A 144,179-nucleotide genomic window follows, 5' to 3' on the forward strand; every position below is an offset into this window, starting at 1 on the left:
TTGCTTCCGTTCTGCCTTTAAGCGGACCAGAACTCAAAACTTCATCTCTGCTCTAAAAGATATGCAACAGCATAATAACCTTTAAAGAAAAATGGTTGTTACAGCTGATAAAAATCCTTTAATAAGTCTGCAGTGTGCCTACTTCATTCTTTCATGGAAGCAGACATGGGGTTAACATCCTGTGTTTTTAAAATGGCTGCTCTGCCGCGGCAGAGGAGATTTCTTGAGCTTACACAGATGAGATCAAATTACACTTGTGATTAGTTACAGATGAGGGGGAATTAGACAGGCTAAACTCTGTAAATACATACAGGGTGTATTTCTCTATGTTTTCCTTCTGTCCTGTGCAAGAGTTCAGGTCCACTTTAAGATAGTAAATCATGCTCTCCACAGTAAACTAATTACCTCGAAACTTTACATTTTTTTTCCTTCTGTTAATTCAGGACACAGATACATTTAAAGGGACACTATGGCGAAAAATTGTAAAATGTAAAATATGTGCAAACAAATAAGAAGTACATTTCTTCCAGAGTAAAATGAGCCATAAATGACTTTTCTCCTATGCTGCTGTCACTTACAGTAAGTAGTAGAAATCTGATATTTGTCTATGTATCATTTTTCGCCATAGTGCCCCTTTAACTCTGTGCAGGACTTGGAAAATGTGTGGCAGGACTGCATACAAGTTATAATTATCACACAGATAATACAATTGTGTTCCTAGTGTTTATTAATATTGACCTTCACCTTAGTGTATAAACTGCTGACAAAGCTTATTGGAGGCACAAAAAGTAAAATGTTTTAATTAATTAAGGGTAACAACTGTGTATGAGGAGACCAGAGTCACATTACTGCTGAGTACACACAAGCCAGGCAGCCCTCTCAGAGCTCGGTAACACCTCTCAACAAGTGTCTTTTATAGTCCTGTATTATTTTCATACAGCTCCAATAAAATGTATCACACTCTTTACGGCATGTAAGGGGCCTGGTGACCGTCTTTGAAGATGCTGCTTAATGTGGACACACACGGCCCGCGTGTTGACAAGAATAAGAGTGTCAATTCAAGGCACCCAATACTTCCTCCAGGGGTAATCACAGCTCCGTTATCAGGGCTGTTTGTTTTCCTAAAAAAAAAAAATCACACACACTTTTCCATACGAAAATATGACATTTTATTTTAGCACAGAATTTTAAGCTACATTCACCAACCAATTCGTAATCAAATCAGAGCTGAATTACCCAAACCATGGAAGAGAAAGAAAGAAAGTTTCACACATTAATTATAATTTTTCGTAAAAACTCCTTGTCCATTTGTTGTATTTTAGGTAAAAGAAAAGGGAAAAAAGGGTTCTTGCAAGTTGCATCACTGCTTAATTTTAAAGGACATCGGAGGTGAAAATAAACTGATGAGAAAAACAATTTTTATCTATCCTCCTCCTCCTAAAAATTACTTTTTTAGATATCCCACGGTTTTATTTTATATGTCAATCTAGTTTTTACTGTTTGATTGTCTCTGCTCAATGACATCATCATTGAAGTATGCCAGAGCTCAAATCTATGAATTATTGACCCGTTTTATCTCTTTGCTGCTCTCAGAAGCCATTCACTGACAGGAAATTGTTTTATGGCTTCAATTACTTATCAGTGAGGGTTATGCTACAGCCTGACCCAGTCCGACCCAGTCCCGACAAACTGTCACTTGCATACCTGATGTTTAACTCTTTCAGGCAGAGTAAGAAAAATAAAAAAGAACACAGCCTTGTTATGTGTGTGCAAGGCCACTATACATACACATGTCTATCTCATCATGTCACATGTCACCTCAATTGTCCTTTAAGGCCCCGTGCACACTGGCATTGGTAACCTGCGTTATGTTACCCTTTCTTACCTTGAGTGCAATCTAAGTCTATAGAGCCTTGCAGAGTTAATGCGGTGCAATGCGCGATTTTTAGAGGTGCACTTCCTTTAATACAAATGTGTATCCAAGCTTTGATTGGTTCTTGCAAGAAAGAAGTCCAACAACAACAAAAACAAAAGGAAAAGAAAAAAAGGTCAACCAAGACCAGAGAGATTCAAAAAAATAAAATAAAAATTAAAAAAAATCACCCAGATCCCTTTCTCTACACAAAGTTACAGTAACTATAATTATTATTTTGGACATCTGCAAGAAAAAGAATGACCAGAAATAACGTTTACAAAATTTCAAATATTTTACTTTTTTGCCACATTTAACATTTCCTTTTTTTGAAACTTTAAAAAAATTGTCACTTTTATTCAGTGCATTAGAATGTCGATTTAACGGTATTATTTTCCGACATGAAAAATATCAAAAAATGTACAAACAAAATGTAAAAATAATGCACAAAAATGTAAAAATAATGCACAAAAAAATGTAAAAATAAAGTATATAAAATTCCCACAGCAGAAAGGTGAAAAATTGACTTTAAGAAACTTTTTTCTTGCCTTGCTCAATTGTTCTGTCCCATAGATGAACAATATTAAAATAGAGGAGGAACATAAGGAAGTGTGCGCAGGAAACGGCAGAGATGAGGACGGGCAATAGGTCGGGAAGCGTAGGGGGCGGAGACATCACACCACTTGCAACAGTCAGGGCAGCCATCACCAATAATGAAAGGTAAAGCTGTGGGTAGATGAATCACAAAACAGGTTAGGCCATCGGTCATGAATCCATTGGGACAACAAATAACACTAAACAGATAAGCATTGATCTGGCAGCAGACAACTTGGCACCTGAGGTGGGGGCTGAACTCTGAGCAATAAAACATCGCACATACTTGTAACCAAGATATTCAGCACTCATGATGCAGATCTCACATACAGTAGTTCTCTCCACTGACCTCCAGGCATTTCACACGCAATTCAAGAAGCATTTAGGGAGCGAAATAATTTAATAAAAACATTGTCTTCAAAGATAAAGGACTTCTGTCACAGCTGGGGCAGGAGCACACTGCAGCCTATAGTACAAGCTTGTGCCATACTTACAGTGGTTTGCAAAAGTATTCGGCCCCATTTTGTCATACTAGTACCACAAACATGAATCAATTTTATTGGAATTGCATATGAAAGACCAATACAAAGTGGTGTACATGTGAGAAGTGGAACGAAAATCATACAGGATTCCAAACATTTAAAAAAAAAAAAAATAACTGCAAAGTGAGGATTGTGTAATTATTCAGCCCCCTGAGTCAATACTTAGTAGAACCACCTTTTGCTGCAATTACAGCTGCCAGTCTTTTAGGGTATGTCTCTACCAGCTTTGCACATCTAGAGACTGAAATCCTTGCCCATTCTTCTTTGCAAAACAGCTCCAGCTCAGTCAGATTAGATGGACAGTGTTTGTGAACAGCAGTTTTCAGATCTTGTCACAGATTCTCGATTGGTCTCATCTGACCAGAGCACCTTCTTCCACATGTTTGCTGTGTCACCCACATGGCTTGTGGCAAACTGCAAACGGGACTTCTTATGCTTTTCTGTTAACAATGGCTTTCTTCTTGCCACTCTTCCATAGGAGCCAACTTTGTGCAGTGCACAGCTACTAGTTGTCCTATGGACAGATTCCCCCACCTGAGCTGTAGATCTCTGCAGCTCATCCTGAGTCACCATGGGCCTCTTGACTGCATTTCTGATCAGCGCTCTCCTTGATCGGCCTGTGAGTTTAGGTGGACGGCCTTGTCTTGGTAGGTTTACAGTTGTGCCATACTCCTTCCATTTCTAAATGATCGCTTGAACAGTGCTCTGTGGGATGTTTAAGGCTTTGGATATATTTTTGTAGCCTAAGCCTGCTTTAAATTTCTCAATAACTTTATCCCTGACCTGTCTGGTGTGTTTTTTGGACTTCATAGTGTTGTTGCTCCCAATATTCTCTTAGACAACCTCTGAAGCCGTCACAGAGCAGGTGTATTAGATTACACACAGGTGCACTCTATTTAGTCATTATCACTCATCAGGCAATGTCTATGGGCAACTGCTTACACTCAGACCAAAGGGGGCTGAATAATTACGCACACCCCACTTTGCAGTTATTTATTTGTAAAAAAATGTTTAGAAGCATGCATGATTTTCATTCCACTTCTCACATGTACACCACTTTGTATTGGTCTTTCATGTGGAATTCCAATAAAATTGATTCATGTTTGTGGCAGTAATATGACAAAATGTGGAAAACTTCAAGGGGGCCGGATACTTTTGCAAACCACTGTACACACCCGACTGCCCCCTATTGAGTGAAACCTTTTATCCTGTCTGACTAATATCGATCGATTTCGGAAGGAAATCAATCAAAATTACAATCGGGCAGCCACGTTGCAGCATCAGTCTCTGGCAGATTCAATCATAATGATCAAATGTGCCAGGAAAACCATGTAATGTATAGGCACCTTAAAGGGAACCCGAAGCAAGTAAAATTATTTAGAATAAACACATGACGTAGCTGCAAATGAATATTACATACTTAACTCACGGTCAGTTCCTCTCAGAGGCTCACCATTTTCTTCTTACAGTGACCCCTTCCAGTTCTGACAATATTTTGTCAGAACTGAAATATACCAGTTGCTGTCAGTTATATATCAGCAGCTGTCAGTTACAGCTGAATGTGCAAGGTAACGTCCATGTTTCCCTATGGCTCAAGTGGTCGATGTTACAGTTTAACAGCGTGCTGACCAGAAAGCTGTTATGGGGTAATGGCCATTTTTAAAATGGAGGACGGAGAATTCCATTGAACACAGTGGACAAAGGAGGTGAGGAGAAAGGGATTGAGGCGTAGACTACACAGGAGGCAAGTATGACCTGTGTATGGTTATTTTGGCTTTTTAGTCTCAGTTTAGGTTCTCTTTAAGGCTGAGGGGGCTGGATGTGATTGGACAAGGGGAGAAAGACTTAATCCAGTGTATAAATAAGGGCAGTATTACTCCGTCAACCTTAGTCTTAAAGGACACCTGAAGTGAGAGAGATATGGAGGCTGCCATGTGTGAGGATCTACGAGGTTCTTGCAATGTAAAATCCTCATTCATTTAGAACAAATGTTTCAGCAGCAGACTATAGGCAGAGTTCTCCCTTAAAAAAACATAGATTCTAGTGAAACATCTTGTTTGGTAGAAGAAAGGTCAACTAGTTCTAATTTACAAGTCCGGGAGGCGCTAGAACACATTCCGGGACTTTCATAGCATGCAGAGGGACAACAGTTTCCATGAAATAGCAGGGAACAGCTCTTGGGTTGAATGACACGTGGAGGACAGTGGATGGGACGTCAATCATAGAAGCCAATAGAAAGCTCATAATGTAATTGACAACTATCATCCACCCACAGTCCACCTACAGTGGGATGTGACTAATTAAAGGGGCACTATGTAAATGGGCACATGTAAAATGTAAAATATGTGCAAACAAATAAGAAGTACATTTTTTCCAGAGTAAAATGAGCCATAAATTACTTTTCTCCTATAATGCTGTCACTTACAGTAGGTAGTAGGAATCTGACAGAAAAGACAGGTTTTGGACTAGTCCATCTCTTCATAGGGGGCTCTCAGCATGGCCTTTATTCTTTATAAAGAAATCCCCTAAAAAGGATTTCCCCACACAAAAGTCATCATGTTGGACGATGCTGTGCAGTGTACATCCTGCAACATGTATGCATGCCTTGATCAGCGGATTGAGGGTGTTTACTGTTGCCCTGGGTGTGTGCGTGTTGCTCAGTTAGAGGCGGAAGTCGCAGAGCTAAATAAGCATCTCGCAACACTGAGACGCATACACAACATGGAGAAGAGCTTGGATCTCACGATCCAGACACTGGATGGAACCGTTGAAGATAAGGAGGGTGGAGTACAGCCGGACCAAGAAGCAGAGGCAGCCGCTAGTTGGGTCACAGTTAGAAGGGGTAGGGGAAAAAGTGGCAGGGAGGCTAGTCCCGAGTTGTCCCTCACTAATAAGTATGCTTGTTTGCGTAATATTGGGGAGGATGATTCAGGAGTAGCAATGCTGCAGCAGGATGTGCTCCTTAGCAACCAAGGGGCAGACTGCTGTAACGAGAAAGGGAATAGGAGTGCAGCTAAGGCTAGACAGGTACTGGTGGTAGGGGATTCAATTATTAGGCGCACAGATAGGGTAATCTGTCGAAGAAACCGCGAATGCCGTACAGTCTGTTGCCTCCCGGGTGCTCGGGTTCGGCATGTAGCGGAAAGAATTGACAGATTACTGGGTGGGGCTGGGGAAGACCCGGCTGTCATGGTACACATTGGCACCAATGACAAAGTTAGTGGGAGATGGAAGGTCCTCAAAAAGGATATTCAGGTACTTGGAGATGAACTTAAAGCAAGGACCTCCAAGGTGGTGTTTTCTGAAATACTGCCAGTGCCACGTGCTACATCTGAGAGACAGAGGGAGCTTAGGGAGTTAAATAAGTGGCTGAGAAATTGGTGTAGGAAGGAAGGGTTTGGGTTCCTGGAGAACTGGGCAGACTTTGCAGTCGGCTACAGGTTCTACAGCAGGGATGGGCTGCACCTTAATGGGGAGGGTGCAGCTGCATTGGGGGAGAAGATGGCTAAACGGTTGGAGGAGATTTTAAACTAGGATCTGGGGGGAGGCGGGAGGATAAAGTCTCAATACGTAGACAAGATGAGGTAAAAAGACAGTGGGAACCTATCATTATGGACAGTGGAGAGGGGGGTGGGGACAGTGTAAAGATTAAGGAGGTTGGTAAAAATTCAAGTAGCCAATTTCATGTAAACAAAATTGGTAAATGTGGTGGTAAAAATATAAAGTGCATGGTAACCAATGCTCGGAGCCTTGCAAATAAAATAGACGAACTAGAGTTCATTCTGAATGACAAAGGCTATGACATTGTGGGAATAACCGAGACATGGATGGATGAAAGCCATGACTGGATAGCTAATTTAAAAGGATACAATGTGTTTAGGAGGGATAGAACAGGGAAAAAAGGTGGAGGGGTTTGTCTCTTTGTTAAGAATTCTCTTACAGCTGTCCTCAACGATGAGATGGAGGAAGATTGCGAAGATGTGGAGTCCGTTTGGGTAAATATTCATGGTGGAAATAAAAGTTGCCAATTGCTTATTGGGGTATGCTACAGGCCACCTCTTACATAGTTACATAGTTACATAGTTATTTTGGTTGAAAAAAGACATACGTCCATCAAGTTCAACCAGTATAAAGTACAACACCAGCCTGCTCCCTCACATATCCCTGTTGATCCAGAGGAAGGCGAAAAAACCCTTACAAGGCATGGTCCAATTAGCCCCTAAAGGGAAAAATTCCTTCCCGACTCCAGATGGCAATCAGATAAAATCCCTGGATCAACATCATTAGGCATTACCTAGTAATTGTAGCCATGGATGTCTTTCAACGCAAGGAAAGCATCTAAGCCCCCTTTAAATGCAGGTATAGAGTTTGCCATAACGACTTCCTGTGGCAATGCATTCCACATCTTAATCACTCTTACTGTAAAGAACCCTTTCCTAAATAAATGGTTAAAACGTTTTTCCTCCATGCGCAGATCATGTCCTCTAGTCCTTTGAGAAGGCCTAGGGACAAAAAGCTCATCCGCCAAGGTATTATATTGCCCTCTGATGTATTTATACATGTTAATTAGATCCCCTCTAAGGCGTCTTTTCTCTAGACTAAATAAACCCAGTTTATCTAACCTTTCTCGATAAGTGAGACCTTCCATCCCACGCATCAATTTTGTTGCTCGTCTCTGCACCTGCTCTAAAACTGCAATATCTTTTTTGTAATGTGGTGCCCAGAACTGAATTCCATATTCCAGATGTGGCCTTACTAGAGAGTTAAACAGGGGCAATATTATGCTAGCATCTCGAGTTTTTATTTCCCTTTTAATGCATCCCAAAATTTTGTTAGCTTTAGCTGCAGCTGCTTGGCATTGAGTACGATTATTTAACTTGTTGTCAATGAGTACTCCTAAGTCCTTCTCCAAGTTTGATGTCCCCAACTGTATCCCATTTATTTTGTATGGTGCTAGACCATTAGTACGTCCAAAATGCATGACCTTACATTTGTCAACATTAAATTTCATCTGCCATGTATGTGCCCATATAGCCATCCTATCCAGATCCTGTTGCAATATGACACTATCTTCCTGAGAGTTGATGATTCTGCACAATTTTGTATCATCTGCAAAAATAGCAACATTGCTCACTACTGCATCTACTAGGTCATTAATAAATAAATTGAAGAGCACTGGACCCAGAACAGACCCCTGTGGGACCCCACTGCTAACAGTCTCCCATTTTGAGTACGATCCATTGACCAGATAATGTATCAAATGTGCAGGTTCAAGAACATTTGGGAAATAGTGATCACAACATGATAACGTTTGATCTGGTGACTGATAGGCCACGGGGCAGCGGGACCACTAAAACTATGAATTTTAGAAAAGCAAAGTTCACTCAAATTAGGCAGGCACTAAGTTTGGTGAACTGGGATAATGTACTACAAGGGGAAGACACTGAAGGGAAATGGCAAGCTTTTAAACTTATACTCAATCAATACTGTAGTATGTATATCCCATATGGAAACAAAATGTCTAGGAATAAAAAAAGGCCTCTATGGATGAATAGAAAGGTTAAAGATAAAATGAAGAGGAAAAAGATTGCCTATAAGGTCTTAAAACAGGAGGGGACCGAGGCTGCACTAAGCAATTATAAGGAGTGCAATAAAAATTGTAAAAAAGAAATTAGGCAGGCAAAGATTGAAGCTGAAAAACAAATAGCTAAGGATATCAAATCTAACCCAAAAAAGTTTTACAAGTACATTAACTCTAAAAAAAGAAAGGTTGACTGTATAGGACTCCTAAAGGATGAGGATGGGAACTCAATGGTGGATGACCAAGGTAAGGCAGAGTTATTAAATGCTTTCTTTGCTTCTGTCTTCACAAAAGAAACAGCACTGTTGCAAACTACAGAGGCAGAAGAGTCTCAATCTTCTAACTGTAATATTAAATACTTAACGCAGGAAGAAGTGAAGGCAAGACTAAATAAATTAAAAATAGACAAGGCACCTGGCCCGGATGGCATGCATCCTCGGGTCCTAAGGGAATTAAGTTCAGTTATAGATAAACCCCTTTATCTTATCTTTTGTGACTCTCTTGCAACTGGCAGAGTCCCAGTGGATTGGCGTACAGCCCACGTTTTCCCATTATTTAAGAAGGGCAAAAAATCTGATCCAGGAAATTATAGACCTGTAAGTTTAACATCAGTTGTATGCAAACTATTTGAGGGGTTACTAAGAGATACTATACATGACTTCATAGTAGAAAATAATCTTATTTCTCAGCATCAACATGGGTTTACTAAAGACAGGTCCTGTTTGACTAACATGCTCAGCTTTTATGAGGTAGTGAATGCTAATATGGATATTGGGAATGCTGTAGATGTGATATACTTGGACTTTGCAAAGGCCTTCGACACTGTTCCCCACAAAAGTCTGGTGCAAAAGTTGAGGATGCAAGGACTGGGGAAGAGTCTGTGTTCATGGATAGGGAACTGGCTAATGGACAGAAAACAAAGAGTTGTGGTCAATGGATCGTACTCAAAATGGGAGACTGTTAGCAGTGGGGTCCCACAGGGGTCTGTTCTGGGTCCAGTGCTCTTCAATTTATTTATTAATGACCTAGTAGATGCAGTAGTGAGCAATGTTGCTATTTTTGCAGATGATACAAAATTGTGCAGAATCATCAACTCTCAGGAAGATAGTGTCATATTGCAACAGGATCTGGATAGGATGGCTATATGGGCACATACATGGCAGATGAAATTCAATGTTGACAAATGTAAGGTCATGCATTTTGGACGTACTAATGGTCTAGCACCATACAAAATAAATGGGATACAGTTGGGGACATCAAACTTGGAGAAGGACTTAGGAGTACTCATTGACAACAAGTTAAATAATCGTACTCAATGCCAAGCAGCTGCAGCTAAAGCTAACAAAATTTTGGGATGCATTAAAAGGGAAATAAAAACTCGAGATGCTAGCATAATATTGCCCCTGTTTAACTCTCTAGTAAGGCCACATCTGGAATATGGAATTCAGTTCTGGGCACCACATTACAAAAAAGATATTGCAGTTTTAGAGCAGGTGCAGAGACGAGCAACAAAATTGATGCGTGGGATGGAAGGTCTCACTTATCGAGAAAGGTTAGATAAACTGGGTTTATTTAGTCTAGAGAAAAGACGCCTTAGAGGGGATCTAATTAACATGTATAAATACATCAGAGGGCAATATAATACCTTGGCGGATGAGCTTTTTGTCCCTAGGCCTTCTCAAAGGACTAGAGGACATGATCTGCGCATGGAGGAAAAACGTTTTAACCATTTATTTAGGAAAGGGTTCTTTACAGTAAGAGTGATTAAGATGTGGAATGCATTGCCACAGGAAGTCGTTATGGCAAACTCTATACCTGCATTTAAAGGGGGCTTAGATGCTTTCCTTGCGTTGAAAGACATCCATGGCTACAATTACTAGGTAATGCCTAATGATGTTGATCCAGGGATTTTATCTGATTGCCATCTGGAGTCGGGAAGGAATTTTTCCCTTTAGGGGCTAATTGGACCATGCCTTGTAAGGGTTTTTTCGCCTTCCTCTGGATCAACAGGGATATGTGAGGGAGCAGGCTGGTGTTGTACTTTATACTGGTTGAACTCGATGGACGTATGTCTTTTTTCAACCAAAATAACTATGTAACTATGTAATGATGCTGGCCAGCTTCCCTGCTTGCTACACAGTTTTTTGGCAGTTGGACAGAGCAACTGCCATTCATTAAGAGCTTTTGAAAATAAATAAATCCCTGAGAATCCCCCATGAAGAGTTGGACTAGTCCAAAACCTGTCGCTTCTGTTAGATTTCTACTACCTACTGTAAGTGACAGCAACATAGGAGAAAAGTAATTTATGGCTCATTTTACTCTGGAAAAAATGTACTTCTTATTTGTATATGTTTGCACATATTTAAAATTTTACAATTTTTCGCTGTAGTGCCCCTTTAGCACTTGTTAAGCTGGGTTTTTTTTGTATATACCATGTATCCATAGTTTTATTGTTAGCTTATGTACGGTTACTTATGCTCACTTATGTCTACTGATGCTTACTTAGGTGCTTACTCGTGATTACTACGCTAGCCTCTTACTTTGCTGCTACTTCAAGATGGATATTTACAAGAAGGCCCAAACAAAAGTTACACCATGTTTATTTCCTTTTAAACTATACCAGTTGCCTAGCAGTCCTGCTGATCTCTTTGGCTGCAGTAGTGTCTGAATCACACACCTGAAACAAGCATATGGCTAATCCAGTCAGAGATATCTGATCTGCATGCATGATCAAGGTCTATGGCTAAAAGTATTAGAGGCAGAGGATCAGCATGACAGCCATACAATTTGAATAGTTTATAAGAAAAAAAAATGTCAGCTTTCATATCTCTCTCACTTCAGATGTCTTTTAACCTCCCTTGCAGTAATCCCGAGTGTAGCTCAGGCTACCTGCCGGGGGTTAAATGCAGAGTATAGCAGCGGGTATTATTACTCACCTCCTGGGGGATCCAGACTTCGGTAGCCGTTCTCCTTCCTGTCCTCCCAGGCTCTTAATCACTCTGGTGAGATTGCCGTCATTGATCTCACTACAGAGTTACAGCACCACCCGGAGGATAGAGGTAAATTTGCAGCGCTACAGCCCAGGGAGGTGAGTGAGAGCGGGGGCTGCTGCAGAGACTCTGGCGGCATGATTTTTTCCTGATTGTAGGGTCTGAAACATTTTTAAAAGATCCTACAACCCGGAAATAATCATACCACCAGGGAGGTTAAACAAGACCGGTGCTGTGACCATATTCCAATGCCTAAAGGTCACTATTGCCCAGTGGTTGCTTACTTGGCTCTATGTGAGCAACTCCCTGCAGGTCCAGTCATTCTGTCCATACAGTCAAGTGCTAAAATTATTTATCAAAAGCACAAAGCAGTACTGAGGGAAGCCAGGCTCCACAGCAGCGCTTCCAGAAACACATTATACTTTCGCTTCATCAACATTTATTATATCAAGACTGGAAGTGTTTAACTTCTCATTTCTGATACAACAGGCACAGCTTTCCACAAGAGCTGAATTTTGCCTTTGGGTGAAATACATCTCATCTCTAATGGAGAACATGCTTAAAATTAGACCCCTTAACGGTCTTTTTGTAAAAGGTCCGATTCAATAATTTGTCTTTATTTCAAGGGAAATAATTCCAACAGTCGTCTCTTTTTATGAAGCTGATCTAGGAAATGCATTTTTTCACTATGTAGTTTGACCAGCTGAACTATTTTCACATTTTTTAGTCCAGCAAATTAGGCCACTTGGTTAACACTTTGCAACTAAACTCAAGAAAAACTGCATGACTGGGCCCAGATCTTCCCTGGTATGAGGCGCTCCGTTCTTGGCTCTATATACATCTATGGAACTGTATTTGGCCTGAGGAAGTGGGCATTACACCCACGAAACAGGTTTCCTTTGCATAATTAGGCTGAGAATAAGTCGTTATTGAGGTAAGCCACATCTCCCTTCAGTTTTTAAACACAGTTTTATTTACCACTGGGTGCCTCTTCCCCCCCCTTTGTGTCCCTGGTATGAGCCTTACCAGCATCTGGAGAAGACTTCCTGGCACTGTAAACCAGGACATGTATCTCCTCACAGAGACACAGAATGGCTTCAGCTTCAGAGCCTCTTCGGAAGTTTTCTTATGGAATGACAGCGTGGTTGTGGTCACTAAGAGGAACGCCAGCATCATAGCAATGTATGCCATGATTAACCCGTCTTTCAGCAGAAGAGGCAGCAGGCTGGAGAGAAAACACAAGGTCAGCTCTCTGTAAAGGTCAGTACAGTTAATGTGTCAGCACAGAGTGGCACAGGCTGGTGAACTACCAGGCGGCAATAAATACCTAACTGTATCAAAACGACTCCTTTCAGTGCACCAGGAGACCCCACCCACAAAAACATACGCTCACGTGGTACACAAATATCCCTAAGATAACTGGAGGAGGAGGGGGGGGGCTGGGGAGAGGCGCTCCAAGCTCACAAGTGTTTTTTTTCAGACACTTTATATTGATCTGAGGAAGCGGACAGAGATCCGTGAGACAAGTTATCCCTTTTTAATGTTAAATAAAATACTTGTTTACCTCATGGAAGGCATTTTCTGCCTTTTAAAGTAAGAAACCTTCATATTATTATTTTGGATTATCCATATCTTTTCTTTTTTTTTGGTGGTGGTGGAGGTGGGGGGGGGGGGGGGGGGGGTTATGGTGGGTTGTTCTCCAAGTTGCTCAGACTTACAACAGCTCTTTGTAGAGTGTGACCCTCCTGACGCCATGATCCTAAAGAGCCCGAGTGACATTGGGTTTTACTCACTTGCCATCATACTGTGGTTGCAAATATAGCAACCCACACTTGTGAATGTCACTCTTCTGCAACCTTATCAGATATCAAGAAATCCTGCACTATATGGGGCTCCCCGGGGTCTCTGTGTCTATTGTCATTTCTGGAAGGATCTTCGGACCCCTCGACATCATCCCAAACACCACTATGGGTGCAAGTCCTGGCAAAAGCCACAACACATTCTACAATGCAATGCCTCAATGACCTCCTAAGAATAATGTGCAAGGAATTATGGGATGCAAAGACAATACAGACAATACTCCAGAATATCTTTGTACAAATTGCTGAAATCTGATATGCTCAATTCACCCATGTGACAATCCTCCACCTAGTGATTGGCTGAATATCATTGGGGGTGCTGCAACTTAAAATCAGTGTGGGACAGCTAGAGCTCACCCACCTGTCTCCATATTTTTTTTTGTATTTAATCCTTCAGGTATGCTTTAAAGCAAAACCTGTCAGTGTTCCCAGCATTTACATTACATATATGCTGTTCACGTGTAGGTTTAATAAAGTGGCTGAAAGTTATGAGGCAAAAAACAGTTTTTTACAGGTTTTACATTCTCAGCTACTGTAAAGTTGGTCTCCTATCAAAATGTTTTTCTTAAAACTCCTCCTCTAGGTGGGGTCAGCTATCTGCTCACAGTAAGAGACTGGCTGGTGTCCCCTCCCACCTACTCCTTGACTATTTCATCCATTGACAAATATCATTTACCTGAAAGTAGATGTAAGCAAAAACCAAGTCGACATGAGTGGAATATCACCAAGGAGGAAACAGACTGGCCTAAAATAAAACACATGATTGAGTGATTTGCATGTTAAGCACATTCCCTCCACACTATTGTTTCCTGCTAATAATGTACATCACCTTTATCCATTTGTATGATGTACAGTACAGACCAAAAGTTTGGACACACCTTCTCATTCAAAGAGTTTTTTTTCTTTCAAAGTTTCCCAATTTTTCAGACTGACTGACCTTAATTTCTTATAGTAATGATGGCCGCTCATTTTTCTTTACTTAGCTGATTTTTTCTTGCCATAATACAAATTTTAACAGTCTATACAGTAGGACTATCAGCTGTGTATCCACCTGACTTCTCCACAACACAACTGATGGTCCCAACCCCATTTATAAGGCAAGAAATCCCACTTATTAAACCTGACAGGGCACACCTGTGAAGTGAAAACCATTTCAGGTGACTGCCTCTTGAAGCTCATCAAGAGAATGCCAAAAGTGTGCAAAGCAGTAATCAAAGCAAAAGGTGGCTACTTTTAAGAACCTAGAATATGACATATTTTCAGTTGTTTCACACTTTTTGATTATGCACTATACTTCTACATGTGTTAATTCATGGTTTGGATGCCTTCAGTGTGAATCTACAATGTTCATAGTCATGAAAATAAAGAAAACTCTTTGAATGAGAAGGTGTGTCCAAACTTTTGGTCTGTACTGTATGTTTTTGTTTATCCACTTGAGTTTATGCTTTAAAAAGTATGTGCATAATTATCCACAGAAGATGGTGGTGCTATACAAATTGTACATCAGACTATAATGCCAATATCACCAGCTGGTACAGTATATAAGTGTTTATCACTGCAGCCAGGGCTGTGGAGTCTGTACAAAAACCATCGGACTCAGGTTTATGAAACCACCGACTCCAGGTACCCGAAACTGCTCCGACTCCTCGACTCCAACTCTTTGGTCTAATACTGTACTTACCAGGGCCGTGAAGTTGGTACAAAAATCATCCAACGCCAACTGCTCAGTTTAGGAAACCAGCGACTCCAGGTACCCCAAAATTGCTCCGACTCCACAGCCCTGACTGCAGCCCTAGTCCCAAGAACAGATTCTGGCAGGATGTTGTTATTCCTGTGTTTGAATGGGTTTTCTGTGGGAACTTAGGCCTGGGACACACTAGAGCAATTTTGGGGATGTTTTTGAAGCTCCGACAATCCTTTTTCTAGTGTAAGAAACGCTTTGCTAGAGTAAGTCTATGGTGTTGAGCACACTAGAGCAGGTCAAACAGCATTTTGTGAGCGTTTGGGTTCGAATACATAGTATATGAATTACCTTAATTGCCAGAAAACGCAGAACAAATCGCCAACAAAACGCTAGCGATTGCATTTTGCGAATTCTAGTGTTCCCTGGCCTTACTCTCTCTTACTTACTTATGATGGACTTAAAGTACAACTGAAGTGAGAAGAATATGGAGGCTGCCATATTTATTTCCTTATAAACAATACCAGTTGCCTGGCAGCCCTGTTGATCTATTTGACTACAGTAATGACTGAATGACACCAGAACCAAGCATGCAGCTAGTCTTGTCAGATCTGACAATAATGTCAGAAACACCTGATCTGCTGCAAGCTTGTTCAGGGTCTACAGCTAAAAGTATTAGAGGCAGAGGATCAGCAGGGCTGCCGGGTAACTGGTATTGTTTGAAAAGGAAATAAATATGTCAGCCTCCATAAACCTCATTATTGTTTTTTTGATACGATAAACTTATCTTACACTTTAATTTGAGCAGAGAACCTTTGTTTTAGTTTATTACTATTTCTGTACAACATTTTTCCCCACACCTCTTTTGCAGCAACTGATACAGTGTGAAAGGGCCATTTCACATCCGCTGCAGTTCGTTTGGTTTTGAAAAGGGTTGTGATTTTCCAAACGCAAGTACAGTAAAGTTACAATTGGAATCGGGATACATTTTTGATTTTCTTAAAAGGCAATCATAGTTCTGCTGCATTTTTCCTGCGTTTCAATTGAGGCCAACACAGTGAAAATCGCAAAAACACCAATCGCAAAATTCAAAACGCTTTTGCCTTTTGTGATCACGTTTTGCGATTTTTGGTGAGAAAAAGCCCAAAAAAACCTTATGCCTGGTACACCATAGAATTTCTCGTCAGATCGAATCAATTATTTCCGACAGGTCCGATCTGGTTTCCAATTGTTTTTCTGATTGATTTTGAATAGAAGTGACTTGTCAGAAATAATTGTTTTGACCAGTCTATCCGTCGGGAAATTGCATGGTGTGTACCAAGCATAAGAGATGCGCACACACACACGATTACTATTGCCCATGGACCGGGAACTCGATCCCTTGAGCAACAGCTTGGGGCAGACTGCTGTACAGAAGCAAAAGCATTCTAGTGCTATGGAGGGGAGGGAAGAGGGACAATTGCCCAGTAACTTTACTGGCTGCCAGGCAATTGAGATAAACCTATGTATGTCCAGTCCCAATTCTGCTCAGAACTAAGCTGTTTTCTGTTTTTTCCTGACTGATTAGGTGTATAATATCTGCACTGTGCCAAAGGATCCCTGTTGCGCACATTCCGTGGCTTTCTCAGTGTAATGGATCCGCTGTGCGGTGAAAATGCATGCAGCAGTGCGTTGTGCACAGATGTATTGCCCTTCCACATATTGGCAACACATCTGGCTGGAGGCTAATGCACTAACACAATGCATACAGTAAACGTAGCTTAAGGGCTCTTTCACAGTGCGACGTTAAAGTCGCACGTTACAACAACATGTAACGCATAATAACTTACAACAATGAAAAATCAATGGGCTGTTCACAGTGCAGGCGTTGCGTTGGTGTCTAACGCTGCACGTTAAATGAAAGTGCTGCAGGCTATGCGTTATACACGTTTTTAGCTGCGTTAGAGACAGGTTTGCACATGCTCAGTAAGGTTTTCATTTTTTTTTAACACACATGTGCCGTTTTCGTTCCATCACTGTGCGACAAAAACAGCGCACCAAACGCAGGGCTAAATAACGTCCAAGTTATAGTCTTTCAATGCGTTGCATTAGGGGCACGTTATGCGACCTTAACGTCGCATCAAACGCAACGTCTTACTGTGTAAGAGGCCTAAAGGTATCTGAGCGTTACCGGGTTAATGCGCACACTGCTATGGTGACGCATGTTAACATAGCAATGCACGCTTTATGGCGGTAAAGCTGTGCTACTGGGTTCGAGGCTGGTGCTCCCCCTTGGCTAGTCACAGTACAATTACTGGAGATTAGTGCATCAGGCCCCATGTTACTCATCGCTTAAAGTGGACCTGAACTCAGAACTCCTCTCTGCTCTAAAAGTTATACAACAGCATAATAACCTTTAAACAACAAATATTTATTTGTTACAGCTCATACAAATCCTAAAATAAATCTGCACAGTTTTTACTCCCTGATTCATGGAAGCAGACATATTGTTTACAGCCTGTGCTTTCAAATGGGCTTATCTGCTTATATGCCATAGGCAGTCATGTGATACAGGGGGTAGATCAAATTACAACTAGTGATTAGACACAAATGTGGGGGAATTACACTGGCTAAACTCTTTAAATACATACAGGGTGTATTTCTGTTATGTTTTCCTTGTGTCCTATGCAAGAGTTTAGGTCCACTTTAAGATACCCCTCAAGCATTATTAATTACAATGAGGTAAACTTGCTTAAAGGGAACCTAAACTGAGAGGGATATGGAGGTTTCCTTTTAAACAATACCAGTTGCTTGTCAGTCCTGCTGATCTCTTTGGCTGCAGTAGTGGCTGAATCACACACCTGAACAAGCATGCAGCTAATCCACCTGATGTGCATGCTTGTGGAGGGGCTGTGGCTAAAAGTATTAGAGACAGAGGATCAGCAGGAAAGTCAGGCAACTGGTATTATTTTAAAAGGAAAAATCCATATCCTTCTCAGTTTAGGTTCACTTTAAAGCGAGTCTGAAAGCGTACATAAAACAGATACTCGCCTAAGGAGAGGGAAGGCTCTAGGGCCTATAGAGCCTTCATGTTCCTCCTACGGTCCCCATGTTCCAGCACTGGATCTCTGACCGATGGGTTGGAGAATGCCCACTTTCACTGCTGCTGGAGGCTTCGGCAATTTTCAGGAGCCCAAATGCTCCCAAAGACGGGCTGCTCCATACTGCGCATGCGTGAGAATACGTGCTCGCGCAGGTGCAGTCCGGAGCAGCTGGGCTCCCAAAGATTGTCAAAGCCTTCCACACCATCGGTCAGAGACTGCTAATGGGATATCCAGCGCTGGAACACGGGGACCATAGGAACGGGAAGGCTCTTTAGTACCCAGAGCCTTCACCCGCCTTAGGCAAGTATCTGTTTTTTTGTTTTGTTTTTTACACTTCAGACTCTCTTTAAGTACTGGTTTGCTTTCCTTGACATTAGCTTCCCTAAAATGGAAATTTTCTGCAGCTTCTGGAGTTTGTAGTACTACAACAGCTTAGCAGCTCCTGGTTCCCCTCACCCCATGCAGAAAAAAGGAGCTTACACAAACTGCAACCTATTTCCTCAGCAAAACAAAGGTAGGTGTCACTTCCTCCTCTCAGTGTCATTTGTATGCTGGTAGCAGGTGATAAAACTCTTTTGTGCTAATCTGCCCTGTGAAGTGTTGTGTAAACAAGGCTATCTGAGAGTCGTTACACACAATTACCAAAGAATTACCACAGATTAAGCCCTTCACATCTCACTGACAAGCAGTCAATGAAACTGAGTGGATGGCCTGCAGTGAGAAGCAACATGGCTGCTGTTGCCATGTGCATCCTGCTCATTAGAATAAAAAAAGGCCACAGTTCTGACAGCATTTTCAGTCACCAGGCAACCAGGGAATGGTAATGAACTTTCTTGTGTTTTCTGATAATCCAGCTGCTTCACACTTTCACAAGTCATCAAGACTTTTACACACAATTTTTACACTTTTAAATAAATAATAAAACAAAAATAAATCAGAAATATATAAAGTGCTGCACATGAATGTTTAATTTTGTTTGAGAGCTCCAGATCCTGGTCTGATGCCAAGTGTAAAGCAGAGATCCTTAGTTTACTGCTCTGCAGCAAGTGTAAATAATGTGAGTAGTGACCAATAGGACTAAAGTCTGTTTCACAACAAAAACTGCAGAAAAATCACAATTGCAATTTATCGACTATTTTTCATGATTGCTCCCAAAGCGTTGCATGAGCTGCATTGTGAATGCTCCCATAGGGAGACACTGCACTGGCAATTTGCAAATCGCCAGAGATTGTCAATTACGCTGAATCACCAATAGAAGAAACCATAACCAAGAATTGAACTTCATCCCAATCAGTAGCTCATGCCCCCTTTCCCATGAGAAATATTTTCTTTTTCACAAACTGATCATCAGGGGGCTCTGTATGGCTGATATTGTGGTGAAACCCCTCCCACAGTGTGATGTCATTACCATGGTTCTGACAGCACACTGTGGGAGCCTTGTTGCATTGTTTATTTATTGTATTTATAAAGCGCCAACAAATTACGCAGCGCTGATTTGGAAATAACAGCTGTTTACATCGGTTTCCAACTGCCAAAAAAGCAAGCAGCATCTCCTTCCACTGACATCACCTGCCAGCAGTAAAAATGTCGCCATGTGGTAAATGTCAGAATGTAAATCAGGGGGAGAAAAGATTTTACAATGGGCAAACCCTGACTAAATCATTTATACATAATTATTGTAAAAACAAAGCACTTTTTTTATTACATTATTTTCACTGGAGTTCCTCTTTAAAGTATACCTAAACCGATTGATGAAAAAGAGTTTCACTTACCTGTGGATTCTTCCAGCCCTCTGCAGCCATCCTGTCCCGCGCCAGCTACATTCGCATTCCCATCCCCAGGTAAGTGAATCTATTTTTCATCAACTGGTTTAGGTTTCCTTTAAAGTGGACTGGAAATGTGAGCAGTATAGGCTGAAATCAAGCAGTCTTAGCCTGGCCATACACTGGTCGATGTGGGCAAAAGTCTGATCAGTCAGGATCTACATGATTGAATCCCTCCACACACTGCATAAAGATTTTTAATAGATTTCAGCATCAAAATATCACCTAGGAGAAAAAGTGAATTTAAAAAGGGCCAAGGTGTTCAGACTCCATTGGCTCAATGCTTACTTCTACTCGGTAGCTCAGAGAGCATTACAGCCAAACACAGCCAGGCTATTTGCATTTTTGGAAAGTGGGTCCAGCAGAGACCCGTATTTGTACAAGATAACACAACATGGCTGGATAGTGTACTGGTTAAAGGGATACTGTAGGGGGGTCGGGGGAAAATGAGCTGAACTTACCCGGGGCTTCTAATGGTCCCCCGCAGACATCCTGTGTTGGCGCAGCCACTCCCCAATGCTCCGGCCCCGCCTCCGGTTCACTTCTGGAATTTCTGACTTTAAAGTCAGAAAACCACTGCGCCTGCGTTGCCGTGTCCTCGCTCCCGCTGATGTCACCAGGAGTGTACTGCGCAGACACAGACCATATTGGGCCTGCGCTGTGCGCTCTTGATGACATCAGCGGGATCGAGGACACGGCAACACAGGCGCAGTGGTTTTCTGACTTTAAAGTCAGAAATTCCAGAAGTGAACCGGAGGCGGTGCCGGAGCATCGGTGAGCGGCTGCGCGGGCACAGGATGTCTGCGGGGGACCATTGGAAGTCCCGGGTAAGTTCAGCTCATTTTCCCCCGACCCCCCCTACAGTATCCCTTTAAGGGCTCTGCCTCAGACCTTGGGCAAGACTCCTTAACACCGCTACTGCCTATACAGCGTGCCCTAGTGGCTGCAGCTCTGGCGCTTTAAGCCTGCCAGGAGAAAAGTGTAATATAAATGTTCTGTGTGGGAGATATCACTTGCTTAGTAGTTTGAAAAAGCCTATTTTTCCCACAACGCAACAAGGCTCATAGACCGCAAACTGTCAGGACCATGGCCATGACATCACACTGTGGGAGGGGTTTGACCACAATATCAGCCATACAGAGCCCCCGATGATCTATTTGAGAAAAGGTAAAGATTTCTCATGGGAAAGGAGCTATCAGCTATTGATTGGAATGAAGGTAATCCTTAGTTTAAGCTCCTCCTTAAACTAATTCTTGACAAGTGTGACTACTTACAGTGAAACCAGGAGGATAGACTTTTCATGGACTTGAAAGGAGAACAGGAAGAAGGACAGGGAACAGATAACCTGGGAAAACAGAATAAAATACATTCAATCCTGGAAAATAAGGAAAATCTTATATCATCACAAAAGCTATGAGCAGACACTGGATGAAACACGGCCTTTGAAGTACCCCTAATCCAGGGACAACAAAAATGAATTAAGCCCATGGTGAGCTAAATAACTTTTATTTAGAAGTGCTGCTCATTGTCTTCAGGGTGTCCCCCCCCCCCCCCATTCCCTATTCATATTCAATGGGATCCTCCAGTCAAAATACTTAAACCAGGAATCCCCCCCTAGCGGTGGCGTGTGACTCAGAACTGAGCAGACACAAGTTCCAAACTGTGTAAGCACATTGAAAGCTTACACAGTTCACAACTCGTGCCTGCGCAGTTGAGAATAGCAGTGTGCCACTTGGAGGCACTTCCAGGAGAAGCTAAATCTACAAGGACCAGGAAACACTTCTGAAAAGGTAATCTAGCCCACAATGGGCTTCATTTTATAGGTTTTTACCCCAGTTCAGGGGAACTTCAAGGTCTGCCACATCTGAGAAGCTAGAGTGTATACAAAAGCTCCCCGATGTTGTATAAAGATCTTTACTGACATCCTGATTGGGAGGGACATTAAGCAGCAGTAATGTGGCCACATCTCTCCTCCAATGGGAGGAAAATCAGGATGTGAGTTGAAGTGAACCGGGCTCAGGGGCAGTTATGTGACTGAGGTATTTAGAAGGATTCGATAGTAGTAACTATTGTCAATAGTGTACTGGCAGTGGGAACAAGTGGGAACAGGATGTAGAAGAAAAATACCAGGTCTCTACTGTTCTCTAGGCCCTGGACCTCCACCTCATGCCAGGCCAAAGACTTGATGCTCTTTCTGATTCTGTGAGGGTAAAGGGCGCAATGTTACTAGCTTGGTGACACGGCAATCCCTCCTGCAGAACTCAAGTAGTCAGGTGACCATGTGGAACACTAGAACTTAAAGCAAACCAGAGATGCATTTTCTTCTTAAGCCCCATACACACGCTCAACAGCGGTCTTTTATGCAGCACAATTGTTGAACAACTTTTATTGTGAAAGAAGTTGAAACACCTAAAAAAAAATAAGTATCTTGCTATTGTTCAAAAAGCTGATCAAACTGATAAAAAGTCAATCCAACTGTTGGATTGACTTCTTATCAGTCTTATTATCAGCTTTTTGAACAATAGCAAAATCAACTTGCCATGACGACAAGGCGTTATCACTGATAAGAGGCAACCAACTACTGATAAGACGCAGCTCAAGTCAATCCAACAGTTGAATTTATTTGAGCTGTGTCTTATCAGTAGTTGGTCGCCTCTTATCAGTGATAACGCCTTGTCGCCTTGACAAAAGTTGCCCAACTGTATGCTAAGTACACACGATGCGTTTTTACGGTCGATTTTCCATCCGATCGATTTCCGATTAGATTCTGTTATCTTTTCTTATCTATTTTCATTCACTTCTATGAGAAATCGGAAATACGATCGGAAATAAGATCAGACATGTCAGAAAATTACCCATCGAACCATCTATCTGATGAAAAAACGTATGGTGTATTCCCAGCATTAATTGACAAATGTTGTTTAACTACTTCACGTTGTTTGATATTTGTGCATTTAAAAGACTTTTGTTGAGCGTGTGTGTGAGCCTTTAGTTCCTGCCTCGCAGCTAAAGACATTTGTGTGCCGTGTGTATGTACCCTTACTCCACATGCTTGAGTACAGCCACTCATGAGCAGCAGCACGAAGCCACTCATGGACGAGCGGCTTCAGCTTACTGGCGCATGTGCGGCCAAGAGAACACAAGCTCTTGATAGATATGTTCAGTGGGTCTTTGTGCGGCAACAACGGGGCTGAGGAGGACACAGAAAGCCTCTGAACTATCCAGGTAAGTATCTATTTTTTATTTTTATTTCACCTTGGATTCACTTACGGTAACAATTTTAATGATAGGCTTTCAAGAACATGTTAAGCAGAGTTAAAATTGACCTCACCATGGAAAGCTTGAATCCCCTGATGGATGGATTCTTTGTTAATTTGACACAAGTTGGCAGGACACTCAGGAGCGTACAGGCAAAACTAAACAAGGGTAAAAAAAATGTGTGATGTAAATCAGACCAACCTATTTCTTGCTAAACAAAAACAGAAAAGATTATGATGTGTGGAGAGTAAAGCTTTTACGCACATTCGCATTTTTGGCTATGCGATTCCGCAGGGACATCAGAAGGGCATAGACTGCACAATCTGATGTCCGCCTCGATACTTTCCGATGGACCGCAGAATCACAATGTATGGTTGCCCACAATTCCTGCAAACGCATTGCAATTTCCATTCATTATAATGAATGAAAAACAAAACTGTATCGCGTTGCAACAGCACTTGCGTTTCCCTCATTGTGAATGTTGAGAAGGGGCCATAGGAAGCATATTGAGGGATATTCCTTAATCCCACCCCTCCCTCCTCCCATTTAGTCCGTGGTCACTTTACACGGCCTATTCGTTACTTACATAAGACCATTTTTGGCTTTGGCTGTTACAAAAGTATCTGTATTTACAAGAACTCATGTTAATGACTATTATGGCATGCGGTTTCCCAATCTGTACCGATTAGATCTATTCCTTTAGCTCCCCCCCCTATTCCTTTAGATTGTAAGCTCCCAAGGGCAGGGCTTTCTCCCCCCCTTTTGGGTCTTGAAATTCTGCAATACAAAAATAGGCAAATCGCACACTAACCTTGCGGTGTGTGAATTCTGATAGCTCTGCTGGGCAGATTATTTCTGCACAGTCCACCGCACAGAATTACTGACAAGTGGAAACAGGCCTATAGATTTCTATTGGTTATGCAAATCTGCATGCAGAAAACACATGCAGAGTCGCTCTAGTGGAAACGGGCCCTTAATGGAAGGAGATATACTGTTAATATCTTGCGATTACAAATTAACTGCTCTGCCGAGGCTGCCAGCTGAAATACTTTAGAGATTAAATTACAACTTGTGATTAGTCTCAGATGAGGGGGAATTAGACAGGCTAAACTCTCTAGATACATACAGGGTGCATTTCTCTCTGCTTTCCTTCTGTTCTGTGCAAGAGTTCAGGACCGCTTGAAACAGCACAAACCCAGCAGTTACTTATCATGTGACGGATTTACACTGGTGGCTTTAGTGACTTTGCGACACGGTGCACCACGATTATAAGCAGTGGTCACTGGCGTGTCTTTCTTCTGCAAGAAGCAATGTCCAAAATTCATGACAAAATACCCCCCTATTTACTGTATATGATTATTCCCAACTGATCACATTCACAGATATATAGACCATCCATTTCCCTGAAACAGAGACTTACCTGAGCTTTAATTGACTGTCCGCTGACAGAACGCTCTTAATTTTGAAGAGTATGCTCAGACTGCACCAGACATTGGCCACTTTGTCCTGAATTTAAAAAAAAAATAAAAAAAATCTATGAATGTATAATAATTAAAACATTCTAATTAGGAACAGTAATGTAGTATTGCGATATATATATATTTAGGTCCAACCAGAAGTTGGAAAGTATTTTTCTGAATGTTATTGTCGTTTCTATATGCCGTGCAGATTTAGATTTGTTTCTGAAAGTGTCACTAAGCCTAGCTTTAGCTCTTCCTCGCACACGAGCATGGCTGAAGACGGCTGAGGCGGCCAATAACGACTGCTTCAGCCAATAGTCAGGCGTATATACGGCACCTGACCACAGCTCTGCAATCGATCCGCCCGGCTTATCAACTGGGCGGAGCGACGGCCTACTCCTTTGTGCACGCTGGTACCCTGTCCCTCCAACCCCACATAGCAACAGAGCGCACTGTCATCTACACAGCTTACACGCACCTGTACAGGCTGGCCCAGCAATGACGCCTGAGGTGATTGGGTGCAGATTCCTGACGGGCGACATCAAAGGTGTGGACGCACCACCGATCCCTTAGGCACCGTTTACACTTAATCAGTTGGGATGCGTTAGTGCGCGTTTTTTTCCATAGCAGTGCATTGGGAAGAAGATTTCAGTTAAAACGCGTTAAGTGTGAAAGGTGCCATAGGAAAACATGGGCATTACTTTGAAAATCAGTTTTCTTTCTGTTTTAACTGAGAGCAACTGATTAAGTGTAAAAGGGCCCTTAACTATTGTTAATATTAACTTTACCCAGAAGTTCGATCTGACCATAATGGTACGTTTCCACTTGTGCGGCGCGATTTGCTCACGGAAAACGCGTCAACAAATCCGCATACGGTTGCGGATTCGTTGACGTTTCCATGCAGATTTTAATGCGGAATCGTTCGCAATTTTATTGACGCGATTTTAACCATGTCAATGCCGGCAAGCATTGACATGGGTTTTTAAACGAAATCGCACGCGGAAACGTGCTTGAGGTTTTCCTATTTAGTTACATGACCGACAATTCACGTGCGGGCGTGCGAATTCTGACAGCTCTGCTGTGCAGATTTTTTCTGCATAGCGAGCCGCACAGAATTCCTGACAACTGGAAACGGCGCCATCCACTTGTATTGGTTGAGCAAATTTGCATGAAGGAACCGCATGCAGATTCGCTCTAGTGGAAACGAGCCCTCAGTGACAACCCTACCCTGACCTAACCTTCTTACCCCCCAAAAAAGTAGCGACACTTAGGCCTTGTCCACATCCAAAATTGCAATCGCTGATGCCAGCCATGTGCGATTTTGTGGGCGATCTTTTTCAGCACATCCCGACGCTTACCTGCACGCTGCAATTTTTTATAAAGCGCTTTTGCAGAGGGATTTGTTTTTACACTTCATGACGCAAGTCAGGAAGTGAACTCTTTGACCCAGAAATGAATAAATACAATGTAATTATTCATGAAAGCGCTGGGGAAATCGCTACACACAGCGCATTTTCAAGCATTTTGTGATTTCCCTATACCTTCCATTATAGGCAAATCGCCCCAAAAATGGTACAGGCAGCGCTTTGGTGAGCGGATCATTATCAAACCGCACAGATGTGAACACTCTCATAGGTAATCATTGCACAGGCGCTTTTAGGGTGATTTTGAAAATTGCCGATGCTTAAAAAAAAGGCGAAAATGCCCAAGATGTGAACAAGCCCTGACCTAAGGAAATAATCCCTCCAGTGCTGCAAACTGTTTGCATGCAAATGAATGTTCCCTCATTAAGGCTGGGAGCACATGTCTGAGGCTGGGACCACACTAGGCAGTGTGTGAAAGTTTGTGTTTTGCTGCAGATGCGTTTGTGCGTTTTCAGTGCATTTGCGTTTTTGTTCCGAACATGCGCTTTTCTAGCATTTTGTGTGCGTTTTAATGCGTTTGAGGTTCGCATATATAAATTGCATATGCGTTTTGTACGCGTTTTTGATATGCGTTTTATGCTAATCACTAGGAAGGCTACAAGAAACAGAAATTCATTAAACTAAAAAAAAAGCATAAAAAAACCGCACTAAAACGCAATACCTCCGCGTCACCATTGACATTCATTATGTGCGTTTTAGATGTGTTTTGGAAAATATGCAGCAAGTCCTGCGTTTTAAAAAATGCACATTGCAGAACGTAAGTGTGCGTTTTTCCAAGCGGCCCATTGACTTGCTTATGTGCGTTTTCTGCAATGCTAGGGTTTTTGTCTAGTGTGTTCCTACCCTCAATTACATGCGTTTTGCCACATCCCATGTAAAGAAAATCTATGGGCACATTGTAATTTGCAACTCTCTACAATTTGAGTTTTAAAATTGCATAGCTTCTTGCTTCTTCCCGCATACTGTATGCAAATTGAATGCCTTTTGCACACAACATTTTTGTATGGGGCATACAAAGCGCAGGCGTTTCACATGGATTTTTTACAAAATGTATCTGATACACGGAATAGGTTGGCGCTTTATCAATAATACGGTAATAAAAATAATACTGTATTTTTCCTCATGAAAAAGGCAGATTAAAGGAAACCAAAAACTATAGAACATAAAAGATTTATACATACCTGGGGCTTCCTCCAGCCCCATGCGCACGGATCGCTCCGCCGCCGCCGTCCTCGGTCTTCTCCCTCTTCAGTATCGGGTCCCGTAACTTTAGCCAGACGTGGCCAGTCTGCACAAGGGAAGTGCGCCTTCTATGTATCGCTCCGGCGACTGCTGAGAGACGACTGAGACTGCTACGACAGAGATTCGTAGAACGCGCACTTCTCTTGCGCAGACTGGACGAGACTGACGGAAGTTACTGGACCTGGTACCGAAGAGGGAGAAGACTGAAGACGGCGGCGTGGGAGCGATCCGTGCGCATGGGGCTGGAGGAAGCCCCAAGTATGCATAAATATTTTATGTTCTATAGTTTCTGGTACACTTTAAAAACGCAAATGTATGAAAAATGCATGAGCAATACAAAAAGCAAACACATACAAAAAAACAAGTAAAAAAACAAAAACGCAATGACAGTGAAAAACGCAGAAACACACACAGCAGGAAACTCAGGATTTTCTGAGCCGACAAGTGTGCTTCCTGCCTAATACAACAGGGTAACTTCACCCGAAATGAAGGTTGAAATCTTAGCTAGGACACAATCTGCATGAGGTTTATAAGTCCTCCACATGTTTGTGTGACCAAGTTGTGCCCTGTAAACCCTAAGTCATGTATGAACACACTAAGGCTACGTAATCACGTTGCAATTTTTCCCACAACCGTCGATTTTATGAATGACAAGTGATTGTTTCTATGATTATGTGACGTGGGTATGCGTTCACGATTAAACAAATGACTTTTGCGATGTGCGCCGATTAAGACCATAAAGGTGGATCAGATCTTTGCGATCCTTGATGGTTCCTGAGGAAAGTGCCGAGAACGTTAGAACTCTCGTTGGCACCTGTCGTGTGGCGTCACATGTTCTCACCTATAGAAAGATGGATCGGGGAACTGCTCGTGTAATGATAATATTGCCTGAAGGAAACCCACACGGACAAAGGAAAAACATACAAACTCCATGCAGATAGTGACCTGGCTGGGATTCTAACCGGGGACCCAGTGCTGCAAGTCACGATTAATAACCAGTACACCACTGTTTGCAAAATTTTGAGAAGAGGTGATGAAGAAAGCAGGTGAGGAGGGATACTGGAGCACTGGGGAAGACTGAACCCTTTCAATGACTTTTTGCTTGGACCAGAATTACATTGGGCCACAAAAACAGGTATTTAAAAACTACCCCCTCCCCCCCAGAACATTATATATTGGCTTTGAGCAGAGGGAACGGTGTCACAAGTGGATAAACTTTGAGGAACCTACATCCACTTCAAGTCTTCTTTGACCTCTGCCTCAGCTGAGCACTGTACAGTATCAGTACAGCACACATGCCTGACATTCTCAACCAGCAGTGATCAGGTTAATGGGTAAAAGGTCAGGAACGCTAAAGACATTAACAGTTGTGCTAGGATCATTTTCAAAATTAAACTGGTAACCACAGTGATGATGTCTGCGAAAGTCATCCTTCAGACAGCTGCTGAGCTCACAGCTGTGTGGACAGGCTGGCAAAAAAGTGATTAGGCTCCGCAAGAAGCCATTATATCATGTCTTAAAGTGAACCTCCGGACTAAAAATCTACTCTGCAGAACTGAAAAGGCCTGGTGTTTCTTTAACAGTTTCACAGCATCAGAACTATGTTTTTCTTACCAAAGCATCATTTTTAGCTGCATTTTTAGCTAAGCTCCACCCATCAAAGAAAACTGCCCGGGCTTTTTTTCCCTGATGCTGTGCAAAGCATGATGGGATTTCCTATGTTGTTGTTCACGTTGCCTAGCAACTGGGAGGGGTGATCAGCACACAGGACAGTTGGAACTGTGTCTCATGCTCCCCGTCACCTCCTTTCAACCAAAAAGATGGCTGCCCCCATGAAATCAAACATTTGCCTGTTCTTTTAAAACAGGGTCGGTAAGATATTATATTACCTATCTATGTTAATTAACATCACTAATGTAACTTAATGACTTTATGTTTGTTTAGGCTGAAGTTCCTCTTTAAAGAATCATTCTACCGAAAAGTGAACTCTGCACATTGGCCCTCTGCCTCCTCCATACCAACAGAATGGTCACTAGCTTACAGTCTAGTAAAGCGTCCGCACAGCATTGGTTCACAAGGTCTATGACCTCTTGCTAGGGGGCGGGGCTGTGCACTGGAACCGGATATCAGAAGACCCGGTAAGTATATTAAACTTGATTAAAACAGTGAGGTTTTTTGTATGTTTTTTAAACACAATTCAGAAGTGCTGTACAGCTATTGCACAGGGCTTCCAAATGCTCCCTAAATTGCCAAGCAAATAACCCCCCAGCGCTTGCTGCACAAAGCGCTTGCGCAATTGTAATCGCAGCAGCAATCCCCAGCGGGTCTCAGGCCAAAGCAAGGTGGTAATAGACATAATAGACATATAGGTTCTTATTCAATTAACCTTTTTCTCCTAAGTTTTCTCCTAGTTGATATTTTCACACCTTATGAATAAAATGCTTTTAAAGGACCATTATTATGAAATATTGTAAATTTAAAAATACAGGTGTATGCATATGTATAAAAAGGTACATTTGTTTCAGAGTAAAATGCACTATAAATGTATTTTTCCCTGTGTCGCTGTCACTTACAATAGATTGTAAAAATCTAAAGGTTTTGGCTTAGTCCATCTCCTCATGGGGGTTTCTTAATTCTCAAAAACACTTCCTAGACGGCAGTTGCTCAGTCCAAATGCCAAAATAGCATGAAAGCGAGTTGGGAGGCTGGCCGACAACATTGTATAGCTCCTTTGCTTTTGTAAAGAATAAAGGAAATAATAAAGAGATGGACTAGTGTGAAACCTGTCAAATGTTTATTTCTTAGTGACAGCAACATTGTATTGGAGAAAATTAATGTATTGCATATTTTACTCTGTTAGAAATGTACTTCTTATGCACGTGTATTTTAAATTGTAAAATTTTTTGCAATAATTGTCCTTCAAAGTGTACCTGAGCCAAAGCTTGGGTACAAAATGAGATACTCACCTAAAGAGAGGAAACCTCAGGTTCCTATTGAGGCTCCCCTCCCTGCTCTGATGTTACCTGTCGTTGAGCACGGCCTCCAGAAGATTAGTGACAATGCATTGTCGCTAATCATATGGGGGCCATGCAGCTCTTCTTCCTCCAGCATGGCGGCGCAATAGCCAACCCAGCCCACCCGCCAGGTAAGCCGGAGCTGCGGAAGGGCTTGCACGGCCACGCTTCAGGAAGAAGAGCTGCGCAGCCGCGATGTGGAGTAGGGCCACACTCAGGGCTCTTTCACACTACAGCCCTTTATAAGCGTTTCAATGCAAAGTCAAAACTGCGTTGACCAAGGTAAAATGAAAGTCCATAGACTTTCATTTTATCTTTCACACCCAATGCTGCATTTCGATGCGTTGCGGTACGACGCACCCGGGAGCATTTTAACATCCGGACTCAGCGTTTCTACTACTCAGTGTCGCACCGCAGACACGCCGCAGTCTATCAACGCCTGCAGGAGAACGGCTCCTGCACACATTGTAATGTGAAAGAGGCCTTAGCAAAGAGGGGTTTCAGATCAGTGAAGGAAACCTCAATAGGACCCTGTGGCTTCCCTCTCAAAGCGGTTTAAAACCCTGACATATTCAATAAAAACATGTTTTCCTACTTTTTATATGCCATACGGTTATCAGATTTGCATTAGTGCATAAGAATTATTATTCATTTAGAAATTATAGGTTCCCTAAAGTACAGTTTATGCTTTGTGAGCTGACTTTTTTTTTTAAACAAATTTTATTTGAATTTTAACAGATTAACAACCCCATTGGGTAAATCCACATATCAAAAGTGTACAGTTATATATCACCAAGTTGTAATATTAAAGAAAACTTCTTATAATGATCCGTACATATAACTGATATGAACATACATATCTAGATTAACCCAAACCCACCCTGAGTCCCTTCCCCCCTCCCCTTGTCATTCCCGACCAGTTAACCCTATCCTTTGTGTTTAAAGACTTCATGAAATGTCTAATTTCCCCAACGTGCCCAGCAGATGTTCCATTAAATACCACTTCGGGTAATGAGTCATTATAATAAATAACTTCCATTTCTTAAAGAATGACTGTTTTTTTTATCTTTGTGGCTCATTGCATCCAGTCTGTCCAGCTGGTATAAGTGTAAAAGTTCCTCTTTCACATCCCAGGATGAGGGGGCGCTTGAATATATCCATTTGACTTAACATTTTATTAATAACTGCTTTTATTCATTATGTATTGACGGCAGAAATGCTTTGAGTCTCTGTCTGTGTCCAGCTGCTTCTGCACAGTCAGAGAATGTGTCACATTCCTCACTTGATACATTTAAGTAAACACAAGATAACATTATCTACAACTTCAGATGCATCCCCATTTCTCTGCACTGAACTTTCAAGCCCTGTGTGCAACCCCTTTGAATGCTGGTCTAGTAAAAAAAAAAAAAAAAAAATGCTGGTTGCATAGAATATGGGGTAAATAATTGTTTAGGGCGGGCAAAGAAGAAATTCTGGGTTATATTCCGCTTTAAGGCAATTATCTGATCATCAATTTAAGCTACCAGCAAGCAGAAAAATACCGTTTCAATTACAATTGAGTCTTGAATAGTTATTTTAAACAAAAGATTAAAATGTATCTCTTGCGAGAAAACTTATGTGAAAAAGTGAACCGAATAAGAGCCATAGTGAGGGAATTCACTGCAATCCCAAAGTAATACAAGACCTTACTCCTTTGTCCCACTGGACTCCACTTACTACTGAACTACCACTTTCGGGTGGACCGCCCTTTTAAAGAACCGTATCCTGAAGTGTAGAGTGTGCCTGTTTATCCTGTGCTGCAAACAGCTCTCCCTTTACAACCCAGCAGCAGAAAGCTCATTCCGCAGCCAATAAGATAAAGGAGGGGGGAAAAAAAGAGGCTAAACTGCAAATCAATTTTTCAGGGAAAATAATGGCAGCATTAAAGCTGCAGAATGATTTCTATAAAAAATAATTATGGCTTTAAAAGGCAAACAATTAGCATAGCACATTACAGGAGTAAGAGAAGGGAGCTCATAACAGCCAATACGTTTATGATCCTGCGCTGGCAGGCTGGCTCGCTCCAGAATGTTACAGTGGAAAAATGACTGAGGGAAGCGGGTTTTAATGATGCAATATGCAGAATATCTTGGCACTGCGCTCTATACGGAGAAGGGAGGGGGGGGGGGGGGGTTAAACACTTGAACTGAGGAGCAGCGAGCAGAACAAGCAGCTCTGGTTACTCAGCCCCGTGTAGACCAGATCCGGCCACAAGGAGCAGAACTCCCTAAAGGTCACCCGTAAGTGACTCTTATGTACGTGAGACTTAACAGAGCGCCTTTACCCACCTCAAAGAGGCCGCGGTCCACGGGGAACAATCTCTGCAAGACTTGAAAGATTTGCTCAGCGTCTGCCAGGAAAGGCATCCAGCAAAGAGCGAAGGTGCCAATCACAGTCGCCCCGATCTTCAGCAGGAAAAGGAACCTGAGGAAGAGAGAGAAGGCATGTCTTCAGATAAACAGGCAAAGAGGAGACTTCTGAGGCACTTTCTAAAGGCTTCCTCTGACAGCACATGACAAGACGTCGCCATTAAATGGACGAGGAGCAGTGAGCAGAGCAGGCCACAGCCGTGTAAAGTGCCGCCAAAAGACAACCTGAAGTGGGAAAGAGGCATATTAAAGAGGTCCTTTCACTAAAGGATAAACAAATACAAACACTTGCCCTGGTTCCACTTTGATTGTTTGCAATGGCAAACTCCTTTCCTGCGATACTGCCTTAACTTTTTTTTTTTTTTTTTTTGATCAACTAATGCCTTAAAGGATCACTAAAAATATAAAATTTTAAATACATGTAAACACATAACATAAAGTTCATTTCTTCCAGAGCAAAATGAGATGTAAATTACTTTTCTCCTATGTTACTGTCACTTACAGTAGAAATCTGACAGAACCGATAGGCTTCTCAGGGTTTTCATTATTTTCAAAAGCACTTAGTAAATGACAGTAACTCAGTCTAACTGCCAAAAAAGTGTGCAGCAAACAGGGAGGCTGGCCAGCATATTTGTATAAATCCTTGTCAGGGAGTGTCTTTATAAAGAACTAGTTGACCTAGACCCGTTTAAAAACGGATGTCAGTGCACATGCGTGCACACACGCACCCGTCCACGCACATGCCCGCCCGTCCTCCTGTCCCAACGGCTGTCCGTGCTGCACATGGGCAGGGACAGGATGACGCAGGGACACTTAGGTTTTATTATATAGGATAAAAGCCATGCTGAGAATCCCTCATGAATAATGGAAAAGTACTTTATGAGTCATTTTACTCTGGAAGAAACGTACTTCTTATTTGTGTTTACATATATTTTACATTTTACCTTTTTTTGCAACAGTGGTTCTTTAAGGCCCGTACCCACCACAGGATTTTCACATGGAATCGTTAACGGCGAACGACCGTTTGCACGATATTGCATAACATCGTTTAAGGAGAGACTTCGTTAAACAATGTTCACCGTCTGTCAATTACTGATAATGGTTTCCTTTGAAGGACTGTCATAACGGATCCAATAGTGGACGGTCGTTCCGATCTCCATTGACCCCCACGTTAATTACCGCAATCGTTCAATGCCTGTTTGTTCCCACAGTACACGATTGCAGAATATGGAGCAGGGAACAGCCGTTTGCCACATCTTTCATCGCTGCGTACCCCCGATCCATCTTCCGTGGTCTTTGTGGTGGGCATTTAGCTTTATGGATAAAAATACACAAGAACCCTACAATAGTGCTGGACCCTTACTTATAAGAATGATCAATGAGATACAAATATTTCTGAGTTTATGCAAATGTATGTAAATTTGTATGCAAATATATGCAGCTTGAAAATGGACCAATCAAGTCCCACCCAGGATTAAATTTATTGGTCCATTTTCAAGCTGCATATATTTGCATACATTTGTTTAATCTAGTACAAATTCCATATGAATAAATATGGGGCTTTAAATGAACAAGTTAGTCTTTTATTCTTCTTCAAATATCTTCACGATTCCGGACACGCATGTAAACACAATTTCGGATTCCAATTCACAAACACGACTGCCTGACACGTGTTTCACGGTCAAAGACCGCTTCCTCAGAGGGAAACAGTATACACACACATCAAGTGTCGACACTCATATGATATAAGACCGCACAGGGCCGGTTTAAGCAACAATGGGGCCCCAGGGCAAAATAAACCTGGGGGGCCTCCCAACATATACCCCGGAACAAAAATCGGCATTAGGGGACCTTTTTTGCAGCTGGTATAGTCAGGGTGTGAAGTCCCAATCGGTCGGAGCTCCACATTCTGGCTATCCCAGCCTGCATGGGGGACAAGGGGTTAAAAAGTTTCAGAAGGGGGGAGCCCACATAATTTTTATTTTTTAAATTCCCACACTCTAAACATAAAAAAAAATTGGGAAAATAGGAAAAAAATGCCAGGGATCTTCATACAGCCATATTGCGGCTGTATAGCGATCCCTGGCCAAAGCGCTGCGGCTGTGTATGGATCCCCTGGAAACACCGTCAGGAAATTTACTGCGCTTTCGTTTGATGCATGTAAAATGACACTACCGTTAGGTTTGCTACTAAAAGTGACATTTACCGCATTTAAAACTATACTTTTTTCCTTCTAAACTTTAAAATCGATTTTCTCAAAAACTATAAGCTCTTTTTGAAAAATTGTTTTTTCCTCTTATTCCCAATGATCTCCTTAACATATCCTGCAAATTTAGGGTTTCTAGCATTTAAGGTGGATTTGCTATTAACCATTAAAGTCGACAGGTTTTTAAATGTGTTTTGTTATTTTCCTTTGAAACTTTAAAATCGATTTTCTCAAAAACTATAAGGCCGATTTGCAAAAAAATTTTTCCCTCTTGTAGCCACTGGGGGCCCCTACAAGCTCTGGGGCCCTGGGGCAGCTGCCTCCTTTGCCTTAATGGTAGCGCCGGCCCTGAGACCGCAATCTGAACAGAATCAAAGGCCAATAATCACAGACAGATCCTGGACGCCATAGCTAGTCCAGGGATGGGCACACCATGCACTCAGACAGTAATTTGGGAACCATCAAACAAGGCTGTAATTGCTGCCAAAGGTGCATCAACAAAGTATTGAGCAAAGGCTGTAAACACTTATGTACATGTGATTTCTCAGTTTTCTTATTTTTAATAAATGTATCAAAAGCTCGGGCGAACTTTTTGCCAGGGCTGTGGAGTCGGTACAAAAATCTTCAGACTCCTCAGTTTCTGAAACCACGACTCCGCATGCATTAATATAAACGGTGTGTGTGTATATTATAATATATAGATAGTCTCCGGATAACAAACGAGATAGGGACTGTAGGTTTGTTCTTAACCTGAATCTGTTCTTAAGTCAGAACACTGTGCCATCTCTGTCACCTGTACCTCCTCTGTGCCCCCTGTGCCTCCAGTGTCCCCCTCTGCCCTCTGTACCTGCTTATACAAATGTTTAAAAGCCATTTTTTCTTTGAAATTTTTAAAAATTAATTTTCTCAAAAATACAAGTCCAATTTAAAAAAAAAAATTTTGAAACACAATCCATGCCATTCGTATCGCCGGGTTGTTCATAAGTTGGGCTTTCGTATATATACACGCATACATACAGTTCATATTTTGGGGAGGTATTTTCAATACTACAATAAAAAAAATTTACAAAATAATTAAATTGATGAAAGTTTGTCCATATAAAATATTTGTCATCAGTAATTATTCACTCTGGCGCTACAAAACGTGTCTAAATATCTTAATTCACAGCTCATGAGGTATGATCGGTCCTTCTGTATGTGACAGATAAAATAATTTCTTTGTAGTAATCTAAAAAAAAAAATATAAATTCCCCCCTTGTTTGTCATAAAGGATAATTTCCAGTCGATTATTTTCAGTTGAACAAATACATTGTTTTAGAATAGTTCATAAAAATTGTATTAATGGGCACATTTACAGGTAGCAGAAAAAAAAAACTGAAGCTTGATCTGCAACATGCAGCAATATTCCAGTATTAGGTTTCCCTGTTTTTTGGGGCATGTGACCCTCTTACCCTCCTCATGGCGTCCTCTGACAGCTAAAGAATTTACAAGGGTTGACGCCACAGGCTGAGCTGCTGGGTAGTAAAGCTATAACTACACTCATGCACCCAGTCTGACAGTCCTATTGTTCAAGACATTCTTTCATGCCGGTGAACACTGGAAGAGGCAATGTCTTAATACTCCAAACTGATTACAGTACAATCTCAGTTACCCGCCACCTATTAGGATTGGTAGTTTTGTTGCCTGAGCGTTAGTATTAGGCCCCATTAACACTTAAAGGGGCACTATGGCAAAAAAAATTGTAAAATTTAAAATATGTGCAAACATCGACAAATAAAAAGTATGCATTTTCCAGAGTAAAATGAGCCATAAATTACTTTTCTCTTATGTTGCTGTCACTTACAGTAGGTAGTAGAATTCTGACAGAAGTGACAGGTTTTGGACTAGTCCATCTCTTCCTAGGGGATTCTCAGCAAGGCTCTTATTCTTTATAAAGATATTCCCTACAAAGGATTTAAAAAATGATGCTGGCCAGCTTCCCTGCTCGCTACAGTTGTTTTGGCAGTTGGACAGAGCAACTTCCATTCACTAAGTGCTTTTGAAAATAAATAAATCCTTGAGAATCCCCCCATGAAGAGATGGACTAGTCCCAAACCTGTCACTTCTGTCAGATTTCTACTACCTACTGTAAGTGACAGCAACATAGGAGAAACGTAAGTTATGACTCATTTTACTCTGGAAAAAAACATACTTCTTATTTGTCTATGTTTGCACATATTTTACATTTTACAATTTTTCGCCATAGTGCCCCTTTAATCAGTTGCTCTCAGTTAGAACTGAAAGGACAATTGATTTTCAAAGTAGTGCCCAGGGTTCCCAATGGCTCAGTTCACACTATATGCGTTTTAACAGATTTTTCATAATGCACTGCTATGCTTAAGAGGAAAAAAAAACACATACCAACTGATTAAATGTAAATGGAGCCTAAGGGCCCTTTTCCACTGGAAAACGCCATCACAACCACAATCGCACTGCGTCGCGATCGCGCAACCCACAATTTCCCCTACCCATGGTTGTGTAATAAGCCGCCGGGATTGCGCAGCACAATGATTGCGTTTCAGGAAAAAAAACGACATGCACAAGTGGGAAATGAGCACCGCGATTTATATATTATCGTGGCGCTCGTTGCTATCCACAAAATGGCTGCAATCAGTTTACCGAAGCGGATCATACCTAGTGGAAAAGGGCTCTAAAGGTGCTTACACACCTGATCCGATTGTGCGACATTGCTTGGCTGAGCTGCACACACACGTCTCCGATGTGTAGCTGCTGCTGTGTTGCTATGCAGAGGGGGTGGCACTGAGAGACGACGAGCGGCGTCACTGGTGGTGAATAGATCCGCCTAAGTTCTGGATACCTGAGAGTCTACCATACTTATTATGCATGTTAAATCTGTAGTTTAGCTTTGTGTTTCTCCAATGCATATTGGGCCATGTGCAATTAACTTTCTCCTGAGTTTTCTCCTAGGAGATAATTTCTTCATCTTTGATTTAGAATAACTTTTCAGGATTTCGCAATGGAAAAAGTACCAAAAAATACAAAACTATGTACTATCAAAATTATTTTGAGTATTTTTTTTGCTTCCTGATGGTTTAAAAAGGCATTTTATCGACAGGTTTGAAAACATCACCTAGGAGAGAACGCAGGAGAAAAAGTGAATTGCACATGGGCCATTGTGTCTAATAGATCACGAGTCACAATGTACAAACATATGTGCATTAAACACCAACCATTTTTGCAATCATTTATTATCAATGTTTTATGACCTGTCTGGCTGGGTATAATATGGTCCATATTTCTAATGGTGTACTGGATGTGGTGCAACTGATTCTAATATCAAATGCAGAGGTAACCGTTAATTTCCATAGGCGAAATTGCATTTATGTTTATTTAAATTGCACAATGCACTATAAACGTATGAAGGGTACAGATTTGTTGCATTTCATAATCTCTATTAATCCTGTTGAACAGAAGATGAAACAAGATATACAGAACAAGTTATGTATTTACAGCGGGAGACATGGCAGCGTTTTTTAAACAGGAGTTATATCTGAACGATTTATCTGCATGGATGTGCAGAGCTCCAGTAACTGGACTATATTACACACCTAGCACTCAAAACAGGCAAAGGAGGGTGTCAGCTCCAGTGATAATGTGTGCACAGATTATTACCAAATAGACTTCCCCACGGGGAGAACGCACCCTCTCGGCGAAGGCCTAACACTAGTCTTGCAATAAAAACATAATACTCCTTGTGCTGCTAATCATAAATGGTATACACATTACATCAAGCAGACAGACAGACAAATGACAGCGCTCAAGGCTGCACCTGAAATGAAGACCAAATCATTCAGGTATAATGTTAGGAATACACAGTAGGTTTTGCACCGTGTAATCGAGCCGCTGAATCGATTCCGGCGCATCCCCGCGGGCGCCTGGATCGATTCCCGCTCATCCCCGCGGGTGCTTATCTTCTCCTCGCTTTCCTCCATTGTCCTGCCCGCGGTATCGAGTGCGGAATCGATCCGGCGGGTGAGCGGACATGTCAGATTTTATCAATCGAGCCATCAGCGGCTCGATTACACGGTACAAAAACGTACCGTGTATTCCTAGCATTACTCCTGTTTGAAAGCGCTGCCATGTCTCTCACTGCACAAATTGAACGTAAGTATACTAGTGGCAAGCTGCATTCATTGCTTTAGATTCTCTTTAGATCTACATTCAAAATGTTTAGGTTAGAATTAGTACATAATTTGCATCTGGTTTGCATTCAAGGCAAGTTATGCATTTAGTCACATGACTGTAATATGCTGGGACTGATATTCCGACATTACATTAGCTATGTTTTAGCAATGGAGGTTGGGCCCACTTAACATACAGAAGGCTACTTACCCAGAACCGATGATTCCCTTCTTGAAGCCTTTTCCCAGCAGGTAGCAGAAGAAAGGAAGCGAGTGATAAAGCTCCATCTGCTTATAGTTCAGTGCAAAGCAAAATGCCAGCGAGCCCAGAGCATCCCATCCACGAGAGAGAGCGATCACCCCCCACAGGGTAAGACCCAGGCTCACCGAATTATATGTGTGTTTGTGTTAAGTACCACACAAGTATTAGGACAGGAAACAAAGATAACAAACAGGGACATGGACAGAAATAAAGACAGCTTTCTAAACATACATACAAAAACGCTCCAAAAACCGCTAGGCATGTTTAGAAAATCGCTCCAAGCATGCCTAGAATCGCTCTGAAAAAACGCTTCAAAAAACGCTAGCGTTTGTGGATACGCTAGCGTTTTTTTGGTGTGCCCTGGCCCTTACATGTTTGTCATGGTGCTGTGCTAATCCACAAATTGCGTGCAATTCGATTTTTGGGTAAAATCGCAGCTGGCGGAAAAGAGGCCTTGCTCACTGCAAGCTTTTTATGGACCAAATGTGTCCCAACATTCCTTTACCCACACCCCACCTTGTTACTAGTCAGACTTCCTGTGAACAATATGAGATATATTAATTTTACGCTGATCCTTTCTATTAACACTACTGATTTATCTTTCATAGTCCCTAGTCCATAGTGTTGAGGTGAAAAATAAGCAAAAAGAGAAAAACTTTGTGAATATCTGAGAACACTAATATTTTCCTGATTGATGCTCCCTGCTGCAGTTTGTAGAGCAAAGCATGAAACAGTCAGAACAGCCGCATTAGAGAACTTATTTAGCACGTGAATAGCGTATCTGTGAAGCTCAGCAGTGAATATCTTTCTGCCCATACTGAGAGATCGCACCAATGCCTTCCCTGGAGTCACACCCTTAAAGTGTAACTAATCCCAGCAAAAATGTTTTTAGTGCACATTCATACAAGGTCCATTGTAGTGTCCAGTCCACAGAGTTGGACAACAGCACCACTTGGCTGGAGTGTGTGTAAGCTGGTCATTGTGCTCTGCTCACACTTCAGCAGAACTCCCAGAGCCACGGGCATCAATAAAATACAAGAATTAATAGGGTATTATGGGCAAAATGAGAACACTCATTCAGTAGTAGAAGCTGGAGTAGTAGAGATGAATTGCAGTCACTCTGGATCTCAGCTTAGGCCTCAATCACATTAAACAACGCAGATGGCAGTGCGATCGGGCGCATTGCATTTGGAAATGTACGGCCATGTGTAGTTTTCTCAGAAGGCGCATGCACAGGACACTCCCAGGGATGTGATCGAGGACACACCCGGCCAGGGCCTATTTTCCAGGAACGAAACTGAGTCGCTGCGGGGGACCGGAGGATCGGTTTGTCCCAGCGCGGTCACAGGGCGGCTCCAGGGGGCTGGAAGAAGCCCCAGGTAAGTTAAACTGTATTTTTTTCAATTGGTTTATGTTTCCTTTAAAAGTAGACAAATATGGCAGCCTCCATACCGCTCTCAAGTCAGTTGTCCTTAAAGGGAACCTAAACTGAGAAGGATATGGATTTTTCCTTTTAAAATAATACCAGTTGCCTGACTCTCCTGCTGACCCTCTGTCTCTAATACTTTTAGCCACAGACCCTCAACAAGCATGCAGATTAGGTGCTCTGACTGAAAGGGAACCTAAACTGAGAAGGATATGGATTTTTTCTGCTGATCTCTCTGGCTGCAGTAGTGGCTGAATCACACCCCTGAAACAAGCATGCAGCTAATCCAGCAAAGAAGACTACTGCGCTGTCTGAACACCTTGATGGACTGTAAAATGTGGATGGGTGCTGCTCCAGGTGCTGGGTGGTTCCAGTAAATCTGTATGAACAAGGCAAGAAAAGAGGAGCGCACCGCTAGTGCAATAATTTTTTTAAGTGAATAAAACACGCATAAAAATACACTTACAGTGTATAGTAGAACAAGTGCGCCTGTATGGCCTGCCGGCAATCCTCTCCTGTCAACCGCGCTTGGCCAGAGCTGCGGGAACCGATGTTGTTGGCGTGGAGCTGGATGCGGTGGGCGGGGCCAGGTCGCGGAGGTGCCGTCTGACGTCACGACGCGTTTCGGCGTTAACCACGCCTTCGTCAGGTATGCAGCTCTGGCCAAGCGCGGTTGACAGGAGAGGATTGCCGGCAGGCCATACAGGCGCACTTGTTCTACTATACACTGTAAGTGTATTTTTATGCGTGTTTTATTCAAGTAAAAAATTTATTGCACTAGCGGTGCGCTCCTCTTTTCTTGCCTTATGCAGCTAATCCAGTCTGACTTCAGTCAGAGCACCTGATCTGCATGCTTGTTGAGGGGCTGTGGCTGAAAGTATTAGAAACACAGGATCAGCAGGAGAGTCAGGAAACTGGTATTATTTTAAAAGGAAAAATCCATATCGTTCTCAGTTTAGGTTCCCTTGAAGTCAGACTGGATTAGCTGCATGCTTGTTTCAGGTGTTTGATTCAGCCACTACTGCAGTTAGAGATCAGCAGGACTGACAAGCAACTGGTATTGTTTAAAAGGAAACATCCATATCCTTCTCAGTTAAGGTTCCCTTTAAGAACACAGGGCATACTTACTACAAGCTATAGATATAGCAGTGCACCCTTTTTTCATATCATTAGCCAGGACCTGGATATTCCTGGATGAAAATGACTAACCAATTACTGGCTGCTTTCTGCAGATAACCGTTCCAATCCTTACCCCTCGATGCTGCCAGTGGCTAGTCTGGCGCTCATATGACTCTTCTCAGAAATACAGCAGTCAGCAAGTTTTCCTCACAGCACAGAACAGTCACATTTACGCAACGTACTAGGAAAAGTGTGCAATGGCTGGTGGGTTGTGCAGCAGTGAATTTAAGAACTTTATAAACATACGGATAAAGGATATTGAAAATGTCCATAATCGATGAGGATAAGACCAGGATAGAGCAGAATGCACAAAAGTAACATCATCTGAAATGAAAAAAATAGGTTTTAGGAAAGTATTACAGCTCTGTACAGGTTAAAGGCAAACTGTAGTGAAGACAATATGGAATACAGCAGTTTCTGAACACAAGATCAATATGTCACATAACAAGCCATTAGATTTCAGCCTGACTGCATTGACAACTGTTCCCAGTGTGACTCAGTCAATCCTGGCTGGTCTAAAAAGTAAGGAAAATGCCTGGAAAACATTTCCTACAGAGATCTAAAATAAAATCCCATCAAATAGGCAGCTTTGCAGCAGTCACTCATCTTTACATTTATGCAGTGATCAAAAATATTGGGCTTGATTCACTTAAACAAATAGCATGCCTTATCAAAGTTAGCACGCCTTATCAGAGTAGCATAGCGAACTTATGCCTGCTAATTGGCAATGATGAGAGCTCCACTCGTCCTGCCCTGAGCCCCTGCGGGTTCGTTGCGCTCGCTATGCTACTCTGATAAGGCATTTTAACTTGGATAAGGCGTGTTACCTCTGATGAGTCGTATTATCTCTGATAAGGCGTGTTAACTTGCATAATGTGTGTTAACTCGGATAAGGCCTGCTATTTGTCTTAGTGAATCAAGCCCATAAAGTAGGCAAACGCCAATAAGGTATAAAACACGCTTGCTTAATGAGACTCTGAAGCGAGAATAAATCTCGCTTCAGAGCTCATAGTTAGCAGGGGCACGTGTGCCCCTGCTAAACCGCCGCTATAGCGCCAGTAAACGGGGGTCCCTTCACCCCCCACTGCGACACTTGGACGCAGACTTGGTCGCTCCTGGAGGCAGGGCTAACTGCTGCAGCCCTGCCTCCAGTTGCGTCTCTCCCCCGCCCCTCTCAGTGAAGGAAGACTAAGAGGGGCGGGGAGAGTTGGAGATACGCGCTGACAGACGCGCGTGGGGCAGGGCTGCGGCGGTTAGCCCTGCCCCAACCAGGAAGCACTCCCCCGCTGCACCGAGGGGATTTGGGGGGGGGGGGGGGGGGAGGGACCCCCGTTTAGCGGCGTGATAGCGGCGGTTGTGCCCCTGCTATCTATGAGGTCTGAAGCGAGATTTATTCTCGCTTCAGACTCTCTTTAAAGGACAACTGAAGTGAGAGGCTGCCATATTGAATTCCTTTTAAACAATGCCAGCTGTTTCGCAGTCCTGTTGCTCTTTCATGCATCAGTAGTGTCTGAATCCCACGTCTGAAACAAGCATGCAACAAATGCAACCAAACTTAAAGCGAATCTAAACTGAGAAGGATATGGATTTTTCTTTTTAAAATAATACCAGTTGCCTGACTCTCCTGTTGATTCTGTGTCTCTAATACTTTTAGCCACAGCCCCTCAACAAGCATGCAGATCAGGTGCTCTGACTGGAGTCAGACTGGATTAGCTGCATGCTTGTTTCAGGTGTGTGATTCAGCCACTACTGCAGACAAAGAGATCAGCAGGACTGCCAAGCAACTAGTATTGTTTAAAAGAAAAACATCCATATCCCTCTTAGTTAAGGTTCCCTTAAAAGTGTACCGGAGGCAGTGCGGGAGGGGCAGATGGGACACAGAAGCAGGTTTTGCACAGCATGACATGCCTCTGTGTCCCCCCATGCGGCTCTCTGAACCCCCTCCCCCCTAGTGCTGCACTGTCACCCCCTGAAATTGCTGACAATCTTGAGTAGAAGGGAGGAGAAGGATAGGGCATACCTAAAAGCCTTCCCCAGCTGCCGTAGGGCAGCTTTGCCTCTCCACAGCCACTCCCCTGCCTCCCTGCACAGAGTGGAGCTCCCAGCGTTGTGAACCCGGGGGATCACGGAATTGAAACCAAACCATTGCCGGCCACAGGAGCAGTGGAGAGCGGCGGGGATGATCCATCCAGCACCCTGGATCAAGTATTATAGTTTTTTTTTTCAGCTTTAATCCCCACCTCGGGTCCGCTTTTACCTGCTGGGCGTTTTCCCGCGGCCGAGGGGTTTTTTTCGCCCGATTTTTTTTTCCTTTCATGTAGCTAGCCTAGCGCTAGCTACATGGATTGTCCCCTTCCTCCTCACTCCCTCCCACCCTTCTGATCGCCGCCGGCGATCACGCCCATAAGGAAATTCCGTTCTGAACAGGATTTCCTTTAGGGCTTCCCCCGTCGCCATGGCGACGAATGGAGTGACGTCATCGACGTCGTGACGTCACTGGGACTCCCGATCCACCCCAAAGCGCAGCCTGGCGGGGATTGGCCAGGCTGTGCATGGGGTGTGCGGGGGTGGCCCTCTTTCGCGTCGGGTAGTGGCGGATCGGCGGCGATCGGGGCAAACACGCAGCTAGCAAAGTGCTAGCTGCGTGTTTGAAAACATTTTTTTATCAAAATCGGCCCAGCGGGGCCTGAGCGGTGCCCTCTAGCACCTCTGGACGAGCACAGCTCGTCCAGAACGCTAGGGAGGTTAAATCAGTCTGATCTGTATGCTTGTACAGGGTCTATGACTAAGTATTTGGGGGAGGAGCAGGTACAAAAAAATGTAGCCTGAGCTAAAGTTCTGCCTGGCCAGTCTAACTTCCCTGACATGATTTTGTGCTTGTTATAGTGGACCTGATCTCTTGCACAGGGCAGAAGGAAAACAGAGAAATGCACCCTGTATGTATTTAGAGAGTTTAGCCTATCTAATTCCCCATCATCTGTGACTAATCACAACTGTAACTTGATCTCTCAGCTGTGTCACCTGACTGCCTCGGCAGAGTTGCTAATATGTAAACCTTATGTCTGCTTCCATAAAAGCAGGAAGTAGACACTGCAGACTTATTGCAGGATTTGTATCAGATGTACCAAAGAAATCATTTTCTTTAAAGGTTTTTATGCTGTTGCTCATCTCTTAGAGCAGAGAGGAAGTTCTGAGTTCAGGTCCACTTTTACACTCAGTTACCATCATCACTCTACGGTGTAAAATAATGGCACTGCCTAAATCTATGAACACTCTGGAAGCCCACCCCAGGCAGCTGATCATATAAACTCCATACAGAAGGCGATTTACTGACTTGAAATTGTAGCCTTCAGCTCTCAGTAAGACTAGGATTTGCACTGTGGTAAGTGGACAAAGGATATATAGTGCTTGGAGAATACTTACCCTCCTGTGAGCAGATTCCTGCAGGTGGGAGCAGAACAGGATTACCGCAGGGATGTACACGATCAAGTCTGCAAACAGGACTGTAAAACACAGGTGCAAATGATAGGAGTGTTAACAGATATCTTGTGCCACACACTGATCAATTCCTAATACAGTAGAATCCCTTTATTGTAAACTCCAGGGGACCAGGAAAAGTAGTTTCCTATATCAAAACGAGTCATAAATTGTATATTTATACAGACGCAGTTGCTGGGACCTGAAGACTGAGTTTAATATATCAGAGATTACTGTAACGAGATTCCACTAGTTGAGTCTGAATAATTAGTTGAGTCTATATGTCCTTATGGTGATTGTGTAGGGTTTGAATTTACTATTACTTTGTACAACAGCCACAGGAAACATGGAAGGTGAAGGAATGGAACAGTTACCCTCTAAACTGGAGTGAGTGGGTATATGGAGGCTGCCACATTTATTTCCTTTTAAACAATATCGGGTGTCTGGCTGTCCTGCTGGTCTATTTGGCTGCAGTAATGTTTGAATAAAACCAGAGCAACAAGCATGCAGCTAATCTTGACAGATCTGACAATAATGTCAGAAATACACGCGTAGTACCGTTGCCCATGTACACGAGCGGGTGAACGCATAGTACGGTTGCCCATGTACACGAGCGGGTGCACGCATAGTACGGTTGCCCATGTACACGAGCGGGTGCACGCATAGTACGGTTGCTCATGTACACGAGCGGGTGAACTCATAGTACGGTTGCCCATGTACACGAGCGGGTGCACGCATAGTACAGGCGCCCATGTACACGAGCGGGTGAACGCATAGTACGGTTGCCCATGTACACGAGCGGGTGCACGCATAGTACGGTTGCCCATGTACACGAGCGGGTGCACGCATAGTACGGTTGCCCATGTACACGAGCGGGTGCACGCATAGTACGGTTGCCCATGTACACGAGCGGGTGCACGCATAGTACGGTTGCCCATGTACACGAGCGGGTGCACGCATAGTACGGGCGCCCATGTACACGAGCGGGTGCACGCATAGTACGGTTGCCCATGTACAAGAGCGGGTGCACGCATAGTACGGTTGCCCATGTACACGAGCGGGTGCACGCATAGTACGGGCGCCCATGTACACGAGCGGGTGCACGCGTAGTACCGTTGCCCATGTACACGAGCGGGTGAACTCATAGTACGGTTGCCCATGTACACGAGCGGGTGAACTCATAGTACGGTTGCCCATGTACACGAGCGGGTGAACTCATAGTACGGGCGCCCATGTACACGAGCGGGTGCACGCATAGTACGGGCGCCTATGTACACGAGCGGGTGCACGCGTAGTACGGGCGCCCATGTACACGAGCGGGTGCACGCATAGTACGGGCGCCCATGTACACAAGCGGGTGCACGCATAGTACGGTTGCCCATGTACACGAGCGGGTGCACGCATAGTACGGTTGCCCATGTACACGAGCGGGTGCACGCATAGTACGGGCGCCCATGTACACGAGCGGGTGCACGCGTAGTACCGTTGCCCATGTACACGAGCGGGTGAACGCATAGTACGGTTGCCCATGTACACGAGCGGGTGAACTCATAGTACGGTTGCCCATGTACACGAGCGGGTGCACGCATAGTACGGGCGCCCATGTACACGAGCGGGTGCACGCATAGTACGGTTGCCCATGTACACGAGCGGGTGAACGCGTAGTACGGTTGCTCATGTACACGAGCGGGTGCACGCATAGTACAGGCGCCCATGTACACGAGCGGGTGAACGCATAGTACGGTTGCCCATGTACACGAGCGGGTGAACGCATAGTACGGTTGCCCATGTACACGAGCGGGTGAACGCATAGTACGGTTGCCCATGTACACGAGCGGGTGCACGCATAGTACAGGCGCCCATGTACACGAGCGGGTGAACGCATAGTACGGTTGCCCATGTACACGAGCGGGTGAACGCATAGTACGGTTGCCCATGTACACGAGCGGGTGCACGCATAGTACAGGCGCCCATGTACACGAGCGGGTGAACGCATAGTACGGTTGCCCATGTACACGAGCGGGTGAACGCATAGTACGGTTGCCCATGTACACGAGCGGGTGAACTCATAGTACGGTTGCCCATGTACACGAGCGGGTGCACGCATAGTACGGGCGCCCATGTACACGAGCGGGTGCACGCATAGTACGGTTGCCCATGTACACGAGCGGGTGAACGCGTAGTACGGTTGCTCATGTACACGAGCGGGTGCACGCATAGTACAGGCGCCCATGTACACGAGCGGGTGAACGCATAGTACGGTTGCCCATGTACACGAGCGGGTGAACGCATAGTACGGTTGCCCATGTACACGAGCGGGTGAACGCATAGTACGGTTGCCCATGTACACGAGCGGGTGAACGCATAGTACGGTTGCCCATGTACACGAGCGGGTGCACGCATAGTACAGGCGCCCATGTACACGAGCGGGTGCACGCATAGTACGGTTGCCCATGTACACGAGCGGGTGAACGCGTAGTACGGTTGCTCATGTACACGAGCGGGTGAACGCATAGTACGGTTGCCCATGTACACGAGCGGGTGCACGCATAGTACAGGCGCCCATGTACACGAGCGGGTGCACGCATAGTACGGTTGCCCATGTACACGAGCGGGTGAACGCGTAGTACGGTTGCTCATGTACACGAGCGGGCAAACGCATAGTACGGTTGCCGATGTACACGTGCGGGTGAACGCATAGTACGGTCGCCCATGTACACGAGTGGGCGAACGCATAGTACGGTTGCCCATGTACACGAGCGGACCCACAAATAGTACAGTTGCCCATGTACACGAGTGGGCGCATGATGATAAAGACATATTCGACAAGACTTTATTTTTTGATTTCACCTCTATTGCTATAACTAATAAGAAACCTAGCTTGTTACAAAACATTTTGCCTGAAGTGACTTATAAAACTTTCAGTATCTTCTGGAGCGGTGTCATGTGACTGCACTAGCTTTGAATGACCAAGGAGATGCACATAAATAAAGATCAGGCCTAATACTATAATAGTTAATTTACTGTATTGCAGCTGTTTGAAGAAAACTGTTTAGACCACAGAGCAGAGGCACATACCAGTTGCACGCATGAAGACCTTGTGCTGGAGACTCTCATAGCCTCTGGATGAAGTCAGAGACACCCAGTCTGGATTGATCATGTGAGCTCTACAATAGAGAATGAGTTATGGTTGGAAAAGAAGTAAGCAAAGCCAGCAACATGCCACAGAGCTGCCCACAGGTTGTCTCCCATGATGAGATCTGCCTCACTGATTCATGATAAACCACATAAAATAAACATTCATGCTAGATTTTTCATTTTCAAAACAATCATTTGTGAGCTAGCATTAGTGCAGGGGTTTCCTGACATTGTTTGGCAATACATCCTACCGGATCACAGAACAGGCTGCTTGGCTGTTCCCAAAACAAGACAAATTTATATTGTGCTTTTCTCCTGGTGGACTCAAAGCTGTTGCCACTAGGACGCGCTGTGTAGGCAGGAGCAGTGTTAGGGAGTCTAGCCCAAGTATTCCTTACTGAATACGTTCTGGCTTACTGAACAGGAAGAGCTAAGTTTCGAACCCTGGTCTTCAGTGTCAGAGCCCTTAACCAGAACACTATCCAGCCACAGTCACCAACGATCGTTTACGGCAACTGTTGGCAACTTTTAGGGGTTGACCAAAAAGGTTACTTTGCCTGCAGTGCTGAATACCTTCAGGATTCCCTAAGGGTCTGAAGCTGAACGATAAACTGCGGCAAAATGAACAGGAATTGGAGGGTAACTTCACATCAGTCACACGTAGATGTACTTTTATGTGCAATAACCTGGGCACTTACGGGATAACTCCACCCACTGCCATTCAGCAGGGTGGGCAGAGGTAAGTGCAGGTGTGCTCAGCCATATTAAACTTCCTATTCAACCCACTATTCAAATTCCTTGAGTCAGTCAGGTAAGGAATTTATAGTTGAATACTGACCTTGGCCTTTAACAACGGGCTAGGTTTGTCAGCAATCCGCCGTGCGCGCGCACACCCGCCCCTTCTGGCCCCGTCCTCCTCCAACTCTCGGCAGTGTCTCTGCGTCTGTCCCTGCACATGCGCAGTGCAAAAGAGCACTGACGCAGGGACAGACGCAGGGACACTTGCAAATTATTTATAGTTGAATATTTAACCCAGTAATCTGCAAACTTGGCTCTCCAGCTGTTAAGCAACTACAAGTCCCACAATGCATTGCAGGAGTCTGACAGCCACAGTCGTGATTCATAAAGGCAAATGCATTGTGGGACTTGTAGTTCCTTATCTGGAGAGCCAAGTTTGCATCTCGCTGGTTTAACCACATTTACAAAATAGGGCTCTGCAGAATTAACCTGCTTGGCGTTCTTATTCCCGCGGAACGTTCACCGCCGGCGCAATCACCTGTCCGGAAATCCCGTTCTGAACGGGATTTCCTGGAGGGCTTCCCCCATCGCCATGGCGACAAACGTCGTGACATCATCGCGCTGCCTGGCACTGATTGGCCAGGCAGCGTACGGGGTCTGTATCGCGGCGGGTAGCGGCGGATCGGCAGCGATCAGGTAGGTCACGCAGCAAGCAAAGTGACCTCCGGCATCTCTGGACAAGCCTAGCTCGTCCAGAACGCTAGGGAGGTTAATGGCTTGCTGCAGAGCCACACAACCGAACACACAAATGAAAAAGCCACAACCACTAGGTGGAGCACCTAAGTTGCTTTACTCACTGCACCTGGACTAGAATGTATAAACCACCTACCTACACTCACCTTCACCCACCCCGCCGAACAGTGATGGCTGGAGTGCTTACTAAATTCTATTTCCCATGAGAAAATATACACCTGCACCTACCAAGATGGCAAAGAGAGACAGTATTTGGAGCTAAAAGTCTAATACTTTTGCAGGGAGGAATGTTGTCTCTCCAAAATATTTAGAGACACTATAACAAAAAAAAAACCAACAGCCCCTAGGGGGTTACATCGTGAGGGGGAAGCCTCAGGATCCTAATGAGGCTATCCCAATCCTCCTAAGCCTCAGGGATCCAGCACTGTCTCCCTCCAAAATACAGCGGACAAGGATGTTGGCTGTGGCGCAGTAGCTCCTACAATATTTACCAACCGTGATCCTGTAAAGGCGCAGTAGCGGTCAAAGTATGACACCAAACTTTCTTTTTTTTTCTATTTTACAGATTTTCTTTAGGCCTCTTTCACAGTGCGACGTTAAAACAACATTTAACGCAGAATAACTCACTGCAATGAGAAATCAATGCCCTGTTCACAGTGCACACGTTGCGTTGCTGTCCAACGCTGCACGTTAAGTGAAAGTACTACATGCTGTGCGTTATACACGTTATTAGCTGTGATAGACTGTTTGCACATGCTCAGTAATGACTTAGAAGCATACTTTTCATTGCCTGTATGCTATACTGTATGCGACGATAACGGGGCATTAAGTTGCAGTGTGACTTTTTTGGGTCGTTGTAATTTGCATTGTGACTTTAACGTCGCATCAAACCGCAACGTCCTATTGTAAAAGAGGCCTTAAGAGAAAATGCATCATACAAAGCCAGACAATTCAAGCATTGTATCATTCAAATTCCTATTTGGCAGAAACGGAATAGTAAAGGACACAGCACACTTACACATATCCACAGAGGAGGCTGTGATAGGCCGTCAGAGGAGAATAATCTAGACCCCAGTATAGCAGGTCATTCTCACTTGTATTGAAGTACCTATTGTTAAAACAAATACCTCTACATTAGGATCACTCATAAAATGTCACATATAGACAGGAATTACATTTCTTGAAGCACCACAAAAGGAAACACTTGTAAATACGGTGTAAGTTCTGATACTTAAAACATACTTGAACTGAGGAAAAAAATGGAAGTAGCGCGATGCCGCTTGTGCCCGGTTATTTCCTCCTTGCACAAGCGGCTCCATGCTGCTGCTCAGGGGCTGACCATACTGGTGCTGCGCATCGCGGAAGCACTGGTACACAGAGGGGAGTGCGGCCCTGAAGAGGGAGAGGGTCCTGGCAAGCAGTGGAAGTGTTGGAGCATCCAGAGGCTTCCTTCTACAGTGGTAAGCAACTTTTTCACTTTAGATTTGCTTTAATACACAGGGCCGGCGCTACCATAGAGGTAAAGGAGGCAATTGCCCCAGAGCCTGTAGGGGCCCCCAGTGGCTACAAGAGGGAAAAAAAATGTCAAAAAGACCTTATAGTTTTTGAGAAAATCGATTTTAAAGTTTCAAAGGAAAAAAAAATACACATTTAAAAACCCGCCAAATTTAACGGTTAATAGCAAATCCACCTTAAATGCTAGAAACCCTAAATTTGCAGGATATGTTAAGGAGATCATTCGGAATAAGAGGAAAAAAACAATTTTTCAAAAAGACCTTATAGTTTTTGAGAAAATCGATTTCAAAGTTTTGAAGGAAAAAAAGTCTACTTTTAAATGCGGTAAATGTCACTTTTAGTAATAAACCTAACGGTAGTGTAATTTTACATGCATCAAAAGAGAGAGCAATAAATTTCCTGACGGGGTTTCCAGGAGGTCCATACGCAGCCGCAGCGCTTTGGCCAGGGATCACTATACAGCCGCAATATGGCTGCATGAAGATCCCTGGCATATTTCCTATTTTCCTAAAAAAAAAATGTGTATGTTTAGAGTGTGGGAATTTTTTTTTTTTTAACCCATTCAGGTTCCGTCGTTTTCACGTGAGAAATGTTCACCTCCCATTCATTAGCCTATAACTTTATCACTACTTATCACAATGAACTGATCTATATCTTGTTTTTTCCGCCACCAATTAGGCTTTCTTTGGGGGGTACATTTTGCTAAGAGCCACTTTACTGTAAATGCATTTTAACAGGAAGAATAAGAAAAAAATGGAAAAATTCATTATTTCTCAGTTTTCAGCCATTATGGTTTTAAAATAATACATGCCTCCATAATTAAAACTCACGTATTGTATTTGCCCATATGTCCCGGTTATTACACCGTTAAAATTATGTCCCTATCACAATGTATGGCGACAATATTTTATTTGGAAATAAAGGTGCATTTTTTCCGTTTTGCATCTATCACTATTTACAAGTTTAAAATAAAAAAAATATAGAAATATTTCATCTTTACATTGATATTTAAAAAGTTTAGACCCTTAGGTAAATATTTACATGTTTGTTTGTTTTTTTATTGTAATGTTTTTTGTTTTTTTTATAGTAAACATTTTATTTGGGTAGTTTTGGGAGGGTGGGAGGTAAACAATGGGTTTGTAATGTAAATGTGTGTTGATTTTCATTTTTTTTTTATTTTCAGTTGTAGTATTACTTTTTGGCCACAAGATGGCAGCCATGAGTTTGTTTACAGAACGTCACTCTAAGCGTAACACACGCTTAGAGTGACACATCGGGGAGGGAACAGCCAGAAAAGGCGCAGCTTCCGAGAGAAGCTGTCGCTTTTTCAGCGGGGGAGAGGAATCAGTGATCGGGCACCGTAGCCTGATTCACTAATTGCCTGGCTACCGAATCCGCGGCCCGGAGCGCGCGTGATCGGCCGCGGGAGCGTGCATGGTTCCTGGACGTAGTTTCTACGTCCAGGAACCAAAATAGGTTAATTATGTGGGGTCCCCCCTTTTGAAACTTTTTAACCCCTTGTCCCCCCATGCAGGCTGGGATAGCCAGAATGTGGAGCTCCGACCGATTGGGGCTTCACACCCTGACTATACCAGGTGCAAAAAAAGGTCCCTTAATGCCGATTTTTGTTCCGGGGTATTTGTTGGGGGCCCCCCAGGTTTATTTTGCCCTTGTTACTTAAACCAGCCCTGTTAATACATTGTCAGCACTTTTTTGCAACAATCAATAAACCTCTATCCCATAATCCGATACCACACAAGTACATCCTCTCACACAGACTTTGCCCTCCATATGATCCATATGCTTGGAGAGAGCAGTCCTACTCCACCCATTTATATTTATTACCCATGCATATTTTGCATGTTGGGGTCATCTTACGTGTCTTAAAGGATGCTCCAGAGGCATACCTATGAAATCCCCGCCAGGAGACTTGGGCGCAGGATACAGCCGCTATATGGCTAACCCTGCTCCTGCCCAAGTCCCGGCGGCGTTAATTACTATTCCCCCTTTCAGGTCCATGTGGATAGTGGGGAGTGATGTAATTCGGCATCCAGCTATTGCTAGCGGACAAATTACAGGGTTTTAAAAGTAACTTCAACTCAGTCTTCTGACGGCGCCAAAGTTACTGTGCGCCGCTATAGCCGTAATTCCTGTTACGGTCTATGGTGGTGCCAGCTGCACCCAAATCTCCTGCGCGGTTATTACAGCGCTCGCCTCAGAGGCTTCCCATATTGTCTTCAACCTCAACGCTGCTGCCCGGAACCCTCTTTTTGTTCAGGGCAGTGCTTCCGTCCGTGTACAAGTGCACTTACTTGTGCATGGAAGACAAAGTCGTGCAAAAGCACAGACCATACTGATGCATGCATAGTACGGTCACCCATGTACATGAGCGGGCGCACAATCACAAAGGGATATTCAACAAGCTCTTATCACATTTTTAGATTTCACCTACATTACTATAACTAATAAGAAACCACATTTTTTTTCTACATTTTGCCTGAAGTGATTTATAAAACTTTCACTATCTCCTGAAACTGCGTCATGCAACTGCACTGCCTATGGATGACAGCTTCATTGATTGATAGCAGCAGAATGCTTTTCTTCTCTTATACACAAAACTCTGACTGAACTGGATAGGATATCACCATGCAATATGACTGCTTTCAGAACTAACTGTGTGGGTAAGCTCGGTGGGGCAGTTAAGGGCGTAGGAAACTGTCATTACTTCAGGACAAAGGAAGGTAGGATAACTATATGAGCAATAAGGAGTTGGTAAACAGGTTTGCATCATATATTATGTCAATGTAATTCTGCTTTAATTTAACACATCCAGAAGTTATCTTATACATAAAGGATAGCTGAACCTATACTCTGCAGCTCCATGAACATAAATCCTCTGATGTGCTGAGCGCACAGCTGTAAATTGAAGTCAAATCCTAATAAACCTTTGCACAGTATCACACCTTTAAAAGCAATCCCACATCTCGGTGAAGCTCCATGTCTCCAAAACTCTTTTTTTAAAGGACACCTGAAGTAAAGGGGATATGAAGGCTGCCATATTGCTCTCTGTAATATCTATTGTAATGTCTACTGTATCTTCCTTCTTCTAAAAATGACTTTTTAAGATATTCCACAGTTTTATTTTAGGTTTAAATCTACTTTTTAAGTTTTAACTGTTTTATTGTTTTTGTTCAATGACACATTCAGTGAAATATGCCAGAGCTAAAATCTATGAACTATTGTCCTTTTTATCTCTTTCCTGCTCTCAGAAGCCATTTTCTGCTAGGAAAATATTTTATAGTTGGAATTTCTTATCGGTGAGGGTCACACTGTGGTCACTTCCTGTCTGAGTCAGGACTGAGTCAGCCACTTACATACAGTAACTGATATTTAACTGTTTCAGGCAGTGAAAGAAAAAAAGCACAGCATAGTTATATGTGTGCTAGGCACTGTACATACCCATGTCTATCTCATGTCACATGTCCCCTCGGGTATCCTTTAACAAGCATGCAGATGTTTGACTAAAGTTTGACTTGATTTGCTGCATGCTTGTTTCAGGTGGGGGATTCAGACACTTCTAATGCATGAAAAATCAGCAAAACGCCAAGCAACTGGTATTGTCTGAAAGAAAATAAATATGGCAGCCTCCATATCCCTCTCAATTAAAGTGTCCTTATCTGATACAGGGAGAGAATAGTGTCACGCCATGTGCATTATCCAATCTCACCATATTCTGTACCCCAATACACCTACATGACTTGTGCTATATTAAACAACTTGCATGTTCCAAACAAAATGGCTAATCAGGTTTAATTTCAAATTTGTGTAACATATACGTGTAAAATGACAACTTCCTCTAAATCTGACAACTTCCTGTATAAACCTTGTCAGTGTCTGTAAGAAGCAGGGTTGTAGATGTTACACACCACTGGTGGACTGGTAGGTTGAGTGTGACCTCCTGCCAATGTCTCTGGGCTTCATAATCTCCAAAGATAGGGGGTTTGCTGGCACCTGCGAAAAAACAGTGTTAATTAGGAAAGATGAAGAATAATACAGGGAGTATTATTATTATATTATTTTTACAAGGCAAGGAATAGGAGGTAGGAAATGGTCAGTCCCACTAATAAATAATACAGTGAGTCTTCTGACTTATTCCAGAGAAGGTTTGAATAAGAATAATTTTTTGTTGACCAACTCAAATTAAAGAAAGAAACATTTAATGTATTTGTATTTGGGTCCCATTGTGTATATTAAATGGTAAATTGGAACTTATGTACCCTTAAAACACCCGAAAGAGACTCAGGGCTTGTTCACACCTAGGGCACTTTCAGGTTTTTTACAAAAAAAAGGGCAGCCGGAAATGTGGGCACCCGAAATATCAACTTGTCATCTAAACTTAACCGAACTCTCACACAGAACCCTCCCTCTACCTATGACTAACCCTAACCAACCCCCTCTGATGCCTATCCACCTCCCCTCTGATGCTTTACCCTTTCTAAAGCCTAAAGTGTAACCCTGACCAGCCGCCCTCCAATTTCCAACCCGAACCAACCCCCCTCTTATGCCTATCTCTGACCACCCCCTTCTCTGATGCCAAACCATAACTCCCCCTGCTCCTGATGCCAAACCATAACCCCCCCCCTGCTCCTGATTCCAAACCATAATCCCCCCCCTCTAATGCTTAACCCCAACCATCCCCCCTCTGATGCCTATCCCTAACTACCCCTCCCGATGCCAAACCATAACCCCTCCTCTAATGCTTAACCCCAACCATTCCCCCTCTGATGCCTATCCCTAACCACCCCTCCCGATGCCAAACCATAACCCCCCCCCCCTCTAATGCTTAACCCCAACCATCCCCCTCTGATGCCTAACCCTATCCACCCCCCCCTTCTGAATCCTAATCCTAACCACTCCCCTCTGATGCCTAACCATAACCCCCCCTCTAATGCTTAACACCAACCCCCCTCTAATGCTTAACCCCAACCATCCCCCTCTTATGCCTATCCCTAACCACCCCCACTCTGATGCCTAACCATAACCCCCCCTCCCATGCTTAACCCAAACCATCCCCCCTCTGATGCCTAACCTTATCCACCCCCCCTCTGAAGCCTAATCCTAACCACACCCCTCTGATGCCTAACCATAACCCCCCCTCCCATGCTTAAGCCCAACCATCCCCCCTCTGATGCCTAACCTTATCCCCCCCCCCCCTCTGAAGCCTAATCCTAACCACACCCCTCTGATATCTAATCCTAGCCTTAATCTCAGGGCTGTGGAGTCGGTACAAAAATCTTCCGACTCCTCAGTTTCTGAAACCACGACTCCAACTCTGACTCCGGGTACCCAAAATTGCTCAGACTCCGACTCGACTCCGACTCCTTAGTCTAATACTTAACAGGGCTGAGGATTTTGTAGAAAAATCATGCGACCCCGACTCCTCAGTTTCTGAAACCACAACTCCGACTCCACAGCTCTGCTTAATCTCCTGCTATAAACCATATTTGTATGATCGCCTATAGTGGTGCCCAAACTTCTGCAGCTCACCAGCACCCCAAAGATGGTGCCTGTGAACATGCAAACAATACTTTTACAAGCTATATGCCACTATCCACGCAACCCACACATATATGTGCGTGTGCGCACACACACACCCCCTTATGGACTCAGAATCAAACAGACAGTATGACCTTAATCTGATAACTGCCTGACGGGTAGAGGGCAACATTCAGAGTAATTAGCAGATCCTTTTTCCTTCACACCCGGCCGCACCAACAAAATACCAGAATTAAAGACAATTACTGCAATAAAGAATGATATGTGAAGAATTGAGACGCCCAAGTCCCGAGTTAAATTTACACTAGAGTAAACATGTAAATGAGCTATCAGATTGCACGTGACGGCCTGTGGGACTGGTTTTATATCCTGGCATGTAAGGGTGGAGGTTCATATTCAGGCACTGGGTGGTCAGGATGGATGGTATGGTCGTTATTCTTGCTGTGCTCTACTCTGCAGTGTAACAGGAGGAATTTTTCCCCTAGAGGTAGATATATTGCTGGCTTCCACTTCAAGCAGTGAGAGTGTAACCTTTCGGCAGCTCCCATGGCCCCCCAACTGCAACGGGAAAGATTTCAGGTTGTCCTAGCCGCATTGCAGGCCAGTAAATCATTTATTTGGGGAGCCTGTGACACGCTAGAATGTCCTTTCTGCAGGGAAGCGCTGGGCTAAGGCTGAGGCCTGCACCTGTTCCCCAACGCCTCAGCGTCCCTTTCACCACTAACCAAAACACAACTAATATGATTAACCTCCCTGTCCTTTAGCTTTTTTTTAAACAGAGCCATAAGCTCCCAAGAATAAACATTGTCCACAAGAATAAATGTTAACTGGGTGACAAAATCTGCAACAAGCCATTATCCAAAAAGCTCTGTGATGCACAATTGGGAGAGTTCTGTTTGTCAAAGCAAAATACACAAATACAATCAGAGATGGTCAATGAGACACTGAGAATTCCGAATTGCATACCACGTAAATTTGAATGCAAAAACTTTAATGGGTACCTAAAGTGAAATAAAAAGTGGCCAGTTTAATCCGAACTCGAGGTGAGAGAGATCTAGAGGCTGCCATATTTGTTTCCTTTTAAACAATACCAGTTCCATGGCAGCCCTGCTGATTTATTTGCCTGCAGTAGTGTGAATCACACCAGAAACAAGCATTATTATTATTTAGTATTTATATAGCGCCGACATATTACGCAGCGCTGTACAGTGTGTATATATATATATATATATATATATATATATATATATATATATATATATATATTTTGTCACTAACTGTCCCTCAAAGGAGCTCACAATCTAATCCCTACCATTGCCATATGTCTATATTATGTAGTGTAAGTACTGTAGTCTAGGGCCAATTTAGGGGGAGCCAATTAACTTATCCGTATGTTTTTGGAATGTGGGAGGAAACCGGAGTGCCCGGAGGAAACCCACGTAGACACGGAGAGAACATACAAACTCTTTGCAGATAGTGCCTTGGCTGGGATTCGAACCAGGGACCCAGCGCTGCAAGGTGAGAGAGCTAACCACTGTGCCACCGTGCATGCAGCTAATCTTATCAGATCTGACGATAATATCAGAAACACCTGATCTGCTGCATGCTTGTTCAGGGTCTATGGCCAAGAGTAGTGGAGGCAGAGGATCAGCAGGGCAGCCAGGCAACTGGTATTACATAAAAGGAAATAAATATGACAGCCTACATAAAACTCTCACCTCGGGTTCACTTTAAAGAGGAACTCCAGTGAAAATAATGTAATAAAAATGTGTTTCATTTTTACAATAATTATGTATAAATGATTTAGTCAGTGTTTGCCCATTGTAAAATCTTTCCTCTCCCTGATTTACATTCTGACATTTACCACATGGTGACATTTTTACTGCTGGCAGGTGATGTCACTGGAAGGAGATGCTGCTTGCTTTTTTTTTTTTTTTTTTTGACAGTTGGAAACAGCTGTAAACAGCTGTTATTTCCCACAATGCAACAAGGATCCCACAGTGTGATGTCAGAACCATGGTCATGACATCACACTGTAGGAGGGGTTTCACCACAATATCAGCCATACATAGCCCCCTGATGATCCGTTTGTGAAAAGGAAAAGATTTCTCATGGGAAAGGGGGTATCAGCGACTGATTGGGACTTCTTACAGTCCCCTGCAATCCTTCTGGTCCCTCGAAGTCGTTCCACTCTGCTCTGTTCAGCAGCTGTGCCCTTCTGAAAGCTGGCTGACTGAGACAGACGTGAGCTACTACGCATGAGCAGGGCTGTGGAGTCGGAGTAGGAGTCGTGGAGTCGGAGTCAGGGCAATTTTGGGTACCTGGAGTCGGAGTCGGGAAAAAATGCACCGACTGACTCCTAATGAATTTAAACTGTCATTAAAATAGAAAATATGATAAAATGTTCTATTTCTCAGATAATAGTCATCATAAATAATGTATACATACAGTAATAGCTGTGCTTAGTCCACAAAAGTGAAATAAACCAATCAAAATTAGTTATATGTGCTGCTTGAATAAAGCAGTCCCCGTATTTTTAAAGTCAGATATACACATCTGATTGTGACTGTATGTATGATGTGTACACAGGAATCTCTTATATATACTAAATAACATCTATGCTGTAAGTATAAAGCCTGATGTGTAGCCGTGTCACTAATAGAGATGGTCAATGAGATGGAAATAATTCTGCGTTGATTCTGATTTATGCAAATGTACGCACTCTCTTTGCTCATGAAATCAAATAATTTGATATGTTGTTAATATTTGGTTTGGTGACTACGAATTAAATGGTACCTGGGAAGGATGAAAAGAAAAGTGTTATACATACCTGGGGCTTCTTCCAGCCCCCTTCAGGCTAATCAGTCCCTCGCTGTCCACCTCCACCACCTGGATCTTCTGCTAGGAGTCCTGGTAATTCAGCTAGTCAGCGCAGTCTGGCCGCATGCCGCTTCCACAGCCAGGAGCATTCTGCACCTGCGCAATAGTGCTGCGCAGGTGTAGTACGCTCCCGGCGGCGGAGTGTGTGCATGCGCACTACGCCAGACTGGCTCAAGTACCTGGACTCATAGCAGAAGATCCAGGTGGCAGAGGAGGACAGCGAGGGACTGATTAGCCTGAAAGGGGCTGGAGGAAGCCTCAGGTATGTATAAAACTTTAATTTCATCTGTCTCAGGCTTACTTTGTTACACAGTAGTACTATACTCTACATATGCACTCTCCACAGAGCTGCAGGGAATCCACTGAGAATGTTGTGCACATTGAACACAGAGGAGTTGTCTACCACCCATAAACCTGGTTTAGATTGTGCATGCAGAATGTGTAATAGAGGAATAATCTTCTCATTCCCCTGCAGAGTACCTGCACATCACTCTTACATGTACCCACAGTCACATTGCCTAGGGTCTGATAGATGTTCTTTGTTCCGGCCTCTACCTTTTACAAGTACTCTTACCAAGGACTAGTTTTAGTCTATGACTAAAAGGAATAAATATGGCAGTCTACATATCCTTCTCACTTCAGTTGTCTTTTAAAACTCCTAAGAGTTGGCAGTTAAGAGACAAATTTCATGTTTCATACTTTTAATCAACAAGATTGTAATATGCAAATTAGAGGAGTCGTAGTCGAGGAGTCGGAGTCGGTGGAATCCTAAACTGAGGAGTCGGAGTCGGTGGATTTTTGTACTGACTCCACAGCCCTACTCATGAGTGGCCCTGCACCTCCTTCATGGCGAGCATTCAGCACATGCACAGATGCAAATTTTACAAACTGTGCAATCGCAGAACGCTTCCGTACGCGTGATCAGGAGGCAAGTGTGGCTGGGGACTGTGCATGCAGCTTTTGGATGGGCTCAGCTGCTGGTCGCAGTGCAATGGATGCCTGCAGGGAACCAGAAGCACTGTAGGGGGCTGGAATAAGCCGCAGGTAAGTTAAACTGGCCACCTTTATTTCACTTTAGGTTTCCTTTAAAGCAAACCTGAAGTGTGATTTAAACAAAAAGTCAGATACTTACCCCATGGAGTTTACAATCTGGACTTGGTAGGGTGGAGACATTAAAGAGCATCTGATTCTGTATTAAAAAAAAAAAAAAACGCCCCTGGGGGGTACTCACCTCGGGTGGGGGAAGCCTCTGGATCCTATCAAGGCTTCCCCCGTCCTCCCCCGTCCCACGGGGGGCAGTGATAAAGCTCCCCGAACGGCGGGGATGCAAATATTTACCTTCCCGGCTCCAGTGCAGCCGCAGTAACGACTCTCGGCTCCGAAATAGGCGATCCCAGTTGGGTCCACTCTACTGCGCAGGCGCAAATCTACTGTGCAGTAGAGCAGACCCGGTAGAGATCGTCTATTTCCAAGCGGAGAGCCGCAACAGCTCCACCCGCTGGAGCCAGGGAAGGTAAATATTGCACAGCCTGACAAATTGTCAGCTGTGCCTTCCGAGGGGCAGACAGAGACCACCGTGGGACGGAGGAGGACAGGGGAAGCCTCGATAGGATCCAGAGGCTTTCTCCTCTCGACGTGAGTACCCCCAGGGACATTTTTCTTTATACAGAGTCTCTTTAAAAAGAGGAATTATAAACTAAAAAAAAAATAAAAAAAAAAAATAAAAAAAAAAAAAATCACTGCCAGCAGGTAGCTTATGTCCACTCTATCGAAGAAAACCTGGTATTTCTAGCATTGAAATTCAGCATTTCCTAGCATTTCATCATTAAATGTAAAAGTCCTAAAAATATGGTAAAAATGGCGCCCTATGTGTGTGTGTATGGGGAGTAGTGCAGAGGTTTACCGCACCTCCTGGCACCAGCCTCTGTTTTGCTGCACAGCGGCTTGTTCCATAGTACTGGTCAGTGCATGCTCAGTATGTCCATGGGAGTATGCGCGCAGTCCTGCAGGAAGACGTACCCGGCGCGCATGCTGTCTGACCCGGACATTCCACACTCCGCACGTACAGTATATGCACTTGGGGACCTTCTGACAGCGCGCCCCGCCACCCTCAAGTCCAGTGCGAGCACGCATGAGGTATGTCTTCCCACGGGACTGCGTGAATACCATTGCGGACATACTGAGCATGCGCTGACCAGGACTTCGGAACGGGCTGCTCTGCAGGAAAACGGAGGCTGACGTCGGGGTAAGGGAGGTGTAGTAAGCCTCTGCACCACTCCCCGTACACACACACACACACACACACACACACACACACACACATTTTTGCACCAAGGTATCCTTTAAGGTGCAAGCCCCACCCATCTCATGACACTGGTCCACAGCTGTATAAATCAAGGCTTGTGCGCTTAGCCCCAATGGTTCACGAGATGGAGCCATAAGATCTCTTCACTTTGCCTTTGAGATTAGCCTTTGATATTTCCTGATCACCAACCTAGCGGATGCCAAATGAATCAATGGTCACCACATACGTTATGCTAATCTTACGCATCGATCATCATCATATCAGCCCCACCGATCGGTCCACTGCAGGGGAGATGCATTGGTAGACAGATTGCCGCCCTGGCTCCACATTGGATTGCAAAAGACCAATGGGAATCATCTCTCCCCAGAAAGGGTTCGCTTTGGCATATTTTGTGCGGTGGACCAAAGAGAATCCTCCTAGCTGGAAGGTAGGATTCCTATTAGTTTGATGCAACCCATAAGGGGTGCCTCATATGCTTCTGTCGGGGCTCCGATTTGTAAACTGCATTACTCCCCTGCAGTGGACCTGAGCGGCGATGTAACCGAAATAACATGGCAGCAAGTGATCCTTAAAAACTGCGCTGATGAATATTCCTGTACGTGAAACACAGTTCGATGGGGAGTTCCTTGCTACAAGATGATGTCAAGTACCCCTTTACATGCATACATTTATTAACAGTATACAAGTGGAACTCTAAAAATCAGAATATCATACAAAAGTCCATTTATTTTAGTAATTCAACTAAAAAGATGAAGGTAATATATGAAATAGACTCATTACATGCAAAGCGAGACATTTCAAGCCTTTGTTATAATGTTGATGATTATGACTTACAGCTTATGAAAACCCCAAAATCAAAATCTCAGATCATTAGAATATTGTGAAAATGTTCGATATTCTAGGCTCAAAGTGCCAGACTCTAAACAGCTAATTCATCCAAAACACCTGCAAAGGGTTCCTATTTCATAAATTAGTTTCAGCTTTTAAGGTGAATTACTGAAATAAATGGTCTTTTGCCCAATAGTCTAATTTTTCAAGTTTCACCTGTACCTTTACTGTATAAATTCACTAGAAGACAACAAAGCGCTAAAATAAGGTCACGGCCCGCACCTCTGATGAGGCCCTCCAGTTTTGGGAGAAACAGCTGTTAGGTGACAGCAGAGCAGTTGGATGCCATCCTGACCCTTTGCTATCAGGGCTGTGGAGTTGAAGTTGAGGAATCAGAGCAATTTTGGGCACCTGGAGTTGTAGACGGTGGTTTCAATAAACTGAGAAGTTGGAGTCGGATGATTTTTGTACAAACTCCACAGCCCTGGTAAGTATTAGAATAAGGCAGTGATTTGCAAACTTGGCTCTCCAGCTGTTAAGGAACTACAAGTCCCACAATGCATTTGCCTTTATTAATCATGACTGTGGCTGTCAGACTTCTGCAATGCATTGTGGGACTTATAGTTCCTAAACAGCTGGAGAGCCAAGTTTGTAGATCACTGGACTAAGGAGTCGGAGTCAAGGAGTCAGAGCAATTTTGGGTACTTGGGTCGGTGGTTTCATAAACCGAGGAGTCAGATGATTTTTGTACCGGCTCCACAGCCCTGTTTGTCATTCCCCACAACATCTTAGACATGCAAGTACATTGCATGCCAGCACTGCTTCGCTCCACTCTATTATCACTTATAATTTCCTAAAACACAAAATTCATATGTTGTAAAGTTGATTATGTAATTATCTTTAGCAAGACTAAGTACCCCCTGAACACAACAGAAGTACCCCGTGGGGCGAAGCAGCTAAAAAGGGCACACAGCGTGTTCATTCATTTGGGCACGGCCATAGCCCACAGTATAATTACTGGCTATGGCGGCGCCAGAGTAGTAAATTAGGCGCTGAGCATACGATATCAAGCACGGAGCCTCCTCATGGAAATGGCTGCTGCTTACCCGCTCTCCCAGCGCGCCTCCTCATGGACATAGCTGCTGCTCTCCCAGCGAGCCTCCTCATGGACATAGCTGCTGCTCTCCCAGCGAGCCTCCTCATGGACATAGCTGCTGCTCTCCCAACGAGCCTCCTCATGGACATAGCTGCTGCTCTCCCAGCGAGCCTCCTCATGGACATAGCTGCTGCTCTCCCAGCGCGCCTCCTCATGGACATAGCTGCTGCTCTCCCAACGAGCCTCCTCATGGACATAGCTGCTGCTCTCCCAGCGAGCCTCCTCATGGACATAGCTGCTGCTCTCCCAGCGAGCCTCCTCATGGACATAGCTGCTGCTCTCCCAGCGAGCCTCCTCATGGACATAGCTGCTGCTCTCCCAGCGCGCCTCCTCATGGACATAGCTGCTGCTCTCCCAGCGAGCCACCTCATGGACATAGCTGCTGCTCCCTCGCTCTCCCAGCGAGCTTCCTCATGGACATAGCTACTGCTCTCCCAGCGAGCCTCCTCATGGACATAGCTCCTGCTGACCCGCTTTCCCAGCGAGCCTGCTCATGGAAATGGCTGCTGCTTACCCACTCTCCCAGCGAGCCTCCTCATGGACATAGCTGCTGCTCACCCGTTCTCCCAGCGAGCCTCCTCATGGACATAGCTGCTGCTCCCCCGCTCTCCCAGCAACCCTTCTCATGGACATAGCTGTTGCTCTCCCAGCGAGTCTTCTTATGGACATAGCTCCTGCTCACCCGCTCTCTCAGCGCACCTCCTCATGGACATGGCTGCTGCTCTCCCAACGAGCCTCTTCATGGACATAGCTGCTGCTCTCCCAGCGAGCCTCCTCATGGACATAGCTGCTGCTCTCCCAGCGAGCCTCCTCATGGACATAGCTGCTGCTCTCCCAGCGAGCCTCCTCATGGACATAGCTGCTGCTCTCCCAGCGAGCCTCCTCATGGACATAGCTGCTGCTCTCCCAGCGAGCCTCCTCATGGACATAGCTGCTGCTCTCCCAGCGAGCCTCCTCATGGACATAGCTGCTGCTCTCCCAGCGAGCCTCCTCATGGACATAGCTGCTGCTCTCCCAGCGAGCCTCCTCATGGACATAGCTGCTGCTCTCCCAGCGAGCCTCCTCATGGACATAGCTGATGCTCTCCCAGCGAGCCTCCTCATGGACATAGCTGATGCTCTCCCAGCGCGCCTCCTCATGGACATAGCTGCTGCTCTCCCAGCGAGCCTCCTCATGGACATAGCTGCTGCTCTCCCAGCGAGCCTCCTCATGGACATAGCTGCTGCTCTCCCAGCGAGCCTCCTCATGGACATAGCTGCTGCTCTCCCAGCGAGCCTCCTCATGGACATAGCTGCTGCTCTCCCAGCGAGCCTCCTCATGGACATAGCTGCTGCTCTCCCAGCGAGCCTCCTCATGGACATAGCTGCTGCTCTCCCAGCGAGCCTCCTCATGGACATAGCTGCTGCTCTCCCAGCGAGCCTCCTCATGGACATAGCTGCTGCTCTCCCAGCGAGCCTCCTCATGGACATAGCTGCTGCTCTCCCAGCGAGCCTCCTCATGGACATAGCTGCTGCTCTCCCAGCGAGCCTCCTCATGGACATAGCTGCTGCTCTCCCAGCGAGCCTCCTCATGGACATAGCTGCTGCTCTCCCAGCGAGACTCCTCATGGACATAGCTGCTGCTCTCCCAGCGAGCCTCCTCATGGACATAGCTGCTGCTCTCCCAGCGAGCCTCCTCATGGACATAGCTGCTGCTCTCCCAGCGAGCCTCCTCATGGACATAGCTGCTGCTCTCCCAGCGAGACTCCTCATGGACATAGCTGCTGCTCCCCCGCTCTCCCAGCGAGCCTCCTCATGGACATAGCTGCTGCTCCCCCAGCGAGCCTCCTTATGGACATAGCTGCTGCTCCCCCAGCGAGCCTCCTTATGGACATAGCTCTTGCTCACCCGCTCTCTCAGCGCGCCTCCACATGGACATAGCTGCTGCTCTCCCAGCGCGCCTCCTCATGGACATAGCTGCTGCTCTCCCAGCGAGCCTCCTCATGGACATAGCTGCTGCTCTCCCAGCGAGCCTCCTCATGGACATAGCTGCTGCTCTCCCAGCGAGCCTCCTCATGGACATAGCTGCTGCTCTCCCAGCGAGACTCCTCATGGACATAGCTGCTGCTCCCCCGCTCTCCCAGCGAGCCTCCTCATGGACATAGCTGCTGCTCCCCCAGCGAGCCTCCTTATGGACATAGCTCCTGCTCACCCGCTCTCTCAGCGAGCCTCCTCATGGACATAGCTGCTGCTCTCCCAGCGAGCCTCCTCATGGACATAGCTCCTGCTCACCCGCTCTCTCAGCGAGCCTCCTCATGGACATAGCTACTGCTCCCCCGCTCTCCCAGCGAGCCTCCTCATGGACATAGCTGCTGCTCTCCCAGCGAGCCTCCTCATGGACATAGCTGCTGCTCTCCCAGCGAGCCTCCTCATGGACATAGCTGCTGCTCTCCCAGCGAGCCTCCTCATGGACATAGCTGCTGCTCCCCCGCTCTCACAGCGAGCCTCCTCATGGACATAGCTGCTTCTCTCCCAGCGAGCCTCCTCATGGACATAGCTGCTGCTCTCCCAGCGAGCCTCCTCATGGACATAGTTGCTGCTCTCCTAGCGAGCCTCCTCATGGACATAGCTGTTGCTCACCCGCTCTCTCAGCGAGCCTCCTTATGGACATATTATGCAGGAGAACAGAGGCGCCAAAAGGATAAAAGGAAGCTAAATGAGCTTAAAAAAACCAAAGTCTTGGTAAATAGAGGAGGTAGTGGTGGACTTACCTCCTCCAAGTAGACACACAACGACTGTAGTAAAGACAGTCAATATATTTTATTTATGAACTCCAAATATGCAACGCGTTTTGCAGGTTTGATCAGGCAATAACAACGGAGCAATAGCATATGTGGTCAGTAGAAGAGCCAGGCACCTCTGTGATTGTGTGTTTTTGTGTGTGTTATTTCCTCATGGACATAGCTGCTGCTCCCCCACTCTTCCAGCAAGCCTCCTCATGGACATAGCTGTTGCTCTCCCAGCAAGCCTTCTCATGGACATAGCTGCTGTTCACCCGCTCTCCCAGCAAGCCTCCTCATAGACATAGCTGCTGCTCACCTGCTCTCCCAGCGAGCCTCCTCACCAGGAGAAACACAGCTGCCTTGTACCAGCTCTCTGATCTGTGGAACAGAGCCATTGCTGCTTTGCAGTGGCTCATGGATCGGCTACATCCGTTGCCCCTTTTACATGTATTGCCCCGTGGGGTGTGTTTACCACATATGGAGAACTTGCATTGTAGAAGTACCCCATGGGGCGAAGCAGCTAAAAAGGGCACACAGCGTGTTCATTAATTTGGGTACGGCCATAGCCCACAGTATAATTACTGGCTATGGCGGCGCCAGGGTAGTAAATTAGGCGCTGGGCATACGATATCAAGCAGGGAGCCTCCTCACGGACATAGCTGCTGCTTACCCGCTCTCCCAGCCAGCCTCCTCATGGACATAGCTGCTGCTCCCCCGCTCTCCCAGCCAGCCTCCTCATGGACATAGCTGCTGCTCACCCGCTTTCTCAGCGAGCCTCCTCATGGACATAGCTGCTGCTCACCCGCTTTCCCAGCGAGCCTCCTCATGGACATAGCTGCTGCTCACCCGCTCTCCCAGCAAGCCTTCTCATGGACAAAGTTGCTGCTCACCCGTTCTCCCAGCAAGCTTACTCATGGACATAGCTGCTGCTCACCCGTGGGGTATGTTTACCACATATGGAGAACTTGCATGGTAGTGCACACATACAAAGACATGCTGGGTCTAGAATTATAAACCTTGAGCACCTAAGTGTGCATAGTAGCAGATGCTGGGTCATGATGAGTCGAGCACACCTACAAAGCCTACTTGTTAAAGTGAACCTCCGGATTAAAAATCGACTCAGCAGCACTGAAAAGGCCTGGTGTTTCTTTAACAGTTTCACAGCATCATAACTTTGTTTCTCTTATACAAGCCTCATTTTTAGCTGCACAGAAGAAAACTGCCCGGGCTTTTTTCCCCTGATGCTGTGCACAGCATGATGGGATTTCTGATGTTGTTGCTCTCGTTCTGCTGTTTTGGTGCAATGTGGTTTTTTTTACATTTTGAATTTGACATTTGAAGCCTAGTGTGTGCAGCGGGGAGGGGTTATCAGGACACAGGACAGTTGGAACTGTGTCTCCTGCTCCTTGTCACCTCCTTTCAACCAAAAAGATGGCTGCCCCCATGACAAAGATGGCAGCCCCCATGGATCACAAACATTTGCCTGTTCTTTTAAAACAGGGTGGGTAAAAAATTATATTACCTATCTATTCTAATTAACATAACTAATGTAACTTAATGACAGTATGTTTGTTTAGGCTGAAGTTCCCCTTTAATAATGGGACACGTTGAGTCTAGTAGTGCACATCTACAGAGTTCATGTTTGCAGTTAGGGAAAACCCCAAAAAGAGCCTGTGTATGTAATATAGAACATGCTGACTCTTGAAGTGCACACTAATAGAGTATACTTGTGTGCATGCTAGTACATGCTGTGGCTTGTAGTGCAAACCTAGAAAATATGCTGTATCTTGTAGTGCGTTTGTGTGTATACTGTAGAGCAGCATTTCCCAGTGTTCCACAACACATTCATGTGTCGCAGCAGCCTCGGGTATGTGTTGCCTTCCCGCTCTCTCCCTGCACCTCTCTCTGCCTCCACTCCGTGTAGTTAGAGCAGGGCTACAAGAAAATGGCAGCCGATGTCCACAAACGTGGACGTCAGTGGCCATTTTGTTGTAGCCCTGCTCTAATTATACACGGAGTGGAGACAGAGCGGGGCGCTGAAGAGACGTCATCGCTGGAATCCATGGAGCTGAGTGAGTGAGTGAGCCGCGGCCGCCCCTGCTCCTTCTACCTATGGCACTTTACATACTTAACTACCATGAGACTGCTCCACTCCCAAGGGCGTGGCCGCGGCAGCAGCCCCAGGACCGCCTAACGCTGATTGGCGTCAAGTCCTGGGGCTGCAGTTTGCAGATCACGCGCAGGATGCGCCCGCATCTCCTGCTCGTGGCAGCGGGGCTCCGCCCCCTCTTCAGTCTCTGAGCGGCGCTCGCAAGACTGTAAGATGGCGTAATCGCCGTCTATTTACATGTATAGCGCTGCAATCGGCAGCAGCGCTGTACTGGGGACAGCCGTGTGTGTGTGTGTGGGGGGGGGGGGCGCGATCAGACTCCACCACCAGAGAGCTGTTGGTGGGGGGAAAGGGGGGGGGGGGGAAATCACTCGTCTGCTGTGTTGTGCGGCCCTGCAGCTTGGCCTTAAAGCTGCAGTGGCCAATTACAGAAAAACCAGCCTGGTCTTTTGGGGGGTTTAGCACTGTGGTCCTCAAGTGGTTAAACTGCAGGCACCTACATACCTATGCTGAGGGCACCTGCAACTGACTTCCTATACTGGTGGTACCTATGCTTGGCTTCCTATATTGAGAGTACATACACCTGACTTCCTATACTGGGGTCACCTATACCTGGCTAACTAACTACCTACCTATACTGAGTCTGAGGTTTTTTTTTTCCGGGTGGGGGGTGCACCACAGCTAAAAACGCGCAGTGCAAATTGTCAGCGCTGTGCGAACATTCCCAATGGGGGGTGGTTGATATGTCACGGAGATCTGAGCATTTGGCGTCATATGTCACAACTTCAAAAAGTTTGGGAACCACCACAGTAGGGCATGCTAAGTGACAAGTCTACTTTAGAGGATCCGGCAGAAAACCTCATATGGAATAGTTCTACAATCACAGCACCCAGGCATTGTGAATGGACAAATAGTGTGGGTGTAGCTTGCTACAACCTAACCCATAAGTGCGAGATGGTTCTGTCCACCCAATCAAGTTAGTGGAATTTCCCTATGAGGTTTCCTGCTGGGTCCCTGATGTTGTAGGTCAGGCTTTCTCAACCAGGGTTCCCTGGAAATCCAGGGTTCCTTGAGTACTCTGCAGGGGTTCCTTGGCAATTTTTCCCATCGTGGGGGAAGTATAATAGAGCACATTATAATAGGTGGTACTTCAACAAGAAGCACTAAATTGAGGGGTCAGGAGACAGTATAATGAGTGGCACTGTAATAGGGCATAGTGAAATAAACAGCCACACATACTTTTAAAGACCATGCCTCCTGCACAATAAATGCAGGAGTTCCTCAAGATCAAAATATTGTTTGCAGGGGTTCTTTGAGATCCCAAAGTTATTTGCAGGGTTCCTCCAGTGTAGAAAGGTTGAGGAAGGCTGTTGTAGGTACACATGTAGAGCCTTATTTTGAAGTGCACACACACACACAGAACCTATGCTATGTGAGTACACTGGGACACACTAAGCTATGTAGTGCACACACCAAAAGGCTAAGCACTAATAGTAGGACATGATGAGTCTTGTAGTGCAAACAAACAGATATCATGTTTACAGGTAGTGCAATCCCTAAAGAGTCTGTATATGTAAAGTAAAACGTGTGTACGTGTACGTGTTTTCTTGTTGTGCACACCTAGAAAGCATATATATGGATTGTGGAGCATGTTGAATCTTGTAGTGCAATTAGAACCTGTGTGTATACTGGGGCATGCTAAGCTTCCTAGTGCACAAATATAGAACCTACGTGTATACTGGGGCAAGCTAAGCTTTGTAGTGCACACATACAGAGCCTATGTGTATACTGGAATAAACATACATATATCCAGGCACATCGCCTCTAGTTAGGACATTAAATAAATTATTAGGGAAAGGGAGGTGCTGAAGGGGGTGTGGCTAGAAAACAGCAAAAATCTATTAACCCTTCGCACACTCACATGCAAATGTTCAAACAATTGCATTCACAGATTCACTCATCCAGGCACAACTGTTATCCCTACAGCTAAATTAAAAGCCAGGGTTTTAGTTCACAGAAGAATGCATTCTTATGCTTAATCACCTATACTGCGCAGAAGTACCCAGGTAAACATAGGTGTCCTAACTCTGGCCCTGTAACATGCATAGTGCAGACATGCAAACACATTCATTGCATCAAACCTATCAATGGATTAGGAGCACACATCCTAACTTCCTCCTTTTTATGTGTATACTGGGGCATGCTAAACTTTGTAGTGCACAAATACTGTGGCATGCAAAGCTTTGTAGTGCACACATACTGGGCCATGCTAAGATGCGCCCATACAAAGCCAATGTATGCATAGGGGTGCATGACTGATGTTGTAGTGCACATACACGGAGCCTATGTGCATACACTGGGACATGCTAAGCTATGTAGTGCACACATAGAGCCCATGTGTGTATATTGGAGCATGCTGGGTCCTGTAGTGCAGTTAGCGTTACCTGAGTAGGGGTAAAGGGACACCGCCCAGCGAACAGTCAGAGCCAGCAGCACACACACAGCTGTCAATGCCCCCTCCATGCCTTTCTTCCAGCTCACTTCACCTGCCGTACGTCATCCGCCTGAGCCAGCGCCACATCATCACTCAGCCTCAGCTTCCTCGTCACTATGGCAACGGGCAATTACCTTCCCATCGAAAGGTAGGACTGCCCAGTAAGCGGCGTTGCCTTCTCAGGATGACACATCAGCAGCAAAGGCTGAGAATATCGTCAGACCGTCAGTTTTTTTTCTCATCGGCAAGGACTGCCCTCATCTAATATGGCGCCCGCCAGCATCACACTCATTCAGGACCAGGCATTTGCCCTCAATAAATATGGCGTCTAGCATGATACGTGTGGTGATTTCTGAGCATAGCTTACAGAGAAAGTTTAGGCAGACTAGAAGTACCAGCTAACTCTATTTTCGTAAGTCTGTAACCCAAGTAGCTCGTACGTTTAGTGTCCGAAACATGCAAATAACTGTGTACAGCTATGTAAATGTGTGCAAAAGTACTATAAGCCAGACTTTCTGTATGATGCTCTGCATGTATATTAATGGGTGCATGCAGAAAAATATTAATGGGTGCATGCAGAAAAATGAAAATGTTTTGAATCAAAGGATAACAAGCTCTAAAGGTGGGTGCAGACCACGCAATTTTCTTAGGAAATAGTGTACGATAGACTACACAATATAGTATACACATAAACATATGATTATGGTAGAGATTAGATTGTGAGCACTCTGAGGAACAGTTAGTGCCAAGACAATATAATAATAATAATGGCAGTATTTGTATAGCGCCTTTCTCCTGTCGGACTCAAAGCGCTTGCGAGGCAGCCACTAGAGCGCACTAAGTAGGCAGTAGCAGTGTTAGGGAGTCTTGCCCAATGAACTCCTTACTGAATTACTGGCTTACTGAACAGGCAGAGCCGAGATTCGAACCCAGGTCTCCCATGTCAGAGGCAGAGCCCTTAACCAGTACACCATCCAGCCACTGTACTCTGTACAGCGCTGCGGAAGATGTTGGCGCTTGCTAAATAATAAAACCCTAACTGTCCCTGCGTCATCCTGTCCCTGTGTCTGTGTTTTTTTGCTATTGCGCATGTGCGCAGCACGAACAGCCGTTGGGATAGGAGGACGGGGCCAGGGATCCCAGGCGTACGGGTGCGCGCATGTGCACTGACTGGCGGCGGTTTGGAGAGACCTAGAGCCTGTTTTTAAATGGGCTTAGGTCATCTACAGTAGTATAAATAATAATAGTGCTGTAAGTGCCATCGCTGTTATAAAGTGAACTAAAAGGAAAAAAACCTGTTTAACTTACCTGGGGGTTCTACCATCCTTCTGCAGCCGTTCCTGTGCCTGCGCCGTCACTCTGCAATGCTTCGGTCCCATGCTGAGCAGGATGAGTCAACGGCCACGCACGAAAACTTGCACACATAGTTTACGTGATGCAACCTGGTGCGCCAGAAGTATTAAAACCTCTGCATTCCCGATGCAAAGTCTGCAACGCGTAACTGCATGATCCGTGCCTACTGCACTGATTATGCAGTAATGCAAGTCATTGGGTGACACAGTAAGTAAGTGTGCACAATGGGAGCGCAATGCGATGCGGCGTGCATGCATGGACCAATGGGAATCCTAGTGATGTACTTTCTGCTCAGCAGGGACTACATCACAAGCTGGGGGGCAAGCCTATGCATATGCACTGTGGTGCATTAATATTAAGCCTAATTTCTGCAATGTGCGCATCACAAAGCTCAAGTGTAAAACTGGCCTGGAAGAGACGAGTAGGGATGGTCAATGAGGTGCAAATTAGATTGAGTTTATGCAATTGTTTATGCAAACTTATGCAGCCTGAAAATAGACCAATCAAGCATTGCCACTGGAGGATTTGATTGGTCCATTTTCAAGCTGTATACATTTGCATTAAAAAAATTGCATAATTCTCAACAAACATTAACTAATTTGCATCTCACTAACCATCCTTACAAGGAGTCAGGATCAAGGAGAAACTGAGGAGTTGGAGTTAAAGAATGTATCCACTGACTCCACAGCCCTACCCTGGATGTCCCCTCAGTATTAGGCCCCTTCATATAGGTAGCCAAATATATCCCCAGAATTAGACCCCCCAGTATAGGAAGCTAAATGTTCCCCTAGTATTAGCCCCTCTCTGTATAGGTAGTATTATCCCCCCCCCCCCCCCCCAGTATAGATAGCGAAACGAGTATTATCTTCCCCAGTAAAGGTAGCCAATTGTGCCCTAGTATCATCACCTAGTAGATCAGCAATCAGGAAACATGCTGGGATAAGTATCTCTCGCCTGCCCTTGTGCCACCAACGATCGCTGTCCCCTTTCTGCTGTACCCCAGCCCCATGACATCAGCAAGTTGGAACCTGGTCCATTCGGCAGTACGAGGCTGGCTGCGGTACTGCACAGAGGAGACAGTAATTGTCAGTGGAACGAGGACAGGTGAGAGATACCCTAGCACGCATCTTGTTTGCTGAGCTATGCATGCCACTCTGCATGGGTACTTTGTTCTACTTGGAAAGCACAGACAATATGACTGTCAGAAGTCGAAGAAGTTTAGATGGACCCTTTACTAGCACAGTGGGCAGCAGGAGATTTGGAAAACGAATCCTATGACATCCATACATTTTTCTTACCTCACCTGTAGCCTTCGAATCACTGCCTCCTTTGGTCACCTGCTCTGCAGTCCTCTCTAACCACACGTCTGGTAGGGATGGCCCTGCCTTGGAGAAGTCACAGAGAAGCATGTGATCAGATTGATTAGCTGATCGATTTGTAAGGTTCTGATTTGCTGTGATGCCTTCCTGGTTTAAAGCATGACGATGGCCAGCAAATCAGAGCCCTACAAATCAGCTGATCAAACTGATCACATGTTTCTCTATGACCTCTCATAGGCTGGGCCATCCCTTATGTCTGGCTGTGCCTGTGTTTTATTTTAGGGAAGTCATGCTTGATGCACTGGAGTTTCCAAACTTCCACCTATTAGCCTCCGTGGAGCATCACAACACTTTGCTGACTTCCCGGTCCCCTTAGCACCTACAATTATTGCCACGAAGAATACAACCCACATACCCTTGGCCAAAGCCAATTAATATTAAATGGAGGGCTCTAGCCTCATTTACAGGGTGATTGACAACACCCTCTTTGTTAATCCATGTGTGGGGACCGGCACTTCCATAAACGATGTACAAAAACTTTCAATACAAAAAAAAAACACTAGTCAACATTTTGGAACACGGGTCCCTTTTTCAGGGCAACCATGAAGTAACATGAATCAAGTGCTACAGGGAGGCAACAATTAGAGGGCAGCAAGAGGCAGCTCCCCTCCTCCCCCTCTCTAGATGCGCTTCACTCACTTGCTCTCAGCGTTCCAGCGATGGGATCTCCATCATCCTGTATCCGTGGCTACAGTGGTGCCACATGTGACCTGTTACAAGCTGCCTGGTCACATGTAGACAGAGAAGAAACAGGACTTCACTTGTGGCTGGTGATCCCATCGCTAATCAGCTGAGAGCGGGTGAGTGATGCGGTGCCGGTGCAGCACATACCCAGCATCCTGCGGATCACATGGAGGTGCTCTCTTGGAATACGCAGGGGGAGGTAAGTGTGGCAGTGCAATGCATAGCCCAATGTGTCTCTCCTCTCCAGTCTGGCTTTGCAGACACACGTCAGGTGTAAAGTGTGTGTGTGGGGGGGGGTGGAGGGGGGGCATGGTGTCCTCACAATCAGGGCCGGTTTAAGCAACAATGGGGCCCCAGGGCAAAATAAACCTGGGGGGCCCCCCCAACATATACCCCGGAACAAAAATCGGCATTGAAGGACCTTTTTTGCAGCTGGTATAACAGGGTGTGAAGTCCCAATCGGTCGGAGCTCCACATTCTGGCTATCCCAGCCTGCATGGGGGACAAGGGGTTAAAAAGTTTCAGGAGGGGGGAACCCACAATTTTTAAAAAAAAAAATTCCAACACTCTAAACATAAAATTTTTTTGGGGAAAATAGGAAAAAATGCCAGGGATCTTCATACAGCCATATTGCGGCTGTATAGCGATCCCTGGCCAAAGCGCTGCGGCTGCGTATAGATCCCCTGGAAACACCGTCAGGAAATTTATAGCGCTTTCGTTTGATGCATGTAAAATTACACTACCGTTAGGTTTGCTACTAAAAGTGACATTTACTGCATTTAAAAGTATACTTTTTTCCTTCGAAACTTGAAAATCGATTTTCTCAAAAACTATAAAGTCTTTTTGAAAAATAGTTTTTTCCTCTTATTCCTAATGATCTCCTTAACATATCCTGCAAATTTAGGGTTTCTAGCATTTAAGGTGGATTTGCTATTAACCATTAAAGTCGGCAGGTTTTTAAATGTGTATTTTTTTTCCTTTGAAACTTTAAAATCGATTTTCTCAAAAACTATAAGGCCGATTTGAAAAAATTTTTTTCCCTCTTGTAGCCACTGGGGGCCCCTACAAGCTCTGGGGCCCTGGGGCAGCTGCCTCCTTTGCCTTAATGGTAGCGCCGGCCCTGCTCACAATATATTAATGTATTGCTTCAGGCAGCAAAAAGTCTAGCACCGGCCCTGAGGGCAATTAGGTCTTTCAGTGTATCTACCACAGAGGCATCATTACATTAAATCACAAATGTGCCAACAATATAGCACAGATGGCAGAGTGCTGTGCAGGTGGCCCACTGTCAAAGTACCAGTACAATAGGAATTATTTATTTATGCCAATAAGGGGGATATACAGCTTGTGTAGTTAGATCTAGAAGACTTTACATAAACTGTACATAAACTTGGAACTCTCTCCATAATCTTCAACATTTGAATGGACAGGAAATTCTGTTTTGTTTGTTTTTTTAAATATTTTTTTCAAAGCAGTCTGTATGCAAAAGTTCTAATTTGATTTTCTTTCTATTGAACCATTCTAACTCTTTCTGCTTATTGAAGTATAAAAGTTGTTTTTTGATCCCGCAGGGCCTTTGGTGTAGAGCTTATCCTGCAAGAATAATGTCACCATCCTCATGCAATATCACTCCGCCCCGTGTATGAGTGACAGATAATTTGTACCAAGGGCACAAAAGTGAATCTGTCTCTGGAATGGAATCTCACATCAGCTACAAATTAACTGTAAGTATGTTATAAGCATATTACCCCCACTTGCAGGTCACAGAGTGACATAAAGCGACTACTGTACACAACTCCACACGATACGATACTGAATGACTTTCACCAGCGGGTTTAATCACTAAAGAGACACAAGTGCCCTGCGTAATACACCAAGGCTGGAAGCGAAAGGACCACTATGGCAAAAAAAGTAAGCAGTCAAAAATGCATACGTTTTTATGCATACAGTACAGTATATGCCTTGAGTGTGGGAGGACATTTTGGTCAGGTGATAGATATGCACGTCTCTGATTTGCTAGTCATGATCATGTGCTAAAGCAGGATGTGATCACAGCAAATCAGAGCTTTGCAAATCTATCAGCTGATCAAACAAATCACATGCTTCTCCATTAGTTTTCCTAGACTTGACCATCACTATTTGCTACCACATATTCAGGCATTTACAAAGTTAGGTTTTTTTGTTTTAATTCGGGGAGGGAAAGGGGCTGAAAGTAGGTTGTCCTACCTTGGGCTTCAAAATGGCAAGAGATGGTCCTGGACCCATATATCAAAGTGTTGGCCCATGACCCTTCTTATGCAAAACTGCAGCATTGTTTCTTCCATATAAGATGTGTGTACATAATGGGCTCTATTCACAAAACTTCTCATAAATGATTTATCACCTAACTGATAAAAATAACGTTTCAGTACATTTACAAGCAAAATAATCGCTCAAAGTAAGTTGTTCCTGATTAACTTCATTTCAGTATTACATTTCTTACTTTACTCATATTAAATTTTTGCTCTTTGGAGGCTTAAAAATGTAACATAGATAAGGTGAAAACAGAGGTGAAAAAGCGTGGTGAATCATGCCCAATGTGCTGGCCCCCTCCTCCCTCCCTTAGTGTGGAGAAGAGACATACTGGTTCAATTGTTGGAAGTATCAACAGGATTGCTTAAAGGGACCCACAAACCACAATACCATAGAGATCATTGCAGCACTTTACGTTTTACAGTGACATCTTGTGGTTGCTTTACTATACTGCAGTTTAAAGAGACCCTGAGCAGGTTCTAAAATCATATATAACCAAGGAGCTCAGCGCTACACCCCAAAATCTGCCTGTGGTTCCCACAATCCTCCTTGAGGTCGGAGCTGCCCCTTCTAATCCAGTTCACAGTCACAAAAACCTAGAAGGTGGCGCTTCTTACAACTAGCAAATAAAACATTAATAGTCCAATGGGATAATTCCACTTCTGCCAAGGAATCTTGTAATTCACAACCTTTAATCTTGCTATCACCTTCACCAGCACCCAGGTGAACAGACACTCACCAGACAAAAAGACCTTCAATTAGGTCTATCTGCGCCTTGGGACACTTCGGGCCGTCCCCCACCGCACCGAACTGATGTTGCTGCCACTGATGTACCAGACACTCCTTATCCTTGCAGTATGGTTTCCAAACTCCCATATGGTTTTTCCTCAAAGAAAATGCCTCACATAGCATAAAACCAACGACATTTATTTGTAAAAGCATAAAAATACACTCACAGTGTTGTTTCTTTTGGATCAGCACAGAGTAATTTCTATACGGGCTCTCCCCCGTTTCGTTGGGCCCCGGCTGGCACCTGTAGTCCCTCTACTGTGATTGGAATGGGGTGCACCTCCACTTCCCACACAGTTCCGGACGTCGCTCGGGGATTCCACGTGTGTAGCTCTGCTTGTTTCCGTGTCTCACCCCGCCTTACGTGTTTCGTCATAAATGACTCATCAGAAGCTGGGGGACATGGTTTCACACAGAGCTATATACATACCCAATGTTCCCACCCCCCTAATTGTCCATCCCCTCCTCGGCCGTGTCGCTTACCGTGACGTACTGCACTGGCAAAGTTTTGCCAGTACTGTGGCGCTTCCTGCGTGCTTAGAGCATGCGCCGGTCTCACTCCACCCTCCTCAGCGGCCGATGTGATGCCGCATCTGCGCATTTACATGCGTTCCATCTACCCCCTATGCCTACGAGGGTAGGAACACCCGGATAGGATATGGTGAGAATGACACTAGACACGTTAGGGGTGGAAGGGAGGGGAGAGGAGCCCCGAGAATTCACACAAGGAGTACCCCAATGAACAGAGGTAGGGGTTTTAACAGTCCTAGAGCTAATGGGGACTATGGAGGAGAATATAATGTCCCCATTTCCAATAGATATGACCCTATCCAACAACACAGCACTTATGAACCTTTTTTAGGGGGGGGATTTGGACACGGGGGAAGGGGGGATTGGAGGAGGGGGGGTGGATGGCCAGAAGGGGGAATGGGCTACAGAAGATACCCAGGAAAAAGAGGACAAGACGAAGTGGAAGAGGAGGAGGGAGGAATAAAAAGGCGGAGAAACCTATAGGGACAGGGATATATAATTTGAGTGGCACGGAGTTGGAGCAGAGGGAAATATCATTACTTGACAAGGGTTTAAAATACGCACCGAAGAAGGGTTTGGACAAATTCTCAACGTATGTGGATATAAATAAGTTTACAAGACAGTTGCATTTGAAAAAGTACTTTGCGGGCCGCACCAATGTAAATGTGTCCAGCCAGGAATCCTCCAGATATAAGCATACCGATTTTCGTAGCAAATCCAATTTTTTCCCCCAGGACAGTGGGTATAATGCCATTGATGTGTTTAAGAACATGGTGATTGATGATATGAAACAAATTCCAGTAATGAAAAGTGGTAATGAACAGAAAATAGCACATGATATGTTGAAGGAAAAGGACCTGGTCGTTCGACCGGCTGACAAGGGAGGAGGAGTGGTGATTCTAAGCAAGGAAATGTATAATAAGGAGCTGAACAAATTGGTTGGAGACCGGGATACTTATAGCCCACTTGGAGGAAACCCCACAGCCAAACTTATGGCAGAACTTAGACATGTGCTCAAGGAAGGGTTAGACTCCGGGCTGATTACAGATTCAGAGTTTAGATTTCTCATCCCGAATACACCACGGGTGCCCATAATATATCAAGTCCCCAAGATTCATAAGAATTTGGAGGAGCCTCCGGGCAGGCCCATCATCAGCTGGATAGGGTCGGTCACCCATAGATTGGGCCAATACCTTGATTTTTTCTTGCAACCACTGGTGATGGGCCTCCCTAATGTTTTAAAAGATACCACCCACTTATTACGTACCATTGAGGGGATAGAGATGGAGGAGGGGGACATCTTGGTGACGGCTGATGTAGCCTCGCTGTATACTAATATAGGACATGAGAGAGGAAAGGAGGCAGTGGAATATTACATGAGAAAAGATGGAAGCTTTAAGGATGAGCAAATATGCTATCTCATTAAGCTTTTGGGCTTTGCTCTCAAATCAAATTATTTTTGGCACAATGGGGATTTTTACACTCAGCACAAAGGCTGCGCCATGGGGGCTAGTCATGCACCTAGTGTGGCTAACCTGTTTATGGGAAAGTGGGAAGAGGGAGTGGTACAGAACCCAGATATAAAAATCTGGTATAGATTTATTGATGATTTGTTTTTTGTTTGGAGGGGAGGGGAGAGCTCTTTAAAAAGTTTTTTGGACTCACTAAATGACAACAACCTGGGTATCTCACTGACGGCCACTAGTAGTACGGAAAAAATCCAATTTTTGGATTTGGAACTTATTGTTAAAAACAATAAGCTGTACACTATTACCTATTTCAAGCCCACAGATAGGAATGGGTACATTCCTACCAGCAGCTGCCACCATCCCCTATGGAAAAAGAACATCCCTAAGGGGCAGTTTCTGCGTATACGCAGAAACTGCACGGACGTAAGGGACTACGATTCCCAGGCTCTAGTACTCAAGAAAAGATTTTTGGAAAAGGGATATGAGGAGGAAGAACTAGAGAGGGAGATAGCCGGGGTTAGAGATAGGAACAGAGCAGACTTAGTCCATCAGTATAAGAATAGGGGAGGTAATGCCAAAACATATGAATGTGCATTTGTTACGGAATATAATGATCAGTATAGGACTCTCCAGAATATTATATATAGGCACTGGGGAGTATTGAAAACAGATCCAACATTAAGAAGTATCATTCCTGAAAAACCCAGGTTTATATACAGAAGGGCAGAAAACCTTAGAAATATGATAGTCCCAAGTTGTGTGGAGCCACCTAAAAATAGCCTTGTCCCCCGAGAGTGGCAAAAACCAGGGTTCACTCCATGCAGAACATGTGTGGCTTGTAAAGAATGTACCCCTAAGAAAATAAACAGCTTTGTGTCTTTTGCCAATGGAAAAACATTTAGGATTAGGCAGTTCATTACATGTAATGACCGCTATGTGGTCTATTTAGCCTGGTGCCCCTGTGGATGGCAATATGTGGGCCGTACCACACGCACCTTAAAGGAGCGGATGGGGGAACACAAACGCAATGTGAAAAAGGGTTTTTTAAATCATAGCCTTTCGGCACATTTTGGGGAAACCCATTCATGTGACACTAAATTGTTGTCTTTTTGTGGTATATTCAAACTGACCCCAAACTGGAGGGGGTGTAACAAACTGCGAGCCCTATCACAGGAAGAAATGAAGTGGATATTCAACCTTGGTACATTGGCACCAGGAGGTTTGAATATTGATGTTGACATAAAATGCTTTCTAGGGGAACAGTAAGATGCTACTCTATAGGGTCAGATGGGCAGCTGTGATTGTAGAATTATTATACTCTGTACTTGTGCTGATATGGGTGGATGTAGGAGGGATTTGACTATATGGTTATAGATGTTACATCACCTCTGTAAACGGAGTTTCCCGAGTTGACATTGGGCCCTGCTTTAAATATGTATAATTAGGAAAGTGCTCTTTATTAAATATTAAATTTATCAAACCTTTGTATTTTATTAGTAACTTCTTTGAGGTGCATCCCCACTTTGACCCCACAGCGCAATTCCACCCATAGCCCGCTATGTGGGTAACACACAGGAGGGATAGTTATCCAGCCTGGGTGGAGATATTTGGCCACTGTAGCGTTGGCTGCAAGCTAGGGGCAGGTGGAACGCACGAAAGTGCGCAGAAGCGACTTTAAAAACGGCGCTGAGGTGAGCGGACCACCGGCGCATGCGTGAGGCATAGGGGGTAGATGGAACGCATGTAAATGCGCAGATGCGGCATCACATCGGCCGCTGAGGAGGGTGGAGTGAGACCGGCGCATGCTCTAAGCACGCAGGAAGCGCCACAGTACTGGCAAAACTTTGCCAGTGCAGTACGTCACGGTAAGCGACACGGCCGAGGAGGGGATGGACAATTAGGGGGGTGGGAACATTGGGTATGTATATAGCTCTGTGTGAAACCATGTCCCCCAGCTTCTGATGAGTCATTTATGACGAAACATGTAAGGCGGGGTGAGACACGGAAACAAGCAGAGCTACACACGTGGAATCCCCGAGCGGCGTCCGGAACTGTGTGGGAAGTGGAGGTGCACCCCATTCCAATCACAGTAGAGGGACTACAGGTGCCAGCCGGGGCCCAACGAAACGGGGGAGAGCCCGTATAGAAATTACTCTGTGCTGATCCAAAAGAAACAACACTGTGAGTGTATTTTTATGCTTTTACAAATAAATGTCGTTGGTTTTATGCTATGTGAGGCATTTTCTTTGAGGAAAAACCATATGGGAGTTTGGAAACCATACTGCAAGGATAAGGAGTGTCTGGTACATCAGTGGCAGCAACATCAGTTCGGTGCGGTGGGGGACGGCCCGAAGTGTCCCAAGGCGCAGATAGACCTAATTGAAGGTCTTTTTGTCTGGTGAGTGTCTGTTCACCTGGGTGCTGGTGAAGGTGATAGCAAGATTAAAGGTTGTGAATTACAAGATTCCTTGGCAGAAGTGGAATTATCCCATTGGACTATTAATGTTTTATTTGCTAGTTGTAAGAAGCGCCACCTTCTAGGTTTTTGAGGTTCTAAAATCAAAATTTCCACTTACCTGGGGCTTCCTCCAGCCCACCGTAGGCCACGAGGTCCCCCGGCATCCTCCTGGCTCCTCTCCCGGTCCCGCTTGTAGGCTCTGTTATTGTCAGGGCTGCTTCCCGCTTGGCCGATGATGATGCGTAGCCGACCGGCGTGATGACTCATAACGGCCAAGTGGGAAGCAGCCCTGACGACATCAGGCCAAAGTCGTACAATAACAGAGCCGACAGGTAGGACCGGGAGAGGAGCCAGGAGGATGCCAGAGGTCCTCGTGGCCTACGGTGGACTGGAGGAAGCCCCAGGTACCGTAAGTGGAAATTTTGATTTTAGTTCCTGCTCAGGGTCTCTTTAAACTGCAGTATAGCAAAGCAACCATAAGATGTCACTGTAAAACGTAAAGTGCTGCAATGATCTCTATGGTATTGTGGTTTCCTGTATTCACTCTGTGTTCCTCTCTGTTCTAATAAGCTGTATTATCTGATGGTTATGTATGATTTATTTCTGCATGTTTCCTTCAGTAGAGTTCTAACTTGTTATACTGGGTGCCTATTTGTGTGTACCGACCCTCTGCTCCATCATTAATTACCCTAGACTAGGGCTGCCCAACTCTGTCCTCAAGTACTCCCAACAGTGCATGTTTATGAGTCTCCACATGTTATGTCATGTGATGCCCGCCAGGAGGGAAATGCTATGAGAAATGAACAATGCAAAAGGACCAGGCAATCACAGAAAAGGACCAGTTTATTTAGTGTAAGGCAGGGATGTCTAAACTTTTTAGGCCAAGGGCCATAGAAAGTGTTAAGGGGACAAACTAGCACAATTTAAACACTTTTTTGGGGGGGGAGGGGGGGGGGATTATGTTGAGTAAACAGAGATATGCCTGTGAAATTTTGCCAAATAAAAGATATCAATGGGAAATAATGTATATACTGTGTACAGTTAACACAGTGGCACAGTGGCTGTTACTGCTGCTGGCACAGTGGCAGCTGATAGTCAGTGGCTGCTTCTGCTTGAGTGGTGGCTGATAACCTACAGGCAAAAAAAGGTTGAGGCAGAGCAGCCTCTGCATGTGGCACCCCAGCTACGGCCTGCGGTCCACATGGAATTAACGTCTGTAGAGGACTTTGGGGGCCATCAGAAAAGCCTTGCGGACCGCATTTGGCCCCCGGGCCGAACCTTGGACGTGCCTGGTGTAGGTAAAGATACTGATCCAAAATATTTCTATTCTCTTTGTTGCTGAGTTCCATCCCCCACACATTCTGCACACAGTTGAGGACTCCTGGTGTGACAGGGGAAGTGTACCTGCAAGGAGGTCACCGTGGGCCAACCACAACAGCTCACCAGACTGCATTCTGGTCCACCACAGGCTGTATCTTATAAACCACTGCTATAGAATGACAACATAGATGGTTTAGCCAGGTGAAATATTACTTATCTTCTCATTTTTGCATTTGGCTGACCACAACTCCCTTTTCTCTGATAGCCACTGGCTACAGTATGCAAATGAGAGGGAGGGGACAAGTGGCACAGTCCTTACAGAGTACTACTAGAAGATCCAGGCAGAGTTAACCTCAGTCATGTCAATACTGCAGAGCATGACGGTGGGTGAGGTTTCCCCCTGCTCTGAACGGAATATCAGTCTGAATGCCAAGGAACGCTCATAAGAGCCTACTCCATCTTCTAGGATTTCTGGCCTCACAGGCTGCATTCTGTTCCTGATGTAAAAACGAGTGTACAATTTCAAAGCCCTCAATCCTGATCTGACATCAAAGGCCTGACGGAGCAATGCCCCTAACACACACATTACTCCAATAAACTTGGCAACAGGCAGACTCAGCCCACTGTCCCCTTCCTGTCCCACTGAGTGTTTTTACTCTTAAACTGGTCATTCACCGGAGCTGATGGGCTACCGAGAGGCTCTCCTGCCTTATTTCAAAGTAAGGAGACAACTGCATCCTGGTGTGTTACTTCTGATTAACAACATTAATGATCACAGGTGCTTACTCTGTGTTTCCATAGTAGCCTCTAACAACCCATTAAAGAGAAACTCCGACCAAGAATTGAACTTTATCCCAATCAGTAGCTGATACCCACTTTTACATGAAAAATATAATGATTTTCACAAACAGACCATCAGGGGGCGCTGTATGACTGATTTTGTGCTGAAACCCCTCCCACAAGAGGCTCTGGTACCGTACGGTACTCTGGGCAAACTGCCACAATGTAACAATGACACACACAGGAAATGGCTGTTTATAGCTGTCTGTTAAAGCCAGAACAGCTACATAATCTGCCCACAGTAACAATGTCACCATGTAATACATGTCAGAATGTGAATCTGGGAGAGGAAAGATTTTACAATGAGCAAACTCTGACTAAATCATGTATACATAATTATTGTAAAAATTAAGCACCTTTTTATATTAAATTATTTTCACTGGAGTTCCTCTTTAAGAGAGTGTGAAGTGCTTCTGGCCTAATAGAGGTGTGGCTAACAGGTTCTTTTGTAATACAAGGACTGTTTTTATTTTATGTGTGACAAAGCACAAAAGGAGGAGGATGTACAATAACATTTGGCTGCACCTACTCTTCACTGCTTAAAGGGAACCTGAAGTGAGAGGGATGTGGAGGCTGCCATATTTATTTCCCTGTTAACAATACCGGTTGCTAGTCAGTCCTGCTGGTCTAGGTGGCCTCAGTAGGGTCTGAGTAACACACCTGAAACATGCATATGGCTAATCTTGTCAGATTGTTGTCAGTATCATCTGATCTGCATGCTTGTTCAGGGTCTATGACTGAAAGTATTAGAGGCAGAGGATCAGCAGGACATCCAGGCAGTTTGCATTGTTTAAAAGGAAATAAACATGGCAGCCTCCATATTCCTCTCACTTCAGGTTCCCTTTAAGAGCATTTAGTGAGAAAAGATGAATGGTAGCTATGGGTTACCATACTGGTCAATAGGTAGTACAGAGTAGCCAAAATCACTTCCTCTGCAGATTAACTGTAAATCGCACACACACACACACACACGCACGCACACACACACACACACACACACACACACACCCCCTCAGATTTCCTCTCTGCTCTAAAAGATACACAGAGGAGAGGTCAAATTACAACTTGTGATCAGAGGGGGAATTAAACAGGCTAAACTCTCTACATACATACAGGCTGCATTTCTTTATGTTTTCCTTCTGTAGTGTGCAAGAGCTCAGGTCCACTTTATAGCCAGTCATACTCTGTGAGATGTTTTTAATCGATTAGATGTTTGATTTGAGAAAAGCATTGATTGGAATGAAAATCAATCAAAAAACCAGGAGCTCTCTTAATCGCTTTTGATAAAATTATCAATGAAAAGTTGATTGAGAAAGGCAGTGTTTTTTTATCTGTCGGTTGCAAGCGTTATATTATATCAAAAGTGGTATTAACTATTCAATCCCTTCATGAGCATATTTCTGCTGAATTCTAAGTGAAATCAACTGGTGTGAGGTGAAGACACTGATCGTGGCGAATGTCGCTTTGTATGGGGTTCAATATGCAAACGTTTACTTTGCAACAGTAAGGCCCGCCCACAGCGACCATGCCTCACTGACCTCTCGCTTTGCATGATGGGGATATTTGAGGCGTGTCCAAATGCTGGCATTGAGCAAGGTCAAAAATTGCACTGTACGCATTTTAGGTGCGTTGGTATTTGCCATTGGCTAGCTAGCTTATACAGTATCTACTGTCTCTTACCCACCGTTTTAAAAGAACAGGCAAATGTTGGATTTCATGAGGGCAGCCATCTTTTTAGTTGAAGGGAGGTGACAGTGAGCATGAGACACAGTTCCCAACTGTCCTGTGTGCTGATCACCCTTCCCAGTTGCTAGTGAATAACAACATAGGAAATCCCGTCATGCTTTGCACAGCATCAGGAAAAAAAAGCCCGGGCAGTTTTCTTTGATGGGTGGAGCTTAGCTAAAAATGCAGCTAAAAATGAGGCTTTGGTAAGAAAAACAAAAGTCTGATGCTGTGAAACTGTTAAAGAAACACCAAGCCTTTTCAGTGCTGCTGAGTAGATTTTTAGTCCGGAGGTTCACTTTAAGCTGAGGTGGAAACAGTGTAAGTACTTCTACCGGTACTGCTAATGCTGCATGGAGTACAGGGAGTCAGGACTTTGTGAGTACAGTGAGGCCATGGTCATTGTTCTCTATGGCCGCCTTGCCTTCCTGTCCTCTCCACAGTGCTACTACAGTATGCAGGCACTCTGATTACTTCAGCATTGAGGCAGCAGGAGAGGCAGAATAGCGTAAGTCGGCTTGTGTTTGTGAATTCACCAATCCAAGATGTTTTAAAGGTGATCTATTCAGCCCCATTTATCAGTGTCATAAGGGCTGTCTGTATCGCCAGTCAAAATGTCAGACCACTCAGGATAGTGACAGCAAGCTAAAGAACGCTTGAAGGTGAATTAAATAGCAGCAAAATGAAGACAGTCTTTATAACATTGTAGACATTTTTGTAAGTGAGGCAGTGTATGTATAGAGATGTCCTTGATGCAACATGGGGGGATAACACACCATCGATCGTTCCTCTGTGCACGGTCCCGTCAGTCTGACACCAACAGACCAATCTTCCACACACACGTACTCGACCAGCACCAGAGATTCTTAGTAGTAGAAGTAGTGTAATTTACCTTTTCACAGAGAACATGCAGCTTGCAAGTGGAAGTGTAATGGAAGTGTAAATAGAGGATTATGTTAGGCATTTATGAATGAATGTGTACAAATGCAGTTCTTCTGTAAGTGAATTTCTGATTGGCTAACACGGCACAACACTCTACTGCTTCACGTAACAGCAAACAGAATAAAATGTTTCAGTATATGTTGGGTACAAACAGTATCTGTGAGTTCCTCATCTATCGATAGGGCCGCTGACAGGGGTAGAATTCCCCTCTTCATTTATTCTCTGCCAGCTGACATGCCTTCTAACTGCCATTACTTTTCTGCACAGATCTACTGAAGTTAAAGGACACCCGAGGCGAAAATAAACTAATGAAATAAACAATTGTATCTATCCTCCGTCTCCTAAAAATGACTTTTTAAGATATTCCACGGTTTTATTTTATGTTTAAATCTACTTTTTAAAGAGAGTCTGAAGCGAGAATAAATCTCGCTTCAGACCTCATAGATAGCAGGGGCATGTGTGCCCCTGCTAAAACGCCGCTATCCCGCGGCTTAACGGGGGTCCCTTCACCCCCAAATCCCCTCCGTACAGCCGGGGAGCGCTTCAGCATTGGGGCAGGGCTAACCGCCGCAGCCCTGCCCCACACGCTTCTGTCAGCGCGTATCTCCACCTCTCCCCCGCCCCTCTCAGTCTTCTTTCACTGAGAGGGGCAGGGGAGAGGCGGCGATGCGCCGCTGATTGACGCGACTGGAGGCAAGGCTGCAGCCGTTAGCCCTGCCTCCAGGAAGAGAAAATCTGCGACCAAGAAGACGACCAAGGTTTGCGGGGGTGGGTTTGGGGGTGAAGGGACCCCCGTTTAGCCGCGCGATACCGCCGTTTTAGCAGGGGCACACATGCCCCTGCTAACTATGAGCTCTGAAGCGAGATTTATTCTCGCTTCAGAGTCTCTTTAAGTTTTAGCTGTTTTATTGTTTTTGCTCAATGACACATTCATTGAAGTATGCCAGTGCTAAAATCTATGAACTATTGACCCTTTTTTATCTCTTTCCTGCTCTCAGAAGCCATTTTCTGCTAGGAAAGTGTTTTATAGTTGGAATTTCTTATCAGTGAGGGTCACACTGTAGTCACTTCCTGTCTAAGTCAGGACTGAGTCAGCCACTTACATACCTGATATTTAACTCGTTCAGGCAGAGAAAGAAAAAAGGAGCACAGTCTAGTTATTTGTGTGCTAGGCACTGTACATACACATGTCTATCTCATCATGTCACATGGCCCCTCGGGTATCCTTTAAGCAGTTTGTGACATGAGAAAGATCAAGATAAGAGGGGAATCCTTACCCCCTCAGCAGCCTTGTTGACAGATGAGGAGCAGTCAGAGATTGAGAAAGTGGCATTTCGTATTTTGACTTAGTAGGCCTGATGCTATAAAACATTTTTTTCACCTTGCTTATGTTCTCATGACCAGATTAATGAAAATTTCTATAAAAAAAAAAAAAAATTAAAGAGTGGCTCCCAATATTTTGGCTCAGTGAACCTTTGGCACAGTATTTGGCCTGAGGAAGTTGCTCGGGATCACGAAAATGCGTTGCCTGTACTAATAAATGTAATTGTCTTATGAGATTGTCATTTTTGAGGTAAGCCACCGCCCCTTTGTTCCTTTTATCTGTTTTTACCTCAGTTTTGTGCTTAACCACTTCAGGACCACAGTCTTTTCGCCCCTTAAGGACCAGAGCCTTTTTCTCCATTCAGACCACTGCAGCTTTCACGGTTTATTGCTCGGTCATACAACCTACCACCTAAATGAATTTTACCTCCTTTTCTTGTCACTAATACAGCTTTCTTTTGCTGCTATTTGATTGCTGCTGCGAGTTTTAGTTTTTATTATATTCATCAAAAAAGACATGAATTTTGGCAAAAAAATGACTTTTTTAACTTGCTGTGCTGACATTTTTCAAATAAAGTAAAATTTCCTATACATTTGAGCGCGAAAGTTATTCTGCTACATGTCTTTGATAAAAAAAAAACCATTCAGTGTATATTTATTGGATTGGGTAAAAGTTATAGCGTTTACAAACTATGGTGCCAAAAGTGAATTTTCCCATGTTCAAGCATCTCTGACTTTTCTGCGCACCTGTCAGGTTTCATGAGGGGCTAAAATTCCAGGATAGTACAAATACCCCCCAAATGACCCCATTTTGGAAAGAAGACATCCCAAAGTATTCAGTGAGAGGCATGGTGAGTTCATAGAAGATTTTATTTTTTGTCACAAGTTAGCGGAAAATGACACTTTCTGACAAAAAAAAGAAAAAAAAAAGTTTCCATTTCTTCTAACTTGCGACAAAAAAAAATGAAATCTGCCACGGACTCACTATGCTCCTCTCTGAATACCTTGAAGTGTCTACTTTCCAAAATGGGGTCATTTGTGGGGTGTGTTCACTGTCCTGGCATTTTGGAGGGTGCCTAATTGTAAGCACCCCTGTAAAGCCTAAAGATGCTCATTGGACTTTTGGCCCCTTAGCGCAGTTAGGCTGCAAAAAAGTGCCACACATGTGGTATTGCCGTACTCAGGAGAAGTAGTATAATGTGTTTTGGGGTGTATTTTTACACATACCCATGCTGGGTGGGAGAAATATCTCCGTAAATGACAATTGTTTTATTTTTTTTACACACAATTGTCTATTTATAGAGATATTTCTCCCACTCAGCATGGGTATGTGGAAAAATACACCCCAAAACACATTATACTACTTCTCCTGAGTACGGCGATACCACATGTGTGGCACTTTTTTGCACCCTAACTGCGCTAAGGGGCCCAAAGTTCAATGAGTACCTTTAGGATTTCACAGGTCATTTTGAGAAATTTCGTTTCAAGACTACTCCTCACGCTTTAGGGCCCCTAAAATGCCAGGACAGTATAGGAACCCCACAAATTACCCCATTTTAGAAAGAAGACACCCCAAGGTATTCCGTTAGGAGGATGGTGAGTTCATAGAAGATTTTTTTTTTTTTGTCACAAGTTAGCGGAAATTGATTTTAATTGTTTTGTTTCACAAAGTGTCATTTTCCGCTAACTTGTGACAAAAAATAAAATCTTCTATGAACTCACCATACTCCTAACGGAATACCTTGGGGTGTCTTCTTTCTAAAATGGGGTCATTTGTGGGGTTCCTATACTGCCCTGGCATTTTAGGGGCCCTAAACCGTGAGGAGTAGTCTTGAAACCAAATGTCGCAAAATGACCTGTGAAATCCTAAAGGTACTCATTGGACTTTGGGCCTCTTAGTGCACTTAGGGTGCAAAAAAGTGCCACACATGTGGTACCGCCGTACTCAGGAGAAGTAGTATAATGTGTTTTGGGGTGTATTTTTACACATACCTATGCTGGGTGGGAGAAATATCTCTGTAAATGACAATTGTTTGATTTTTTTTACACACAATTGTCCTTTTACAGAGATATTTCTCCCACCCAGCATGGGTATGTGTAAAAATACACCCCAAAACACAATATACTACTTCTTCTGAGTACGGCGATACCACATGTGTGACACTTTTTTGCAACCTAGGTGCGCTAAGGGGCCTAACGTCCTATTCACAGGTCATTTTGAGGCATTTGGATTCTAGACTACTGCTCACGGTTTAGGGCCCCTAAAATGCCAGGGCAGTATAGGAACCCCACAAGTGACCCCATTTTAGAAAGAAGACACCCCAAGGTATTCTGTTAGGAGTATGGTGAGTTCATAGAAGATTTTTTTTTTGTCACAAGTTAGCGGAAAATGACACTTTGTGAAAAAAAAAACAATACATATCAATTTCCGCTAACTTGTGACAAAAAATAAAATCTTCTATGAACTCATCATACACCTAACAGAATACCTTGGGGTGTCTTCTTTCTAAAATGGGGTCACTTGTGGAGTTCCTATACTGCCCTGGCATTTTAGGGGCCCTAAACCGTGAGGAGTAGTCTTGAACCCAAATGTCTCAAAATGACCTGTGAAATCCTAAAGGTACTCATTGGACTTTGGGCCCCTTAGCACAGTTAGGCTGCAAAAAAGTATCACACATGTGGTATCGCCATACTCAGAAGAAGTAGTATAATGTGTTTTGTGGTGTATTTTTACATATAACCATGCTGGGTGGGAGAAATATCTCTGTAAATGACACATTTTTGATTTTTTTTACACACAATTGTCCATTTACAGAGAGATTTCTCCCACCCAGCATGGGTATGTGTAAAAATACACCACAAAACACATTATACTACTTCTCCTGAGTATGGCGATACCACATGTGTGACACTTTTTTGCAGCCTAGGTGCGCTAAGGGGCCCAACGTCCTATTCACAGGTCATTTTGAGGCATTTGTTTTCTAGACTACTCCTCACGGTTTAGGGCCCCTAAAATGCCAGGGCAGTATAGGAACCCCACAAGTGACCCCATTTTAGAAAGAAGACACCCCAAGGTATTCCGTTAGTGGTATGGTGAGTTCATAGAAGATTTTATTTTTTGTCACAAGTTAGTGAAAAATGACACTTTGTGAAAAAAACAATAAAAATCCAATTTCCACTAACTTTTGACAAAAAATAAAATCTTCTATGAACTCATCATACACCTAACAGAATACCTTGGGGTGTCTTCTTTCTAAAATGGGGTCACTTGTGGGGTTCCTATACTGCCCTGGCATTTTACGGGCCCAAAACTGTGAGTAGTCTAGAAACCAAATTTCTCAAAATGACTGATCAGGGGTATAAGCATCTGCAAATTTTGATGACAGGTGGTCTATGAGGGGGCAAATTTTGTGGAACCGGTCATAAGCAGGGTGGCCTCTTAGATGACAGGATGTTTTGGGCCTGATCTGATGGATAGGAGTGCTAGGGGGGTGACAGGAGGTGATTGATGGGTGTCTCAGGGGGCGGTTAGAGGGGAAAATAGATGCAATCAGTGCACTGGGGAGGTGATCGGAAGGGGGTCTGAGGGGGATCTGAGGGTTTGGCCGAGTGATCAGGAGCCCACACGGGGCAAATTAGGGCCTGATCTGATGGGTAGGTGTGCTAGGGGGTGACAGGAGGTGATTGATGGGTGTCTCAAGGTGTGATTAGAGGGGGAAAATAAATGCAAGCAATGCACTAGCGAGGTGATCAGGGCTGGGGTCTGAGGACGTTCTGAGGTGTGGGCGGGTGATTGGGTGCCCGCAAGGGGCAGATTAGGGTCTAATCTGATGGGTAACCGTGACAGGTGGTGATAGGGGGTGATTGATGGGTAATTAGTGGGTGTTTAGAGGAGAGAAGAGATGTAAACACTGCACTTGGGAGGTGATCTGATGTCGGATCTGCGGGCGATCTATTGGTGTGGGTGGGTGATCAGATTGCCCGCAAGGGGCAAGTTAGGGGCTGATTGATGGGTGGCAGTGACAGGGGGTGATTGATGGGTGGCAGTGACAGGGGGTGATTGATAGGTGATTGACAGGTGATCAGTGGGTTATTACAGGGAATAACAGATGTAAATATTGCACTGGCGAATTGATAAGGGGGGGTCTGAGGGCAATCTGAGTGTGTGGGCGGGTGATTGGGTGCCCGCAAGGGGCAGATTAGGGTCTAATCTGATGGATAACAGTGACAGGTGGTGATAGGGGGTCATTGATGGGTAATTAGTGGGTGTTTAGAGGAGAGAAGAGATGTAAACACTGCACTTGGGAGGTGATCTGATGTCGGATCTGCGGGCGATCTATTGGTGTGGGTGGGTGATCAGATTGCCCGCAAGGGGCAGGTTAGGGGCTGATTGATGGGTGGCAGTGACAGGGAGTGATTGATGGGTGGCAGTGACAGGGGGTGATTGACAGGTGATTGACAGGTGATCAGTGGGTTATTACAGGGAATAACAGATGTAAATATTGCACTGGCGAATTGATAAAGGGGGGTCTGAGGGCAATCTGAGCGTGTGGGCGGGTGATTGGGTGCCCGCAAGGGGCAGATTAGGGTCTAATCTGATGGGTAACAGTGACAGGTGGTGATAGGGGGTGATTGATGGGTAATTAGTGGGTGTTTAGAGGAGAGAATAGATGTAAACGATGGATTTGGGAGGTGATCTGATGTCGGATCTGCGGGCGATCTATTGGTGTGGGTGGGTGATCAGATTGCCCGCAAGGGGCAGGTTAGGGGCTGATTGATGGGTGGCAGTGACAGGGGGTGATTGATGGGTGGCAGTGACAGGGGGTGATTGATAGGTGATTGACAGGTGATCAGTGGGTTATTACAGGGAATAACAGATGTAAATATTGCACTGGCGAATTGATAAAGGGGGGTCTGAGGGCAATCTGAGCGTGTGGGCGGGTGATTGGGTGCCCGCAAGGGGTAGATTAGGGTCTAATCTGATGGGTAACAGTGACAGGTGGTGATAGGGGGTGATTGATGGGTGATTGATGGGTAATTAGTGGGTGTTTAGAGGAGAGAAGAGATGTAAACACTGCACTTGGGAGGTGATCTGATGTCGGATCTGCGGGCGATCTATTGGTGTGGGTGGGTGATCAGATTGCCCGCAAGGGGCAGGTTAGGGGCTGATTGATGGGTAGCAGTGACAGGGGGTGATTGACGGGTGATTGACGGGTGATTGACAGGTGATTGACAGGTGATCAGGGGGGATAGATGCATACAGTACACGGGGGGGGGGGGGTCTGGGGGGAATCTGAGGGGTGGGGGGTGATCAGGAGGGGGCAGTGGGCAGGGGGGGGATAAAAAAAAAAATAGCGTTGACAGATAGTGACAGGGAGTGATTGATGGGTGATTAGGGGGGTGACTGGGTGCAAACAGTGGTCTGGGGGGTGGGCAGGGGGGGTCTGAGGGGTGCTGTGGGCGATCAGGGGGCAGGGGGGGGGAAATCAATGTACTTTGGTGCAGACTAGGGTGGCTGCAGCCTGCCCTGGTGGTCCCTCGGACACTGGGACCACCAGGGCAGGAGGCAGCCAGTATAATAGGCTTTGTATACATTACAAAGCCTATTATACTATGTACATGCGGCGATCCGGGTGCTAGTAACCCGCTGGCGCTTCCGAACGGCCGGCGGGTTACTACGAGCGGTGGGCGGAGCCAGTCCCCGGCGGCTGATCGCGTCACGAATGACGCGATCGCCGCATAACCACTCCCGCAGCCGCCCCCGCCGATGGGCGTATTGCGGTCGTTTGGGCCCAGTCTTTGCCGCCGCCCATCGGCTGGGGGCGGTCCTCAAGTGGTTAAAGTTCATTGGGCATTTGAGTAGAAACAGACTAAGTGAAAATGGGCCATATCCTATTTATTTCTCTCATGATTTTTTTCTAAGAAGATAATTTTTCATCTGATCTATAAGGCAATTTTTCAGTACTTGTACTTTGCAACTGAAAAAGTACTAAAACATTTATAAAAAGGTAACAGCAAACTCATTGTGAGTAATATCTTGGTTGGTGGGAGCTGTAATGCTGGGAATACACGGGTCGATTCTGGCACTCGATTCTGCACCCGATCCTTTTGCCCGCTTGATTCTCTTATCTTCCGCTCGTTTTTCTTATCTTTTTTTTCAATTAACTTTAATGGTGAACCGAGCGGCAAACCGTTCGAACGGTGATCGGACATGTCGGAAATTATTTATCGAGCCATCTTAATGGCACATAATCAAGTCGTGTATTCCCAGCATAAAAGTGTTCTGTTGATTAGGTATGAACATATCTACTTGGAGAAAACTTAGGAGAAAAGTTAATAGGAAATGCCCCTACTGTATACCTCTTTTCTTAACATCTGGGCTAAAGTATATTAAGGAGTTTTTCTGCTGTCCTTGCACAAATGATTATTGGAGATGTCAAGGAACAAGATTTTTATTTTTGGTATAGTGTTCCTTAAAGGGAAAAGTCTCAGTACTGTTCATACAATCAGTGACTTCGAGTAGTGGTGTGCAAGGTGAAAAGCCCTCCTCTTTGACTTACAAATACTTAAGATAACTTAGTGGAATTACTGTGCAGGGAGAGAAGGAGAAGCACATATTGTTTCACATGCTAAATGGCGGCACCCATGTAGGTTCATTCCTTTCTATTCCCTCAGCATCACCTCCTCCCCATACTTACAAAATTCCCCTGATGTTTTAGCGATGGTGAAGCACTGGGCCCTCAAGCTGGCAAAGTGATGTCTGCTGGAAAAGAGCTACTTGGTGTCTGCTGCAGTCCAACCTTTCACACCTTCTCCTGGTGGGGAGAGTGGCACATACACCACTCATCACCTCCCTTAGCTGGTATTGAAGGAGAGGCATTGCTGTTATCACCACTAACCAACACCTTCTGTTTGAGTGAATGGCAGGGGGTGTGGCTACAGAGACAGTTTCCTGAGAACCTGGGGTAGATTAATGGCCAAGGAAGAGTGGTGCCACCTGCTCAGAATCAGGAAGGAAGTGTGTGTGTGTGTGTGTGTGTGTGCGCGCATGTTCGCGTGTGTATTGGGGGGGGGGGGGTGTATGCAACCTCCAATGTTTAGGATCTATAGGTGAGTAGGAATGGCCTTTTGGGGGATGAGGGCTACATCTTTTAGTTAGGAGGGGGTCACAGGAGGGAGGTGTGGAAATAAAATACTTCCTGTAACTGGGCAACAAAGGAGGAATTTACATGCCTGAAAAATGAGCATGCATCATACTAGACTAGACACTAGACGGTGGGCAGAGCCATGCAAATCATTCCATGTTTCCTAGTGGTTATTGGAAGTGATGGCGTCTCTTGTTTTTAACAGGGTGATCCAGCACTATGCAGTGCATTCCAGGAAACAAGGTTTTCTCATCCCTTTGGTCTATCGTAAAACTCTGGGCCCACATGCATTTTTTTCTCCTGAGTTTTCTCCTAGGAGATTATCTTCTGACTTCTCTTTCAAATAGCTTTTAAGCAATTTAAAATGTACTAAAAGGTAAGTGAAAAGTACTGTTAAAATTATTCTGATTATTTTCTTGATTGCTGTTTGTTTAAAAGGCATTTTATTGACAAGGTATGAACATATCACTTAGGAGAAAACTCAGGATAAACAGTTAATTACATGAGAGGTTAACCACACCCTAACAGAGTCCCCTGCTTTACAAGAACCTCAAACTCCTACCATGGACCTCCAGAACTTACACCGATGAGAGATAAATGAAGGTTCTGCTGATCTGATAGGAAATTTCATTTCCACCACTTTGTGAGGAATGATAGGAGTACAATAAAAACATAAGTCTAAAATTGAAATTGAAAGTAAAATGCTGTAATTTTAAATTCCAAAACAAATAGAAGACTGTAAAACCTACGCAGTAAATATACAGGCATAAATTAAATCGTTTCTAATATTTTCTTGAGTTCTCTTTAAAGTACAGGCTGTGCGTCCCGACTCCTTGCTGCAGAATTATCAGATGGCCATTGAAGCTTAATGTCATCCTGAACTCCATTTGACATTAAGATGTAATATTTGGCATGTGATACTTTATTCATGAGTGAATTCTGTTAAAATGTCATACCACTGTCTTAGAGATAAGTTGCACAAGAGTACTGAATTACGATCTGCCTTACAATCAGAATGACTCCTAAAATAGATACGACAGCAACTGGGTAGAACTGTTTTCCCATTTTAACATTCAGGCTCCATCTGTCAGAAGTTTCACGTTGCCAGTAGCAACCTTCAATTGTCATTATCTAATGCGGGATTAAAAATATAAAGCGTTATGATTAGTTTTCATGGACCCAGTGTTGATCATTAGTTATTTCTGCAATATTTTTGTAACTGGTAATATTTCAAGCTTCTCTTTAATATACCTGCAATTGTACAGATACAAATGTGTGAAAAAGTTAGATGTAAAAACAAAAAAGCATTAACAAATACTGTACATAAAGCTCAACATATACAGTTAAATTAAATACAACCTTGTACAGTGATTATTTATTTGCTTTTTTGTTTCAATTTTTTGCAATTGCCAATGCAAATACAGTTGGCTCATGATGCAAGGTAAATATTTGTTGTTGTAAATGAACTGGATGAAAACAATGATTTTTTTAAATTAAGCTTGGTTCAAAATAGTTTAAAAAAAGTTTTTACTTTTGAATCAAGAAAATATACAATATTACAATTTTTTAAAATTCACTTTATGTTCTTTCTGATGATTTGACAAGTTTCTTATTTAGAAAAATTGTATTGCTTACTGCTGAGTAGTACTTCCTGAGTTCCACAGTCCGTAGTTGGTTATTAGATCAGAGCACCTCGCATCTGCAATATTGTAAGATGTTTCTTCCTACAAAACGAGTCTAACCGGTCCGCCAAGATCCAAAAAATGAAACCTTTCATTTTTGTGATTAACATGCTTCCAATTAAAAAAGAGAAATACTTGTTTTTTATCTGTAAACATAAAGTAGGCACAAAAAAAACCAACTACATTCCCTTTTTCATAATGACTTATGATGAAATAGCTTATCTGATATGCTAAGATAACACAATGATTCATTATTATAACTAACTTAATCCTATGCAGAAACTTTTCAACCCAGCAGGTTTAATCTATTTTTTGTAAAATTACATAAAAATGACATCTCCTGGGTCTATGTAGCATGATGCACGACTGGTCTTTTTGCTAATTATTGTTTATACGTATCATTATTATGTACACATTCCCATACTTTAACATGCCTCCAATTGGGTTTACAATATTTGTTTCTGTTTGATTTTAGATAATTAAGTACAGACGTGTTCTTAGCAAAGTTTCTATAATTGGTAATCAATACAAAATCAATAGTTTGTTCTTTCATGAGCTAGAAAGGTAATATATTGCCTTTTCTAGACTTAAATATACTTTGATGTAACAGTCTACATAGATATGTGACTGATGTTATAAAGTTTATTAGTTTTAACTTTCTTTGTCAGATACAAGGTCTACAATCGTTTTTTAAACCGGGCAATATTTTTTCCAGGCTTATTTTTCCTTTGTTTTGGTTTTCTCATGTTAGTTGCTTATAATAGCAACATTTTCTGAGCTCTGATTTTTTTTTTTTTTTTTTTTGTAGAACAGCTTTGACAGTGTCTGTTTGACAAAAATTATAAATGATAAATCTTGGAATGTTGCCATAGGTGGTACTAAATTGGGATTATTCGTTTAAAAGAAAATTCTGATTTTTTTTTTAACTTTTATGTTATTAGATATTTTATATTTTGGAAGTTCTGAACATATCTTATTATATTATAGTTACCCATGTGTTACTTAGAAATAATAATTTAACAGCTTTAAATGAATAGTACCGTAATTTGGTAGATTCCAGCCAGCTGAAGACATTTGAGCACTTGTCTAACCTAAATATTTTGCAGCCTATTTTGTTTACCGTATATTACCCCAATCCCCAAAATATGAATGCAAAATTTTGAATCCCGTATGCGTTATAAATCAATAAAAGTGAAAAGGCTGGACAGAGCTACAAGTGATAGATTAACTGACCTCTTGTCACTCTTTTGGAGACACCTGGCCAGCAAGAATGGACCACAGTGCCAGGGCTATATATAACCTAGAAAATAGGAAGGCCAGTATGTTTGACCAGAAATGGTCACAACCCAAGCACAGAGGCTAAATGAATAAATTAGTGCGTAAACCTGTCATAGCTCACGTCTACTGGCCATATTTTCCTAATCCATTAATCTTAATCAAGTGATCAAAAACATATGGGCCAAAAATGATCAAAAAGGCATCCCTCAGAAAGTGAATGTTCTTTTTTGGTTCATAGCATTTAGGCAACAGATATACAGTAGCTCCACAATATCAACTTAGTGTTCAAATGGAAGATACTATTTTTGTTGTTTTTCTACTTCAGCTTTACCTCAAGCTTAGCACAAATCTTTTTCTTAAGCCTTATCGTAATCTAACATTTATGCAATGCCTGGCAGTAAATGAACCCTTACTAAAATACAAACATAATCCTAACCCTATCGATGCCTAACAGTAGCCTAACCCTTTCCTGATGCCTGAGGGTAATTTAGCCCTCACCTGAAGCTGAATGTGAGCCTAACCCTCATTTAACACAATGGCCTAGTGCACACCAAAAACTGCTAGCAGATCCGCAAAACGCTATCGGTTTTTGAAGCGTTTTTTCTTATTATTATGAAGCGTTTTGCTAGCGTTTTGCGGTTTTGTGTAGTGTTTTTTACTTAAAGTGAAGCGTTTTTGGTAGCGTTTTTGTGTAGCAGATTACAGATATTGTTACAGTAAAGCTGTTACTGAACAGCTACTGTAACAAAAACGCCTGGAAAACCGCTCTGATCTGGCGTTTTATCAAGCATTTTGCGTTTTTCCTACACTTAACATTGGAGGCAGAAACGCCTCCGAAATCCAAAAAATGCTGCAGCCTGGGAGTTTGTGTTTAAGCTAAAACCGACCCACTCTGGTGTTCACCAGCCCATTGAAATACATTACCCAAGCGCTTCCTCAGCCGCAAGTGTTCCTAAAAACGCAACCGAACCGCTCTGGTGTGCACTAGGCCTTAATAGTATCCTAACCCTAACCTGACTTGTAACACAAACCTAACTATCTCTCCACCGATACATATCACTAAGTTAACCCTCATGCAAACTGTACATTTTCAACTTGACACTGATCCTGACCCTCACACCAAAAGTAACAACCAACAACCATCTTACACCAATTGGGTCCAACAAATTCATTGCAAACTGACATGTGTGAACAGATCCTATTAATAACAGAACCAGAATTTTGGGGGCTAATGCAGAACTTTGCACTATGCTAACATAGGTTGGAAATGCTAACAATTGATCGCGTGACAACTTTTGAGCAATCAGTTAATCAAGCTAATAATCGAGCTATAAGGTAATTATCAGCCTTCTGAATCTGAGTGTTCCTATTCTGTTTTAAGAGATATAGGAGGAAAACTGAGTGCCTGAAGGAAACCCATGAAAACTTTGGGAGAATATACTCAATGACATAGCTACAGGTCTATAAGTACCATTGCAAATTCTGGCCCTGGGCTACACCTGCCTTAGGCTTATGCAACAGCATGTTTCCTGATTTCTACTTCTCCTGTAAGGTGGGGATTTCTGTAAAGACTCATGGCAACAGTACTCCAAAGAGAGTACACAGAGTGATGTCTCCATGGTGACAAACAAGCAATTTGTCCTTACCATCAGATTTGTAAATGCTCTATTGACTGCAGATTGAAATGGAAAGTTTTTTTTTTTTTTTTTTATAAAATCAATGAATACAAAAAATTGTATAGCACTGATATATGTTGTCTCATATCTATTGATGAAATAGAAAAATAAACTTTAAAGAGGAACTTTAATCCAAGATTGGACTTTATCATAATCAGTAGCCAATACCCCCTTTCCCAAGAGAAATCTTTTTCTCGAATAGATCATCAGGGACGCCTGTATGGCTAATGATGTGGTGAAACCCCTCCTACAGTGTGATGTCAGGGCCATGGCCCTAACAGTTTGCTGTCTGTGAACCTCTTTGCATCGTGAGAAGTAACAGCTGTTTCCAGCTGCCATGCAGGCAGTATCTCCCTCTATACATATGCATATATGTATGAAGATGATGCCCGTCAGGCTCACAGTGGATCAAACAACATGAATGAATTACATGGTGAATAGCAATAATTTCTTGATCGATCTTCTACTTTTTATCTTCTCACTTTGCAATGCCTTGATTTATTTTTTCTCTCTACTATTATCTTTCAGTAAAGTTCCTTTTTAAGTTTAGTAAAATATTTTCTTTTTGGTTACATCTCTATCAACCCTCTGTAACAATAAATCAGGCATTGAAGTAGTTAAACATTTTTTTGTCCTTCCTAGCGGGTGATATAGTCGTTATTAGGGGCTCACATTGCATTGCTAGAGGTCAGACTGCAGCAGCCCAGCCAGAGAGCAGCAGGGAATCATAGTGGAAGATTGTCACATACCCGACACTCGTGTCCCATGTAGTGCTGTGCTCGCTATGCCCAACCTTCCTACCTAATAAGCAGCTGCAGTTCCATGTCCTCTCTACCAGTATTAACTGGAATGGGAGGTTCTGAGCTCTGCTCTGTAACCCCCTAATCGGGTTCTGCTGTCTGTGCAGGAAAAAGTACCTGACAAGGCTTTAGGCCATCTTCCCATGATGGCTGAACCATGCTTGCATGGTCTGCCAGCCAGTGAGCCCCATCCAGCTGCTATTTAATGGCAGAGTTAGTAACTTTAGGCATCTGAGCACTTGACACATGGTGCAGGCACCCAGCAGCAAGAAACCGCTTCATGTTGCATCTGAGTGTGGCTGCACTTAAAGTGTACCCAAGACGAATCTCGGAATGAAAACCATATACTTATCTAAAAAAAGGGAAGCCCCTGTATCCTGTAGAGGTTTCCCAATCTGTATTCCAGTCTTTTGTTATCATTCATGGACCCCCTGAAGACATCCGTCAAGGGCTTGTCGGATTGAAGATCGGGGCTGCGCTTCTCTTCAGGAATGAGCGTGGCCGTACTGCGCCTGCACAAGTATGGCCACGCCTATGCAGTAAGCAAAGCCGCTTGTGCAGAAGGAGTTAAGTGCATACGTGTTCAAGTGAGTGCAGCAAGGCCGCACCCGTGCATAAATAGGAGCATGGCCCGGATCTACAGTGGCATTAGCGAGGAGGACAGGGGAAGCCTTTATAGGATCCATAGGCTTCTCCGGTAAGTATGGGTTTTCTTATCTGAGGTTAGCCTCAGGTTCTCTTAATATGTGCCTCCTTGGGACAGACACCTCTATACTGTCCGTGCCAAGCACGGGCAAGTTCCATGCCCATGTACAGTATGTAGCAGGCGGTGAATGCACTACTTTCAGGAGAAGGCCTTGAGCTATGTACAAGCGCTGGATTAAATTTGATTGAAGCGGCCAATACAGACCACCGCATCGAGAATCTGCTGAGTACAGGAGCCCCCTGATGTTGCCTAAAGAGCCGACATGCTGGATCTTTTGCAATGTCCAACGCCCGAGTGACACATTATTCTACCAGTCACCCCATCTGCCTGAAACTGCTCTGTTGTGCGCTGCACATTGTCCCTCCTCCTCCCTCCATATTAACAGATGAGTTGCTAGACTCCAGGCTAGTGACCCATCTGTACAGCCTCAGCCCAGAGCTGCCACCCGAGGAATCCAGGCTCGATCCCTGCCAGGCAACCTCATATATATGTACAGGGGTTCAAATGTGCTGTCTTGTGCAATTGTAGGACTCGCCTCTCTGTTTTGGTTAATTGGCTTATTTGGCTGAACGGTGGCTATGCAGAGTCGTAGCAATAGAGGTGACAGAGGTAGCGACCACATCGGGGCCCCTGGACCAGAGGGGCTTATTAGGGGCCCTCCTTCGTCCATCTTATTAGCTTTTTACTGGTGTTATGCTGGTAATGAACACCTCTAAATGTGCATTGCATAGTGGTAATCCTAAAATAACTGTTTCCTTAACCTATTTTGGTTCCTGGACGTAGAAACTACGTCCAGGAACCATGCGCGCTACCGCACGTGTGCACGCGCACTCCCGGCCGCGGATTCGGTAGCCACGGGATCAATGTATCGGGCTATGGTGCCCGATCACTGATTCCTCTCCCCCGCTGAAAAAGCGACAGCTTCTCTCGGAAGCTGTGCTTTTTCTGGCCGTTGCCTCCCCCCTGCATCACTCTAAGCGTGTGTTACGCTTAGAGTGACGTCATGTAAACAAACTCATGGCCACCATCTTGTGGCCAAAAAGTAAAACTACAACTAAAAGTAAAAAAATTAAAAACAACACACAATTACATTATAAAACTATAGTTTACCTCCCACCCTCCCAAAAATACCCAAATAAAATGTTTAATATAAAAAAAAACAAAAAACATTGCAATAAAAAAAAACCATGTAAATATTTACCTAAGGGTCTAAACTTTTTAAATATCAATGTAAAGATGAAATATTTCTATATTTTTTTTATTTTAAACTTGTAAATAGTGATAGATGCAAAACGGAAAAAAATGCACCTTTATTTACAAATAAAATATTGTCGCCATACATTGTGATAGGGACATAATTTTAACGGTGTAATAACCGGGACATATGGGCAAATACAATACGTGAGTTTTAATTATGGAGGCATGTATTATTTTAAAACTATAATGGCTGAAAACTGAGAAATAATGATTTTTTTCCGTTTTTTTCTTATTCTTCCTGTTAAAATGCATTTACAGTAAAGTGGCTCTTAGCAAAATGTACCCCCCAAAGAAAGCCTAATTGGTGGCGGAAAAAACAAGATATAGATCAGTTCATTGTGATAAGTAGTGATAAAGTTATAGGCTAATGAATGGGAGGTGAACATTTCACAAGTGAAAACGACGGAACGCGAATGGGTTAATCTTATTACGCCTCTCTGACACTGCTGCTGTCCTTGGTAGGTTTTGGGGCTTCATATCAATAGAGTTCTTGGGGCCCCATGTAAAACTCACACTGGGGCCCCAAGATCCTCAGCTACACCACTGAGGTTATGTCATTGTACCTTTGGGCCCATTTCCTCTTTGCCACTTCCAGTTGCCATGCATCTTCAAGACACATTCTGGAACTTGCAGTAATATGATATCTCGTCTGAATCCCTCTAAATGTGCCATGCACACCACTAGGGATTTGCATGCGTTGCCTGCTTTCTTACCCCTGCATATGAATCGGGCAGCAACCTATTGATTTCATAGTTATTTGGGTTGAAAAACGACATATTTCCATCAAGTTCAACCAATTGCAATAGGCTTTATTTCGCCATCCAAATTTGCATGTGGGGAACGCAGCAAATTGCCCCTAGTAAAAACAAGCCATTCATCTCTGCCTGAAACGCCAGGACCGAGACTTCAACTGTTAGAATGAAAATAAGAAGTTCCACAAAAGTCTATCCAAGATTAGCAAAAAAAATAAAATAAAAAAAAACATTAACCCTTTGCACGCTCGCATGCAAATGTTCAAACAAAAGCATTCACAGATTCACTCATCCAGGCACCACTGTTATCCCTACAGCTAAGTTAAAAGTTGGGGTCTTAGCACCTCCCTTTCCTTAATAACTAATTTATATGTCCTAACTAGAGGCAAATTGCCAGGATATATGTGTTTCTATCCAAGATTAGTTCTACAGATACAATTTTTTTTTTGCAAGTTTATTTTCACTTTAGGCTTGCATTAAAGCGGTGTCTCCAACCCTGTCCTCTCCTCAAGGCCCACCAACACTGCATGTTATGTAAACATCCACAGAGGTAGTTAACTTTTTGCGGACCGACGCAGTAGAAATCTACGTCGGGCGGGTGGCGCTGTGGTTCTGACCAAACGTAAACTCTACGTCCCATTCACCGCGCGTCCCCGCCCGTTCCCGCTGCTCTCGCCACTTTCTACCCACCGCAATGTGCTGCCCTGCCGCCTCTATGACGGCAGAGCACTGTGAGCCGGGCAGGAGCTGTTTTCATTGGCTCCTGGCCCTGTCATCCCTGTAAGCCAATCCCATTGGCTTACATTGAGTGACAGGGTAAGGAGCCAATGAAAGTGGCTCCTGACCAGCGCCCAGCGCTCTGCCGTCATAGAGACGGCAGAGAGAGCAGCCTGCGGCGGGGACAGAGCAGCGTGACCGGCGGGAGCGACGGATTATTGCGGCGATTCGTCGGGATGCTGCGTTTTAGTGTACCAGCAGCCTCTGGTCCTTAAGGGGGCAGAGGCTGCTGGTACCGAAGTGGTTAATCAGCTTTGCTGCAAACAGGGGCGTAACTAGAAATCACTGGCCCCCCCTTCCAAACTTTGGATGGGGCCCCTCCCCCCTTGCTTTCTGTACAGGCAAACTGAGAACCAATGTTACTCGATTGGCTAGTGCGCATTTGAATGTGTTTTCCCCATAAAGATAAAAGCTGACAGTAGTGAAGCACTGCACGCATTTTCTCTATCAATTACATTAGCTTCTGTGATAAAACCTGCATGTTCTCACACATACAGACCCACATTGGGGTTGATTCACTAAAGCGTGATAACTGCTATCACAGCAGTTAGCATCCGATCTGCTGCGCGCGGTGCTTTGCGCACATAAAAGATTACTCCGCATGATAAACGAAGGTTTGCGTGCGTGAAACAAGCACGTGATCGCGCTCAAACCTTCATTTATCACGCAGAGTAATCTTTTACCCGTGCAAAGCGCTGCATGCGGCAGATCGCGTGATAACTGCTGTGATAGCAGTTATCACGCTTTAGTGAATCAACCCCATTGTGTGCAGAAAACGCATACAAAAAAACTGACAGACCAGTGTGCTTACACTCTGTCCATCTCTGATGGAGCAGAACTGGCTCTGCAGACTTCTCCACCTTCACTACAGTACACAGCACTTGGGGAGGGGTAGAGAGGTTTAAGGCTGGGTGCTGTACACAAGTCCTTCCTGAACACTGAATAGGGACTGTCTACAAATCTTTGTCTGCAAAACTTTGTATGATTCCTTATCAGAGGCTGTCATAAAAACAATTGTGGATAGAACGGAATTTTTCGTCTCTCTGTGCCCTTAGTTGTCAGTCTTTTAGGGAAAATAAACTTCTCCCCTACGGTGCCCCCTGCAGCTTCTGGGCCCCCTTGCAGCTGCATCCCTTACAGGGTCTATTGTTACGCCTCTGGCTCCAACACTAATTATGCCACCTGTGATTGTGTGTGGTTTCTTTTACTTAACTGCGGCGTCTTCCAGCCTCCCGTAGACTTTGAGGTCCCTCTGTGTCTTTTGGGTCCTTTCCGTTGTGCCGCTGTTCCCCTTAGAAAATTCTCCGACCCGACTTGGTCATGGGCTACTGCACATTTGCAGTCCCGTCAGCACTTCTCCATCAACTGCACACCCACGGACCCACCCCATGCATTCGGTGCATGCATGGTTTGCAAAACAATTGTACCATGCATGTGCATAGTACTTCCAGTGATAGGAGCTCGATTATGCAAATATTCCGTCTTGCCATGTGTTCACTACACAAATCAACATCTGGCCTTATTTTGGTACTGCAAAAATCTGCTAGTTGGTAGAGTGCAACCAAATACTTAACAGACCAAACACAACAACTGGTATAACGCATTCTTTTACCAAAATGCAAAAATCCTTTATTATTGTATATCAATCTAAAATTAGCCTAGCACAGCTGCCATCATCCCATCAACATGTTAGGGTATAAACACAAAATAAAATACAGTAGAATACCTATTTGTTATGTTAGGGCTTAGTAGCCGCAGTGCACATATTGGCAAATGACTGGCTCATAAATATGCATATAGTCGTTTGCACATATGTCCATGCAAGCTCATGCACTCCTTTCATACACTCAGCGTAACTACAATGCATGGACAGATGAAAGTAAACAGGGCCCTTTAGGAGTCCAGCTATGTGCATGCATTGATGGAGTCACATGGATGGGACAATGCACCTGCAGTAGCCCGTGACCAAGCTGGATTGGGTAATGTTTGAATTGGTGGAGGATGGGGGGTGGGCAGTGGCAAAGTGGAGGGGGCCCCAAAGATACTGAGGAGCCTTAAAGACATTGGGGGCTGGAGGAAACCCCAAACAAGTAAAAGTCATCTTTTGTTACAGTTCAGGTGCTTTAAAGCAAATTTTTAACATAAGGGAGAATCCACTTTAAGTTTTGGTGTTTGTCCATCGGTAACCCACTATTGGGACATGATCAGGAAAGTTAATTATGACGATAAATAACTGCTTGAACCCGAATACGATGGACAATTAGCTTACAGCTCATCAGTCACTAAGTGTCGTTTTAAAAACTCTCCGAAAGAGGCATCTGCATTTTACTGGCTCCCGCCTGCCTCAGCTTCGGGGCTATTACTCCTTGTAAAATCTTCCGGCGCAGGCAAAGCCTGAAGGTGGCAGTTTAGCTAATTCTCGGGTACACTTAATGACCCATTGTGGAGCACCTGGAGATTACTTTGCCACCTCTTCGCCTTTCGGCGCCGCTTCGCAATCTTCATAAACTTGACAAGTGTCCGGCTCGCCGCTTTCATCTTGCTTACTGGGCCCGGAATAAAATTAGGGGAAGTTTACTTACTTGTTTAAATAAGAATAAATGTCAAATTTCGGATGGGAAGAGGAAACTCTGCCCGCCTCTGACCTATTTTCCCTCTGCGGTTTCCGAAAAAGGCGAGATTAGCATGGATATTGCGTTTCCAAGGACCTCGCCGCTATTAAATAGACTGTTAAGTGCATTTTATGGCTTCGGAGTCTGTTCGCTGTGCTCTGTACGCCAGACGTGTTAAGTTCATCTGTAACTGCTACATTGAACACAGGCTGAATAAAAGTGCTTGTGCGGGAGGTTAATGCCTGCTGAAGCCGAGTACATAACCGGCGTTGCTTTAACCCTTTCCATTCCGGTGCTGCTTTAGTTTAAGGTGGAACTCTGCTCTTTCTAAACTGTACCTGATCTGTTAGCACACGTCATCTAATGTCACCTTAGTCCTCTATTACGAAATGAGGAGGCCCCAAATCTGCACCTCATCTACATTTATGCAGCTCTTGCTGGTGTGTGTGCCTATGGTGCGAGTGATAGTTCATTATAGTGTCCTTCAGAGGCCCTCAATGCTAGGCTGTTTGCACAGCAGGCACTGAAAATTGGCCTGAAGAAGTGGGTGCTGTATCCCCACGAAACGCATTGCCAAAGTGCAACTAAAGGATATATGCTCCTAATCTGTTTGATAGGTTGATGCACTGTATGCTTGCATGCTGCCTTATGCATGTTATAGGGCTAGAGTTAGGACAAATACCGTACCAAAAAGAGGAACCTCTGCAGGGTTTGTGTGACTACACAAAATACAGTAGAATCCCTCTATAGTAAATTCCAAGGGACCAGGAAAATTAGTTTACTATATCAAAATTGGTTATACATTACAGTAGAATCTCATTATAGTAAACTCTGATATAGTAAACGTCTGGATATAGTAAACTTAGTCCTCAGGTCCCAGCAAATGCATCTGTATAAATAAACAATGTATGACCAATTCGGATACAGTAAACTACTGATATAGTAAACTACTTTTCCCGGTCCCTAGGAGTTTACTATAAATGGATTCTACTGTAAATATTTATACAGACACATTTGGTGGGATCTAAGGACTGAGTTTATTATATCCAGCGGTTTACTATCTCAGAGTTTACGATAGAGAGATTCTACTGTAATGCATTTTTTTGTCAAGTCCTCTGCCGATCTATCCCAATTTCATACATCAGCCAAAGCACAGGGGTTTCTACCTCCATCACACCTCAGTTAGAAACAGACGTCGGCTGATATGCCTATTTGACCTAGAGTTCCATCTGGAAGATACCCTGAACATATCTTTATTGATGTGTGGTGAACTATTTGACATTTTTAACCCATACTGTCACAGATTTTTGACTGCAGTTTTCAGCCTCTGAGGAAGCACCCATTGTGGGCCCTGAAACATGTGTTAAGCTGCTTATTGTACAGCATACTGTACATTACACACATGGGGCTTGATTCACTAACCGCCGCTAAGTGTTAGCGCCGGAGTAAGAAAGAGTTTTCCGGCGCTAAGTCGGTTAGTGTGCCTTATCTGAGGTTAGTGTGCCTTACCTGAGTTAGTGTGCCTTATCTGAGGTTAGTGTGCCTTACCTGAACTTAGTGCCTCTTAAGTAGCTTTGTGCACACTAAAAGATGCACAAAGCTACATTGCACACTGCACCGCGCACAGCGTAATGCGCCGATCTTTGCGCACGGTGCAACGCGATGCGACAGTGCAGTGCGCGATGTAGCTTTGTGCATCTTTTAGTGTGCACAAAGCTACTTAAAGCAGATCCGAGATGAAAAACTAACTATAACAAGTAACTTGTCTATATATCTTATGTAAAGTTTAGATGGTTTACACAGCAAATCTAGCTGCAAACAGTTTTAATAGAATATGATTATTTATTCCTGTGATACAATGAAAGCGGCCATGTTGTTTGTAAACATTACACAGAGGCAGGCTTATCTGTATCTTGAGCCATCAGCCTAATCCCCTCTCCTCCTCCCTCCTCCCTTCTGCCTCTGAAATCAATGGCTAGTAAGACCTCCCCCTCCTCCTGCCCAGACTGAGCTCCCATGAGCCCTTGCTACTGCCTTGGCTCTCTGAAAACCTGTGGGTGTGGCTTTTTTAGTTTATAGGGAATTAGAGTATTAAAACAAAAACAAAAAAGTATTTGGCTTGAGGAATGCCCTATAAACAATAGGAAAGGAACACAATTATGCAATGTGTAAAAGTTCACCTTGGATCCACTTTAAGGGGCACTAAGTTCAGATAAGGCACACTAACCTCAGATAAGGCACACTAACCTCAGATAAGGTTAGCGCTGTAGTTTGTGCCCACTAAGTGATAAGGCACACTAACCGGCTTAGTGCCGGTTAGTGAATCAAAGCCATGATGCCTTTATGGTTTCTATATCTGTAAACTATCCATGTGTCTGCAAACCATATTGTAAGAAAAGGTCCATTTTATACTGACCTCATCCTATGTCCAGTGTCTTCTCTCCATGCCTTCCTGTGTCTTCTATCCCAGGCCACCTGTGTCATGTGACACATGCTAAGTCATGTGACAAATGCTAAAGGCAAAACACTACAAGAACTGCGGGCATGGCATATACGCCGGACCTCGATTGTTTGGTCTCTAGCATTTGTCACATGACACAGCATTTGTCACATGACACAGGATAGAAGAGACAGGAAGGAGTGTCGCATGCCAGAGAGAGAAGACCCCGGACAGGTGAGAGTAGCTGAAATCTAGCGAAAATATGTGTGCTGTGTGGGTAGCTATAGATCCCTTTCTGGTCAGATTTGATCAGAGAGGGCTCTATCAGATGGTTGATCTGGTGGCCATATGTAAGTGTATGGGCACCTTTATGCCCCTTTCACACTACAGTGTTTTCATTGCGTTGTGTTACCCATTTTTCACCACAGAGTAACAGTAAAGCAATGAAAGTCTATGGGACATTGCATACCTGATGCGGAGCAATGCGATGCGCCAGAAGTATTGCATCTGGCGTGAAAGCATCAGCGCGTTATGGGTAAACATGTGCGGCGACATACGTTGACCGGAAGTCATATAAGTCAATGGTGCTGCGGATAGTTTAAATGGTTTCGCATGCACGTTGTAGTTTTTTTTTTCTCCTCCCAACTTTATTTACAAAGTATACACATATGATGGCCCCGCCCCCCTATGACACACTTCCGCCCGGAAGTACTCTCACATTCCTCATACTAATCCATGCTACTTAATAAACTCAGGTGTCCTCTGGCATTACAGAGGCGCCGAGCTCGCTGATATAATACAGATGGTAAGTCTGCCTTCTCCTTATACCCTTGTTTACTTGCTGCCAAAAACACCCTCACCTGTTTTTTTAGCCATTCCAACACCCTCCCTCCCTCCTCTTCCTCTAGACCACGTCAACCCTTTCTCCCAGTTTCACCCACTATTCACTGTTGTTCTGCATGATGTCCGCAACAACCGGCAGCAAACCCAGCCAATTTTTACTTTGAGTTTTTGCATATTTGTTTGTATTTATCATTGGTCTTACTCTGTTCAGCACAATGCACCTTTAACATTCCCCCTACCCATTCTAAATCTGTCAAGCGTACCTCTGAGACTACTATCAGTTCAAAACTAATATTTATAACCGGCGCACAACTTGTCACTAAAATGTAATGCAAAATGTAAATTTACGTATTCATATCAGCACTTTGACGATTTTATGCCTCTGGTTGTCTGTTTGTGTATTTTCTGCAGCTGTGACTCCTACTGCATTTTGCCTGAGGAAGCGAGATGTATGGCCCGGGAAACGCGTTGCATTGTTTTTTGGAGTTCCGAATAAATTGTTAACTGTCTGAATCGCAGTCCCTGCCTGTGTCTGTTTGGAGGGGCTAAGACCACCGCTGCCTCCTCTGTTTAACCAGTTGGTTTTTTAAGTTTATTTAATTACCTTTTATTCTTTTGGCGCCTCTGTATCTTGTACACCGCATGCGTGGAAACATATTTTTTAAAAACACTTCCCTGCAATTCGTATTACGGCCACAGGAAGTGAGCGCTAGAGAGCCACGTGTATCTTCAAAGCCATTTTTTTTTATCAGGCGATCGCACCACTTTTAAAACTCTGGATGCTGGTGTGAAACTGGCCTCAGTGTGACAATACTATGGAGCAGAACTTGCTTACAGTATGTAATGAACCAATGTGGCTGCCCCCATTTTAAATTTATATTGACTATTTCAACAAAGAAACAAGCCTAAAACATTAACATGGGTTGATAAGATTGATGTCTTTAACTGTCATAATTAAACACATGAAATAGGATAGAGTTCTCCTTGGATTTGTCCACTTTTTAATTTAGCTGTAAAGTGTATCTATTGACGACATTCAATTTCTACCTTCTTGACCCACCAGTGGCAAACTATTAAAAGTGACATTTTGTTGACATTTTTTGAGCGAGTGCTGGAAATGCTATAGCGCGCTTTTTAGAAATTGTTATGAAAAAACATCTCATTCTCGTTTGCATCTGTGAAAACATTCTGGGGGGGGGGGAGCGATGAAATAAAGCTGTGTTCACGTTCAGCAAACAGTCAAAACCAACATAAAGTCTTGGAAAATGTAAAGTGGGGCACGGACAACAGATAATCCCGAGGATGCGGGGACTACTGATTATAAACAAAAGGACCCAGGGCCGGTTTAAGAGGGCCTGGGGCAAACTTAAGTGGGGGCCCTCTAACTCCCCCATTGGTCATTACCCCACTGCTCCCCAGGGGCCCCCTCATGTGCAGTGGCTGCACCATCCCTGCACTGTTCCGCCATGCTGTCTGCCTCTTCTCTGTCCGGTCCGGCGCGTGTTATGTGTAAACACACGCCGGACAGAGAAGAAGCAGGCAGCGTCGCTAATAGTGCACGGACGGTGCAGCTGCCACCCACCTGGACAGCCAGTGAGCTATTAATGCTGCTACACCTTAGTGGACAACTTGGCAAGGTCCAGTCTCGCGGGGGGCCCTGCACAGATCAGGGGCAATTGCCCCTTTGCCTATGGTAGTGCCAGCTCTGGAATGACCCCCAGTAGCTATATGTAGCCTCCTCCCTCCCATGCAGAGTATTGGCAACAGGAGCATAGTAGAAGTGACTCACCTCTCCGGGCTCCACCAATGATCTGTCTTCTCCAAGTGTCCCCTCCTCTATGAAAAGAGCGTTCTCTCTTCACGTAATGTGCCAGAAGAGGGCGCTGTAGTCATGGAGGCGGGGACTGCAGATCACCGGTGGAGAGGGGAGTCACTTCTGTGCTCCTGCTGCTGATACTATGTGCTTTGAGGGTGGGCGTCATGAGGCCCTCCATTTTGCCGGACACACTGGGCTCCCAGTGGCTGCTATGCTGACCCCTAAACCACTGGCGAATAGGTACCCAACCTGCTACAATGAAAAATCTTGTGTGGGATATAATGATTATTGTTCTTGTTATATTTTAGGTTAGCGGTAGGTAAGTGTTCAATTATATACACCATTAGACAGAGGCGCTCTTACCCGAACCGGACCTTTGAATGTGTTTCTCCGATCTTGATTGCCTGATGAAGCGGGAGGTCTACCCGTGAAACGCGTTGCATGTACCTGGAGAATCCCCAATAACAAATAAAAACATTGTTGTTTACTGACGGCTCATTGGCTGGTCTTTACCTGAGGGAGGTGAGTCCACCTACATCCCTCCTTTTAAAACTGTTTTTAATCCTTGCTGGCGCCTCTGTTTTGTTCAACTATTCTAACCATTTTATTTGCCATTAAGTTGTATTTAATATATTTCGGGATACCTCCTCTAGTGCTATTGTCAGGAATGAATCTTAAAAAGTCTAAAAAAAAATTTAAGAAAAAGAAACTATGTGAGGATCATGCCTACATTGCGCAATTTCCTTGCCGTGCAATTTCAAACCTTATTACTGCCACTCACTTGCAACAGTTAGTTATATCGGAACTATGTTTCCCATCATTCCTTTTACTCTATAGCCATAGGATGTCCCTTGGGTGTGGCTATATTAACTGGAAATAAGGCATATAATCAGTACCATTGCAGACAGAAATTAAAACTCTTTTTTTTTTTTTTTTTGTTAGTATAAAAAGTGAGTGGTTTAATTTGGCAACACTAAAAAGCTCAACTTACTACAAAAAAAAAAAAAAAGTAAAAAAAAAACAAGAACTCTTTTGCTGTTTGTCACCTGTGCTTCCCACCTCATTAATATTTATCATCTCCACCCATGAGTGGGGTGTGGCTAATTATCACAGCTAACAGCACATACTATGATGTCAGTTTGCCTGGACCACTTCTCCTCAGGTCTAGCTGAGGTCTGTGAGGTCTGCATAAAGGTTGCCACACACCATACAATAAAATGATCCGATTTTACGGCAGTTCGATAAATATGATCGGATCTCCCGAAAAAATCGAAAACGTTTTATTCATTTGACTGAAAAATCTGATTGGATTTCCGTTTTTTTCCATTTTTATTGATCGGGAATACTGGAATTTTTTTACAATTTTTCTAAAGATTGTATGGTGTGTTATATTGTCAATGTATTAATATACACACCCTAGCAATTTTCTCAGATATTCCAATCATTTTTATCATAATTGGGGAGAAATTGAATATAGGTGTGTGGTACATTGGTCATATTTTTAAAATGTTACAATCAGTCGGAAAAATTGATTGCAATTCTTGAATTGAACAGATATTTAAAAAATTGTATGGTGTGTGGCCATCTTGACAGGAAGTCAACAATTAGCTGAGATATAATGTACTATATATATTAAGGTATGAATCAAGTAACTTAAAGGACAGGTGCGAGCAAAAAAAAAAAAAAAAAAAACAAGATCTACTTACCTTGGGCTTTCTCCAGCCCCTGGCAGCCCATCTGTCCCTCCATGCAGCTCCAGTGTCCTGGGATCTCCTCTTCTGTGCCTGACAGAAGTACTGCACCTGTGCAGAACTCACCAGGTCGGCATTTTCTGCGTTTACGCAAGCTTGCTCTCGTGACCTGCAGCAGGCCTTGTGAGCGCACTTGCGCAGGCGCAGAAGATGCTGACCTGGCAAGGTTGGCATCTGCAGTGAAAGGGGAATCTGGGACACCGGAGCTGCGGTGAGGGACAGATCGGCTGCCAGGGGCTGGAGAAAGCCCCAGGTAAGTAGATCTTGGTTTGTTTGTTTTTTTTTGCTTGCACCTGTCCTTTAAAGTGGAGCTGTAAGCCATACTATCTCAGAAAAAAAAACACATATATAAGTCCACATTTTGATTTTAGGGATTTTTCTATAGTAAAAAAGAGAAAAACCTTCTTAGGATTTTCCATTTTCTCTGTGTCTATCTTGAAGCCAATCCTGATGTCATTTCCTCCCTTACTTGTATCATTGCCTACCCCCCTCCCAGTCTTCAGACACTTCCACCCAGCTTTGCAGTAGAAAGTGCATTGAGAAATATTGGCCAATCAGAGAGCAACTGAGGTGTGGGAGGGGAAAACAGGAGGGAAAGAGGCTTCAGCCAATCAGGCTGCATAAGTCTGAGGGGAAAGTAAAGAAGGAAAAAGTAAAGAAGGAAAAAAAGAAAACCCAGCATCCCCTGCAATTTCCTTTGTGCGGCAGATGTACCAAATAAGAGCCAGAGAAACTGCGGAAAGATGTTTTATGGGAAGAAAAATAAGAGTGATTTTTAACCTTAGCATCCTTATTAATTATTTACCAGATAAAAATAAAGAATTGATTTTTGATTTTATGCCCGATAGTTACTCTTTAAGGGCTTTATAGTAAATCCTAAATACTGCATATGGTCATACAGTTCATCCACTGATTATTTTTTTTATTTTTACTGTAAATGGACTTTCAATTGAAACTTTAGGGAGTAGATTGTAGTAAATTAATCTGGACACCCACTTTTACATTAATTGTACTGGTTTCAGCATCAGATACACTTCCTATATCTATACATTGCTGTATATTGGTATGTAGCCCCGCCTTCCCGGTGATGTTTAGTCTAGGCTGATTAGCCATGCAGAATTATCTTCCCAGACCAAGTACCGTATATTCCGGCGTATAAGACGACCCCCCAACTTCTCCAGTTAAAAGAAAGAGTTTGGCATATACTCGCCATTTAAGACTTCCCCTCTTCACAACATGCCTCCTCTGTCCTCCTGGCCCACCCTGTATACACCCATTGCATATTACTGGGTGCTGCAGTCATCCAGGGGAGGGAAAAGAGTTCAGGCTGTACCATTTAGAACTGGGTGTCAGGTGTGGGGTGTCAGTATTTGTGGCAGGCAGGGCTTACCGGGTGCAGCACCCTTGGCGAAAAGGTCCGCTCTTGTCCTGGGTACTTCTATGTCCTCCACTGTCCCCCTGCATCATTCGTGTCCGTGTCCAGTGTTTGAACATTCAAAGCTGCAATACAGTAGCGTCTTGCGAGCAGCCGCTCGCGTGGGTAACACGGCAGCTTCCTGATTCCGGGTCACCTGACTAGTGACGTGCGCTCCACAATTCAGTGTCTTCCTCTTCCTACGCACGTCACCAGTCAGGTGACCCGGAATTAGTAAGCTGCCGTGTTACCCACGCAAGCGGCTGCTCGCAAGATGCTACTGTATTGCAGCTTTGAATGTTCAAACACTGGACACGGACACGAATGATGCAGGGGGACAGCGGAGGACATAGAAGGACCCAGGACAAGAGCGGACCTTTCCGCCAAGGGTGCTGCACCCGGTAAGCTCTGCCTGCCACAAATACTGACACCCCACACCTGACACCCAGCGTATAAGACGACCCCCCACTTTGCAGAAGATTTTCAGGGTTCAAAAAGTCGTCTTATACGCCGGAATATACGGTACTATCAAAATTATTTTGATTATTTGATTGCTTGCTGTTGGTTTAAAAGAAATTTTATTGACACGTCTAAAAATATCACCTAGGAGAAAACTTAGGAGAAAAAGTGAATTGAATATTGGCCTTTGGCCCATGTGCAATTAACTTTTTCTTCTGAGTTTTCTCCTAGGAGATATTTTCAAACTTGTTAATTAGTCTTTTAAATCACCAGCAAGCAAGAAAATATTAAAAATAATTTTGCTAGTACTTTTTTTCATATATTTTTGGTACTTTTTCAATTGCAAAGGGCTGAAAAGTTATTTTAAAGAGAGGATGATAAATTAACCCCTAGAAGAATTGTTAATTGCATATGAGCCCATATGTTTTATTTGCAGTTCTGGCTTTAATAAACTTTCAAAGCAAATTAGAGAGCAATGAAAAAAGTTATGAACTGTAAAATTCTTTGCAGTAATCGATACAAGAAGGGTTGGAGGGCACTTATTTTATGCATCATGGAATGAAGCTGCCCATAAATGGGTTTCTGCCTTCTCTTGTATGTGGTCCAGTAGGAGGCAACCTGCTGATGAACGTTTAGCCCTCATATCACATGGCGAGAGGCAGAGTGTCAGCCGACATTTGGCGTTAGATTTATTGCCGTGCTCAATAATGATCATATTCTATCCAAGTGTCAGGCACATCTTCAGCTATGTTTAGACAAGGTGCTGACTTCGCTGGCTGCATTACGTTGTGTTTGGCTGGAATTGTTAGTTTAGGTTAGAAAAGCTGTCCGCAGCCTCACGGGCGTATGGGCACTTCCTGTGCAGACCTGAATCTATTTTAACGTGAACCTCCAGATTAAAAATCTGAGCAGCACAGAAAAGGCTTGGTGTTTCTTTAACAGTGTCACAGCATCAGAACTTTGTTTTTCTTAACCAAGCCTCATTTTTAGCTGCACAGGAGAAAACTGCCGTGGCATTTTTCCCCTGATGCTGTGCAAAGCATGATAGGATTTCTGATGTTGTTGTTCTTGTTCTGCTGTTTTGGTGCATTTTTAAAAAAATTACTTTTGAATTTGAGATTTGAAGCCTAGCTCACGCAGCTGGGAGGGGTGATCAGGACACAGGACAGTTGGAACTGTGTCTCATGCTCCCTGTCCCCTCCTTTCAACCAAAACGATGGCTGCCCCCATGATATCGCAAAAATTTGCCTGTTCTTTTAAAACAGGGTGGGTAAGAGATTATATTACCTATCTATTTTAATTAACATAACTAATGTAACTTAATAACAGTATGTTTAGGCTGAAGTTCCCCTTTAAAGTACGGTATATGCATTTTTAATGTTTCAATACCAACAACAACAACAACCAAACATTTGTAAAGTGCTTTTCTCCCATAGGACCCAAAGCACATAAGCCTGTCTCAGAATAGTATGTAGTGATGTGTACAGGGGAAAAGTTATGTGATCATAAATGCTAGACTGAACAGGTGGCTTTTCAGTTTTTGATTTAAACATGTTCAGAGTTGGAGTTGTCTTGATTAAGTTTGGCAAGGAATTTCATACGTTATGGGCAGCGTGACAGAAGGCTCTGGCTCCAAAGGTTTTTGGTTGGACTTTTGCGGTGGTCGCGTTATTGGATCCTTTTGATCTGGGGTTGTGGAAGGTGTGACGCAGTTGAAACAAATCCTTCAGGTATACAGGGCCTGGGTTGTGTAGGGATTTGAATGTTAGCATGACAATTTTGAAAAGGATTCTCCATTTTATGGGTAGCCAGTGTAGTTAGAAAAGGATTGGTGTTATGTGGCCAAGGCAGGGTTGGCTTGTTTACAGTCTTGCGGCAGCGTTCTGTACTAGCTACAGGCGGTGTAGGTTTTTATTTGGAAGGCCTGCATAAAGGGCATTGCAATAGTCCAGCCGTGATGTGATGGAGGCATGAACTAAGGTTGGAAGATCCTCTGAAAGAATGAGGTACTTAATTTTTGCAATATGCCCTAAGGTGAAAGAAGGTATGTTTAACAATACCTGAAATTTGCTTCTTGAAGTTTAATTCCCATCAATCAGTAAACTCCTGGCCTCTGTCTCTGGCCATGAGCAGGTCAGTGCCTATCTGGACAAGAGCTATTTCACAACTGTGGTGCTGTAGATTGTAGGGGGTCAAAGATGTTCCTCATTGAGAGCCTGGCTTCAAGTTGGAGATATGCAGCCTTCTCAATAACTTTTCCCAGAAAGGGGAGGTTGGAGACAGGTCTGTAGTTGCTCAGTATATCCGGATGTAGGAATCATTTCTTAAAGGGGTTCCTTAACCTTTTTTTTTTTTTTAAGTTTCCCTTACCTGGGACTTCTACCAGCCCACTGCGGAGGTCCTCAAGGATCCTCAAGACCCCTGGAGCGGGTCACTTTTCCTGTTTTTGTCTAGTAGACGAACACCACTGCTCCTGCACGGCCTTGGCCGCATGCTACTTCGCTCCCGCTCACATCTCCGGGAGCTTCCAAGACAGGCGCAGTATGAGAAAACTTGGTACTGTGGTACCAACAAGACAGAAGCTGTCACTTCCATGCCTAAAAATTAACTCTTTCAGGCAGCAAAATAAAACACGTAAAACAGCCTGGTTATTAATATGTTTTGTACAGTACATACACGTTTATCTCATCATGTCACATCTTGCCTCGGTCGCCTATGTCCAGTCTCCATTGCAGTTCACATTCGTTATAGCGCATGGATTATGCAACGCACCACTGCGAACCTCGCCTGCTTTTACCAAGCTTTACGCAATATAGGTAGTGAGTTACAGAAACTCGCTTTATTTATTTGACTCGTTGCTTGACTAACAGACAACAAAAGCGAAGAAAATCTTGTTAGGTGGCAGAAACTAGGCTCAGTTCGTTTATGGCACTCTGGCACAACATTTTAATCAGCTCACAGCATTACATGAGCGCTTGGTAGTAAAATGGCTAATAAAAGTGGATTTCACTTCAAAGTGACTCGAGGACTTAGTCTGCTTACTAAGGTACTCCAATTTTATAGGGGATTACCACCTTTGGAAACAGCAGTCCACTTTAAAAAAGAAAAAAAGAAATGTAAAAATACTTTTCTACCTTTTGGTCATTGTGCCCTTATCTTATCCAAAATAGGAAACTTTCTGTTATTTGCAGGCTGAGATAAGCTTTTTACTGTAGCTAAGAAAAAAAACTTCCCACAATTACAGTTCCTGCATTTATTATTATTATTATTGATTTAGGCAAAGGCAACCAGACCAGGTAAAAAGAAAAAAATGGGTGTCAGAGGGGGACCTATTTAAGAAAAAAAAGGGTTTACCTATATTGTAGGGGCAATTATTATTTTTTGCTAATTTTTATTTTTGGATGATACAACCCCTTACATTATTTTTTTTTCATATCAGGTAATTAAGACATTTATATGCAAACAAAAATAAGTTCTGCCACAGGACTAGCAAAACATTTGCGGCTGGAGTTGTGCTTTAAATGTAATAAACCATAAACCAGAATAATTTCCCTTTAGGCCGCTTCAGTACCTTCAGCCCTAGTAGAGTTAATATGGAAGCCTGTCGGGATCAGAAGAAAACTGGTGTCTATTTCTGAAAGCATGTTTTGCTTGCGCCTCCTCTCGGGTCCAGGCAGCTGGCATTGTCACATTTGGATTTATCATTCCCAACAAAATTGTTACTCTTTCAATTTATCTTTTGAGGACACGTCGGCTGTAGCCAGTAGTCATGTGGAAATAGCTTATAAAAAATAAATCACCTTATTAAAATTAGAGTTACTGTGGAATAAGATGACATGGAGAGAACAAGGCTCATATATCAGTTGTATGGGGCTTACTTAATCCCTGCAAAAGTTTTCTTCTACGGACGCAATGGGTTCCCTCCTTAAAGGGAAGCTTGACATTTTGTTATAAAGCATGATATATATATAATGACTAGCAAAGTCATTTTTGTCATTCAAAGCCAAGTCTGAAACAGAATTCCTTAGTTTACCCCAAACTAGAGAACCTTCTACAGCGGAGCATTTAGGGTATGGCAGGTGCATACATTAGTATTAAGAAGTCAGCGCAGATCAAAGAGGAATAAATACAGTCAATAAAACTTCACCACGGTGATATTCCAACCTCACATGGTCTCAAGCCCAACCATCACCAGAAAAGAGTAAGAGGGGCTTACCAGCTGCCAACAACCCACATTATAAGGTTGTATGTCTCGCACACAGTGGTAATCCTAACGAACCTCGAGCAGATATGGTTCCAAACTTCCACCACTCCCTCACTCCAATGTATGGTATGGTAACCAGGAAGGCCAATATATAAACACAACAAAAAACGGCAACTCTAAGTGTAAACCGTTTATTGTAAAAACAATCGGTATAGACCGTAAAAACAAAATAAAAACAAAGACTTACATACGGGGCCCAGGAACTGGGAACCCCTAGTAAAAACTTGCGCGTGTAAGCTGGTCCACAGCCAATAAGACATTGACCTTCCTGGCGGTAACCCCGAACGTAGTTCGGGGTAAGCCACACTGGAGGTTTTCTCAGGCCCTGCTGGGCCGATTTGCACAAATTTTTTTTGCTGCACGCAGCTAGCACTTTGCTAGCTGCGTGAGCACACTGATCACCTCCCCGCGCCAATTCGCCACTATCCACTGCGCCGCGCCGTCCCTTCCTAGACCCCTTGCGCAGCCTGGCCTATCAGCACCAGGCAGAGCTGAGGGGTGGATCGGGACTCCCGATGACGTCACAACGTCGATGATGGGGGAAGTCCTCCAGGAAATCCCATTCTTTGAACGGGATTTCCTGATCGCCGGAGGCGATCGAAGAGGCTAGGGGGATGCCGCTGCCCTAGGCTTGCTACATGATTTTAAAAAAAATTACAAAAAAAGGCTGCGCTGCCCCCTGGCGGTTTTTAATAGACCGCCAGGAGGGTTAAAGGTGCCACCTATCTTCTTTAGGTGCATACATTAAATAAGAGAGCCCGGAAAAAAAGGGTGCAGGTTGTATCCTACATTTAACAATATTATATAACAATCTTTTTTGATCGTTTCTTCATTAGAGATGGGCCGAACGGTTCGCCGGCGAACGGTTCCCGGCGAACTTCGGTGGTTCGCGTTCGCCTCCCGCAGGCGAACGTTTCCGGAAGTTCGGTTCACCCCACAATGCACTATGAGGGTCAACTTTGACCCTCTACATCACAGTCAGCAGGCCTAGTGTAGCCAATTAGGCTACACTAGCCCCTGGAGCCCCACCCCCCCTTATATAAGGCAGGCAGCGGCAGCCATTACGGCCACTCGTGTGATTGCATTAGAGAGAGTAGGGCGAGCTGCTGTCTGTCTCTCATAGGGAAAGATTAGTTAGGCTTAGCTTTTCCTGGCTGCATACCTGTTCAGTGATCCTGCCACTGCATACCTGTTCTGTGAACCCACCCACCACTGCATACCTGTTCAGTGATCCTGCCACTGCATACCTGTTCTGTGAACCCACCCACCACTGCATACCTGTTCAGTGATCCTGCCACTGCATACCTGTTCTGTGAACCCACCCACCACTGCATACCTGTTCAGTGATCCTGCCACTGCATACCTGTTCTGTGAACCCACCCACCACTGCATACCTGTTCAGTGATCCTGCCACTGCATACCTGTTCTGTGAACCCACCACTGCATACCTGTTCTGTGAACCCACCCACCACTGCATACCTGTTCAGTGATCCTGGAACTGCATACCTGTTCTGTGAACCCACCACTGCATACCTGTTCTGTGAACCCACCACTGCATACCTGTTCTGTTCAGTGGACCCGCCACTGCATACCTGTTCTGTTCAGTGGACCCGCCACTGCATACCTGTTCTGTTCAGTGAACCCGCCACTGTATACCTGTTCTGTTCAGTGAACCCGCCACTGCATACCTGTTCTGTTCAGTGAACAGTTTGGTGTGTCAGTGTGAAGCAGTACCTTAATTACACTCCCTGATTGATGTATACACATGCAAGATGTTTTAAAGCACTTTAGGCCTGTCATTTAGCATTCATTATGATTTCTGCCCTTAAAACGCTGCTTTGCGTCAAATCCAGATTTTTCCTCGGGACTTTTGGCGTGTATCCCACTCCGCCATGCCCCCCTCCAGGTGTTAGACCCCTTGAAACATCTTTTCCATCACTTTTGTAGCCAGCATAATTATTTTTTTTTTTCAAAGTTCGCATCCCCATTAAAGTCTATTGCGGTTCGCGAACTTTAACGCGAACCGAACCTTCCGCGGAAGTTCGCGAACCCGGTTCGCGAACCTAAAATCGGAGGTTCGGCCCATCTCTATTCTTCATCTTTACCTGAATAAGAATAAAAATATGTTAAAATAACGCTATTAAAAAGTGTGTGGGGTGAAGCCGAAATTGTAAAATATCGTCTATAAAACAAGGAAAACTAAAAAATATTTACAGTTGTCATGAGAATAGTAAAATTTTTGGTAAATATTACCAATATTTTACTACAACATATTTCTATGTATTAATTATTAGCAACAACTAAACCTAACCCTACTCTCACACAGAACCCTCCCTCTACCGATGCCTAACCGTAATCCCCCACTGGTAGTGCCTAACCCTAATACCCCCCTTCCTGACGCCTAACCCTAAGACCCCCCTTCCTAAATCCTGATGCCTAACCTTAAAACTCCTTTTTCTGACTCCTAACCTTTAAACCCCCTTTCTCCACCGCTAATAACATATATACAAAAAAGATACATTTCTAAGACAATACATTTCATAATAATAATAATAATTTACAAAATAATAATTTTCAAAACGAATTTCAGAATGATAAAATACAATTCAAAACCATAATTTACAAAATGATAATTGTCAAAAGAAATGTCACAATTATAACTTTCAGAACAATAATTCTCGAAACTAAAAATTTTGGTTGGAAGCGCCTTGTGCCCGCTATTTATTGGGTGCCTAATTTTCTGCTTTTGGCATCCAATAGTCGATTTTTTGCATTAGCTCCTATGAGGCAGCCACACAGTTCATTAGCCGCAGGTGCCCAAATTTCCTGTTTCCATTGCAGCAATAGCACATGCACTGGGTACTGTGCCATACTACCAGACATGCACTTATGACCTCCATGACCACAGGGTTGTTTCTGGCCATTTTGGTGCCCCAGGCAAGGCTTCTTTTGTTACACCCTCCCAAACAATATTAGTAAGTTTTACTTGTACCATTAACAAATTGATGAATTATATACAAAAATTATGTTATTTCTCAAAATAAGTTTACAAAGGATACATAAATTATAACCAGGCAATGTACACTTCACCAACCCAAATTCACTGAACCCAAATACCAACCATTCCTATAACTGTTACGATGGGTGTATAGCCGCTTTATAAATACAATATGCTGTTTATGTACAGTATGGGTCTTTATAGGTCAGAAATGCAAAAATCAATACAGACCAAACTTAAAAGAATGCTTAATTAACACATGACTAGAATCAGATATATCATGTTTATGCTATTCAGGCCTTTTTTGTTATGCTAACAAGCAGTGCCAATTTATGTATTAGAATTACCATTCATACCCTCCTTAATTGAACTAGTAGTTGTGTATAATGCTGGGAATACACGGCTCGATTCTGAGCTGATAAGATGGCTTGATAGATCATTTCCCACATGTCCGATCTCCAGCCCGATCGTTTTGCCGCTCGATTTCTCATTGAATTGAATTGAAAAAAAGATAAGAAAAAGAGCGGAAGATTAGAGAAGCAGGCAAAACGATCAGGCGCAGAATCGAGTGCCAGAATCAACCCGTGTATTCCCAGCATTAGAATTCCATCAAGCGTGTGTATATATATATATGCATGTATGTACATACATATACAGTGCTGCCCATAATTATTCAAACCCCTGGCAAATTTTGAATAGTGACTAAAAACACACCGCAAAAATGGTGAAGAAATGGTTGGAAGACAACAACATTAACGTTTTGGAATGGCCCAGCCGGAGACCTGATTTGAATCCAATTGAGAATCTGTGGAGGGAGTTAAAGATCAGGGTGAAGGCAAGAATACCCTCCAACCTGAATGATTTGGAGCTCATTGCTAAAAATGAATGGGCAAAAATACCTGTGGTGACATGCAAAAAGCTGGTTTGCAATTATAGAAGGCGTTTGATTGCTGTAATATAGCCAATTAATACTTTTCTATTGATTATTGAGAAGGGTATGAATGATTTTGGACTGGCACGTTTTGCTCAAATGTAAATAAAAGCTGAGAAATGTTTTTTTTCCCCACAATAATGCCTCTTGTACATCATCTTTTTTAAAGCATTTTAAAAAAAGAAAAAAAAGTCATGCATAAGTCTGCCCATGGTCTGCAAGTGGGGACCTGGATGGTTACTTGCTACGCTTGAGGACTTGAGGACCAGGAGAGCTTAACAGGAATTGTTAACAACTGTACTGCATAAAGTATTGCAGACATTAACCACCCCATCCTCAATTACAACTAGTAACTTCTAACCACTATTCCTCTCTAAACCTTTTGTGCTTTACATGCTCTCTCCCGATCTAATAAAAGAGCTATTGTTGCATAAATTGCTGTGCTGGCTATGAGAGAACACTATAAGAAGATGGGCTGCATACCTATAGACCAGTCAGAGTGATCTTTGGTGGTGATTTTTGTCCACCACCTAAGTGCTGGCTTTTGGCATGTCATCTTCAGAACTGGACCATGGAGCAGTGGAAGAAAGTGGCCTGATCTAATGAGTCACAATTTCTTTTAGATTACATGGATGTTATTTTGGCGCATACCATTTAGACTGTTGTAAACTAATTTCTGTGCACTAGACCTGCCAACCTACATTTCTGAGCTCGTCAACAAATATATACCTGCCCGCCCCCTCCGGTCCTCCAATGATCTCCGCCTGACCTCCACATGCATTTCTTAATCCCATGCACGCCTACAAGACTACTCAAGAGCTGCCCACACCCTATGGAACTCCCTTCCACTCCCCCTCAGACTCACTCCTTCCTTCAACACCTTCAAGCAAGCCCTCAAAACACATTTCTTTAAAAGGGCCTACCCCACATCTACCACACTCTCTCTCTCAATCAACCACCTTTTCCACAACCCTACCTTATGTGTCCCTCCCCAACCCTTTAGATTGTAAGCCTTTGGCAGCCCCCCCCCCCCCCTCCCTTAGTGTGTCCTTCTTAATTTTGCTACCCCAGCAATGACACTCTTCTCATGCACTAACTCAGACTTGATTTGCTGGGTCTCTGTAAAACGCATTTATACCCTGATTGCATTTATAACCTTGTGCTATGTTGTATTACCTTGTTACAATGTATGTATTCCTATTTATTGTCCAGTGCTGCGTAATATGTTGGAGCTTTATAAATACAATAAATAATAATAATAATAATAGATATACTCCTTCATGTCAACAGTATTCCTTACTTCTTGATGGCAGAGGACTTAAAGGATCTGCTGCTAATGTCTTGATGCCAGACACCACGGGACGCTTTCAGAGCTGCTATAGCAACAAAAAAGGTCCCACACAACACTAGGCAGGTGTTTTTAATCTTGAACATCATGAATGTTTTGAATCTGCAACTTCATGCTGTTTGGCGGCTCAATGAAGCATTACATAGGAATAAAATTCATTTAAAAAATGTTTTTGCCCTTAAAAAGTTTTGCAAGTCAACCTCTCTAGCCTGCTGTCTGACTGTCATTTGAATGAGTCAAGAGGAGAGAAGGCTGATTACTTAATTAAAGGGAACCTTAACTGAGAGGAAAACAAGAGTTTGCTTTCTTAACCCTCCTGGCGGTCAATTAACCGCCAGGGGGCAGCGCGGCAGCACTATATATATATATTTTTTAAATCATGTAGCTAGCCTAGCGCTAGCTACATGACAGCCGCTGTGCAGCGGCATCCCCCCACCCTCTTCGGTCGCCTCTGGCGATCAAGCCCGTTCGGAAATCCCGTTCTGAACGGGACTTCCATTAGGGCTTCCCCCGTTGTCATCGACGTCGTGACCTCAAAGGGAGTCCCGATCCACCCATCAGCGCTGCCTGGCACTGATTGGCTAGCTGCGTGTACCAAAACAAAAATTATGCAAATCGGCCAAGCAGGGCCTGAGAAATCCTCCTGCGCGGCATAGCCCGGCTTACCGCCAGGAAGGTTAAAACAGAAAGAATTTGCGATAATTCAGGTTGTAGCGAGCTTGAGATGTCTCCCAGAGCATCACTGCTGAATATATGCAAATTAACCATCCCGCTCCTGAGAGGGATATGGATGTTTCCTTTTAAACAATACAAGTTGCTTGTCAGTCCTGCTGATCTGTTTTTCTGCAGTAGTGGCTGAATCACACACCTGAAACAATCATGCAGCTAATCCAGTCTGACTTCTGTCAGAGCACCTGATCTGTATGCTTGTTGAGGGGATGTGGCAAAAAGTATTAGAGACGCAGGAGAGTCAGGCAACTGATATTATTATTTTTTTAAATCCATATCCTTTTCAGTTTCAATTCCCTTTAAAAGCTGATGTGAGAGACATATGGAGGCTGACATATTTATTCCCGTATAAAAAAATGCACATTGCTTGGCTGTCCTGCTGATCCACTGCCTCTAAAACTTTTAGCTGTAGTTTCCAAACAAGCATGCATATCAGATGTTTCCAACACAAATCTGACAAGATTAGTTGCATGCTTCTTTCAGGTGTGCGATTCAGATGCTGCTGATCAGAAAGTTCAGCAGGGTGGAAAGGCAACTGGTATTGTTTAACCTCCCTGGCGGTAAGCCCGAGCTGAGCTCGGGCTATGCCGCGCAGGAGGATTTCTCTGCTTCTGGTGGGGCGATTCGCCCCATTCAAAGTGCTGTGCGCGCAGCCAGCACTTTGCTAGCCGCGCGCACAGCTCGATCGCCGCCGCTCTGCGGCGATCGCACGCAGCGGCGGAAGAGGGCCCCCGCCAGAGCCCTGCGCTGCCCGGACCAATGAGTTCCGGGCAGCGCTATTGGCTGGTTCGAGTGCGCATGACGTCAGGACGTCGGCTGACGTCCATGACGTCATGCCGATCGTCGCCATGGCGACAGGAGAAGCCAAACGGGAACGCGTTATATACGCGCTCCCCTGTTTGCTATTTATGCCGGCGACAATCGCACTAGAGGGCCACATGCGCCCTCTAGTGGTGTTTCATGTAGCTACCACTCTGGTAGCTTTACATGAAACAAAACAAAATTTTTTTTTAAAAAAAGCATTTTTGCCCATTTTTAAAAATAAATTAACCGCCAGGGAGGTTAAAAGGAAATTAATATGTCAGCCTCCATATGTCTCGAATCTCTTGTTCCTTTTAACAGAGCCAAGGTTAAGGGTGCCCATACATCTAGTGATTTTGGCGGCTGATCGACCAAGAGACAGATCTCACCCTGATCGAATTTGATCAGAGAGAGAACTGTTGGCTGCCATAAACCGCCAGCAGATTCCCGATCAATTTTAGCTTGATCTTTTTTCAGCTGCATGATGACAAATATAAAATATTTTACATTTATTGGAGGAACCCCTCCCTTCTTTTCATATTGCCGGGACAAAATCTGGCAGAGTGGTGGAGGAGATAAAAAAACAAAAACAAAACACAGGCTGCCACTGATGATATCAAAGGGGAGGTGATCTCAGCTTGTGTGAGATTTCACATAGACGAGGCCCCTGTGAGGGAGGGTAGCTGATGACAAACACACCCATGATCTAAAACCTCCTACTAAGCTCAGAAGTAATAATAATAATCCGAACATTTGTATAGCGCTTTTCTCCTTTCGGACACAAAGCGCTCAAGAGCTGCAGCCATTGGGATGCGCTCAAGAGGCCACCCTGCAGTGTTAGAGAGTCTTGCCTTGAACTCCTTACTGATAGGTATTTGTCCTAGCCAGGATTCGAACCCTGGTCTCCCATGTCAAAGGCAGAGCCCTTAACCAGTACACTATCCAGCCACCACAAGTAATGGCTGCCACCTCTATAACCCTAGTTATGAAAAGAGAAGGGTGAAAAGAATGCACTGAAATGCTCATAGGCTTGAAGGAGTTTATTTATCTTTGTATGTGTCAGAGAGGTGCAACTAAATATTTTGAATTAAAAAAATGTTTGGTTTGGGTCTTTAAGAATTTTTAATTCTTCCCTGCTCTTCTAAGAATGAAAGCAGCTGGAAAGGAATATTTTTCTTGACCATTCCTTCAGGGTTCTTTCCCCAATCCCCAGATATACCCCCTTTCCCACAAACCCCCACACACTCCCTAAAGGCTCTTTCACACTAGAAGCTGTTCCATTCGTTTTGACAGACCGCTCCTAGGATGTGGTAAGCAAGGTAACATGAAAGTCTATTGACTTTAATGTTACCATTTATATTAGACAAAGTTTTCCAGAGTGGGAGCTTTTAATCGGACAGCACAAGCGTTTTCCCGTTGGGTGAATTAGAACTCACGCCATAGGTCATAATGTGTGCACGAAATCGGGTTTGTGTGCGCGTTAGCTAGTATCAAAGAGCCCTAAATCCCCAGAGAAACTCATGTAATGACATCACAAGGTTCCTTTCAGCCTGGCCTGCATAGTCTGCTGGAGGTAGGATGAAAACTTAGCTTTTTGCCTCAATAAAAAACAAAAATAAAATAAAGTTACTATAAAGGATGACCCCAGAAAAACTTTTTATCTGCAGTTTTTAACATTGTCAGTTGCATGACTTAAATAAAAGCTCAATAAACAATAAGCAGGTTGGAGTGAGCTCTGAGGTGTCCCCCACTGCATCACTGCCGAATATGCAAATCATCTCTTTGTTGTCCCTGAAAAGTAAACACATCTCCAGAACTGCTGGAATGTTAATGGATGGGCCAAATTCCACTGGAGGAATTGCGATTACCAAAATGACAAATGCAGGACATGCAGAATTTTTGAATGTTAGCGTTTCTGCAATGTAAAGTATATAAACACTGGCGTAATCGCTCATCAAAACCTACTCAGGGCGATTTTGCGAGCGTTTTGAAGTTACTGCACACTGCAAAAAAATATTTAAAATTAATTGAAAGGACCAATCAGAATTAAAATCGCTAATCGCTACACAATCGCTGGCAAAACGCTTACACTTTTTATAATTATTATTACGCTCATGAAATGGCTTACAAAACGCTCATACAAAATGCTAGCGATTGCAATTAGCGATATCGATTTGTAGTGGGTTCCAGGCCTTACAGATTACCCAGCAAGCTCGTGTTGACCCAGAACTCCTAGGAGTGTCTAAAGGGGCTGAAAGAGACCAAAATGCTTCCTCACTATTAAACGAACTTCTAGAGTACATTTTGAAGCTTTCTCAATATCACAATATTTACTGTGTAAAATTGATTTAAGGGAATAACGTACCATATTTTAAATAAATAACTAATCTGTATTTTACATTGTGTAAATACAATATAAAGCCTTCAAAACTAAATGGAGTGCTTATTATGGTAACTTTTTTTTAAATAATTGTTAAAAGAAAAATGAATACATATGTGTTATATATTGGTCAGATGATTCAAAAGTTACAATCAAATGCAGGGACGGATCTAGACCAAGTTGCGCCTGGGGCAAGGTCAGGTTTTGGCACCTAAAGGTCAGGTTTTGGCGCCTAAACTGCCATTCCCCATCCGGTTTTGGCACCTAAACTGCTATTCCCCATCCAGTTTTGGCGCCTAAAGGTCAGGTATTGGTCCCTAAAGATCAGGTTTTGGCGCCTAAACTGCCATTTCCCATCCACATTTTGCAGCCTTTTTAAGAATTCAACAAACTGCGCCTGGGGCAAGAGACCCGTCTGCCCCCCCCTAAATCCGTCCCTGATCAAATGGAAGAATTGATTCTAATTCTTGAATTGGAAAAAAGACAAATTGTATGTTGTGTGGCCACTTTTGCAAATAGTGTTTTGACCTAGACTGCCAGGTCCCCTTATCTCTTGCAGAGGTGAATTGGAGGGGGTGCGGCTTTAACTTCCATAGGTGTAGATGAGGCAGTACATTGCCTGAAAGTTTAGGTTGCATTTAACCTCCCTGGCGATACGCAGATGCGGTGTCTGCGTCCGTGGGAGGGATTTTTTTAATTAGAAGTGTTTTTTATCTGTTAGCTAGGCTAGATAATTGTGGCCCCCAAGTCCCCCGGCACCGGTCTGACCCCCCTAATCGCCGCCGGCAACACCCACCCGTCCACGATCCCGCGAGAGCCACTGCTTCCCAATTTGCTTCACTCGTCGCTATGCCGACGATCGGACATGACGTCATGACATCATGCGCAGTTCCGATCCTCCTAATAGCGAAGCCGGGTGCTGATCGCGGGATCCCTGGGGGTAGTATACCGGATCCTCCCGGGCCATGTGATCCCCTGCGGCGGCTAGTCCGACACTGTGTCGGGCTTACCGGCAGGGAGGTTAAAGAGACTCTGAAGCCTCTTTAAAAATCAGTTTTTTCCTTTAGTTTAAGGATCATTGCCAGACCTAAAACGTTGCATTCCAGCGGCCGAACGAGGGTTTTATCACCCTCAAATCCTAGGGCAAAAATCCACGACTTTCCTGGTCGTGGATTTTGCTGCCTAGGGAGGCAGGACTTAGCGCTGTAGCTCTGCCTCCATTCGCGTCAATCCACCGCAGATCTCCGCCTCTCTCCCGCCCCTCTCAGTGAAAGAAAACTGAGAGGGGCGGGGAGAGGCGGCGATCAGCGGCGATTGATGCGAGGAGAGAAAGCTCTGCCTCTACCAGGAAACGCTCCCCCGGTTTTGCCCTGGGGATTTGAGGGTGATAAAACCCTCATTCGGCCGTGGGAATGTGGCGTTTTAGGTCTGGCAATGATCCCTAAACTAAATATGAGGTAAAAACTGATTTTTAAAACGGCTTCAGACTCTCTTTAACAAGCTGCCACGAGTTATGTGACCAGTGACTGCAGTCATGTTATGTATTTTCTCTCAGTCTCACGGTCATGTTTTTTTTAGGGTTGATTAAGGACCTTGGCACGCAGGCAATTCCTATCTTATTGACACAGTTGCTAGCAAGAAAACACTCATGCATTTCTATTACAGCCCCTTAGGGCCATGTCACATGAGTAACATAGTAGCTGCTACTAATCACAACTACTAAGTAGTTGCTACTATTGTCCGGTTACTGTCAACTACAGCACATTACAGCAAGTGGGTGCCACACCTCTAATGTGTCTAAGTTGTTAGCATCTGCATTGAATAACATAAGTAGCAACTTACGTGTTCGTTCACAAATTATCTCATGAATTATCTCACTTAAAGGACACCTGAACTGAGAAGCATATGGAAGCTACCATATTTATTTCCTTTTAAACACTACTAGCTGTCTGGCTGCCTGCTGATCTGTCTGGCATCAGTAGTGTCTGAATCACACACCTGAAATAAGCATGCAGCTAATCTAGTCTGTCTTCAGTCAGGGCCCGTTTCCACTAGTGCGGTGCGAATCTGTTGCGGAAAACGCGAAAACGAATTTGCATGCGGATGCAAATTCGTATGCGAATTTTAACGCGAAAACGCGTTAATATTCGCATCGTTTTTTAAGTATGCAAATTTAACCATGTCAGTGCCTGTGTGCTTTTACATTGATTTTAAGCGAAAATGTACACAAATTTGCATGGAAAATTTGCATAGCGAAAACGCAGGCAAATTTCCTATTAAATACATTACAGGCGAATTGCTGCACACTAGCCTTGCGGTGTGCGAATTCTGATGGCTCTGCTGGGAAGACTTTTTCTGTATAGTCCACTGCACAGAATTTCTGACAAGTGGAAACAGGCCTATTGATTTATATTGGTTATGCGAATCTGCATGCAGATTCGCTCTAGTAGAAACGGGCCCTCAGAGTACCTGATATGTATACTTCTTCAGGGTCATTGGGAACTATTCACAAAACTTCTCATAAATGACTTATTTATCACCTAATTGATAGAAATAACCTTTCAGAACATTTACAAGCTAAATAATCACTCAAAGTAAGTTGTTCCTGATTAACTTCATTTCAATGTTATTTTTCTTACCTTAATTATAATATATTTTTGCTCTTTGAGAACATAAAAATGTAACATAGATAAGCTGAAAACAGGTCAAGTATTAGGCCCCGTTCACATTACAAACGCAGATGGCCACGCATGCGGAACGCAACGCATGCGATCGCACGCCATCCGCGTTTGTGTGCGTTGCGTGGCTGATCCCATCACTGAAAAGTGAATGGGACAGCCACGCGTTTTTACAAAAAATGCGTGCAGCATGCGTTCCTGGACCGCACAGGTCCGGAACGCATGCAGTGTGTACATCAGACAGTGCACTCTATGCAATGTCTGATGTCGTGCGTGTTGGCCACCTGCACGCGTTTCCAAAACGCGACTGGAAACGCGTGCAGTGTGAACGGGGCCTTACAGGCAGAGGATCAGCATGACAACCAGGAAAAATTTGCATTGAGTTAATGCAAATTACTTTCTAAAGCTAAAAATGACAAAAAGGCGGGGGGGGGAAATCACACCTTTTAAAGCAAAAAATCGTTTAAAACCCCCCAAAAATCATAAACTTATTACAAAATGATTTTCGCAGGCATTTTCGCTCGTAAGTTGAATTTTACATTATTTTCCTGAAAATTAATGCAAAAAGAATATCAGTATTTTTTGCTCATGACCGATAAATATGTCACCCTCCGTATTTCTCTTAGGCCTCTTTCACAGTGTGACGTTAAAGACGCACGTTATAAAATATTGTAACGCAGACTAACGCACAGCAATGCAAAGTCTGTGTGACATTCACAGTGCACACGTTGCGTTGTGTGTAAAGTGTAGCGTTATTAGAAAGTGCTGCATGCAATGATTCTGCTGCGTTACTTGTGTTACACATGCTCAGTAATGTTTTATTTTCTTTTTTACAATATTCCACATGCCCAGTTTTCGTTCTATAGTAAATACATTGTCTAATATGCGAATTCAACGTCGCACTGTGAAAGTCTATATGCGTTGCGTTAGGGCCGCGTTGTGCAACCTTAACGTCGCATCAAACGCACTGTCCTACTGTGAAAGTAGCCTTACTTTAGATGTCCTTTAAGTTACCTTACACCTCTAGTATAGGGAGAGAGAATTCATAAGATAAACAAATAAGGCCCCTTATTCAATTCACTTTTTCTTCTAGGTGATATTTTGACATCTTATCAACAAAATTCCCTTTAACCTCTTGAGGACCGCAGTGTTAAACCCCCCTAAAGACCAGGCCAAAACAGCACACTAGTGATTTCTTTCCACCCCCTTCTCCCCACCAACAGAGCTCTCTGTTGGTGGGGTCTGATGGCCCCCCCAGACGTTTTTTAATATATATATAAATATTTGTTTGTTTTATTTTGTAATATTTTTTATCTATTTTTTTATTTATTTTTCAAATCCCCCTCCCTCCATCCCCCCTGCCAGCCAATCAGCGTGATTAGCTGTCATAGGCTTCAGCCTATGACAGCCAATCTAGTCCCTCGTACAGAGGGGACAGCTGTGTCACACGGCTGACCCCAGTACAGCGCTGCCTTAGATCGCAGCGCTTTACATGGTAATTAGACAACGGTTTCGCCGTCTAACAGTTTCCGAGCAGCGATCGCGCAATCTCCTGCAAAAGCAAGCCCCAGGACTTTATGCCTTTACTGCGTGACGCGGTCGGCAATAGGTTAAACCACTAGTGGGCAAGAAAACACTCAGAATAATGTTGATAATACTTTTCCATCTACTTTTTGGTACTTTTTCAATTGCAAAGTGCTGAAAAGTTATTTTAAACAGAAGATCTAAAATGATTTCCTGGGAGAAAGCGGGAATGAGGACCAAGGGGGCTGATTCATAAAGCTTTTCTGTTGAATTATCTTTACTTATTAATGCACTATTTAGCCTATATGCAATTAACTTGTTAATAAAATGCCTTTAAAATCAAACGGCAAGGAAGAAAACATTTAAATTAGTTTTGATAGTACTTTTTCCTGCAATTTGGTTCTTTTTCAATTGCAAAGTGCTGAAAAATTATTGTAAATAGAAGATGAAAAATTATCTCCTAGGGGAAAACTCAGGAATAAAAGTGAATTGCTTATGGGCCCCTGGCCCATCACCCTTATCTCCTAGGTGATATTTTCACAACTTGCCTTTTAAGCCACCAGCAAGAAAGGAAATACTCAAAATACATTTGATAGTACTTTTTCACCAAGTTTTGGGTACTTTTTCAATTCTAAAATGCTGAAAATGCAGTTTAAAGAGAAGATGAAAATTATCTCCTTGGAGAAAACTCAGGAGAAAAAAAATAATTGCATATGGGCCCTTGTCTTTTAAACCACCAGCCAGTAAGAAAATATTTAAAATAATTTAGCATTATTGCATATTTGCCCTTGGACCGAGGCAGAGCACCGACGACCACCTCTGCGGATAATGCAGCATCAGTAGAGCGGCCCCCATCACCTCAGCCAGCAATCATCAGCCCGGTGGATTGAATTGGCCGAGCCCTGGTTGAGAGCAATGTTCTCCCTGCTCACCCTACTCACCACGTGATAATCCCCATCGCCTCTCCCCCCCCCCCCCCCCAGAGGCTAGTGGCACGGTTGTACAACATCAGCCCTGCACTGTTGCCGGAGTGGTCAAGTCCCTGCCAGGCGACCTGACTCATACATGTGTACAAGGCTATAGTGTGTGCTTTTAAAGTAAATCTGTAAAAACAGCTTGGGAGAGGGAAGCCTATGAATCCTAATGAGGCTTCCCCCATCCTCTTCACTTTCCGGGATCCAGCGCTGGCAGCCCCCAACCAGCGACCATGTAAATATTTACCTTCCCCGCTCCAGCACAGACGCAGTAGGGGCTTTCCAATTTCTGGCGGAAATGACCTGCGAGGGAAATCGGACCCGAAATTCCCGCCAGAGCCAATCAGTAAGCCGCTTCTACGTCTGGGCTGGAGCCGGGAGGGTAAATAACCGACATGCTTGTCGCAGGGGCACAGCAATAGGGGTTGCAGAGGTTGGCACCACATCGGGGCCCTTGGGTCAGAGGGGCCACGAAGGGCCCTGCCTCAATTACAGTATTCGCTCTCTATTGGTCCTGTGCTCATAATAATCACTTCTATAGATACTTTGAATAGTGGTAATCATTAACAAACTGTTCCCCATCCCCTTCTTGCACCTCTGACACTGTAGTTGCCATGTGCAGGTTTTGGTGCTCCGTATCAAATGCATGTATAGAGTGCTTGGGGGGGCCCATTGTAAAACTTGCATCGGGGCCCACAGCTCCTTAGCTACGCCACTGGCTTGTCGGCTGTATTTGTGCGGGCTGCCAGTGCTGCATCTCGGAGCATGAAGAGGACGGGGAGCCCTTATTAGGATCCCTCCCGAGGTAAGTACCCTAAGGGCCCTTTTCCACTAGCAGTCGCTAGCGTTCGCGCTGAACGCTAGCGATTGCTGAATCGCAATTTCGCCGTTTTCCCGACGTTTGCGGCCGCGATTTTGCTATGCTATGCACTGCATAGCAAAATCGCGGCAAAAGTCGCTCCGCGGCGCGATCGCGATCAAGTAAAAAACGAATCGCGGTAGTGGAAATGACCTACCGCGATTCCTATGTTAAAAAGCAAACCGTAGCGATTGTAAAATCGCTAGCGGTTTGCGGTTTTGCGATTCAGCTAGCGCAAACGCGCTAGTGGAAAAGGGCCCTTAGGGCAAGTTTTTTTTTTTTCGTTACAGTTTAACCTTAAAATATCATTTTGGGTTCAGATGTTTAAAGAGGAGCTGTCAGCAAATCTATTTTAGAAAAAAACAAACACATATATAAGTAGATAAATACTTGCTCTACTTACATAACATATGTATTGTACTGTCCATGTTTTGATTTTAGTGATTTTTCCATAGTAAAAAAAGAAAAAAAATCCTTCCTAGGAATTGTTCATCTTAACTGTGTCTATTTTGAAGCCAATCCTGATGTCATTTCCTCCCTTAAGGCTCATACACACATCAGACTATAGTCCTTGGAAAATGAAAGATCACAGACCAATTTTACCCCCTTCATGTAGTATGAGAGCCATACCTACACAGTCTTTTCTATGGAGCTGAACTCCCCATCAGATAAAAATCTTTGCAAGAAGCTGCACACAAAGATGCTGTACACATTCAAAAGATCAGTATTTGCAAAAGATCTGTTCCTGCCAAAGATCTGTTCCTGCAAATTGCATTCATAGTCTATGAGATCTGCAGATCATCATACACACCTTGTTTAACAGACATTCATCTGCAGATCAGACAATCATCTGCAGATCTGAAGATCCATCCTGGTGGATCTGATCTGCAGATGAATGTCTGTTAAACAAGGTGTGTATGAGGATCTGCAGATATCATAGACTATGAATGCATTTTGGAGGAACGGATCTTTTGCAGATACTGATCTGTTGCATGTGTGCAGCATCTTGCAAAGATTTTATCTGATGGGGAGTGCAGCTCCATAGAATAGACTGCGTAGGTATGGCTCTCATACTACATGGAAGGGGGTAAAATTGGTCTGTGATCTTTCATTTTCTAAAGACTATGGTCTGATGTGTGTTTGCACCCTAACTCTCCTCTGCCTGATTGTGTGTGCATTGCTCGCCCTCATCCCAGTCTTCAGGCACACCCACCCAGCTCTGCAATAGAAAGTGCATTGTCTCAGCATGAGAAATATTGGCCAATCAGAGAGGAACAGAGGTGTGGCAGGGGAAAACAGGAGGGAAAAAGGCTTCAGCCAATCAGGCTGCATTAGTTACGTCTGAGGGGAAAGTAAAGAAGCAAAAAAAAGACAACCCAGCATGCCTTGCAATTTCCTTTGTGTGGCAGATGTATCAAATAAGGGCCAGGGAAACTGGGAAATATTATTTTATGGATACGAAGACTAAGACTTGTTTACCAGTCTTTATAAAAATAAAAAAATGATTTTTGATTTTACGCCCGACAGTTACACTTTAATATAATAGATATACATATAGATATACATATGCACACAGATGTACCACTTTCCAGGGCCCATGTTGCGGTTATCGCAGAACTAGTATTTCATTCTGAGTTCCATACATTTGTATCCCGTACTTACATCTCCCTCTGAGTGTCGCAGGCCTCCTGTGACTTAGTCAGCACTCAGCAGTGAAGGGTATTCATATAACATTGTAGTAAATCACTGCTGAAATGTTGGCTCTGGATAGCCATAGAGCAACTGTTAGAAGCCGGTGCATGGTCATTTTATCAATGTTTAGTATCCGGTTACGTTTAATACACCCAGGAGGGGAGCCTGCTATGCTTTATACTAATAGGCATCTGTCACTAACACTGTCAGCTTTTCCCATGTGTGTCAAATAGTTTATTGAAGAGGACAGAAAGAGAGGGGGGTAAAGTCCTTGCAATTCGGACAGGCTGTGAGGACTGCGATATATATATATATATATATATATATATATATATATATATATATATATACTGTATATATGCTCAGGGCGGTAGCGTGCAATAACCCATAGCAGGAAAGTAGCTCTAGATCCAATATACATCGTTTTCTAACAGCTTCAGAATATAAATTATCGATCTCAGCAGCATGAAATCTCTCAGGAATCGGCCTCCTGTCAGGCCGTCCCCCAAGCGTCTACCCCACTCCTCCTGAGTACATATTGGCTGCCCAGGCAGTTGGGCGCACAGTGAGGTGAATGGTGGCTCACCCTGCCGCTGAAATTGTTGCCGCTGAAATTCCGGGCAGCGTGCAATACTATTTGGCGAAGTAATTCAGGGTCTGGCAATCACCAACACCCGAATTACACTTAAAGCGGATCCAAGATGAAAAACTAACTATAGCAAGTAACTTGTCTTTATATCGTCCCTGCAATGTTGCCCGAGGGATCGATGCTTGAAGTGATACTTAAAGTGTACCTGAGATCAACGATTATCCTGTATTTATACTTACCTGGGGCTTACACCAGGGGTCTGTGGAGCCCCGTGCCGTCCTCTCCGACGGCTCTGTTCTGCTGCTATTTTACCCAGTAATCCGGCTAGTTGCAGCCAGTCATGCCCCTTCAGGGCATGCACGGCTTAGCTGCGTATGCGGCCCGTCGCACCCCCTCACCTGGGAGCTTTCTGTGCTAGTGCAGTACTACTGCGCAGGCGCAGAATGCTCCCTACAGCAGGAGCGCGACTGAAGGCAGAGCCGCGCATGTGCTGAAGAGGACGGCAGGCCCAATTACCGGGCCAGATAGCAACATATTATAGAAGCCAAAGAGGACAGTGAGGGACTCTATGGGCCTGATGGGGCAGGAGGAAGCCCTAGGTTAGAGTGACCAGATTTTTGTGGGTCCAACCTGGGATGGGGAGGCGGAAAAATGGGCGTGGCCATGACATTGTATGGGCGGAGCTAACGTAATGATCTAACAGCGAGGGATAAGACAAACGAGACTTTGCATCATGGGTGTGCAGAAACTGTGTGATGCTAATAGTATACCGTAACCACAAAGCAGCAAACATAGCCATCTATGACCATTAACCACCCTGGCGTTCTATTAAGATCGCCAGGGCGGCTGCATGAGGGTTTTTTTTAAATAAAAAAAAAACGATTTCATGCAGCCAACTAAAAGTTGGCTGCATGAAAGCCCACTAGATGGCGCTCCGGAGGCGTTCTTCTGATCGCCTCCGGCGGCCAAAAGTAACACGGAAGGCCGCAATGAGCAGCCTTCCGTGTTTGGCTTCTCCTGTCGCCATGGCGACGAGCGGAGTGACGTCATGGACGTCAGCCGACGTCCTGACGTCAGCCGCCTCCGATCCAGCCCTTAGCGCTGGCCGGAACTATTTGTTCCGGCTGCGCAGGGCTCAGGCGGCTGGGGGGACCCTCTTTCGCCGCTGCTCGCGGCGGATCGCCGCAGAGCAGCGGCGATCGGGCAGCACACGCGGCTGGCAAAGTGCCGGCTGCGTGTGCTGCTTTTTATTTGAACAAAATCGGCCCAGCAGGGCCTGAGCGGCAGCCATCGGCGGTGATGGACGAGCTGAGCTCGTCCATACCGCTAAGATGGTTAAATAATAAATGCAGTCACAGTTACCCCGGACACCAGAAAATAAACGCAATGGGCAACATGTCAGCACAAAATAAATGCAATGCGGGCAACATGTCAGTATAAAATAAATGCAATGCGGGCAACATGTCAGTATAAAATAAACGCAATGCGGGTAAACATGTCAGTACAAAATAAACGCAATGCGGGCAAACATGTCAGTACAAAATAAATGCAATGCGGGCAAACATGTCAGTACAAAATAAACGCAATGCGGGCAACATGTCAGTACAAAATAAACGCAATACGGGCAAACATTTCACCAGAAAATTAACGCAATGCTGGGCAAACATTTCACTAGAAAATAAACGCAATGCGGGCAAACATTTCACCAGAAAAGAAATGCAATGCGGGCAAACATTTCACCAGAAAAGAAACGCAATGCGGGCAAACATTTCACCTGGAAAAAAAAACGCAATGCGGGTACACATTTCACCTGGAAAAGAAACGCAATGCGGGCAAACATTTCACCAGAAAAGAAACGCAATGCGGGCAAACATTTCACCTGGAAAAAAAAACGCAATGCGGGCAAACATTTCACCTGGAAAAGAAACGCAATGCGGGCAAATATTTCACCTGGAAAAAAAAACGCAATGCGGGCAAACATTTCACCTGGAAAAGAAAGCATTTACTCACCTGGCAGAAGTCTCCGGCCTCTGGCGCGCTGCTCCCGGGACCATCTTGCTGCTGATCTTCTCTCCCGCGCTGACAGGGCTATGGCAAGATGGCGCCCGAAGCCCTGTACTGGAGACACAAATAGTCTCCAGTACAGGGCACCGGCAGCCATCTTGCTGTAGCCCTGCTCGCCTGCCGATGTCGGAACACCGGAAGGCAGTTAGGCTGGAGCGGGGCTGCGGGCAATGAACTGGCACGGCGTCTATAGACGCCGCTGCCAGTTCATGAGTATAGAGTGGCCAGAGTCCCGAGGCCGGGACGTCCCGCTGCTGAAAGCGTGACGTTTCCCGGGACCTCATGCAGCCTGGGACAGCGGACCCCGAATCCGGGACGTCTGGTCACTCTACCTAGGTAAGTATAAACACAGGATAGTCGTTGATGTCAGGTTCACTTTAAGTGAAAACAAAGTGAAGAGAAACAATTGTATCTATCCTCTTACTCCTAAAAATAACTTTAAGATATCCTACAGTTTTACGTTATGTTTATAAACTTAAAAAAGCAGATTTATTGTTTTGTCTCAGCTGAATGTAAAGGTGGCCATACATCAGGCGACTTGTCGGCTGATCGACCATCCGATTCGATTATTATAATCTAATTGGATGAAAATCGGTGCCACCTAGTGCATGCCCGACCGACAATGAAACCTATTTTGGGGCAAAGAGTGGTCGCATTGTCAACCACGCATGCTGCACGATGTTGGGCCGACTTGCTCAATCGAGTGCACGGCAGGATGAAACTCCCCCCCCCCCCCCGTGCTGTCCCCCTGATGATAAATGTTCCCCCAGTGCCTTGTGCAAGGTATATATTACCTGTCCATGGCCTGTGCTTGTCCCTCCGCTGATCCGGGCGCACTCCTTCCTCCATAGGCGCGTGCCACGTGGTTTCCCACTAAGGACGTGCATGTGACGTCACACGCGCCCTGACTAGGAAACCATGTGGGGCATGCGTGTATTGGAGAGGAGGCAGGGGTGAGCCTGGGGTGCCTGGCACCTGTGTGCAAGATTTCCTCTGGCGCCTATGGGAGTGGTTAAATTAACCGCGCCCAACCACATAACCACACCCATGTCCTGCCTAATCACACCCACACCTTCCACCTCTTTACGCATGCATGTGATACCCCATTCCTACCCCTCTTCCATGGGCTTGCTCCTGGCTGGCTTTGGCTTCCTGCGAGTCTGCTAGTCTCTGGACTGACTCAGGCTGAGAGGCTCTGCGAGTGCGACGCAGTCACACACTGCGTATTTATGGCTGCCTGCGGCCACCCTACTCTCGCTCGCTGATGTCGGCTCCTCCCCCCTGCCAAGCCCAAGGTGGGCTGCCTGTATCTTTCCCGTTGTGCCACGCAGCCTGCCAGTGTTGCCACCCTTTCACGTTATTTTTACTGACAAATACCTAAAAATTTACTGACAAAAGATTATTTTTACTGACAAAATTCCCCCACTAAATGCACATAAGAGACAGCTTTTCCCCATGTAAATGCACATAACAAGAGACCGCTTTTCACCAGTAAATGCACATAAGAGACCGCTTTTCCCCATGCAAATGCACATAACAAGAGACCGCTTTTCCCCATGTAAATGCACATAACAAGAGACCGCTTTTCCCCATGTAAATGCACATAACAAGAGACCGCTTTTCCCCATGTAAATGCACATAACAAGAGACCGCTTTTCCCCATGTAAATGCACATAACAAGAGACCGCTTTTCCCCAGTAAATGCACATAACAAGAGACCGCTTTTCACCAGTAAGTGCACATAACAAGAGACCGCTTTTCACCAGCAAATGCACAGAAGAGACAGCTTTTCACCAGCAAATGCACAGAAGAGACAGCTTTTCACCAGCAAATGCACAGAAGAGACAGCTTTTCACCAGCAAATGCTCAGAAGAGACAGCTTTTCACCAGCAAATGCACAGAAGACACAGCTTTTCACCAGCAAATGCACAGAAGACACAGCTTTTCACCACCAAATGCACAGAAGAGACAGCTTTTCACCAGCAAATGCACATAATAAGAGACAGATTTTCACCAGTAAATGCACATAATGACAAACAGCCAGTGTCCCCAGAATATATAGCCAGGGATATATGTCCCCAGTATATGTAGGCAGGGGTATATGTCCCCAGTATATGTAGGCAGGGGTATATGTCCCCAGTATATGTAGGCAGGGGTATATGTCCCCAGTATATGTAGGCAGGGGTATATGTCCCCAGTATATGTAGGCAGGGGTATATGTCCCCAGTATATGTAGGCAGGGGTATATGTCCCCAGTATATGTAGGCAGGGGTATATGTCCCAGCATATGAAGGCAGGGGTATATGTGCCCAGCATATGTAGACAGGGGGTATATGTGCCCAGCATATGTAGCCAGGGGGTATATGTGCCCAGCATGTGTAACCAGGGGGTATATGTGCCCAGCATATGTAGCCAGGGGGTATATGTGCCCAGCATATGTAGCCAGGGGGTATATGTGCCCAGCATATGTAGCCAGGGGGTATATGTGCCCAGCATATGTAGCCAGGGGGTATATGTGCCCAGCATATGTAGCCAGGGGGTATATGTGCCCAGCATATGTAGCCAGGGGGTATATGTGCCCAGAATATGTAGCCAGGGGGTATATGTGCCCAGTCTAGGTAGCCAGGGGGTATATGTGCCCAGTCTAGGTAGCCAGGGGGTATATGTGCCCAGTCTAGGTAGCCAGGGGGTATATGTGCCCAGCATATGTAGCCAGGGGGTATATGTGCCCAGCATATGTAGCCAGGGGGTATATGTGCCCAGTCTAGGTAGCCAGGGGGTATATGTGCCCAGTCTAGGTAGCCAGGGGGTATATGTGCCCAGTCTAGATAGCCAGGGGGGTATATGTGCCCAGTCTAGGTAGCCAGGGGGGTATATGTGCCCAGTCTAGGTAGCCAGGGGGGTATATGTGCCCAGTCTAGGTAGCCAAAGGGGTATATGTGCCCAGTCTAGGTAGCCAGGGGGGTATATGTGCCCAGTCTAGGTAGCCAGGGGGGTATATGTGCCCAGTCTAGGTAGCCATGTGCCCAGTCTAGGTAGCCATGTGCCCAGTCCAGGTAGCCAGGGGGGTATATGTGCCCAGTCTAGGTAGCCAGGGGGGTATATGTGCCCAGTCTAGGTAGCCAGGGGGGTATATGTGCCCAGTCTAGGTAGCCATGTGCCCAGTCTAGGTAGCCAGGGGGGTATATGTGCCCAGTCTAGGTAGCCATGTGCCCAGTCTAGGTAGCCAGGGGGGTATATGTGCCCAGTCTAGGTAGCCATGTGCCCAGTCTAGGTAGCCAGGGGGGTATATGTGCCCAGTCTAGGTAGCCAGGGGGTATAGGGTCCCCTTTGAGGTAGTTAGTGACAGGAGCGCTGCGCTCCGCTCCCTCTAGCCGCCGCTCCCCCCTCACATTTCCGCAGCTTCAGACCTCAATCAGCGGGCGACCCGACCAGTGAGAGGGCGCTGGACGCACCCGCTCTATATGCGGAAGTGATGTCACCTCCGCATATCAGTGCGGCGTGCTAGGTCCTAGCGCCCGCCCGCCTGATCAAGGTCTGACGCGGCGGCGCCGGCGGCGGCTAGAGGGAGCGAGCAAGCTTCGGCCACAGGGGGAGAGCGGCGGCCGGGCGGCGCCTCTCAGAGGCAGGCGCCTGGGTGCCTTGCACCCGCAGCACCAGCCCAGGCTCGACCCTGAGAGGAGGTATCCCGAAAGCCAGCAGGGGACAAGCGCAGACTGCGGACAGGTAATGTATACTTTACACTGGACACGGGGGGAGGGCGTTGAGGCGGCGAGGCGGACGGATGCAGCGCACTAGGCCAATTCCGGATTCATTTCAGCATGAAATTGATCGGGAATTGGCCTGTGGTTTATGGGCAGCTGACAGCTCTCTCTAATCAGATTCGATTAGAGAGAGATTTGTCTCTTGGTCGAATCTGCCCCATACATGGCTAGATGTATAACTACCTTAACAGTCTGTCTCTGTGTCTCAGAGTGCTCAAATATATGAACTATTGAC

General features: G+C 44.4%; 1 protein-coding gene across 2 annotated transcripts; it reads right to left on the reverse strand.

The window, feature by feature from the left end:
• Positions 1-846: 846 nt before the first annotated feature.
• On the reverse strand, positions 847-72,070 carry ALG6 (ALG6 alpha-1,3-glucosyltransferase). Of its 2 annotated transcripts, XM_068239332.1 has the most exons (14): positions 71,787-72,070; positions 55,673-55,757; positions 51,250-51,339; positions 48,681-48,769; positions 45,549-45,628; positions 42,381-42,449; positions 39,470-39,651; positions 32,791-32,926; positions 24,744-24,829; positions 23,397-23,481; positions 21,340-21,410; positions 14,155-14,223; positions 12,646-12,844; positions 849-2,638 (listed from the first exon to the last, which is right to left on the reverse strand). In XM_068239332.1, the coding sequence occupies exons 1-14, from the start codon at positions 71,863-71,865 to the stop codon at positions 2,441-2,443; spliced, it is 1,518 nt and encodes a 505-aa protein (XP_068095433.1). In that variant the 5' UTR covers positions 71,866-72,070; the 3' UTR covers positions 849-2,440. The 2 variants fall into 2 exon arrangements, with proteins under 2 accessions (XP_068095434.1, XP_068095433.1); XM_068239333.1 differs by lacking the exon at positions 71,787-72,070 and having other exon boundaries at positions 847-2,638; positions 55,630-55,717.
• Between the last annotated feature and the right edge of the window lie 72,109 nt (positions 72,071-144,179).

This window comes from Hyperolius riggenbachi, chromosome 6 (assembly GCF_040937935.1).
Source record: "Hyperolius riggenbachi isolate aHypRig1 chromosome 6, aHypRig1.pri, whole genome shotgun sequence".
NCBI lineage: Eukaryota > Metazoa > Chordata > Amphibia > Anura > Hyperoliidae > Hyperolius > Hyperolius riggenbachi.

What these genes read in the sequence shown, in the direction of transcription:
- ALG6 (XM_068239332.1), bottom strand. Translation starts at nt 71,865, where the DNA reads ATGGAGGGGGCATTGACAGCTGTGTGTGTGCTGCTGGCTCTGACTGTT. An exon ending in GGTCTTCATGCGTGCAACTG is followed by an intron (nt 45,629 to 48,680) that starts GTATGTGCCTCT and finishes TGTGTTTTACAG; the next exon opens with TCCTGTTTGCAGACTTGATC. An exon ending in GACAGTCAATTAAAGCTCAG is followed by an intron (nt 23,482 to 24,743) that starts GTAAGTCTCTGT and finishes ACCCTTGTTTAG; the next exon opens with TTTTGCCTGTACGCTCCTGA.